General features: G+C 43.7%; 1 protein-coding gene and 1 long non-coding RNA gene across 3 annotated transcripts; both read right to left on the reverse strand.

Moving 5' to 3' along the window:
• Window positions 1–20,549: 20,549 nt before the first annotated feature.
• On the reverse strand, window positions 20,550–80,385 carry GUCY1A1 (guanylate cyclase 1 soluble subunit alpha 1). 2 transcript variants are annotated; one of them, XM_060299891.1, is made up of 9 exons: window positions 80,110–80,385; window positions 49,492–49,881; window positions 42,575–42,636; window positions 39,072–39,130; window positions 37,054–37,763; window positions 35,093–35,578; window positions 31,438–31,581; window positions 26,630–26,784; window positions 20,550–22,804 (listed from the first exon to the last, which is right to left on the reverse strand). In XM_060299891.1, exons 2-9 carry the CDS (start codon window positions 49,747–49,749, stop codon window positions 22,603–22,605), a joined length of 2,076 nt encoding a protein of 691 aa, XP_060155874.1. In that variant the 5' UTR covers window positions 49,750–49,881; window positions 80,110–80,385; the 3' UTR covers window positions 20,550–22,602. The 2 variants fall into 2 exon arrangements, with proteins under 2 accessions (XP_060155874.1, XP_030721632.1); XM_030865772.3 differs by lacking the exon at window positions 80,110–80,385 and adding an exon at window positions 79,685–79,916.
• A 36,793-nt stretch (window positions 80,386–117,178) lies between these two features.
• On the reverse strand, window positions 117,179–130,208 carry LOC132597327 (uncharacterized). The gene is made up of 3 exons (XR_009563869.2): window positions 130,099–130,208; window positions 117,494–117,638; window positions 117,179–117,361 (listed from the first exon to the last, which is right to left on the reverse strand). It is a non-coding gene; the product is annotated as an uncharacterized lncRNA (long non-coding RNA).
• Window positions 130,209–144,179: the final 13,971 nt, after the last annotated feature.

The following is a 144,179-nucleotide window of genomic DNA, read 5'->3' on the forward strand; positions in this document are numbered from 1 at the left end:
CAGCACCACAGCCAGGAGCCACGACTCCAGGGAGTCCGCAGCTGGCCACAATTTGGCCTCTGTTGCACATTCTCCGAGGGAACTGCTGAACTGGAAAAGGCCGGGTACCAAACGAGCAGACTTTTAATTAATCTACTTCCGGTCTCCGTTCTACCAGGCACTTAGGTTAGTTACTGCCCCGAGCTCCACCGCGGAGAGAAGATGACCGAGCAGGAACTGTCTGCTGGTTAACACTCTGTGCCCGAGATGCATGGACACGGTTGACTAGTGTTAGGTCAAAAGTGAGGAAGGAAAGACAAGCCGTGCTTCCAGGCACCAGTCTCACTGGAGCCAAGAAGCCAGGATGAGATTCTATGAGGAGAATAGAGAAAAATGTCAAAGCAATAAAAATTGTACTGACGTCTGTACCCAGAGACGGATGTTGAAACGTAATTGACACAGAAATGCTATATAGCAGACAAATAAGACAACAACCTATAAAAGTACTAATTTCTATCACTAATGGTGGATTTTTTAAATAAGTTAGAGGCTTTCATACCTTATATAATTATTAAAATATTAAACTGTTATTTAATATTAACTACAAATTTTTAACCATTAAATTAGCCCATTACTCTATGCAATCATAAAAAAGCTAGCTACATATTGATAAGAAAGATGCATTGTTGAATAAACACGTGGCACATGTATGTAATCACCTTCAATTTTTTAATATATAAAATCATTGTATAGAGTAAGGTGCTATTTGGATAATAAGAGCACACACATTGCTATAAACATAACCTTCTGGGAAGATGCCTAGGAAAGCTTTGAGATGACTATTGTCTGTAATTAGAACCAGTGGCTGGAGGAACCAAGATTTTTACTTTTTGTATCATGACCTTCTGTACCTTTTTATTTTTTTCTATGCAGATATAATATTTTATTTAAAAAATTTTTTGGAGTATAGTTGATTTACAGTGTTCTGTTAGTTTCAGGTGTACAGCAAAGGGAATCAGTTATACGTATACATATATCCACTCTTTTTTAGATTCTTTTCCCATACAGGCCATTACAGGGTATTGAGTAGAGTTCCCTGTGCTATACAGTAGGTTCTTGTTAGTTATCTGTTTTATATATAGTAGTGTGTATATGTCAATCCTAATCTCCCAACTTATCCTTCCCCTTCCCTTACCCCCGGTACCCATAAGTTTATTTTCTACATCTGTAACTCTCTTTCCGTTTCGTAGATAAGTTCATTTGTACCCATTTTCTATATTCCACATATAAGCGATATCATGTGATATTTGTCTTTCTCTGTCTGACTTACTTCACTCAGTATGATAATCTCTAGGTCCATCCATGTTGCTGCAAATGGCATTATTTCGTTCTTTTTTATGGCTGGGTAATGTTCCACTGTATATATGTACCACATCTTCTTTATCCATTCCTCTGCTGATGGACATTTAGGTTGCTTCCATGTCCTGGCTATGGTCAATAATGCTGCAGTGAACATTGGGGTGCATGTGTCTTTTTGAATTATGAGATAAGACAGTCTCTTCAATAGTGGTGCTGGGAAAACTGGACAGCTAATGTAAAAGAATGAAATTAGAACACTCCCTAACACCACAAAAATAAACCCAAAATGGATTAGCGACCTAAATGTAAGGCGAGATACCTTAAAACTGTTGAGGAAAACATAGGCAGAACACTCTCTGACATAAATTGCAGCAACATCTTTTTTGATCCACCTCCTAGAGTGAAGAAAATTAAAACAAAAATAAACAAATGAGACCCAATTAAACTTAAAAACCTTTTGCAGAGCAAAAGAAACCGTAAACAAAACGAAAAGACAACCCTCAGAATTGGAGAAAATATTTGCAAACATAGCAACCGACAAGGGATTAATCTCCAAAATATACAAACAGCTCATGCAGCTCAATACCAGAAAAACAAACAGCCCCATCAAAAAACGGGTGGAAGATCTAAATAGACATTTCTCCAAAGAAGACATACAGATGGACAACAGGCCCGTGAAAAGATGCTCAACATCACTAATTATTAGAGAAATGCAAATCAAAACTACAATGAGGTATCACCTCACACCAGTCTGAATAGCCATCATCAAAGTATGCAGATGTAATATTTTTGTAACGTGTTAAAAAGCCCTGTTGTTATATCTCAACCTGTCTTCCTCTGAACAACAGTTGTGTTGTGTCTCAGTCCAGAGCATGCTGCAGTGTCCTGCACCTTAGACTCTGCAAGTAAAAGGGAGAGCACATTGCTCTGTCGTGGTGGAAAATGAGGAAAGTTCACCCGGAGAAAGATGGGAGAGGAAGTGAGCGATGAGCATCCCTGCCAACTGTTTTCCCTCTCTGAAGTTCACACTTCCGCCCACATGGACCTTTTTGTCCAACAGCCATTTGCATTTGTCAGTATATTATACTGTCTGCTTTTCTAATTATCTCATAGTCACCTGAGTGTAAAGGAAACTTTGCCGATGTTCCTTTGGCCCACGGGTACTACAGAGGATGTGACATTTAGGGAGAGAAGGGAACCTGCCAGCCATGAGAGCCCCAAAGCGGGTCGCTAGGCTTCTGCCAGCGCCCTACCCACTGTCGCCACTGCTGCCATGGGAGCGGAGCAACCGGGTCACAAGTAGATTGTGCTGTGTTCTCGGAAACAATCTGTTACCGGGCTCCCTTCTGGACGGCCAAACTGAGGAGAACCAGCTACAGAGGAAAAGGAGGTGCTTGGGGAACAGCTTAGCCTGCCCCCCCGCCCCGGAGTTAATGCAAACTACTTGAAGATCTGTCTAATGCATGAAAAATAAATAAGTAAAAAGGCAATATGTGGCTTTCCAAAATGTCAGCTGAAATGACGCACATTTTCAGCTGATAAAAATAAATGCGTTGGGTAAGTTAAATATTAAGAGTATTGTAAGCATTGTTCTCAAGGCTTTTCCAGTGATGGGAAGATAACGAACCTTAGGTTGGGGATAAAGAGGAAACCTTCGGGGGCTGTTTTCGGGTCTGTGCGTTGTTTTTCAATGCTTTGGTGTTTTTCCAGATTTTTTCCTACCAGGGAATTAGGGCTTCTATTTTTGGATCATGTCGTAGAGCATCGTGTGCTTTAATTTCAACAATTCCTTATACAATGTTTTGCTTGATATTCACATGCTTCTTTCATCTGGATGGCTCAGAGCCCGATTATTTTTTTTTTCCTCCATAAAGCTTCTGCTGCTTAGTGCTGGATAAGCACAGAGTAATCACCCCTCCTGTGATTTTCACTAATACAGCCACTTCAATACTTCCAGCAGAGAATTCAGAATGCTTATGAGCAACGAGGAAAGTAAGTTCCGGATGGCATGTTATGTGATGGGGTTCTGGACCAACGGAAGAAAGGAGATTCAATAATTCAGATTCCTAAAGAGGTGGCATTCAGATTGCCTTTTAATTTGCAAATCAACTGTAAGTTTAGTCACATGAAAAGGGTATTATTGAATATTAAAAGAAGCACTTTCTGAAGTTACTCTTCTGTACCAAATTCCTTTCGATGTTTATAGTGCCATCAGAATTTATAAACAAACAAAAAAATGCAGTCACACACATATACATATATATGTTCACGTATATGTATATATATACGTGAATATATATATATACACATAAAATGCTCGAACTCTGTAAATAAATGGAAAGAGATTTAAAGAGAATTTAAAATGATGCTTCGTATTGATGTTGTAATAATTAGAAGCTTAAAGGTAAGTCAACTCATCACCTATATTTATACTGAAATATACGTAATTAAATAAAATATATTTTATTTCTGAGAAAAGCTTATGAAAACCAGATTCAGCTCTCATATGCTTCTGCAGTCAAATTGATTAAAATAAAAACTCACTGAGCTTACCTTGGCCACAGTCCATACTTACAGAGTTTTTTAAATAGAAATAGATCTACCACGAACATGTCAAAGATTCATCTACTTTGAGCTCGGAAAGTTATTTTAAAGGCCATTTGGTAAAAACCTTCTTTCTCTATATCAGGAAAGCTCTATGCACTTTGCTTTGTCAGGGAACAATGAAAAATTTTAAATGTCAGCCATTTATTTAAGAAGTAATAATGAGCAAAGTAATGAATTATTGTCCTCAGAAGCCCTGGAGGATTTTAAGATTCCCACGAAGCCAGGGCTAAATATACTTTCCTCTTTTCTCATCCACTAGTGGTTGGAATCTAGCACTTAAGCTCCGTGTGTCTTTTTCAAAGCGGTCCACAGCATTAAGAAGCCTCTAGATACCGCGTTAAACTTTCTAGTCTGTGTTCAGTTACAACTGAGCATTACTGATACAAAAGGAAATAGGGGAGAATGAGAGCCACAAATTCAACTGTTTGAATACCTTACTTTTTATCTTTTCTTAATTGAAAAAGAAAAGAACAAGGTCAGCTCTGGGGACAAAATATAGTGTAGTAGTTAATTGCACAGATTCCTTAGTCAGACTGCTCGTTTCCCACCACTTAGTAGAGGACTGACACTGAACAAGTCACTTTATGTTTTGAACCATCGTCTTCTCTCTTATCACATGGGGAAAATAACAGATCAATACACTCCAGTGTTGAGAAGATTAAAAATATTACCAGCCTCACAGGTTTATTGTGAACAGCAAATGGCTTAATGCAAGTGTGATGCCCGAGCAGTGAAAGGCAGGTCTGAAGTGCTCAGAAACTGTGCTGACAGTGCTTTTGACATTGGCTGTTGCTAATATTGCTGTTTCTAGAATCAACCACTACTGTGGCGAAGCTCATAGTGTCCACCTTATAGAGGTGTGATGTGTCCACTGGCACCAGATGCGCAGTGAAAAGAGCTGACACCTGGCGGTTTGAGCATCTGGATCAGCACTGCTGGTTTCCTGCTTGGCGAGTTAGCCGGGGTCTGCAATCCCCCCTTTTATAACCATGACCAAAGTGCCTGGCCCACTTTCCTCGGCTAAGGTGCCAGGGGGATCAAAGGAGACCTGTGTGAAAGCTTCTCACAGACTGTAAAGAGCTGCCCACTCTGTCCCTTACTGACTGGAGTTCGTAAGTGAGTGGGCCAAGGACTCAGGTCGGAAGCAGTGGGTGACAAGGGACAATCTGACGATCTCTCGGCTGCGTCTACCTTTCATCTCCTGAATTCTGTCCTTTTCTCTTGTGTTAAAAATTAAATCCAAACCTAACTAAAAGATACAATATTATTATGAATTTTCTAACAAACAACAGTTAAAAATAGTGAAGAGGAAGCAAATTATCCATTAATCCATTCATATAGAGCACGAGCTTTTTTTCCGGAAGGGGTGCTTTATTAGCAACGTAAAAAAATTGAAAATTATCCTCTGCTGATGTGATAAAAACCTTCCTCAATTTCACTGACATTTGAAGCAAAATAACTGTGTTGAATGTACCCATTAGTATGTTTATCAAACATATGTATTTATTACAATGGCATTTAGAATGTATTTTGCAGGATCATCCTTCACATGACAAAGAACATGAAACCTAAAAATGGGCAGAAGACCTAAATAGACATTTCTCCCAAGAAGATATACAGATAACCAACAAACATATGAAAGGATGCTCAACATCACTAATGATTAGAGAAATGCAAATCAAAACTACAATGAGGTATCACCTCACACCAGTCAGAATGGCCATCATCAAAAAATCTACAAACAATAAATGCTGGAGTGGGTGTGGAGAAAAGGGAACACTCTCGCACTGTTGGTGGGAATGTAAATTGATACAGCCGCTATGGAGAATAATATGGAGGTTCCTTAAAAAACTAAAAATAGAACTACCATATGACCCAGCAATCCCACTACTGGGCACATACCCTGAGAAAACCATAATTCAAAAAGAGTCATGTACCACAATGTTCATTGCAGCTCTATTTACAATAGCCAGGACATGGAAGCAACCTAAGTGTCCATTGACAGACAAATGGATAAAGAAGATGTGGCACGTATATACAATGGAGTATTACTCAGCCATAAAAAGAAACGAAATTGAGTTATTTATAGTGAGGTGGATGGACCTAGAGTCTGTCATACAGAGTGAAGTAAGTCAGAAAGAGAAAAACAAATACCATATGTTAACCCGTATACATGGAATCTAAGAAAAAAAAGAAAATGGTTCTGATGAACCTAGGGGCGGTTCAGGAATAAAGACACAGACATAAAGAATGGACTTGAGGACACGGGGAGGGGGAAGGGTAAGCTGGGACTAAGTGAGAGAGTGGAATGGACATCTCTACACTACCAAACATAAAATAGATAGCTAGTGGGAAGCAGCCGCATAGCACAGGGAGATCAGCTCGGTGCTTTGTGACCACCTAGAGGGGTGGGATAGGTTGGGTGGGAGGGAGACACAAGAGGGAGGGGATATGGGGATATATGTATACATATAGCTGATTCACTTTGTTATACAGCAGAAACTAACACAGCATTGTAAAGCAATTATACTCCAATACAGATGTTAAAAAAAAAAAGAGTGTTGATATGGAGAGAGTACTCAGGATTTTCTGAGCAGGTCCAGTGTCATCACAAAAGTCCATGTAATAGAGAGTCGGGGGTGTCAAAGCCAGGGAGGATGTGCTGGTAGAAGCACAGGTCAGAGGTGTGGATGGCAGTGGAAGGTCTCCCGCTTGTTCCACATGTCCTGTCACTATGTGCATCTGTCTCTTTTCCCCTGTTGGCTGTGCTGTGATTCAGAAGTACATCTCAGTGATGTACCTTGTATATGATGTAGGACACCCACCCTGGAATGGACAGCCACAGCCTTCTCTGAAAGAAGGATGTTTCCCCAGGATTAACTGTCATGGAATTTGGTCTCTCCATCAGTCAGAGTTCTGTATTGCAAGCAACAGAATCTTTGGCTGACTTAAATGTAAAAGAAATTTAGGAATAATGAGAATCATGAGGAAGACTATGAAAATAGTGGGGAAAACGTAAATTATGTGTAATTCTACTCGTTTCCTCCTTGAAAGGTGACCCAAAAGAGTCAGTTGTGTTGCATGTATTACATAAGTATGTGGATTGGGGGGGGGTGATTTTTTTACAAGGATATAGCGTTATTTAATAGTTTTTGGTTTGGGGAGTTCTTTGTGCTGGTAAGTGCATTACAGGGTCTAAAGTATTTTCCTGCCTGTCTTTTCACCATCAAAATCCTTGGTCTGTTTCCAAACACTGTTTTTTTTTTATTATTATTATCACATTTGAACATCAGGAATATGTAAAGGGAGATGGCTCATCCCGAGAAACAGCCAGCAGTGAAGCTCGAAGGCTGGGAAAAGAGAAGGTCAGCAGCAGATGAAAGTCTTCATCTTGGGGGCAGAGAAAAAACCCACAGGAAATGAGTCACGTTTCAGGGATGAGCTTGGGAATACAAACCAAAAACTGATTTATCACGGATTGCGCTGAAGATACTGATTGTACAATTGAGAACAAATGCAGGAAGAAACCCCTGTGGACCCATTGGTTGGCATTTCTAGATCCTGGTTCTACTGTTTCATCTTTGGTCTGTGGCTTAGTGACCACCCCGTGGCACAGGTTCTTACTGACTGTCATTTTGTCTTCCTGATGGTGTGTGGTCCAGCATGGACGGTCTATCTCTTCTGCTCTAGACTCAGGGTACTGGACCAGGCGGACATCCCTCTAACCTACTGAGCCGGGGAGAGAAGCCCAGAAAGCTTGAGGTCCCTCCACCTCCGTGACTGTGGCTATGACCCAGGAAGCAGGGAACTGCGGGTTGCAGTGCTTACATAGCAAAATCCACGTGGCTGGAGAGGTATTTGCGGTTAGCAGACCCTGCCATCGGTGGGTAAACACTGGCAGAGTTACCCAGCCCTTTGAGGAGGGCTGCAGGGGTCTCCTGGAATTGAAGACTCTGATTAAAGAGATCTCTTGAGGCATTTGGCTAAAATGCAGATTCTGGGGCCCCGACCCTGCCATTCTAATTGACGGGTCTGTGGTTGTTCGTGCAAATCCGCAACTTTACCAAGCACCCCCTTCCTCCAGTGATTCTAAAGCAGGTGGTCCACATTTAGAGGTCCTCTGTCCGGTCCCCAGGGTACGTCTCATGCTCAGTTCTCCTGGCTTCTCTCCCTTGATGCCAAGGTTGGAAAACGAACGGCAGGAACTCCCCCTGGAAAACTACAAGAGGTTCTCAAGCAGGGTGTATCGGCGACCAGAAAGTTCTGTGCAGACAACACCCAGCCCTGGCAGCAATAAGCTTCCGTTAGCACAGCAGTCGCTTGGCACGCCCCTGCTCTTCGTGTGACACTCTTCCTGGGAAGACACTTCCCTCAGCGCGCAGCGTCCACGGCCTCCTGACGCGGGAGCGGGGGGCATCCAACTCCCTCCGCGGAGGAACGGGTGGGTTTTGCCACGTTGCGATTCTCTCTCTGTCACCTGCTCTGCGGGTGTCACCGCTCCTGGCAGCACTGACGACAGGCCTGGTCCGGCCCACATCACTCATCTCCTGGTTCTCTGGAAACTTCCAGTACCGTGTAGCACTTCTTCCTGGCGCCCCTTCCAGGGAGGCTGGCCACGCCCTAGGGTTCCAGCCAACGGAGGGGCATGTTCGCCTCCAGCCCTGGACATAACCCTCCACAGGGGCTTGCCCGTTTTCTTTCCCATCTGCCGACGGGGTGGGTGTCTGTGCCCGGGGGGACACTGCTTCGTCGGTCAAGCCCTGAATGGCTGGTTATGTGAGAACTAAACGGCTGCTGTGGGCGCCAGCCCTCGGGGGTCTGTTTGAGGATCTGCCTGTCTTAATGAACACGGCACCGGCTGGCAGCCTTGCCAAGGGAGGATTGCTTACTCTAGGGATGCTGCTGTTCTCTGTACCGCACACAGCCTCCCCGGGGGCAGGAAGCTGAAGAAAGGGTTTCCCCCAGGCTTTGTCCGTCCAGACTCGGGTGGGCCTGTGCCTGCCCTGACGTTAGGGATCCAGGTTGCAGTCAGGACGGCTACTCTTTCCGTAAGCAGGAAGCACAGGTGTGAGCCGGGACTTTGGTCTCAGTCAGAGTCGTCAGGCAGAGGGCTTGGGATGTGTCACGGCAGTCGAGCAGTGGACCCTCTGAGGACTGAACCCAGGGCTGTTAAATCCTGTACTATGGCCAGTTCCAGGATGCAAACCGACCACCACTGCGGCATCTGCAAAAGAGACACACACAGCTGTCTCCTGCCAGTACTAGGGCAGAACTGTGTTAAAGCGAACCTCACGGTACAGAACCTGTATTCTCGACAACACACACAGTTCTCAAGACCATGAATCACATTTAGTCATGCCAAGGGGAGGAGTTTAAGGCAACCCTAATATGAACTATGGGAGTCGACAGAGGAGGGCTGTTGACATGGTGAACAGTCCTTTTTATCATAATTCTCACAGAGCAGGTTTTGCTCTACTAGGGAGGTATGCACAGACCATGGCTCTAAAGCCCACGGGGCTGCAGGGGATGGAATCTGATGGGGCAGTGTGGGCAGGTCTGTTACCCAGTCCAAGCTCCTACGTTCACCGCTGGACAGGCCAACAAATCGAGAGCCGAACTGTTGGCACGAGGAAAAACGCTGTTACTGGGAGGGCCAGCAGACAGAGCAGATGGTGGGTTCGTCCCAAAGAACCATCTTCCCCACGTTAGCATTCAGGCTTGTTTTACACTAAAAGGGGAGGGGCTGTGGCTAGTTGTTGCAAACTTCCTGGTGTCCGAATCCTTTGTTCTTGCAGGTGTTATGCTCTGCTCTGCAATTTGTTATCTCTATTTGAATGTAAAGTGTTACCTTTAAAGGTCAAAGCCTTGAGAAGAGGCTACCTCGTATATTTCAGGCTATAGGCAACGTTCTTAACTTGTAGCAAAAGCAAAGGAATACACAGGTTACAGTAAAAGAAGCCGCTCCAAGGTGGGGTCTGTTCTTCCCTAGCACAAGTTTCAGACGACAGGGAGTGTTGGAGACTGCAGTGGGCTGCCGAAGCCTTACCAGCCCAAACGCGGCAGCAGCGATTCAGGGACAGATATTCCTTGATAGGACAGTGATGCCAAAGGTACTGAGATTCCCGAGTGAGATCTGTGATCGAGGCTTCTGTGCAAAATGGTCTCATTTAAAAATGTTGGCACCCTATCCTAAACACATCCCACTTGCAAGCCAGCAAGCTAGCCTAACGCTGTTTCAAGGATCCTGGCAGAAGACACGACACTCCTAGAATGGTGGTAAGCACTGTATTCCTCACCGCCATGGCAGTAGCCAGAGAGGTCAGTTTCCCAAGTCCCTGTTCCCACAGGGAGACACAAAGAAGGCCAGAGGACAGCTGTGCGTGCAGCGGGCTTTCTTCCAGGATAGCAGCCCTGGGCTTAGGGAGTTGAATCCTATATACTGGATGGTAAGCATCCCTCCCGCTGCTCTAGAGGGAGATACTGTCTCCATTTCCAAGGTACTTGGCTATACACACACCCTTGGGAAGACAGTGTGGACCAAAGGCAGTCAGAGCCTCTGGTCGTGAGATGTGCACACGTATGAGGGGCCCGTGGAGAGCTGTCTCGCGATGAAATCTGCCCCTCGTTCTACACCATCGTGGCATCTGGGGAAGTCTACCAATACAGCACTTGGATCAATCTGACTAAAAGATCTGCACCTAGATTTGTTCAATTTGCCTCATACAGCCTTTAAGTCCAGGTACTGTCAACAGGAGTCCAAGCAGCTATTAGGCCACCCTGCAGGGCTGACCCTAGGCACGCCCTGCCCCCCGATGCTCTGGCCGGCGGAACAAGTCCCAGCGACCGCCAGGCCTGTCTTCCAAAGCCTGCGCTCTCCAGCCGGTCCAGCTAGTGATGGCTCAGACTCCACACTGACCGCAAGGGGAAAGTCCAGGGCAGTGTTAGCCATCATTCCTGAGGACCCTGACCGCTGAGCTGAGCCTGAGTGGAACGCCTCCAGGACCTGGGTGGTGTCTCTGACGTCAGCTAAGACCAGCCGTCTCATCACAGGGGTAACAACCTGCAGTAGATGCATAGAGAATGCGTCAGTTGCCCTCCCTGAGTAGCCAAGAGTGGCCTCACTCTGGAGAGATCCAGGGCCTCACGTCCAGGCCTCTTCATCAGTTCCTGGTGGTGCACCGACCACTTGAAGATTTGGTGTTTCTTCCTAATTCCTCCCTGCCCGGCAAGCTGGGGGGCGTGAGGGTTCCTGGTTTAGCTGTCTTTTCTGATGGAGGCCCTGCCCGAGGGCAGCAGGCCCTGCGTGCGTGCCCTACAGACCCACACCAGCAGCTGAAGACAGCCATTTGGCCCCGGAAAAGTCCAAGCAGCAGCTACAGGAGTGGGTGGGGAAGACAGACAGGTGTGTAGGCGCTGCAGAGCTGGCGCTACGCCCTGCTGCGCCGATAGAACGCGTCAGGTTAAGGGGAACGGGAGTTAAATCGTGTTCAGAGTTGTCTGGCAGGAAACGGCAGCCCCAGCAATCAATACAATTCAATGCATTTAAAACAGTTTGGGTAGCCACCCTGGGGCCTTTTCCTTTGTGAGAAAGGCTCCAGGGTTGACGATGGATGGTAAAGACCATGAATACCCTTCGCTCTGCCGTACCTCCTGGGGTCAAGGTGCTCCCCCCACAGGGGCCACTGACCACCATGGCTGCTCCTCGACCACCCACCGTGAATCTGTGGTCCTATTTCAGTAGCCATAACTTCAGCCTTTCCCCAGTTCTCCCAGACCACTCACCTGGAATAATCAGGTACAGGAAACACAAGGGCATTTTTTATAAAACCTAGAGACATGGGTTCTATTCCCCGCTCGTGCCCGGGTGAGCCACTGTACGGGGACTCGACGGGAGGAAGCTCAGTCAGGAGCCCTTCACCCCTGTGATCTGGGGCCGGGTCACTCCCGCAAGGGAACCCAGGCGGATGAACCAGAATTAAGTCTGAATTTTCTAGGTCTTCTTGTATCTGGGCTGCCAACCCAGAGGCTGTATAGCTGTGCTGGCCTGGTTTCTGCTGGGAGACAGAGGGAAGCATCTTGTGTGGAAAAGCTCAGAGGAAAATCCAAAATTTTCAGATGACGTCTCTTTTTCCCATTATCCTTTTTTATTGGAGTGTAGTTGATTTACAATGCTGTGTTAGTTTCAAGTGTACAAAGTGATTCAGTGACACACACATACATATATATACACATTCTTTTTCAGACTCTTTTCCCTTATAGGTTATTACAAAATATGGAGTATAGTTCCCTGTGCTATACAGTAGGTCCCTGTTGGTTGTCTATTTTATATATAGTAGCGTGTATATGTTAATCTCAAACTCCCAAGTTTGGTAAGTTTGTTTTCTATGTCTGTGGGTCTGTTTCTGTTTTGTAAGTAAGTTCATTTATATCTTTTTTTTAGATTCCGCATATAAGTGATAGCATATGATATTTGTCTTTGTCTGGCTTACTTCACTTAGTGTGATAACCTCTAGGTCCATCCATGTTGCTGCAAATGGCATTATTTCGTTCTTTTTCATGGCTGAGTAATATTCCATTGTATATATGTACCACATCTTCTTTATCCATTCCTCTGCTGATGGACACTTAGGTTGCTTCCATGTCTTGGCTATTGTGAATAGTGCTGCAGTGAACACTGGGGTGCATGTAACTTTTCGAATTATGGTTTTCTCCAGATATATGCCCAGGAGTGGGATTGCTGGATCATATAGTAGCTCTACAGTTAGTTATCCTTTTCATCCTTATCATTTTCACTACCCAGGAAGCAGCCAAGGGGAGATGATTCCTTTCTTGAGACAACTGCTCTTAGTAATCATGCTTCCTTATCAAAGTGTGTAAACCGGGAGGAGGTGATGGGGGTGGAGCCAAAAGAAATTTTAGTCGATTTCTGAGAAGCCTGTTCCCGTGATCAGCAGTCCCAGGCGCTGGTGGGTGTAGGAAACAAGGAAGGCCAGCTGAAGAACTTACCTGTTAGCACATAGCTGAGTGGATTTTGCAACAAAAATACACCATTGTTAGACTGTAAATGTTCCCCAAACCTGAAGACGATATTCAGTTTACTTTCAAGGGCTATAATAATGTGACATCCGTGAGTCGATCTGCCTGGAACTTAAGCACTGTGACCTGAAAAGTGTCAACACTGATGGTGCAGCCCGGTGGCTTCACGTGGGGTCGAAGTGTGACGTGGTCTGTCTGCAGGAGGTGGGGAGGGCGGGTGCTCCAAGCCATTTGGCCACTCTCACCAGGAGACAAGTGGGGCCACTTTCGGCGGGAATCACAAGCCTAGCGGCAGGGGTAATCTCTGACTCCGAACCATATTGGCGCCTGGCCTGCGATGGCAACTGTGTTACGTTTGGTACAATGACGGATCCAGGCGGTGATGGCGGGAATGTGCGTGCAGCCTCACTCAGCCCCGGGAGTCCGGGCGGCATCCTCGAAGAACAGGCCCTTGTCAGAGGCACCTACACGCGGTGCAAATAGCGTCAGAAACTGTGACTTGTTTCCACTGTCAAGACCCCAAATACGGGAGCCTTTAGTCTGCTGGTGTGTAGTTTTTGAAGGAGCTAGAGTATTAGCAGTAACCCAAAGATAAGTGAAAATACAGCAAGACCCTGGGTTTCAGCTCAGCTGAACCATCAGTGAACCAGGCCCAGACGTGTTGGAAACCCCTGTGAACCGAGGGCTCGGTTGAACCAGTAGCTTTGCTGTTAAGTGGCCGAGGGCGTGTAAAGCTGCCCCCAAGGTGACAGTTGCCACTTTTTCCTGTGAAGCTGAGAGGCCGAGGGGCCAGGCTAGTTGTGTTCCTGAACAAGCCATTTCCACTTCCCAGGGGAGGCTGTGGGCCCTTCCCACCCTGTTACTTGTTGAGACTGAGTCAAGCTGCCCCAGTGGAAGCGGAGGCTGGAGAGCCCCACGGCCCTCCGGGTCAGGCGTTCGGCTTTAACAGAAGACCCACAGCAGCAGACCAGTAAGGTGGGCAGTAGGGGCTGCAGGTTGCTGTCGGGGGTGACAGGTCTGACCCTCAAGGAGGACTCTCGCGGCGAAGGCTGACTCTCTGTCAGGGCTCTAATCACCAGAGTTATCAGACCAGAGACCTGCAGCTGCTGAGTCGTGGTGTGCACGTCGCATCAGGCGAAGCCCCTCGGGCGCTGAGGCCCAAGGAAGCAGGGGGCGGACAGGTCAACTCCAGATGGACATTCGGACAGGCGTGTAACCACAGCACAGTGAATGAGCCTAAAAGGCCCCCCACAGGGCGCATGTGCGTCCCTTTCCACTGTGATTCTTGCCTAAACCCCGTTAATGTAATTCACATGCCCGTCTCACCGGGGAACCAGGTGGGTGGGCGACTTGTAAACAGCACAGTCCTAAAACCTCAATTCCCTTCACTCTCCCTTCCCCACCCCGCAATATTCAGACCCCTGACTCCACACACACACACACACACACCAGGGGCAGGGAGACCCGGGCCTCACCCCTAACCGGCTCTCTCCTGAAAGAGGCGTGAGTAGGAAGGGCCAGGGAATGCAGAGGGGGAGGGCCGCTCCAGCCCGCTGAGCAAGGAGCCTTCGCTTGCAGTTTGCAGCCAGCTCGTGGCTCCACAGAGAGCCTCTGAAGTCTTGGGTCCGGCACCCTGGAGCACGAGGCCGGGTGCTCGTGACTGACACCGTCCACCTTGGCCTGGGGACCCTGCTCTCAGCAGCCCAGCAACGCTGAATCCAGCCTGGGCCGTGGGGCTCGCTCATTCCAGCTGATGAGGGGCTGACTTGCATAGCAGTGACTTCTTTTTAAGGGGATCATTTTAATCTGGGGCACGAGTTGCCCTATTACTAAGAAAATATCCTTAAATTCTTGCCCAGCTGATGTGCAAGGTCTTCCAGGGCCGTGGGTCTGACCTCAGTCATTTGTCTTTGTCAGCCTGTCTAGTCACTTGAATCAGCAGCGTAAATCCAATTCAGGGCATGAAAGGTCCAGACACTGCCTACCTGACTTTGCTAGGGTTGCCAGAACAGCGTATCCAGGTGCTGCAACTGCAGGAATTTACTGTCTCCCAACCCAGGAGACTAGAAGTCCAGGATCAAGGTGTCGGCAGGGTTGGCTCCTTCCGAGGGCTATGAGAAATGCCTGTCCTGGGCCTCTCACATAACTTCTGGTTGGTTCCGGCAATAACTGATATTCTGTGACCCGTGGAAACCTCAGCTAGATGTATGCCTTCAGCGTCACGTGGGTTCTCCCTGGGTGGCTCTGCGTCCAAATGTCCCCTTTTTCTAAGGACACCCGTCATATTGGATTAGGGGTCCAGTCTATATGCTCTGGGTGACCTCATCGCAACTAATTACGCCTGCTATGACCCTATTCCCAAATAGGGAATGACACCATCTACCTCCACATACGAATTCTGGGGGGACACGGTTCAGCCCACAGCAATGCCTTATCTGTGGTTTCCACAGGAGTTTGTGTGTCTCCGGGCAATCCCCCCCCAAAGAACCAAGCTCCCTTATGGCAGCCAGGACTACGGAAAAAGTCCAAGACCTCTGACTGTCATCTCTGCAAAGATCTAAGGTTGGCATGAAAGTCTGCAGAAAGAGCTCAGCCTCAGACTCCCTTGTTGCCATCCTTTCCCCACAAGCACGATGCATCCGCAGGTGAACTAGCCAACGTTTCCGTTTCACCTGGTTTCTGCCCACAGGGCATGTGGATTGTCTTCCTTTTCACTGAGTGTAAATGTCCCTCTCCATTACTGTTGTCTGAAGACGGCTGGAACCTTGCTCTAGTCCAGGACTGTTCTTTGTACTGGTTGTGACGATGACATACATCTAAGGCTGGCAACCTGACTGGGGAGAAAGGCTCTCATCCAGAGGGTGTCAGCAACAACACAGCCACTGTTGAGACAGCTGAATTTGCACCTCCCGCCCGGTGCGTGACATGAAACTCCACCCCCAGTCCTTCCTCACTCGCAGACAATAAAACAGACGACCACTTACTACCCTGTGGAACGTGAAACTTGGTCACCATCTTTGCTACCGAATCTCATGGACTCTTCCTTCAAATCCTGTCGATTGGCCCACAAGAGCCTCGTCCATCCTCTTCTATGGAGCCGTGTCTCCATCAGCATCCCATCCTTGCTTCCAAACCGTCAAGAACTAGAAGAGTGAGATTTTACTCTACCTGTGAGGTAACAGGTTGAACTGCTGTAGTGTCGCGAATTCTGGCGGAAGACGCGAGATCCCTGGGTCAGAGGCAGAAGACTTCACCACTCAAAACGACGTCCAGAGACACACGGAGAACCAGCCTCATCTTGCACTGGCTTCCTGGGCCCTCACTTCCGGAGGACAATGTGATCTCTGCACACACAGTGGGCTGCATTATAGGACAGAAGCCCTGAGCTTAGGAATGCAAATCTTGCGTAACGGGCAGGAAATATGGCTGCGCTTTTGCTCTGCGGGAGGGCATTATCTCACTTGCTAAGGCTGCCTGCTGTACAGACGTTCTTGAAAAGACCGTGTAAAGCAAAGGCAGCCAGTCCTCCTGCTTCTCTACAAAATGCAAGGCAGTGATGGAAAAACGTCTCCTAGCAACCTGCGGCCAAAGCAAATGGACCCCAGAGCTCGCGCTACTCACCGTTACACTTGGATAAGCTGAGCGCAGTTTTATTCTCAAATGTAGGTTTTCAAAAAATGTATGGCTTTCGTTTTATTTGTGATTTGGAAAACTTGAATATGAGTTTTGTTGGAAATAGGAGTTTTACAGACTAAAGAAATGTATTTTGGTTATACCGGGACTGTATTCAACGTTAACTTTTTCAAAAGGGATTTTGGATACACTGACCTACACACAGCAAAGGCCTGAATTAAGAGTTTGGGGTCCTTTTTCTCCCCACTGTTGTGTTGGAGGTTTCCTCTGTCTGAAACGGCAAGACCCGCAACAGAACAAATGTATTAAATAGTTTTTACTTGATTCGATGGTTCATTTTCTTTTTAAACAGAACTCATTTTTTTTTGAAACAGAACTCATTTTAAATTTTAAGAAGATTTTTATTTAACACTTTTATTACAATATTTAAACGGCAACAATATCTAACAAGCTTCTGAGACACAGGATACATTTTTGATAGACTTTGCGACTCTGCCAGAAGCAGATCTCAAAATAAAGTGTTATTTAAAGCAACTGTGAAAGTAATCATAAAAGAAGTGTTGTTAGTATCAAGGTTTTCAACACGAGGTTCACCAGCTATCCTATTTCACGTAGAGGAAAAATGAAAAGAAGTACTTGAACTAGAAGAAAAAGTGGGATACCAAGAGCAGTGCACATTCACCAAAAACTTGAGAAAATGTATTGAGAGATATGTTAAATATTTGTTAAAAAGAAAACTTTAGTTGCTCATATGTGAAGCCCCATGAATCAATCATTCCATAGAATCAGGAGCGAAAGAACTTCTTCCCTTTTCTCCTCAAAAATCAAGGGGTCACATCTATGCCCAAACTCACAGACTTCTTCTAGTTCTTCGTTCTCTTCTCATTTCAAGTAGGATTTGCTGTTTTTTCCCTTCTAGATAATGTTATTAGCCTGAGGGTCTCTGCTACCTCCCTGCGGTAGCCTAGGAGTACATTCCAGGGAATCCCCCAACCTCTGGAAATACACATCAGTCTTGGGGTGTAAGGGCATATGCACATTTTTAGAAGGGTGATGGCCTATATCTTTTATCCAGTTCTCAAAGTGATTTGTGACTCAGTGAAGGTGGAGACCCACTGGCCTGATGTAACAGTTTCTAGAGTCAAATATAAAGAAGATTCACTGGGGTAAGTGAAGAAAATACTAGAATTTCTATTCCTATTCATGCTTGCTTAAAAATAAGCTTATTACTATATTATTTCAGACTGAGAACAACATATTATATATTTATTAATCATAAATATTAATAATACTTATAGGATAAAATTTATTTTTATATACTTATAATAGATTGTCAACGTTCTAAAGATCTTACTAATGGTGTGCAGAATACAAGCGTCTGGAGAACGCTGCTCTAGGTTACTATCAAGCTGTGTCCTTAAGCTCTTGCAGGGCATCTTTAATTTGCATGTGGGAGGAGGTGAAGGAACAGTACATTCTCAACGACTAAAACGTTTTTACCCACTTCAATTTTCCGACACACAATTTATCTGAGGAAGAAAGCAGCTCACTGTGATCGAACAGCCCTGGATGCCGCCTCGTGGGGCATCATTGTTTCCAAAGGCACCTGGGAGCACTGTCACTGTAACTTTCCAAAAGGTTCAGCTTTACCTTTTTATTCGGGCGTGTAATACGATGGATTGTCCGACTTCTGTAACAGCATTTTGTTTTGCTGTAGTTTTCCCTGAGATGACCTCATAGCTCTTCCCTCAATACAGATGGGTTTGGCAACCTTTCAGACTAAACAAACATCTTAGCTGATACTTTATAAGATTTGGGCATTATGCAAACTCGTTTTCTGCCAAGTGATCTTCTTCACGATCTGTAAGGTTTAGTTGCAATTTAATATATTTTTTGTTATATACATGTTTGTTTTAGTTTTTAGATTCTGCATAGACGTGATAGCACACAGAACTGGTCTTTCTCTGTCTGACTTACTTCACTAAGCCTGATACCCTCCAGATCCATCCACATTGTTGCAAATGGCAGAATGTCTCAACATTAAATACTTAAAAAAATTGAAAGGCAGCGCAACCTTATCGAAAATCTTCTAATCTCCAAAATATCTGAGCTTAAGTCCTAGATCTGCAAATTAAATTTTGTCCTGATTTCGATCCCTGTGTTTAAATCTTAGATATTAACATTTTCCTGAAACTAAGTTTATTACGATGAAAATGAATTTGCACTGATAGTAAAAGAAGCCTAGCATTTAGAATATCACATTCTTCCCCGTTTGGCTTAGTTTTAAAATTTGAAAGCTATGCGTTTATGAAACCTATGCTATCTTGGTTTTGCAGGCACCGAATACAGGAAGAACAGTTTTAGAGGTAAAAGTGTGTGGATTGTGTGTGTGTGAGTTGGTCAAAACAGATGCAGGTGTGACAGGTCAAGGGCAAGGCTGCTTCAGGAGAAATATAGGTGGCAATAAAGTGTAAAATGTTGCAGGTGGCTTAAAGTACGAACACCAAGTGAGTACACGTCACCAACACCATAAAAGAAGCATTAAAGGGAGCCGCACTTCTGCAGTCTGGAAGCGAACAGGCAAAGAGCAAAAGGAAACTAAAGGCAGCCAGGACTGCAGAGGGCTAATCCCTTCCAGAAGTTCTCACCTCTCACAGTGGGACGATTATTCTTCCCCTCCTCACAAGAGAACACAGATTTCCCAGGATTTGAGGAAGAATTCCAGCAGAGAATGTAGGTCGCAACACTGTAAACTCTGGTTTACATTTACCTCTGGGTGTTCTCTGCTGAGTAAAGCAAGCTGTCCCTGCTTTTAGCCTCTGTTTGGACAAGGGGATCGCACTTTCCTATCGTCTCTGCAGCAACCTGAGGATTGGTTTTGCAGGACGTGTTACGTCCTCCATTACAGGATTTGCAAACCCTCTGGCCCAAGCCCCTCCGGACGGCCCTCCCCGCGCCCGTGTGTCACGTGTGTCACACCGCATCCTTCACCCTGCAAACCGGCCTTCACTTCACTTGTTCCCACGCAGCCGGCTCCACGGGGAAACGCACCCAAGCCCACCAGCAGGCACGACAGTTCTTTATGTTCTGTGGTTCGGGGAAGGGCCGTGTCCTGTAGAGTCCCTTCCACTGAGGAATGACGACTATCCAGGTAAAGCCCACCATTTACAGCCACAAGCATCCAGCGGCTCATTGGGCGCGGCTTTCCAGCCTCACGCAGCCTTAGGCATCGCTGGGGCTTCGCAGGTGGCGCTCGCGGGGCGAGGGCGAGTCTGCCCCCAGCCACTCCCCACGTCACTCCTCCTTGCTAGCCCACCGGCCCCGGCCAAGCAGCCTGCTCTGTGCCTCACCATAGCTGCCCCGGAGGGACTGGCAACGTCAGGGAGGAGGGATTTGGAGGACAGGCCAGTAGAACGCTGCAACAGCCCTTCCCACCCAAGAAGTCACGGAAACAACAGAACCTGAAGAGCAGCTCCTGGCGTTCTTAGGAGGAACCGGTGGCTTGGGACCCACATTATATACATTTTAGGACAGTTCACTTGGCAGTAAGATTCGGAACCCTTGGCTCCCAACCCTGTCAGAGACCCTCTGTGTCCATCCTTTTCTGCATCCTCAACCCCACGCCAGCCTCAGGCCCCCGTCCGGGTCCCTCACTTTCCTTGCGAACATACCCTCGGGCTCCGTCCCTGCCTACCCTCAGTGGTCTGGCCATGAATACGTCTCCCTCACCTCCACCCTCCAAAGTGGATCAGACAGAGATGGAAAAGGGATTCCTTAAAGTTTTCAGCATCCAAGTTGCAGATTTTGAGTGCATTCCATCATGGAGATGTTGTATGTCCATCTTGCTGAAGGGCTCTGAGGTATCCCATAGTTAACGAGCCTTTGCAGGCTGGTCTGGGGAATCTATCACAGATGACTTAATGTTTTCGAGAAAATACATTTTCGGTAACTTTTTATTTGGATAAAATATCAAACTTATGGAAAGGTTGCAGGAATAGTACAAGGAATTCCCATGGAGCTTTTGCCCAGATTGTTCACATTTTCCTCCATTGGTTCTGTGTGTGTGTGTGTGTTTACACACACACACAGAGAAAATAGTTTTTGAATTCTAATTAATTTACAACTTTTGGAACATAAATTATTAGCAAATTTGGGTCTGCTTAAATAGGTGATAAATAAGACGCATTATTTTATGCTTTTCAATTTCCCTTAATTCCTAATATTTTCCCTGTAATAAGGGCTCATTTCCAGAAAGAAAAATGTATTTAAGTCTTTACTTTCCTTTTAAATACTTTTATTAACTTCATATAATTGTGAGACTATGTTTTCCCGAGGCCTGTGATACTCTCCAATAATAGGATTGGTATTTAATGAGCCCTGTTCAGTACCTCGAGACACTGGAGCATCACTGAGTAAATAATAATTATTGTGATATGTATAGTAATACGCCAGGGATGCTAGAGGCCAGCCAGTAATGGCCTTTATTCCCGAGGTCACCATGGACTGGCCTGGGGGCTAGTGGAGAGAACTGTTAAAAATTCCAGCTGACTTACCCCTCAGATCCCCAAATATGAGTTCAGTGTATCTACAGCTCTGCTAATACTGATTTAAACACTGTAATGTTCAGCTTTCTCTTGCTTCGAAGTTGCGTTCTTTTTAAAATCAGATCCTTATCTCCAACCAAACTCTGCACGTTACTTAGTTCACCAGAGATCTTAGACTAACATTATTAAAAGTTCACTTTCCAGAAAAATGTTTTGAAATTTCTACAATGAAATCACAGCATAATTTTCTTCATCCATATTAACATCCTCTTTAAAAATATCATTGAATTAATTTCACTAGAATAAAAAATTCACAGATGTGTACGTAAGACAAAGAGTCCTGATGGTTCCAAGGACATATATACACACCAGAGTGTTGAACACAAACACTTAAAAAGTAAGCTATCAGCAAAAAGAACAAGTCTTATTTCCCACTTCTGAACTTAAGATTTTCCTGATGGAACTTATATACGGCTCAGCCTGGCAATGGAGGGTGTCTGCTGAAATAGGTCCAAATTACTGCTGTACGTTATGATTCATTCCCTGAATGCTGCCTTTACTCCATATTGCTTCTGGGTAAAGTAAATTAGAATAATATTATTGCATTTTAATGTAGGCTGTAACCCTCTTTTATCCTGAAGGTTATGACACAAAAATGAATTAATAGAAATGAAATTGCTCTTATGAATTAAAATGGCCTTTCCCATATATAGACTTTTTAAAATGTCAAAAAAGGAAATATTTATTGTTACGACACATTACGTTGTGGAGAATATTTTTATAAAATCATCTTTGATATTTACAGAAGAACTACTTTAGATTCATATTGCATCTAACCCATAATGGCTTATTTTCTCTAAAAAAAAGAAAAAGAAAAAAGTGCAACAGAAGAAGCCTCAATCTGTTTTGTTATGTACGCTAACAGTTAAATGAGGAAATGTAACAAAATGCGGACTTGAAAGGTTCAAGGAGCTTAGGGTATCAAAGACTATGGTTTCTATTCAAGAAGCGTTTTTAAGGCAACCAACACTATGAGAAGCGCTTTGATAACCAGGGTGTTTGGCCAGGGCAGAAGGCAGGCGACTCCACCAGGCTGTACAGGTCACTACAATCGCCCGATATATGAACAAGGCGCTCAGGTCTGAGTATAGGTTATAAGCTATTCTTATATATCAGAAATACTCGCCCAAAGTCACTTTTTGAGGCTTCCTTCTTTCTTTCTCTCTCCTCTCTCTTCCTTTCTCTCTTTCTTTTTCACTGAAGAGTTGAACATTGAGGTGAATACATTTTTGTCATGTTAAGTGGAAGGAAAAGCAGGTGGTGACTTAGCTCCCAAAATGTTACCACCGCTCCTGAGCTCGCTGCCATCCCAGTGTGCTCTCAGAAGGTCCACACACGCTCCAAGGACTCAAACCCAGAGACTAACAATTGGGTGTGTATTTGGCTAATCTATTCCCGATGCTTTGCCTAAAAAATTGGCATTGGCTTCCTCAACATCTTTCTTCTGGAACCATGGCTTTGAAGTTGTTCCTTGTTGATAAGCTTCCAGAAAATGACAGATTCCAGGAATGTCACTAGGAAAGTTTGGTGGGAGTTCCTCCCTTGATCGAGGTGTAAACACAAAACCAGGACAGTCTTTGAGTAATCTGGAAATATTGAAACACAAATATTAATCATAAAACTTAAGACTGACGTAACTGTCTAGTCAAGAAAAGGTGACATAACTAAAGGAACATTCCTGAGAATATTAATAAACCAGCCATCTTCAGTGTCACTGACAGGAAAAATCCTAATGATGTTTATAAGCATCTTCACAGAAGAACGGCAAGGAGTCAATGCCAGTAACAGAAAGCCCTACCAAATACTGTAGTTCACTCATATTAGGAAAGATAACTATCAAATAGTCTTGTAAAGGTATCATCTATAATCTATAGGACAGTGCAATTCACAGCAGTGAGGAAAAAAAACCCAAACAATGCCAAAAGTCTAATAATACATGAAAATAATGTTACAGAACTGGAGGAGTTGAAAGAGATAAGACATTGTCAATTCATTCCTTTTCTAAATGTTACTGAGAAGTAAGCTTGGGCAAGACCTTGTGAAAGAAAATTCTATATAAGATATATATCTACATATAAAATGTGAGAGTAACTTTGGGATCTCGCAATAGAATTTTTATGAATTCTAGGTTAGTAGGACTAAAGTGAGATTTAGTTGTATATATCGACACTCTACTTACTATCTGATATTTGCAATATATTTTCTTCTTAAATTCTTAAGAATTAAATTGCACCTTAAATTCAGATGTTCTACAGGCTTTTATTATTTGCTGCATTTGTCCATGATGATAAACTCATTTGAAACTCTAATCATTTTGATTAAGTTACTGTCTCCTCTTCCCACTTGCTTCCCTAGCTTTCTGTCAAATGCAAACTTAATAAGCATCTCTCTGATCTATTATTCAGGCCGTGGATGGAAACTGGCTGTAAACCAGCTTCTGCAGAAAATCTCTCCTCGTATCTCCCCTTCCACTCCCCAGTCTGCAGTGAAAAGAGTGACGATGCTGCACGAGACTTGGGGACGCTGACGCCCCTCTGTGTGCTGAGGAAACCGCTGCACAGAGGTGCAGGTCTCGAGGATCACAGACCTCAAGCAGAATACATGGGAGTGTTCAGTCAACTAATTTTTATCAGTGCACCAATGAATATGTAGTCTGCAAAATCATGAGACTAATGAAATGATGTTTTAGTCATGGATTTGTAAATATTTTGAGTACCTATTATTTTTAAGGCATAGTATTTGGTAATATATAATGAAAAATTACAGAATTCCACACAATTGAAAGTATAAGCTTCAAAGTCTGGTAGGTTTGAATAACAGCAAAGATGTCAGATTTCTAGCCTTTCAAATGGGGATTAAAATAATACATGTCTCTTAAGACAGCTGTGAAGATTAAATAAATTGAACAAGATTAATTAAGCATCAATTAGATATCACATAACACCCGTCATATTGGCAACAATCAGTCTGATAATATCAGTCACTGGGAAACAGAAACCTTCAGACACCGTGGATTCTATTGGTACATATTACCAATATATACCAATAGATTGGTGAAACCAATCTGGACAGCTAACGGATGCTTAGTAAAGCCGAAACTGGGTATAGCCCACGATCTGGGAATACCATTCGTAGGTATATTATCTAGACACATATGTTTAAGAATATTTATCAAATCACGTTGTGTAATAATGAAAAACTGGCAATACTCTAATTACCCATGGATAGAAGACAGACTGGCTTATTTATACTCTAGAATACATATTATGTCACATGCACATATGGGGACATGCTAGATTTATCTCGTACCAGCTTGTGAGAAACAGCTGTTAAACACTCTGGAATTCTGCAAGCCAGTTAAACCATCGGTAGCCTGAAACCTGCCACGGTGATAGTATTTACACCTTAAAAACTGGTAAAAGCTAGAAGTCAGGGAGTATCCACTTCACTCCGCAGGCTGGTTTACCAGCACACCACTGCGTTAGGAATACTGTAAATAAATGAACCGGATTTATATTTCATCAAGAAAAAAATCTCAAAAACATAGTATTGAGTGGATTGAAGGCAAGTTGTAAAAGGGAACGGGTGGAATCTATTTTCCTCTGGTTTTATTCTTCTATCTGGAGCATTCAGAAGTGGCTTTAAAGCAAATCACTTGAATGTATGAAGAGCCTCGCTCCAGATCGCACATCTGGTAAGCCCTGTGCTGTAGGACATGTCTTCTGCCTACAAATCCCATGCTTTTTAAAGAGACTTACAGATGTTTTGTTCATTAAATCATCTTTTTAAAAAGATCCAAATCTGTAAGAAAAACAGGTTGGAAAAATAAAACCATTTAGAAGAAAGCTTGCGTAAGATCCAAGAATAGTAGCCACAGTCCCAGGGCAGATGCTCACATGTGGAGGGAGGTTTTCTTTACCCTCCTGACCGGATGCGGTTTCCTGCAAGCAGCTGCACCAACTCTCCTAATTCGGTCATCGTCCCATAATCCCTTGTTCTCCTTGTTCCCTGGTGGACTTCAAGTCCTGCTTCTGTGCCACTGGTCAACTTTCCCGCCCGCACGGGGCACCTGCCAGTTTTGTCTTTAATGATCCTGCATCACTGCACGCAACCCTCCCTTTAAGCCACTGACCCCAAACTCAAACGATATTGAACCTAGTGTCTGCGTTCTCTGCACTTCAGTAAAAACAAACAAAAATGCGGGAACTGTCCCCTAGAAGAAAACTCCTCATGACATTTAAAAGAAAGGAATGTCTAATTGCCATTACATTCTAAATTACTGATCAGAATCTGGAAGTGGAAGTTTGAAGGAAATGGATAGTTTTGGTTGTGCGTATGCAGTCTGTGTCCTAAAGTTACATGTGCTTCATAAATATATCAAGGAAGTTAACACTTCCTAATATTATTGTATTGGGAAACGCCATCCCTGAATTCAGTGTACTATCAATAAAGCTCTGCAAAGAAATAATTACCTTTCATATTTGTATAACTTCTCATAGAATCTCCACTTGTCCTGATCTTAAGAAACACAGGATGAGCTGAGATGAGCACCTGAGGGTGTGTCCAGGGCGGGTGAGGAATGTGTCTGTGAAGACGCGGCCTCTGACTTAAGGTCTGATGTGCGAAGGAGGAAAGCAGGGGATGACCCGGGAGAGAAACGCAAAGCACGCATCCTCCATTCAGGAATCGGTTTGGCGAGCGTGATGCATAAAAACGAGGCCGGGTTGCAGGAGATCCATGAAATAAGGAGGGAGTGGAAGAAACCTTGGTGGTAGGGTCTGGCAGGACTCTGGTCAGAGGGAACACGTGAGTCCGTGGTTGCACGTTTAATTTTGTTCTGGCTTGTAAGGCCGGGGGACGGATCTGGCCTGTGCTTCACGAAGAGAACATGGGTACCACGTGGAGGGGAGCCTGGGTGTGAGTAGCGCTGCGTGCAGCACACTCATCTGCAGCGGGGGCGGGGCACGCACGGGGAAGGTGAGGGCATGCCAGGGTGCTGGTCCCAGGAAGCAGGTGCACGGAGGCCCTCTACCACCCAGTCAGGAGACTGATGGAGCTTGGCCGGTGGGAAGTGGGTGTCTTCGGGGGGGGGGGGGATCAGCTGTTCTAATAGGATCACATTGCCTGTAATGGGCCAATTAGTCACCCGAGCAGAAATACAGGGCAGAGCTTACGAGTGGAGATTCTCAGTAGAGAATCATGGGTCGGGCTGGAGATCAAAGTTCCCGTGAGGCTAACGCGCAGTTTAAAAAAAAAAAAGTTAAAGTGAGGATGATACAAGTTACGGCTTTTCTCTTCCTTTAAGATGGTTTAAGCAAGAACAAGTTATGAAGAATGAAACAAACCAACAGACAAAAATGACGACTGCGTATGAATGAAAATAGACTTCAGGCACTGAACGGGATCCGTACCTGTAGGTGGTAGGGCTGACGTTGATTTTCCGGGGGACACTGCAGGACTCGAACTTGTTAGCCAAGGTGACATTATTTCCAAAAAGGCAGTAACGGGGCATCTTAACTCCAACAACTCCGGCAAAAACCGACCCAGAATGCAGTCCAATGCGCATCTGAAAGCAAGAGCAACGCAACGTCCGGTCATGGGTGAACACTGCTGCTAGTCAGCGCCGGCTGCGTGCCTGTCCAAACCACCGGGCTCCTGGCTCTGCCCACAAGCCCTCCTTCCTCCAAGCCTGCAGCCCATCCCCTCTCCTCGCCACCTCCTCAGCCCCGCCTCTTCACGCTGCTCACAGAGCATCCTTTATCTCAACTGTCCTCCGCATCTGAATCGAAGCCCCCCACGAACGGACCACAGTCACCATGGTGACCAAAGTGCCCGTGGACTGTTGACGTGAACCTGCTCTGTCCGTCGGTGAGAGAGATCTGACTTCCGGCGCCCAGAAGTTGTTTCCCAACACGGTCAGAGGGGGCCAAGAAGCCAGTGCTCAGGATGCAGAGGGCGGGTTTTTAGGTGTTTTGCTTTAAAAGGGCCTTTGTACCAAACACTACCTCACTACTCAAATGATCGGGTGCAGAAAGAGAATTGTAATATTTAGGCAGAAAATGACGGAGGAAGCGGAAAGCTGGCATTGCTGACGCCTGCGTCACAGTGACTACACACACGTCAGTCAAAAACATCTGGACTCGAGGAAAACCAGAGAGTCCTGCCGCATCAGGATAGGCTGAGGTAAACGCTGAGGCACCCTGAAAGCTGTCAATGATCTGGAGAGCAGTTAAGACAATGTTTTAAAGTGGGATCTTCCGGAAGCTCCAATACTGGCCGATCTCAGAGGAGGTACAGATTTTAAATTACTGCTGCAACGAAGCAAGTTAAAGGGGGGATGTTTCAAATGACAGTCAGATACCCTGCACGTTACTTTCAGTTCTATGTTTAGCTGACCATTTGAAACAAGTTTTATTAGATGTGCGTATTGTACACAGAGGCCAAGTACTCAGTGACTTAGATGTCCTTTAGAATCCAGAAGACTCCAGATCTCCCCAGTTTTACAGCTAATTTCAGATCTCTTCTAGAAACTTCTGAGAATCATTGGCTTATAACATGTCAAATCATGAATTCTGCAAAATTTTCAAACAGAAGCCCTACATCATGAATCAGGATCTTTGTATTAGAAACCAAAATTGTGCTGATAGCTGGTGCTCTGACCTACAATATTATATTAGTTTCAGGCGCACAACACAGTTATTCTATATTTTATAGATTACACTCCCCGCAGAGTTGTCATAAAATAACTGTACTCGCTGTGCGGTCCATGACATCCTCGTAACTTACTTATTTCACACCCAGTTGTCTGTACATCTAACCCTCACTCCCACGTTCCCCTCCCTCCACCCGCTTCCCTCTGGGACCACTGGTTTCTTCTCTGCATCTGGTAGTCTGACTCTCTAAATCTCCAAATCTCCCTTGTACTCTTTCCTCACCTAAAAAATGCAGGGTTGGATTCTTTTTAAAGTTCCTTCTTCATCCAAGTTTTACTTTAAGCAGAAAAACATAAATGTCTATTACATTCTGGCTTTTTCTTCCTTAGGAGACTACGGTTCTATATGTAAACACTATGACAGTGAACAATGTAGACACATAAAATAAGGTGACAAAAGGCTATCTTCTGCTTACAAATATCAGGCAGAATTTTAGAAGTTTTTACTGACTTTGGGCACTCTTCTGGTTAAATCAGTTTCTCTCTTTGTACCTAGTCACTCTAGCTTTTTTTTTATTTTAACATCTTTATTGGAGTATAATTGCTTTTCAATGGTGTGTTAGTTTCTGCCTTACAACAAAGTGAATCAGCCATACATATACACATGTTCCCATATCTCCTTCCTCCTGCGTCTCCCTCCCTCCCACCCTCCCCATCCCACCCCTCCAGGCGGTCACAAAGCACCGAGCTGATCTCTCTGTGCTATGCGGCTGCTTCCCACTAGCTATCTACCTTACGTTTGGTAGTGTATATATGTCCGTGCCTCTCTGTCGCTCTGTCACAGCTTTTAATACGACAAGTTTACCATGGCGTTTTACTGTTTCTTTTGCATAATTAATATGGAAATGCGTAAACATTTCCTCTTCGTAAACATCCAAACAACGCAGACAAAGCCAGTGTCTCTGCTTCCTCCCCTGCCCCCCAACTCCCCTCCCCCAGCCCTGAATCTCACCCTCAACCCCAAAGCTTCCTTATACGGGAACTTTTCAAATTTACAAGCACAATAATGGTCCAAAGTTTAACAGGCCCGTCACGCCCCCAGTGGAAACCTGCTGGGGAGTCTCCCCTTTGGGGCCACTTTTGATGTAGCCCCTCTGCACTCAGGTTCTGGGGCTGGGAGGGAGGCTCCCAGAGCCTGTGTCGGAGTTCGCTCTGCACCTTCTGACTCAGCCTGGCCCTGGTCTCCATCATGAGATAGCGTCCACCCACCCACCGTCTTCCAAGCCTCAGTGGGTGGACGTTAGTGAGGAAGTCGGTAGGAATAAGTGCATAGATGGTTTGTACGTACGACACGCTGGAGAAAACATAGAGTTTGTAAAGAAAAAAAGGAAATATTTCCTATTCTTTCACTGTGATTCCATGCCGTGGGGCAGGAGGGTAAGAAACACATGACTCCAAATCTGGATCCGTGAGAGACTCGACTACTCTTGTCTAGCAGTGAATTGTGGATGCCTTCTCATAATGTTGTTATACAGATTTTAAATAAGATGATGCTTAAGTCACAGTCTGCTCCCTGTGATACACGTTAGTGCTTCTCTCTCTACTGAAACTACTCTGCACTTCTGCGTCTGTGATATTTCATGAGTAGCCCCTAAGGCTGTCAGGTACTTCCTAGGACTGCAGGTCAATACAAAGACAAAGTGGTTTCACGTCTGACTTTACAGCTCAGTAAAGCTAAACTCTTATCACCCAGGTAATTACCTTTGAAACTAGCTATAAATAATTCTTGCAATCGCGAAACTCTAAAAGTGTATTTCTACAAATATGAAAAAACCCCCATGCCACTAACCCCCCTGCCCCAAACATACACATCTTATTACAAAATCCATTTATGTGGAGATCACTGGTTTTATTATTAATTGGGATATTTTAAGCATTTACTTTGATGCTATGAGTTTCCTCACCAAAAAAAGACAAAACAACAACAACAAAACACAAAAAAACACATAATTCTCTTCTAAAAAAGTATAGAAGTTAAGCATCTGGAAAAGTCAGATACTGTGAAACTTTTAAAGCACAGTGGAAAATTATGTCGCGCTCTTCCTATTGAAACCTGGGGTCTCAGTCTTCTCCCCTGTGGGCAGGCTTAGGGTTGCTGTGACCATTAGGACAAAATGGATGTGTCACAGTGTATCTCCTCAGGCCAGGGCATAAAGGCCATGCAGTGGAGGCAGACCTGTTCACCGGGACGTGGCCCCTACGTAAGAAGTGGGACGGCCCTGAGGCTGCCCCAGCAGAGCGTGACAGGTGAGCACCTGGGCTGACAGTCCCAGCTGGGCCCCGCCCTCCGCCAGCCCCACCCAGGGAACCAGGCCGGCGAGGGAAGCTCTGGTTCAAGTGGTGTAATCCCAGCTACCTGACGCGCCCTCGACCGCTGAGGTGCCGGATGCTGTGAGAAAGGACGAGGTATTCCTGCTTTGCCTCATCCAAATTCCGACGCACAGAACCAGTGCAAAATCAAAGCTCTGTGGTTTCACGCCACTAATTTAGGGAAGTGTGTCACACATCGGTATATAACTGGGATGAGGGTTGACTTAGAAGATAGTTGTGAAGGCTTACGCATACGGCTTCTAGTAACGGTGGAGAGAGCCCTGGCTAAACTTCCAAGTTTTTTCCTCCTTCTCTCTCTATTTTATATCATGCCACACAGGATTCCGTATTACTTCAAAGACCCATTTCTGAAGGTCATCAGCTGAGACTGTTCTAAGGCAGACTCACTTCAAGTGGGACAGATAAGGATATTCCACTCACATTTTATCTATGAAATCAATGGTTAGCATGTTAATTTTATTTTCTCATCTGCTATAAGACATTATTGTTCTGGGATATGGCTCGTCTAGAAATTTTGGAATTTTATGTGTCCTGGAAAATATTGGTGGGTTAGCAGCCCACTTCATACTCGTGTAATTCCTCCCCTGCAGGGCTCAAAAAACTAAACATTCCATTTTCCAAAGTCCCTTGAAGGTTCTAGATGTACTTAGGTGTGATGAATCGGAAGCCCTTGCCTGAGCTCCGGAAACCTGCATTTCTGCCTGCACTCCCGGTGTGAGCACGGCTGGGGAAGCCTTTGTGTTCTCTCTCCCCTGCTTAGCAGGGAGCCCAGTGGCCAGTCATTCATTTTGGAAGAGTCGTGATGCGGTATTTCCACGCTGCTGATGCAATTACAGCAGCTGCAACTCTTCTGCAGCCAGCAGTGGACGCAGCTGCTTTCCAAGTACAGTGGTTCCCTGCCTGGCTGTGGCTGTGTGGTTCTGGAACCAGCTTCCAGGTCACGGAGGAAGCTGTGGTTCTGAAGTGCGGGTTTGGGAGCCATTTTTTCAAAGCTCAAGCCATGGATGGCGTCTTTGGTCTCTAAGTGACCTGTAAGCCATTTAACACCGCGTAGTAAAGCAAGCTGGAGATTCGCTCTCTGCCCCTAAACCCTGAGGGACGCACCATTCTGTTGGGATCTAACTAACCAGCATTTACTGTCCTGACATCTCCTGGCCAGGACGTGATACGCCTCACCTTGATGGGCTCTCCGTGGGGAGACACCACTTCATCAGACAGCTCCATCATCTTCAGGGCCATCAGTGCGATCCGAACAGCGTGGGTGTCGCTCTCTTTGTGCAAGCCCCCAGCCACACAGTATGCATCGCCGATGGTCTCCACCTACGCACAACAGATTCTCCACGTTACAAGCAGAAGCTGAGGAAGCACCACAGGGCATATCATAGAGCAGAAATTAAGAATCATGCAGCAGACACCTCAGTGCTCAGGGCCAATGGAACATCAGAGCAAATCGCAGACTCTTGGAAAAGGCTTTCCTTCCCAGGAAACGCACAAGGTGAGCGGCGGTGTCGCGCTGTGAACACAGTTTCGGGAGGGCTTCTACTCCCAGGATCGCCACTGACTCACCTCCTTCTTTCCCCACCACGTGAAAGGGCTTTGTAGAAGCAAATGACGTACTCTGGGTTTATACTAAACTGTTTAAGATACTGGGTGATTTTATACCCTCTCAGCATAAAATACAGCTTTCTGAACAAAGTCACTACTGAATCAAGGCCCTATGAATTTATTAAGGATGTGCCTGGTTAAAACTGTCATTTTAGCTTTTCAAAAGGACATTTGGGGTTGTCATAGCAACGCTAATCACAAAGTGTAGAAACCAAGATGTCAAGCCCAGAGGCAGACAATGGTGACTGGAAGCTATTGGAAATCAGGCTCTTCTGTAAATTTCATGTACATTACTATCATTTCATGATTGCTGTTGCTACCAGTGATTTTTATCTGTCGGTGACCCTGAGTACAGAAAGCTAATGTTTACTTTAAATCCACAAATAAGCCACCAATTTGTAATAGGTACATTTTTCTCCTCTAAATATTAATTGTAACTTAACAGATCATATCACTGTTCTGATCCAGAGCTTCCAATCTAGGGGGACGGAGACGAGAGAGGAGAAGAGAATGGGGACAAATTTCAGTGACTCCCTATTTCATGCAGAATAAATGCCGGCGCCCTTAACATGCCCCCCAAGTCCTTGCCCTGCCTTTCTGCTGCCCCCAATCCGTCTCCTAACTCTCCCTCTTGCGTACTGTGTTCCAAGCCAGCGGCCACCTTTTTCCCCCCAAACACACCAAACACTTGCTACTCCTCGGTCTGGAACAGTCTTCCTGCAGGTGGCCACCTGGCGTGTCCCTGGTCTCCTCGGGCCCTGCTGACACCCACCTGGCGAGGAAGCCCGATCCCGCCCACGGCCCGTACCGGCTCCATTTCCTACCAGGAGAGCACACCAACAGGGATGCTGTTGGAGTTATGCCCGTTTGTTGGCTTTTCTCCCAGTAGGACACAAGCTCTCGGAGTCTGTCTCATCAGCTCCTCCATCGCTGGGGCCCAGGCTGTTCACCAAGGACACAGCCCGGCGGCCGGGCATCCCGAGAGCATCTCCTCAGCACTGCAGGCAGAGAAGCGCTCAGGCTAACGGCTCACCTGTCACAGGGCTCAGGAAGTGTTACTAAGTAGGAGAAGGGCACCCTCGCCCCTACTGGGTGTTGGGTGCTGTCCTCTGTGCTGCTGCAGCCCCTGCAGAGGTGAGAGTGGTATCGCGTCCCCAGTGTCACAGGGAATCTGCCCTGTGCGTCTCTGTGTGTCCCTCCCCTGCCCGCCCCCTGCCGTGGACTCTTTTCACAGGGACTGTACCCCCTCCCACGCTGGCCAACGCTGGAGGACCAGTAAGGATGTGCTGAAACAACAGACAGATACACACTCAAATAAGCAGAAAATGACCGAGAGATTGAAAGACAGAAAGGAAATGTAACTGAATGAAGTCCTGGTCCAGCCGGGTCCTGGAATAAACAAGCCTGACTGTTCCTTGGAAGCCACCACGGGCACAGGTCAGCCCCTGATGAACACTTTCCATATCTTAAGGTTATTCTGAGGTGAGGACCCTCCCCCGTTTGTTCACAGCACCTCCAGGTGTTTCCACGCGGAGTCGGCATGAAGAGCAGGTGAAACGAGGATGCAGGCTCTCTGGCTGGGGCTGCGGCTGGGCCCCCAGGGGTCTCTGCGCCCGCACCCTCATCGTGAGGTACAAGATTCTGACCACTGGAGAGAGTGACCCATATTTTAAAGTTTCAACAGGGCGAACCGTGCAGCAGCGGGCAGCTTCTGCAAGCAGCCACAGCAGTTTGCAGAAGACAGGGAGACCTCCCAGTTCTGAGAGGAGATATTCTCAAGGCATAAACTGTCTACAGATAAATACAGTGAATTCCACAAGAGGCCATGAGGCTTAACCTAAGTGAAGCCAATTATTTTATCTGTAATTATGCATGGACCTCTTTTTTCCTAAGGGAATCATAGCTCTGTCTGGAATTTCCTGTTACAAATTTTTTAAAAGGCAAGTTTGACTTTGAGCATCTAGATTGGAACAAAGGAGGGGCTTATAGAGTCCCATAAATCATTTTTGTTTCCTCTTTAATCATTTGTTTGTTTTCATGTTGCATTAAGCTCTGAAATGCCACAATTTTACGTGGCAAATTAAAAGATGATTCAAGCCACATAAATGAGAAGCATGCTTTATTCCTTATGCCAGTATTTAGGACAACGTAAAATACTTTAAATCAGCAAGAAAATATGTTTTACTTCTAAAGAAATAAGCTGAACACAAAGTGTCTTCATTGGTTCTCTTATTAACAAAAGTTACATTTAAAAAATAGCTTATTATGTTTCAGGGACAATCCCCGTGCAGCCTCGGAGCCTAGAATGATGGCTGCTACCCTGTAGGCACTCAGTGCCTGCTGGCTGATGAAGGACAGATTATTTTTTTACCGTAATCTTTGTAACAGTCGTGTTCACGAAGATTACGGGACATAATGCATGTTATTCATGCATATAAACTCTGTGGGTGGGTATTATATCCTCTGTTTCAGAAATGAGAAAGGTTATTTAACTTTCTCTGCTTACAAAGCCAATAAGGCAGTAAAGGAGATTGGAAGACAGCCCTCCTTCTGCCCTTGGCCTGGGTACAGTAACTCCCTAAGCCGCTGACTTGGGTTTCTCTTCCCCGGCTGTGAAAAGGATCCCGTTACCCTGTACTGAATGAATCCGTTCGAAGACAATTTGTGCAGTCCTCGTGCTTCTTTCCTTCTGCAGACAGAAAGGATACGTCCTCCCTGTGCAAGGCTGACCTTGAAACATCTCACCTTAACAGTTCATCTCGGGTCTCACAGTCGAGGCTCAGGCTCACTGTCTTTTTTTTTTTTTTTTTTTGCGGTACGTGGGCCTCTCACTGTTGTGGCCTCTCCCGTTGCGGAGCACAGGCTCCGGACACGCACGCCCAGCAGCCATGGCTCACGGGCCCAGCCGCTCCGCGGCATGTGGGATCTTCCCGGACCGGGGCACGAACCCGTGTCCCCTGCATCGGCAGGCGGACTCCCAACCACTGCGCCACCAGGGAAGCCCAGGCTCACCGTCCTTTAAACTTCCCCTCTCTGAGGGTCCGAGGCCCGCCCCCTCGCTCTGTCACCCCTGCACTCTGTGCTTGTTCTTTGGCACAAGCTCGTCCTTTCTGGAATGCGCGGCTTCGGAGCCCTTTCGGGCCGGAGGCCACGCGCACGGCCGAGGCACGCCGCCTGCTCCCGGGCTGGGGCCCCTGGCCTCGCCCTGCCCCCCGCAGGCCCCTACCTTGTAGACGTCCAGCTCCCCGCACTGCCGGTCGAAGCGGGTGTAGAGCGCGTTGAGCATGGTGATGACCTGCAGCGGGGAGCACTGAGAGCAGATGGCCGTGAAGCCCACGATGTCCGAGAAGAGCATGGTGACGTCGCCAAACCGCTTGGCCTGCACGGCTCGGCCCTGCCACAGCTGCTGCGCCACCTCGCAGGGGAAGATGGAGCACAGGAGGTCCACCGTCTTCCGCTTCTCCTCCTCCAGGGCCTGGTGGGCCTGCTCCAGCGTGGCCTTGAGCTTGCCCAGCCTCTTCTTCAGGCCGTCCTGCGCCCTGGCCTGCTCTCCGATCAGGACCACGTCCCGCAGTGCGTTGTGGATGGGGATGTCCGAGAGGTAGAGCCCCCGGCCCGTGAAGTCCTCCAGTCTGTCCACGCAGGGCGAGCCCAGGAACAGGATGGCGCTGGACTCCACCATGTAGATCATCTGGCCTTTGAGGTCCATCACCTGCGTAGGAAGAGGCACCAACCGTTGTGGCCTATTCAAGTTCCCAACACCTTTTTGAGACAAAAGGTGAGGCGGGTACAGGGATAATCCCCTTGGTTTTTGTGGCTGTACCGTGAGGCTTGCGGACCTCAGTGCCCCGACCAGGGATCGAACCTGTGCCCCCTGCGGTGGAAGCGTGGAGTCCTAACCCCTGGACCGCCAGGGAAGTCCCTCCTTTTATTTTTAGACTTGATTTTTTTCTACTGGTCAACAAAAACAATATGCTTTCTTAGCGTTGCAATTTACTATGAATTCTAAAATGCATGCAGACATTCGGAGAATACACTGCAGTACAGGCTACACAGAAATCATGATTTTCAATCAACAGAGCCCCAAATTCTTGCTTCAGGGCTTTCTCACTATGTGGCATGCTGATGCTTCTGCTACTGCATTCTGTGGACAGCAGCAGAAAGGATGGCACAAGGAGCCCTGAGCAAGGGGGCTTCGTGTGTTTGTCCTGGATGACAGGGTTACTTGTGTGAATGAGACAAACGTGTACATGTGTGTTCACGGCAGCAAAGTGGAAGGCAGCCCAGGTGTCCTTCAATAGTGAACGGTTAAACGGGAAACCACACGATGGGATACGACACAGCCTTTGAAAACGTGGAACAGACAGGTATCTAATGACATGGCAGGAGGCCCATAGGTATCGTTTAGTGATTAAAAAAAAAAAGTTGTAAATAGTATATTTTGTTTTAAATAAAAATGTGTAAAATTAATATTTTTGAGTTTGCAATGAACATCTTTAAGTATTACCTATTTTTTAAACACTTAGCTATACTACTTTTATGATAAAAAGTAATAAAGCTGTTTTCATTTGGGGGGGACAGACAGCATGTCTGCTGGTTTACATGTGTCCAGAAGTTAGATGCGTCATAAGCCTTTCTTTGAGCTTGCTTGTACTATCGGCTGTGATTTCCCAAACATTTTTCTAAATCATTACCATGGTTATCTATTATGAGAGCAGAACATTTTTCCCCACATTCTCTAACAGTTAATCAAACAAGTTATTGATTTTTTTCCATGTCTATTAAATATTGAAAAAATCCATTTAGTTGCCGCCTGTAAGAAACAAGTTGTTTCTTTGTTGTAGAATCCCTCTTATCATTCCAAATTAAGTCAGCTACTTCATGATGACTGAAACCATACTTTTACATCAATATTTTTCTAATTCAGTTATAAAATACTCCATAAAGATTGTAAAAGGTAGACTGCATTCAAAAAATATCTGTGCAGTGATGGCTTAAGTGAGCAAATGAATGCAGAAAGAATCTTGTCTTAAATTTATTCCACCCTTCGAAGTGTTTTAGAATTGTCTTAAACAGAAATGCTGTATTAAAACATCTCAAGTAATGCGTATATTTTCACCTTTATTTCTAGTCTTTAAATATGAAACAACGGATTCCATATTCACAACAGTGTAACGTTCTTCTTACCCTGGAAGATTTCTTCACGGCGTTGTCCCACCTCCTCACGCGGACCACAAACTGCATGTTCAACATGGTCATGATTCCGCTGAAGTTCTGGCTGATTTTTGGAGTGAGAATCTCGAAGTACTCGTCAAAATGAGGCTTCCCTTGCACGTCTCTCCTGCTCATCAGCCTTCTGATGCCGTTGCCCAACTGCAGGATGGTCATGTCTCTGTCCAGCATGAAATGGAAGGGGAAGGTCTTGCAGAAGAGCGAGGTGGGGATCACCAGCGAGGACGGGGGCTTCCCCGGGGGTGGGGCCGGCCGGGGGGTCTTGACGTGGACGGAGTAGAGCAGGCAGGGCTGGTCCATGAACTCGCTGCAGTGCTGGTGGAAGCAGGGGGGCGTCGAGGACACCTCCACTTCGGTCTCGTACAAGATGCGAGCAGCTGCCTTAACGATGCCGGGGAGAATCAGGGAAGTGATCCTCTTGGGGAAGAAATAGTAAACATTTAAGAAATCGGGATCTTTATCCAGGCACAGGATGGACGCGTCCTCAAACCTGCCCTTCTTCTCTGCTTCCTGGCAGTGACTGCTCTGTCTCAGAAGGGTGCTGAAGCTATTTAAGAAGTCTTTCAGGGTTCCTCCGACCACCCCTAGGATGTATTCATCTTCTTCGTAGCATATTTTAAAAAGCTCCTCACCGAGAGATTCTCTGATGATCTCCACTGGGACTCCTGAAAGCACATAATACATTTTCTGCCGTATCAAATGCGCCATCTTAGCAGAGATGTGCTGTTACTGGTTTTAATATTGTTCTAGCTGACGAGTTAGTTTGCTTTATATCGGCTAATAAGATTTCCAACCAAAATTAACTACCCGTGTTTAAATTATCTACATAAATGAGTTTCTAAAATTTGGATAACTCCTAATATGAATCCCAAGTCAGTTAATTATAAAGAATGATCAACTGAGTATAATATATGACTTTTTATCTCCCTGAAGCTTAACTATAAAAGAGCAATTGGAATCACAGGACCAAGTCCATTTCAGAAAAAGCTCTCCCACCTTGTTAACAACGGAAACAGTGGTACATGTTGCTGAAGGGGTCTTGGCCCCCTTGAAGTATAAGCATCAGACACAGGAATTAATCTAAATCACTGGTGGTGAAACTCAATTTTGTCATTTTTCCTTAGAGACGATATGAAGTAATTTTTTTCCCAGTAAAACAGCATTCTTGTTTGATGTTACCTGACTGAACAGGTGTTTGGAATATATTATCTACTTTGCACAGCTTCTCCCTCTAATGTCCTTTGTTCTTTACACTCTGTGTACCACATTCTTCTCATCTGTGACTTAGGGAAACCCGAGTGCCCTGTCCACAGCACTGCCATGGCAGGGTTGGCGGGCACGTTAGGATCGCGCCTGACCCAGAGGAAGGGCTCAGTACAGGTCAGCCATCGCCACTGTCATCATCATCATCATCATCAAGTTCTTCATATCTTGTACTTTGAGAAACATCTAACCTGTTGGTTCATGTACTCAAACTTTGGAAAGGACAGTATGACAGAGTCACTCATCTGCTTGTTTCCTCCAAACTAGGATTAATGTGAGAGCACTGCTCACCTTTTTTCCCATGATTGCTTCCAACCTTTAAAAAAATTACTTCTTTTACTTTGCTGAGTAGAATTTTTCATGCATAAATGAGGAACACTTAAAGTTCAAGACCAAAGCCTGTGAACGCCTATGAGTCAGCCTCCCACACAGCTTTATCTACTTCTCAGCAAATAAACATTGTAAGAAGAGGAAATGTTTGAGGTCAAACAAAGACATATAGTGCGAAAAAGTTGTTCTTTGTGTTAACGCAAAACATGATATTGAACATTTCACACTGGAAGCTACCAGCAAATAAATATGAATATTTTAAAGAAAATATTTGTTCTCCAGCTAAATATTTTCTAGGAATAGAAAATCTTTGTTTACGGGTAAAACATTAGTTCTACAAGTATAATTATTTCCTAATTGCATATACTTAATTCTATTACCTGCTGCAATCGCTTGGTCTGCCATTATTTTTTCAAAGTCTTCTCTTTCCAAAGATTTCCTGAAATTATTTCAATATCTTAAATTATAAACTGACATGTGAATGCTAAAATTTCAGATTATAACATACAGGAATGATAACAGAAAATAATTTAAACTACCTTTTCTGTAGAGGCAAATCTTGACTGTCAAGTTTACAGGAAAGGAGCAGTGACGTGTACAAACCCAAAACAGTGTTGGAAAAACCCCGAATATACCTGATTTAGAGTGTTTCATCATTTCTTATAAAGTATATTTACCTTTGAAGCTAACTTCATATTGGCTAATAGTATAGAGGCTGTACTGGCAGAAAACCAGTGGTATGAAATGGCCAGGAAAAGATGATAATAAGTCAGCATGGGGTTTTCTGATAACCAGCCAAGAAGAAAAATCTCTGTACTGAGGGATTTCACTTTTAAGTAAGTTCTTAATTATTTTATAAAGCAAATACATAGTACATCCTGCTTTTGAGTTTTTGGTTCTATATATTTAACTCTCAGACATCATTGCATTAAACTTTTATCCTTGATCTTACATAAAAATTAGTAACTAAAGAAACCTATTCCTTATTCAATTTCTGCGCTGCTTTACGTAGCACAAAAGTTGATAATATAACAGCATACATTTTGACTGATAGAAGGTTTTTGTAATTTCAACTGGACAACTTGTTGATTCCTGTTTGCCTAATTGTTTTTTGATGATTTCTGACAGTGAAGACTGATTATGACCAAATTTGCCAAACTACTGAAGTGATTAAAAGACACCCAAGTTCTACTTGTGGTTCAGCTTGCCATTAGACAAGCCAAGAGGAAACAGGCATGAATTTAAAATGTTAAAAAGGTTTCAGTAAAGCTCGATACATGTAGAGAAGTTTCAAAAGGAAATATTTTTGAGAAGGAAATTGCTCTGTTGGCTACTTGATTGCATAAAGGTATACTGCTTATAATTATTTAAAATACTAGGTTGCTAGAAATATATATTTCTGTATGTTCTTATCTGAATAGTTTGAATTACATCTAGTTTGAATCTAGAGACCCCCCAACCCTTTGTTATATATTATGGTATGTTTTCAGTCTTTACATTTGCTCCTTCTTCTCCCTTAAGCAACTTCTGGGTTCTTTTCTAAAGAAGGAGAGCAAAGCTGCTCAGAGACCTCTTCTGCTAACTCCCAGCAAAGCTTAGCTAATCCAAACAACACATAGTGCGATTCAAAATAAGCTCCCTGGGACTTCCCTGGTGGCACAGTGGTTAAGAATCCGCCTGCCAATGCAGGGGATACGGGTTCAAGCCCTGGTCCGGGAAGATCCCACATGCCGCGGAGCAACTAAGCCTGTACGCCACAACTACTGAGCCTGTGCTCTAGAGCCCGCGAACCACAACTACTGAAGCCCGTGCGCCACAACTACTGAAGCCCACGAGCCACAACTACTGAAGCCTGTGCGCCTAGAGCCCGTGCTCTGCAACAAGAGAAGCCACCGCAATGAGAAGCCCGCGCACTGCAATGAAGAGTAGCCCCCGCTCGCTGCAACTAGAGAAAGTCCAAGCGCAGCAATGAAGACCCAATGCAGCCAAAATAAATAAATTTATTTTAAAAAATCCAAAAAACAAAATAAGCTCCCTCTCTTTACCCTCAAAAAAAAAAGAAAAAACGAGAAGCTGTAAGCCTGCATGGACACCAGCAAATGTGCATATATTATACACAGAGACACACACACCAGCCACAAGTTCACACGTGATGCTGTGATGTGATCAAAAGGTCCTAGAAAAAGAAACACACCCAAAGCTCTCTGTGCAACCAACCTAAAGAGGTATCATAACGGGTTGTACTAAAACTCATTCACTTAACAGAAGTGGCGGACGTGGCATTTAAGGTACCCTCAGCGGGCAGCAAACTGACTGCAGTAGAAACAGCAGCTGACCTGCCAGAAAGATGGGGAGAAAGGCCCAATGTCCCGAAGAACTAAAGAAAGACAGCAGAGAGAAGCCATTTAGCATATCAGCAGGCAGTCTCATAAGAAAAAAGGTCCTTCATCTTATTTCAACAGTGGAATAGTGATGAGGACAATTTAAAAGTGTGAGCAACTCTAAGAAGTCAGGGAAGCGGTAATAGATTTTTTTAAATTTCCAAATAAAATAATTTTTTTAAGTTTTGAGAATTTCTTTTTAAAGAGATAGGTCTCTGGGAACACATCCTAACGGAATATCTGCATCTAGCTGAGGCACGTTTCAGGACACAAGGCCCTGGGAATAAATTCTGAGTAAACTGTCTGGCAAAGCCCTAGGCAGACAGACATAGTATAGTAGCACAGCTACAGGACTTGTTGGCTATCTTATCAGCCTGCCTGAGAATTAAGGTCAGAGGCGTTCTGGAATGCTTTCCGTATCACTCTGTAAACACAGCTTCTGTCAGACACATAGGTTCACACTCTCTCTTTTTGGACCTGTCTCTGACCCCTTCTTGCCTTTGCCTGCTGCCTACAGTGTGGGACCAGTTAGTCAGCAAGGGAAATTCAGCCCTGATGATCCGCAGAGCCGAGTACCCACTCCTGAGCAGCAGACAGATGAATGAACTCGTAAAATATTCCCGACAATGACACTGGTTTGCAAAACTTCCAAGTTCGAGTCTGAAAATTTGAACTCAAGTGTTTATTGTATTATTTGCACATGAAATAATTCTTTGATTTCAGGAAAACCAAAACAAGGCCAAATCAAGTTGTCCACCGGCAGGAAATGAGCCGAGATGTATTTTTAAAATGAACTCTAAAAGTCAGGTTGTTTTTTTTTAAAAAAATTACCTTATATATGAAACGGCTACAGAAAGCTTTCTTAAAGAAAATTTCAAAGACAGAGTAGAAGAACAAATACAAACGGAACTGGTATTCGCACACCAGTATAACCGAACCAGTTAGGAAAATACCGAAACACGTCCCTGAGTACTGCCCCAAACCCCTGAGTGGTCCTCCTCTTGCCCCTGTATCCTTTCCCGTCCTCCTGATGCAGGAGCTGAAAGTTTAACCTGTGGTCGAGGCTACGGGGGAGGGACAGGCAGACCCCAGCCTCTCGGTAGTGTTCTTCAAGCAAGGACTCTGCTCTGACCCACGCCTTACCTTTGTAGAACATTTCAGAATATCCCTTGCTAGGAAAGAATAGGCCTTCTGGGAGCTTTTTAAAAGCAAAAGCACAGGGCAACATGGTTAAACTCATGGGCTCTGAAAAACCCAGGCTTGAAACTCAGTTCTGCCTTTGCCTGAACAGCTCTACGAGCCCAGATATTTTACAGGAACCTGAGCTCAGTGATATATAAAATGTGAAAAATGAATACACTTGCTTTCATATGAGTGTTAGCCCAGTTCCCGGCACACCAAAATGATTCAAAACCCACGCATACATCACTCAGTGGTGGTTATTAGTAGCTGTGTCAGCGATTGCAACCAGAGATTCATGCAACTAAAGTGATTCAACTTACCTGCTTTCCTTTATTTTGTGTTTTGCCAGTGTTCTCTGAAGGGCAAGATTCAGCCGCTCAAACTGAAAATTGAAAGGAAAAGTTTTAAACATTCCCTTAAATAATCATATTCTTGAAGATACATACTTTACAGAAAATTGGTGCTGAAAGCTCCTTATGAAGAAGCAGAAGCAGTTACTTTAATAAGTGCAGTGAATTGACACTGTGAAAAAGGGGATAGATTTTCTACGGGCTTTTCACACTTGGGTAAAAGCAAAGCTCTCAGACTCACTTGAGTCTGGATGTGGGCTTTGCCCTCGGTGGGCGCTCACTGACAGCCACAGAGCTGGAATCAAACAGGAGACCTGGTTTGGTGAAGTCAAGCCTTCGTGGAGGAATCGCGGGCACCCCTTCCTCGGGGGCCAGAAACCCCTTGGGTGTGTGGCCAGGACTTCAGTCTCAGGGGCGCTCAAGCCAAGAGACTCACACTCCTTCCACAGACCCACGCCAGCTACCCCAGTGACCACCACCCTTCCCACAAACCCACATTTCTGTCTCATGTACGGTTTACGTGTCCTGCTCTAGAAAACTCCCGAGTTTGTCTCTCCCCTTTCTTTTTTTGCGGTACGCAGGCCTCTCACTGCTGTGGCCTCTCCCGTTGCGGAGCACAGGCTCCGGACGCGCAGGCTCAGTGGCCATGGCTCACGGGCCCAGCCGCCCCGCGGCATGTGGGATCCTCCCGGACCGGGGCACGAACCTGCGTCCCCTGCATCGGCAGGCGGACTCTCAACCACTGCGCCACCAGGGAAGCCCCTCTCCCCTTTCTTTTATCCCTTAAATCCAATCTGTCACCAAGGTCGGTTGATCACTGATTGAAACAAATCTCAGATTTCCCCGAACTTGCACTCATTTCCTTTCTTTGAACGAATAATCTTCACCAAATACTTGCAGTGTTCTTCTCTTCTATTGATTTCTGAGTATCTCATGAATCTTCCTAGATTGCAAAATAGTTGTACATAAGCCTGCATAGTTTTAAACACTGGCTTCAATACTATTAATCTCTCTTAACAGCTTGTTGATAAGTGGGAAGTAAAGCACTGGTAATTTCTTTGCATTCCGTAAAAAATCGTATGTATCTATGTGTGTATATAGCCACCAGTGCTTTGTGTAGTTTACGCAGAGGACAGTGGCGAATTCTCTGGCTATATCCCAAGTTGTGAAATTCCTTTTTCCTTGAGAACTATTTATATTTCTCTTGGAATTTCCACTGGTCAAGTGAGACAGTAAAGTTAAGCAAAATAGACCAAGCTTCTGTTTTAATAAAATGAGTCATGAAAATAAATTTTGGTGTTTTTTTAAAATTTATTTATTTATTTTTGGCTGCGTTGGGTCTTTGTTGCTGCGCGCGGGCTTTCTCTAGTTGCGGCGAGCGGGGTCTACTCTTCGTTGCAGTGCGCGGGCTTTTCATTGTGGTGGCTTCTCTTGTTGCGGAGCGCGGGCTCTAGGCGCGCAGGCTCAGTAGTTGTGACACGCGAGCTCAGTAGTTGTGGCTTGCAGGCTCTAGAGCGCAGGCTCAGTAGTTGCGGCGCACGGGCTTAGTTGCTCCGCGGCATGTGGGATCTTCCCGGACCAGGGCTCGAACCCATGTCCCCTGCATTAGCAGATGGATTCTTAACCACTGCGCAATCAGGGAAGCCCCAAAACTTGGTTTTTAAAGAGCATATAGAGCTTAGAAAAGAAATGTGAAATTTCTTGAAAGAAAATGCAAGGGCTGCAAAGAAACGAGAACTTAGATTTACCACGTAGAACCATTTATCTGACGGTTCCGGTAAGGAGAGCGAGGACACGTCTGCCTCAGGAGGAAAGAAGGGCTGGAACAGTGGGCAGATTCCGACCAAGGGCCGGATGCCTGGCAGGTGGGGAACGGCTTTGGGAAGAGAAATGGGGGCCTGTTCCTCAGAGCCCTTGAATCGGGGAAGGAGGAAGGGAACATTAAACCCGAGACCGTAAACAAGGCAGCTCAGCCGGGGGTGCTCAAGGATCTTCAGTTTCTCAAGGGCCTTTTTTCTTCTCTCATATATTGCGTTTTATGTCCATAAGCTATATTTTTTTCAGTGAAACCCTTAAAGTCTGTGGATTTTTAATTTTAAGTAGCTCTTTCCAAATTAATTTCATAGAAGTTTGTAGCAATTGGCACTCTTATCAGTTATATATGCGACTGCCAGTTTAGCTCCGCCCCATCCATCTTTCCGTAAAACCTATTCATATGGGAAGAGGGGTCAGCCGCGCGTAATGAGGGTCACTGCCTCTGCACGAGCCTGTCTTTCAGGCATTTGCTGCCTGACATTTGTTTCTTATTTTCTGTCTTCTCCACTAGAATAGAGACTCCAAAATGGCAGGGAATACCTGTTTTGCTCACTACTGCGTGCCCAGCACCTAGATAGTACCTGACCACGGGAGATGCTCACTACAGTGATGGGATGAATGAATGAATGAATGAATGACCATCACCCCCGTGCCCCCATCAGCTATTCAGTCTTGAAGGCTTGGTCTATAACATTTCTATCAGTGAGGCGATATAAGCCAGCACAGAGGTGTTGCTCTTTCAGCTTGTTCAAAAATGGATTTAGATTGTTTCCAATTTAAAATAGTTTGATTACATTTGTTTATATATGAATTGCTGCTCTGACCAGGAACTTCGCATGAGCAATGAGAAAAGAGAGTCCATCCAATTCTGGCACCAAAGACTTTTTCCTTCCTCACCCCGAGCGCTAGTTGAGACACCACCCTTCTCTCTCCTCCTCTTGACCTTTCGGTTAAAACACCAAGTACATGGTTTTATCCTTGCCAGTCTGTATTCTTCCTGGTCTATCATTTCCTTCCCACTGCCACCAGGAACTTCTTTTTCTAGTCCTTTCCTCCTAGCATATATGCTGCCATTGTAAGCAAGGAGAAATGGTCCCTCTCTCATTGCTGGGGTTTGTGGAACAGGTGTCTTCCAGACTTTCCATGTTGAATCAGAACTTAGGCCCTGCTGTACAGCACAGGGAACTCTACTCAATACTCTGTAATGACCTATACGGGAAAAGAACCTGAAAAAGAGTGGATCTATGCACATGGATGACTGAATCACTATGCTGTACACCTGAAACTAACACAACATTGTAAATCAACTCTACTCCAATAAAATTAAAAAAAAAAAAAAAGATTTTGCTTTTCTAAAGAAGAAAGTCCCAAAGTCCTAGCCAAGCTGCAGTAGCATAAGCTGGTGATACTGTGGTTTACCAGGCTTTCCTGTCTACTTCCATCACCCACCACTGCACCTCTGGAAAACTGTTATAAATTCAAAACAAGACAAAACAAAAGCAACACGTTTTTCAGACAAAACACGCATTGGTAAAGGCTGCTGGTGCATAGTTTCCTACCTTGGTGCGAGGGCTTCTACGATACAGCCTGAGCCTAGACCCTGAGATGACGCAGTTCACAAGAAATCCACGAACAGGACTCAACGTTCCTGAGACCTCAGGCCTCGTGACACAGAATCAATCACTGCAAGACAGCCCCCGAGGATACTCATATATTAATACCTCAGGTACAACTGCTGTTTGATGCCATATTGTCGGGAACACGCTGAATGGAATTTCATCGGTCTGGTTTATGGATATGTTGCTATTTCAGTTGATTTTTAACTTTTCTGCAGTTTTTTTTTTTTTTTTTTTTGGCCTGGAGGCTATATTAAGAAAGTTTATTTTTATGTTAGAGCAATGAAAAGTCATTGAAAGGTTTTAAGTATGGCAGGAGCTGGGATGGGGTGTTTTCTACAGTTTTTAATGATTTTCTAGACCAAGGATATTTCCCTCATAAGGATGTTGTAAAACTGCTTCTCTTCTTTTCTTCTTGCAACACAATATTTTGCAGCACATGTAGAGACTTCAGGAGTGCCCTCAGACCCTCTTAGTCTCACAAGGTCTTGGATTTGGGATGATATCCTTTATATAAGCATATCTGACTCAATTGATTCAATTCAGGAAGTGGGTTCTGATTTGCTACAACTGTGGCTAATACCATATCATAATTTCTTTAAAGACATTCTGCCTGAGGAGCTTACAGGATTACTGGGGAGAATATTCAAGAAAAATCAGCTAACAATGTAACAGAAAGAGCAACAGATTACGAATGAGGTGCAGAGAACATTCCAGTCTCCTCCTCAGTTATCTTTTACTGAAAGCAAGTGGCCTTTTATGTGTCAATTTCTTCAAACTAATGAAAAGTTTGCATTAGATGAGCAAAAGGACTTCTGTAACCTACGATTCCACAACTCTGGAAAGCCATCTCCCACCCTAAATCTGCTAAGGATATACTTGTCCCCCCATAAAACATAATTGGGGAGTTAAATCTGATTATCGAAAGCAAGAACTAGGGTACCATCAAATACTATTTGGAGTCTCTTCCTTTGGGTTACTGATAGAACTGAAACTGAACAGTAGGCTAAGCATTAAATCTGTCCCCTTGAAAAGAATCGGCTTAAAAAAAAAGTCCTACTTAATCAAAGACACGTAGATGTTCGGACAGGGGATGAAGTAATCTACACGGCCCTGGGACATTCCCTGTTTTAATGAAAGTGGCCTCAGTTGTGGGAAAAGAGTCCTGGTCCTTGATGCCAAGGGTCACCTCCTGCCTCTTGGAAGGCCTATGTCCTCGCCTTCCCTGCTACGTGACAGCGCAGTCAAACCTTGATGATTATTCCTGTGAGCTCATGAACAAACAACACAGATCCTTCTAAGTAAAGAAAAGGAAAACAGGAACATATATGTTTGGTGTTCAGAATGTTTTGAAAAGAGGTTCCAACATGTGTATGACTTCTATTGTAGGAACTCAAAACTTATCAAACAGAATAATGACGCCAACATGGTAATGACAAGACCCAGGGAAAGCATGGAAGGTCTCCAGCCGTCCATCCTCACCATCTGTTCATCCCTGTGCATCACGCTCTGTCCTTGGAAATGAGAGTACCAACCGCTTCCCAGACTGTGATGCCAGCCACCTGCCTGAGAAGGGCTACATCCCTCACCCCAGCCAAAGCTGGCTGGCTAGTGACTGGAGCAGAGAGAGAATAATTAAATATTTCCATCTCAAAGGCCACGAACCAAAGTACTACTGTGTTTTTTTATATTTGACATAAGTTCCCTCAACGTCCTGCTAATTCTAATTTATCCATCCTTCAAGCTTCCATTCAAGTCTCTTCTTTGTCACTCGAGTCCATATTGTTGACAGCAGTAATTGCTCTATCCTTCCAAAGCTGTGTGACTTTGGTCAAGTCACTTAGCCTCTCTAGTCCTTCTTGGGAGTGAAACAGGTTTCTCTCTGACGTCCCTTCCACTCCTAAAAGTCCCCAGTCTGTGGTTCTTCAGTGCTCCACACAGGCACAGGGGTGGTGTGGAGTCAACTGAAACTCATCCGTGGACGATGAGAGCTGGAGCCTGATCACATCAATCCCCAGCCTCCCAGTTGATGCGAATTTATATAAAACCGTGAACACTGACAGAGGGAGGAAGACGCACCATGAAGCCTTTCAGCAGCTCTTCTCTTTAACCCCAAGGGGCAATGAACCCTCCACATGCCCCATCCATTGCAAAGATATTTTACCTGGTCTATGCTCTGTCCCCAGGTTCTTTTCCCCCCGTTTCATTGGGAACTAATTGACATGCATCACTGTCTAAGCTTATAGGGCACAGCACGACGGCTTGATTTACATAGAGTGTGAATAATTACCACAATAGGTTCAGCTAACACCCACCTTCTCCTATAGATACAGTAAAAAGAACAGAAAGAAAAACAAAGTCTCCTTGTGATGAGAACTCACAGGATTTGCCTAATGACTTTCCTACACATCACACAGCAGGGCCAGGTAGTCATTTATCTTATAACTGCCAGTCTGTACTTTCTATGAGTTGTTGCTGTTGTTCTTAAGATTCCACATATAAGTGAGACCTTACAGCATCGGTCTTTCCAGAATTCCCTTAAGGGCTGCGCTCCACATCTCAAAACGGCATCAGGCTGTGCAGCCCAGCCCACAGAGCTACATCAAGATGTGTCTGGGGGCTTCCCTGGTGGCGCAGTGGTTGAGAGTCCACCTGCCGATGCAGGGGACACGGGTTCGTGCCCCGGTCCGGGAAGATCCCACATGCCGCGGAGCGGCTGGGCCCGTGAGCCATGGCCGCTGAGCCTGCGTGTCCGGAGCCTGTGCTCCGCAACGGGAGAGGCCACAACAGTGAGAGGCCTGCGTACCATAAAAAAAAAAAAAAAAAGATGTGTCTGAGCTGAGGGCAGGTGGGTGTCACGGGCAGGCCCGTGACCCTGACTCAAGGAAGCAGGCCAGGCCTGGCGTGAGTGGAGACTTCAGACTCTGAACCAGCAGGATGTGGCGGTCTTCCCAGCTCAGCAAGTTGCCAGGGAACAGACGATGCTCTTAGGAAAACCCAGCAGGGAATAAGCTATTCTTCAAGGAATTCGGTTCTAAAAATACAGCTAACGGATCCATAAAAACTAGCTTGGCATCCATGAGTAGAAAACGGGTCCTTGTGGGCAGTGAGAGCTGTGCATCATTTCACCAAATGCCCGTGCAGACTCCAGGTGTGAGCATTTCCATTTTCAGGTACGGATGCTGAGGCCAAAGGGTGAAGCGGCGGCTCGAAGCCATAAAGCCTGTCAGAGTGCAGGATGCTTTGGAAAAGCACGCAAGATTTTAAACATTTTCAGATTAAACACAATTTAGGAAAATGACTGCTTTAAAAAAATGTTTTAAAATGTTTCCAGAAAACAGTCTACATCGACTGTAGCCTTGAAAGTGAGAGAGCAAGCGTTCACATTTTCCTTAGGAAAACGTCCTTTTGCCATTTTCAGAATATCAGTAAAATCTCGAAAGGCCAGGGACTCACCTCCGGGAAAATCAGTTTGCAGATACTCTCGGCCAGCGTGTGCAGGTAGACGCGGCTGCGGCTACTCTTCCTCTGAGGAAGCCCTCCGGGCGGCTTCTTCGCGGGGTCGCCGGGACAGAGGCCCTGCCCTCCGGCCGGAGCTGCGGGCCCGCCCCCTGCCGCCTCGCCCGCGGGCTCTTTGGGGACAGGGCCCGGGGCCAGCAGCGAGAAGGGGCAGTCCCCCGTGATCTGCAGGTCTTTCAGCTTCGCGCAAAACATGGTGATCACCTCCTGGCGGCTGTTCTTACGGGGACCGACCCACAGAAGCCACTACGGGACCAGGGACACTGGTGACGGGAGCGTCCAGGGGCAGCAGAAGGTCAGAACAGAAAGAGGGGCGACTCTGGATTCCTACGGAAACAGAGAAAGGCAGGTGTGAGAAAGCAAAGACCATCCAGTGCTATGTCACTTTCAAGTAAGAAAAATTCTGGTGCAAATGTCAATGAATGGACGGAACATCTGGTAAAGATCTTGATTTAATACGGATGCATCCTAGTATACTAGTACTTCCTTTTAGTATTTTAATATTGTTCAAACGGAATGCAACTTTCTCCAAAATGTCTTTAGCACAAACTACTGATTCTCATTTTTATAGCCCATTTGGTCCTGTGTGATTCCACAAGAGTGAAACACTAGGGTTTTATGGCAGACGCTGAGTCTCCATCTATGTCATGTCACTGCTGGTACTGCTACGTTCTCACTGTGCTGTCTCTTCTGAAAAATCAGAATCGCATGTCTAATGTCTCCTAACCATACCTAAAGAAAAAAATGTATAGAATGAGGCCCAAGTACATGTGATTAGATCTGAAACACTGACTTTTACATGAAAAGAATTACATGAAAATATTAATTGAAATGATTACTGGCAAAGAAGATACTTGTCTCTATAAATAGTAAAATAACTTAAAAATATCACCAAAATGAAAAACACGTAATAGTTTTTCAAAGAACTCCTGATTCCTAAGACCATGCCATAGGATTTGCCAGGGTCTCTGGATCCGAATCCAGACAACACCGGGGTAAACCAAGAAAGCCTCTCTTCCTAGGGGTCCCTGAGGTCACCCGCACGGCCCTTCTGGCCAACTTTCCCTCTTACTTTTGTTTTTTTGATGTTCTGACTGAGTCTCCACACAATTCGCAACCCACGTCTCATTAGTTACTTTTCAGTGGAACCGTGTGGTTGTAAATTCAGCTTATCCACAGTACAATGATCTTGGGCTTCCCTGGTGGCACAGTGGTTAAGAATCCGCCTGCCGATGCAGGGGGCATGGGTTCGAGCCCTGGCCCGGGAAGATCCCACATGCCGCAGAACAACTAAGCCCGTGAGCCACAACTACTGAGCCTGCACTCTACAGCCCGCAAGCCACAGCTACTGAGCCCGCGAACCTCAACTAATGAGCTCGCGTGCCACAACTACTGAGCCCGCACGCCTAGAGCCCATGCTCTGCAACAAGAGAAGCCATCGCAATGAGAAGCCCACGCACCGCAATGAAGAGCAGCCCCCACTCACCGCAACTAGAGAAAGCCCGCGCGCAGCAACGAAGACCCAACGCAGCCAAAAATAAAAATAAAGAAAATAAATGTATTAAAAACAAAAACAGGGCTTCCCTGGTGGTGCAGTGGTTGAGAGTCCTCCTACCGCTGCAGGGGACACGGGTTCGTGCCCCGGTCCGGGAAGATCCCACATGCCGTGGAGCGGCTGGGCCCGTGAGCCATGGCCGCTGAGCCTGCGTGTCCGGAGCCTGTGCTCTGCAACGCGAGAGGCCACAGCAGTGAGAGGCCTGCGTACCGCAAAAACAAAACAAAACAAAACAAAACAAAACAAAACAATGATCTTGATTAGCTTGGGTCCACCAACTATTTCCATACTTGGAAAATCAAAAAGCACAAAAAAAGTGAAAAAGAACCCATGGTTACTTAACCCCACTAAGTGCCTGGTACAGGGCTGGGAACTCTGTATTTACGTTTAAGCCACACAGCAACCATTGGGAATAGGTATTATTATCTCCAATGGGCCAGAGGCTCAAAGTTTAGGTCATTCCATTTGAGATGCTAGGAAGTGCCAGAACTAGGCTTCAAATGTGCGTCCATCTGCCTCCACGGCCAGTGCCTTTCGATGAACCCAAACTCACTTCACCAAGTGAGACTGGCTTCTAAATAGTCAGGATTAGTTTATCTTAAAGATACGGGTTTTGTTTACATTAGAAAGCAAACAAGAGCATAATTCTCCTGCTCACTGGCTCGTGGTACTTGAATCATCCGGGGTAAAATCTTACGTCATGGGTATGTATAGCTGCTTCACTTTGTGTAGAGCAGAAACTAGCACACCATCGTGAAGCGATCATACGCCAATAAAGATGTTAAAAACAAAATCTTATGTTTCCATCTTTGGAACTGGAGTTCGATTATTTTCTTGTCTTTTCTATGCCCCTCCGTGCTCTCAGTATGTTCCTAATATGTATAAGCATCAGCTTGTAACTTGTCACAGATAAGTTACTAACAAGCTTATAACAATGGACAATTCACTTCCTAAACTGGGACAAATAAGGAAGCTAAATTCACATCCGACAGCCCCTGGGGTGTTGCTGGGTTATCGGGTTTGAGGAGGATGATGGATGCTGACTGGCCAGAAGAAGCTGCCAGGACTCTCTGTTTCTTTTTCTTTTTTAAAATTTTTATGTTATATTGGACTACAGTTGATTTACAATGTTGTGTTAGTTTCAGCAAAGTGACTCAGTTATACATATATATACCTAGTTTTTCAGATTATTTCCCCTTATAGGTTGTTACAAAATATTGAGTAGAGTTCTCTGTGCTCTACAGTGGATCCTTGTTGGTTATCTATATAGTAGTGTGTGTATGTTAATCCCAAACTCCTAACTTATCCCTGTCCCCCACCTTTCCCCTTTGGTAACCATAAGTTTGTTTTCTATGTCTGTGAGTCTGTTTCTGTTTTGTAAATAAGTTCATTTGTATCATTTTTTAAGATTCCACATATAAGTGACTCTCTGTTTCTTAAAGTCAAACCCCAAATCTGTGATCACACGTCATTCTTTTTTTGTTTTATTTTTTGCGGTACGCGGGCCTCTCACTGTTGCGGCCTCTCCCGTTGCGGAGCACAGGCTCCGGACACGCAGGCTCAGCGGCCATGGCTCACGGGCCCAGCCGCTCCACGGCATGTGGGATCTTCCCGGACCGGGGCACGAACCCGTGTCCCCTGCATCGGCAGGCGGACTCCCAACCACTGCGCCACCAGGGAAGCCCGATCACACGTCACTCTTATTCTGCGGGCAGAGAAGAGGGCACTTCTCCGTCAGTGGGCTGCTGAGTGGCCCAAAGGAATCTGGTGATGCAGGAACGGCTACTTGGATTCTGAAAAACCTACAGATCTAGGGCTCTCAACCAGGCTTCGTTTAAGATTCAATTCTACAAGTGTCTGCTTCTCAGTCTTTAATGTATCTCAACATAACTGTTACTGTTTACTAATTCCTGTCCTCACACACACTGTAGATCAGGGTCAAACCTTCCCGTAAAGGGCCACAGGTCACTTCAGCTTTGCAGTCAGTGGCTCCACTCCCCATTGCTGGCAGGAAAGCGGCCACAGCAGAGACACAGAGGGCCGGGCATGGACGTGTTCCCATAAAAACAGGCTGCACTGGGCCCACAGGCCACAGTGTGCTGACTGCTGTTTGCAAAAAGCTGAGCAAATTAACTGAAGCATTTAAATCCAAATATAATTTTGACTATAGGGTCAGAGTTACTTCCTCACCTCTTCTCCCCATCCCACTCCTAAAATAGAGAACCTCTATGGAGCCAGTTCTGTACAACTTGGAGATAATAAAGGAGAGTATAGTAGATAATATTAAGTAAATATTCATTCATAAAAATTATAATACCATTATTTCATATGAATTTTTAGGAAGAAGGACCGTATTAATTGAATGCCATGGTTTCAGTTATGTAAACATATAATACGATAACTAGAAAAGAGGGCACTCAAAAAAAAAAGAAGGCCACAAAAAACACAAGATTATATGTTGGAGCCGATGCAGGTCTGGAATTTCTTCCTCAAACAAGTTATCCTGGTACCTATTAGAATTTTAGTATTGGACCTAGGAGTTTGACATAATGTAGTTTATGAAAATTCTTCCATTATGCTTAATCTTCTCATTTAAATTGGATTTCAACCCCTGTCCCCAAACCCAATATTTTACCCTCATCTTCTCTTCAATCTCACTAGAGCAGGATACAACTGACCAGTCAACGTTCCTGGAAATTCTTTCTTCTCCGAGATGGCGCAATGCTCTAATTTCCAGCCAATGTGCCTACCGTGGTTTTTTTTTTTATTAAACTAAAAACAGCGACAGGAAACAAGTTGTGCATACTGCAAGATCACTTAAGTGTTTAGTGTCATTAAATCACATATGTATCAACAAACTAATTAGCATCCTTCTCTGCTCAGCTGATGAGATTACACTATGAACAGATGCACCCAGTGCTGATACCTTGGAAACCCGTGTTTGTCTTGGGTTTGCCGGGAAGACAGACTATGTTCTTCAACAGAACGAACGATGATTTTTACGTGTAACATTAGCAGCAACTTCAGAAACGGTTGGGTCAGTTCCTGAATCCAGTACAGAGCTGGGTGTAGAGATGGTAGTGACAGGGGAAGGAAAAAACAAGTGAATCAAAGTGATAAATTTGGTGACAAGGCCTTGGCAAGCAGTGGGAGAGAGATTCTCAGAAACTCGGAGGGGTATTTGCCATCCCCAGGGTTGATGATTAAACGGCCTCCAAGTCCATTGACTGCTCTCTCCCTTTACTGGTAAGTGATTAACTCCACTAGGGTGAGAATAAAGACCCAAGTACTGGCCTCAAATTAATAACCGGGAGGCAGAAAGTGGATCTATGTGTGTGTATAACTGATCCACTGTGCTGTGCACCTAAAACTAACACAGCATGGTAAAGCAACTAGACTCCAATAACAATTTAGAAAAGTGATGAGGATGCCTTGCTGTGCAGGTAACGGGATTCTCCATCATGAACCTCTAGCAGAGAATGAAGCCCCAAACCCTTGTTTCCACATGTAAAAAGAAAACCTGAAGAAAGCACCCTATGCATACTCCATCACACAGAAAGCCTGTTTTCCAACAGCAGGTCATATGCCAGACTTAGCGCCCAGCCATGCCGAAACCTGTGATTCAAGAAATGAAAGTGTTTTAAGATTAAATTCCAAAGTCCAGCTTTTGAAGAGTAGCTGAAAGAAGAGAGAACTTCAAAACAAACTGCCTCGGGAAGGATAAAGTGTACCAACCCCAGCCCAAGCTGTAGCAACCATTTTCATAAACAAACGTCAAGAAGACAGCTTCATGTTCAGAAAATCGACCGTTTTCATTCCTTAAAAGCTGAAAAATTATTAAATAAAAATCCAAAAATCAGGCCTTTAAAATATGTTTCTTTTCACCTGGCAGTAAGCAACGTGTATAGAACTTTCCCCTGCGATAGATCAGGACAGCAGGACAAAGGAGTAGAAAAGCTGGTGAGAACTTCCAAGTCTGTGCAGTGCTGGGCAGAGGGAGGGCCAGCGAAGGCCCCACTCCCAGCTCCCCAGTCCCCTCTGCTTCCCCTTCTGGTCACGGTCCCTGGGCTGCGCTCACCCCCTCAGACGAGATTTATTCCTGTGCCTACGAGGCCCTGGCTTTGCTTCTACCGTGTCACTCAAACCTCCGTTTGCTAAATCCAACCGTGCGCTCCTGAAACGTAAAGCTCTGCACACACCTGACTCCCCGTGCTGCTGGCACTTTGCTTTTCATAACCTCCACTCCCACGGATTCTTCGATGCACTGGATTGCTTCCTGCTTCATTACTTCATTCCTCCACTTGTTCACTTTCATTCTGTTCAATAAGCGTTTATGGACGGCCTAACTGTGTGGGACCTTCTTCCAGACGCAAGGGCAGAGCCACACACAAAGGACATCACAGCCACATGGAGCTTACAATCCAGTAGAAAAACTATTTCTTTTTTTTTTTTTGTAACTCCTAATTTATCCCTCCCCCACCCCTTTTCTCCTTTGGTAACCCAAGTCTGTTCTCTATGTCTGTGAGTCTGTATCTGCTTTGTAAATAAGTTCATTTGTACCGTATTTTCGATTCCACATATTAGCAATATCACGTGGCATTTGTCTTTGTCTGTCTGACTTACTTCACTCAGTATGATAATCTCTAGGTCCATCCATGTTGCTGCAAACGGCATCATTCCGTTCCTTTTTATGGCTGAGTGATATCCCATTACATATTCGTACCACATCTTCTTTATCCATTCCTCTGTCGATGGATAATTAGGTTGCTTCCATGACCCGGTTACCGTAAATAGTGCTGCTGCAAACACTGGGGTGCGTGTGTCTTTTTGATTTATGGTTTTCTCCGGATAGATGCCCAGCAGTGGGATTGCTGGGTCATAACAGCAACTCTATTTTTAGTTTTAAAGGCACCTCCATACCGTTCTCCACAGTAGCTGCACCGACTTACACTCCCACCAGCAATGTAGGAGGGCTTCCTTTAGGAAAACTCCTCCTGACACGACAGTTCCCAGTGTGATGTGTGCTATTAAAGGACAGCCACACTGCGATCTAGGAGGGACACGAGGGATCCAAACCCAGTCCCAGCAGGAAGAGACGGCGAGCTGAACGGGGGCCACGAGCCAGGTGAAGAGAGCCCCAGAGAGAACAGCGCGCTTGGAGGCCAGGACGGACCCAGTCACGTTCCAGGAACTGAACCAATCCCGGCCCGGCTGGAGCAAGCGGTCGGAGAGCTCCCGGGGAGGCCAGGACCGTCCAGACGCGAGCGTGTAATCCACGCTGCGTAAGCCACCGCTCTCTTCTGAGGGCAATCAGCCGAGTGACTAGAGGTGAGATCGGGATCGTATTTTTAAAAGATTATCTGAAATGCAGAATGAGGGCTGCATCAGAGTTGGGTGGGATTACGGAGACACCCTGAGGATAAAAAGTGGATCAACCCCTGCAGTGTTTCAGAGACAGATCCCACAGGCTGTGTCTCCCGGCGGGACGTGGTAATGAAGGGAAGGGAGCCCAGAGTCCCCGGACTCACCTTCTCAATACCCCAGCCCCGCGGAGGGGAGACCAGGGTCCAGGGACGGCCACCAAAACGGTCTGCAGTTCACTTCGCAGGATTTGGTCATTAGGCCATCACTACGCCCAGATGTGCAGTTTTCAATATTGCGTAACCCCTCGTGGGGGCTGGATGCTTCAACTCTCCTACTGAAACCCCCTTTAGGGAAGCAATTCTTCCTTCTTCAAAAGCCCAGACGTGGGCAAGCTGACTGCCGTTCAGATTCCAGGCCAGGGACCCACCCTCCCGGGGCAAGGCGCCTCTAGCTCTCTGCAAGAGTAGAGGTTGCTTTTCTTAAATATTTTTGTTCCTAAGAGCCAGTACTGGTCACCCTCCCCCAAACTAAGGGGTCAACTCTAAAGTCCACGGCGACCTCAGTTCTGGGGACCCAAAATTCCAGCATCCCCCACTGGAAACAACTGCCTCACTAAAGCTACACTACGGGACATAACTTATGTTTAACACACTACATTAATCCTTTCTTGAAAAAAGGTGGCTGTGATCCATACCTTTCTTATTGCATTCAGCAGGCAATTCAGTGACAAGTTTGAAGTAAGAGCGAAGTTTAGTGCACTCTAGAGTAGGGAGGTTTTTAACTCTAAGAATGATCATTTTTTGATTCTCAATTGTTACAGCAAAATGTCTACAGGATGCTTTATAACTAATTAAAGAGTAAAACCTTTGGGACTATAAATCCTGAATATCTGTGCTTTTAACGATCACCACTGAAATCTGAATGCGTACAGTTACTATCTCTTCAAATTAAATATCATTCCCACTTAATGGCAGGTCACGAGGAAATCAGATAAACATTTTGATATTTTGTTCCTCTAACACATGAAATAATCTCCAGCTATTCCTCTAATCCCTATCATAGTTATACTGCTCAAACAGTTCCTTACAAGGACATAGTCATCTAAAAATACATTTACAGGGGCTTCCCTGGTGGCGCAGTGGTTAAGAATCCGCCTGCCAACGCAGGGTACACGGGTTCAAGCCCTGGTCCGGGAAGATCCCACATGCCGTGGAGCAAGTAAGCCCGTGCGCCACGACTACTGAGCCTGCACTCTAGAGCAACAAGAGAAGCCACCGCAATGAGAAGCCCACGCACGGCAACGAAGAGTAGTCCTCTCTCTCCGCAACTAGAGAAAGCCCGTGCACAGCAACTAAGACCCAATGCAGCCAAAAATAAATAAATAAATAAAATTAAATTTTTAAAAAAAACATTTACAGAAAATATAGTGATTATTATGAAAAGGGTTAAGGGAGACGAGTAAGGCCTTTTTACTCTATGAAAAGCCATCTTGTTTTCATCTATTTGCAGATAAACACTGTGTATTTCTGTATTGTGGTTTGGCTCATACTAATAAATAGGGGAATAATGTCAGCGTAAAGTAGCGGTCACATTTGAAGACGCCCACCCACCCCTGCAGGTCCCCTCATCTCAGTCTGAACACACGCCCTGTCTTGGAAAAACCTGTTACACAGTTTCCTTTATTGGTTCCTTGTCTCAGCAGGCTCTGTGCTTTCCTATAATATAGTCTCTTCCAATCGAGCTACCTTTTTTCCCTTAGATCAGTCCTATAATTACTGTAGCGCGGTATTTATCAGAATTCAGCTTGTCTTTTAAACTAATCTTGTATATTTGTTAGCACTGTTATAGCTTTTGTTAGTGTCCATAAGTGCTGACTGGTTTCACCCCAACATATTTTCTTCCCATAAATCCTTTCATTTTTAGTGTGTAGTTTTGCAACATACAGCTCTTTAGGAAGTTATGTTGTATAATAAGTGCCTATATTCTCAGCAATGTTGTTTGTTTTTTTGTTTTTTTTGGTACGCAGGCCTCTCACTGTTGTGGCCTCTCCCGTTGCGGAGCACAGGCTCCGGACGCGCAGGCTCAGCGGCCATGGCTCACGGGCCCAGCTGCTCCGCGGCATGTGGGATCCTCCCGGACCGGGGCACGAACCCGTGTCCCCTGCATCGGCAGGCGGACTCCCAACCACTGCGCCGCCAGGGAAGCCCCTCTCAGCAATGTTTGATTTAAATTTACAAGTAAGGCAGGAATTCCCTGGTGGTCCAGTGGGTAGAACTTGGCACTTTTACTGCCCAGGGCCCAGGTTCAATCCCTGGTTGGGAAACTAAGATCCCCCAAGCTGTGCAGCCAAAAAAATAAAATAAAATAACAGGTAAGTTGAAAAGCCTACTTAACTACACGGGAGAAAACCCAATAAAGTACATTCTCTAAGGCTCTACAGATCTCGTTATGACTTAGGTTGTAAACCCTGATGAAACTTTCCAAACGGACCCCACGTGAGGAGCTGAGTGAGGCTCCGGGACCAGAGGCTCCACCTTTGCCTCTTCCTCTACCCTTTACCAGCTCTGTGACGTGAGTCAAGTTCTTAGGCTAACTTCACCTCCACTTTCTCCATGTGGAAATAGGGATCCTAAAAACAACGATTTCATCCACGTGCTGTGAAGGTAAACATATAAAGTACTTAGGAAAGCACCTAGCACAGTATGTGCTGAATAAATGTCAACCAGCACATTTCCTTCTCAGCAGCAGTGTGATACTGAACCGTTTTCTTAACTTCTGAGCTTCTGTTACCTCACCGGTAAGGTAGTATGAAACGGGGATATACGAGGGATCAGAGAAAATATATGTAAAGGCCTTCCACAGAACAATCACACGCACAGAAGGTCACTAAATAAATGACTGACAAATGTATTCTATCTTCTCAGAAAGACAGGTAATGTTTTCAAGCTACGACATTTTTTCTCTTCACTTTTCAAAGCCAAGGGAACTCTGATTTATATCAGGTGCTTGGTGTCCCACAAATATAAAAAACATTCTCCACTTGAAGAACACGACTGCCCACCAAGAAAGTTGTTATCTATGTCAATAGTTAGGGCTCCTTTCATTGAATTACCAAATAGTAGAGTTTACAGCACAGCCCAGGGCACTAAGATGCCATTCTGGTTTCATCTTATGTAATTCTATCAGCTAATAAGTTGCATGCCAAAGTTCTTTAATAAAATATTAGAATAAACATCGAAGAACTATGCTAGATTTTAAATCTCTTTTTCCACTCATTAAACCAAACTCGTTATATCAATCGAGCAAATATTATGTCATTGGAGTGCATACTATCTTCAATAAATACACATTATTCCCAATGTGGAAATTTTTTAAACAAAATAAACTCATAACAACCAAGGTAAAATGGAAATTCCATGGTATCTGATTTTCTTTTCCTAGAAGTACATTCTGGGATTGACTGTCGTATCTGCGGAGCATCTGATTTAACATTTTGAACAACGAGGAGGCATTAAGGTGGCTTCTCCTTGATGGGAAGGAAGGGTGACCCTACGAGCACAGAATTCCCTCTATGGTGGAAGAAAGTCAAATCATCTGGGCTCTAACCTGTCATATTTGGAAGGAAGATGATGGAAGAAGACACAACAATGACTCTGGATTCTTCTAATCCAGCCCTTGGAACTTTTCCCAAGATCCTTGAGAAGAAAGACCACAAACTAACAGAGTCCTAAAAACGTAAGATCTGCGAGCATTGCTGGAGACAGAACCTTCCCAGCCTCACCACGAACAAATCAATCAAGATGCGTACGCCTGGCCACACAGGCACCAACAAAGAGAAAACCAAGGAGACCCGAAGAAAGGCATGGCAATGGAGGCGCGGGTGGTGAGCCAAGGGGAGGGTCAGACGAAGCTAAGCCAGCCCTGAGCAGGCCGCTGGGCACTCATGGGGTCGGCCTGTGGGGCAGGTCCAGCCTACTGCCCGGTTTCGTCCAGCCTTCGCGCTAAGAATGGTCTTCACATTATGTAATGGAGGCAAGCCAAAAGAACGTCTCGTGATGACCGAGCACGAAATGAAATTCAAATTGCGGTGTCCACAAATACAGCTTCACTGGAACACAGCCCTGTTCTGCCGTAATAAGAAACATAGTTGGTCTCTGCCCACTCTCGCCCTTTTCTGTTTCCTGGCTCGCAGCTCCGCAAACCCTTGGAATCTCCAGAGGGATGGTGTTTTTTACGCAAACCTGGTAGCTGGTGGCTGGAGGCCCCTGGGCAGCCTAGGACGGGGCCTCCTTGCCAGGGAAGCCAACCTGAGATTAGAAGGTTGGAACTTCGCATCCCTCCCAGATCTCTCGGGGGCGGGCAGGGGGGTTGGAGGTTGAGTTAATCACTAATGGGCAATGAGTTAATCAATCATGCCTACATAACGAAGCCTCCGCAGAAAACCCCAAGCGCAGGGGCGAGCTCCGGGCTGGGGAACACGTGGAGGGGTAGAAGGATGATGCGCCCAGAGCTCACGGAAGCTCCGGGTCATTCCCCACGCCTGCCCTGTGCGCCTCTTCCATCTGGCCGCTCTTGAATTGCATCCGTTTATAATCAACGGGTAATATAGTAAGGAAGCTGCTTCCTGAATTCTGTGAGCTCCTCTAGCATAATGTGGACCTCAAGGGGTGGGCCGTGGGAAGCTTCCATTTAGAGCTGGCTGTGGCATGAATTTGAGATTAGGCTCTGAAGTTGGGGCGGCCTTGTGGGGCTGAGCCCTTAATTAATCTATGGGATACGGTCTCAGAACTGAATGAAACTGTAGGACACCCAGATGGCGTCGGGAATTTCCTGGGGAGGAAACACACACAGTTGCTGTCGGAAGTGAAGTACCGATGAAAGAAGGAAGACGGGGCTTTTCAATGTTTACAAGTTCATCCATTTACCTGTGGCCTAAGGCTGCTGCTTTGGAACAACAGTGGCGGAGCTGAGTAATTGCGACAGAGACCCAAGGCCAGCAAAGCCTAAAATATTTACCGTCTGGTCCTTTATAGATTCCGTTTGCTGACCTTATAAGACATCATATACGTTATCTCATCGAATCTTCACAACCATCTGACGGGGAGCGAGTGTGTATATGTTACACAGGAAGAACCTCAAATGTAGATTAAGGAACTCGTGCTTGGTCATTGCTAGTGAGTGGCAGAAACAGGCGGTGAACCCAGGCCCATCTGGTTATAAAGCCAATGCTCTGGGGTGACGTTGAAAAATGGGGAATTTTATATACCATAGTGATGATTACTCAAATTGTTCTGGCAGTACATACAGTCGGGGAAGACAAAGGTTAAATTTATCTGCTAAAATGGAAGGTCAGACTTTTGGGCCTGGGACCGAGGGAATGAAGACATCCCAGAAACGCAGGTGGGAGGGGCCCTCTTGGGACCCCCGTGAACTCTAAGGAGACCCCGTTGTGCAAAATTTCACTTTGAGCCTCTTTGGTTTTAGGAATCAAAGTAGAATCAGAAGACAACTAGAGGGGCTTCCCTGGTGGCGCAGTGGTTAAGAATCCACCTGCCAATTCAGGGGACACGGGTTCGAGCCCTGGTCTGGGAAGATCCCACGTGCCGCGGAGCAACTAAGCCTGTGCGCCACAACTTCTGAGCCTGTGCTCTAGAGCCCGTGAGCCACATACTACTGAGCCTGCATGCCACAACTACTGAAGCCCGCGAGCCACAACTACTGAGCCCACGAGCCACAACTACTGAAGCCCGTGCGCCTACAGCCCATGCTCCGCAACGAGAAGCCACCACAATGAGAAGCCCGCGCACTGCAATGAAGACCCAACGCAGCCAAAAATAAATTTATAAAAAAAAAAGACAACTAGAAAGACTGTGGTTGTCTCTGACACACTTAAAGCATCTTTATTGTAAAGGAGAGGAATAAATTATGGGAAAGTATATTTTTCTGAGAAATTTTCTTTTAAAATCCTAGGGAAAAGGCTAATAACGGTGAAAAAAAACCAGAGCTGGATTAGAGTAATGTTGACACAGAAGAGAGTTAGGTTTTTTGAGTTAGATCTTCCCTCTTCTGTGATTCACCCAAAGCTCCCGTCCTGGAGACCTCGGGCGGGGGGAGAGAGGTTTCTCCGGCAGCTCCGGGGAAGTGGGGTACACAGGCCACTGACTGGTTAGACGCTGCCGGGCAGTCACGGGCCTTCTAGAGTTTTCCGTTCAGCTCTTTCTGATTCTTGAGACAGAAAATGGTCTTCTGTCACTGACACTGAGACACGGTCCTTGAAGCTTATGCTGGAACCAGGCCAGCCGAAGAAATGCAGCAAATTCCAACAGAAATTCACTTCTTTCTGAGTTTCTACATTAGGATCAGTTCAGAAGAAACCATTACCAGAAATGACACCTGGCTTCTGAACACGGATTTGCAGGTGTGTGTCTGGACACCCCAAGGGGCATGTTGAGAGAGCAGGTTCTTTCCCATTAAACCCAAAACCACGACTACATTGTTTTAAGGCCTTCTCATCTCTGACCAACTGAAAACAGGGAGGGTCCGAAGAAACTTTCCTGTTCACAGCGAACACAAACAATGTGTCTCCTGCATTTCAGTATCTTTTACACAAAAGTCAACATAAGGACACAGGCACTTACATGATACAAGTTCAGAACTTGAGACCTTAGAGGCTGTTAACTGCAGTCCTTCCCACTCGCAGATGGCGGAACAGAAATCCAGATTCTCGTGACTTGGCCCAAACCCCAAAGCTCCTGAGGGACAGAGGTCGCTCAGCAGCTGAGGCCACGTGATCACTCCACACACTCTGGTCACCTCCTCAGCTGAAAGGCAGAGACGCCCCCGCCATCGTGGAGGCCCCGCAATGGCTGCGATGCTTCGAGAACACGTCCACGCTCCGTCCTCTGAGTTCGAGTCCCACCCCTGTTGATCTGAGAGTTACCACACGTGCTCCACGTTAGTCCAGTCGGAGGGTCACCCGTGCTCTTCACCTCGCACCAGCATCAACACTCGCTGCTAAACTGGCTTGGCTGTCTACAGTTTCTGAAACATTTCCCCAGGCTCTTTTCCACGATTTTCTCATCACCTCTTGCACTTTCTCAAGAAGCTATCTTTAGTCCTTTTTTAATTCTCTAAACATATTTTCTAAATAGCCTGACTTACTCATTACCCTGTCTTTGCCACTTAATTGGAAGTTAGGTATGTTTCCAGCCTTAATCTAACTAGCCAACGTAGATCACAATTTATCTGACTTTAGGCTCCTAGTAAGTTAATTTTATGCTGAAATTAAAAGACAGGACTACCGGCTTGGAGTCATCTGGTATAAACGTGGATGGGATACAGATATATTAAGTCCTTATTATATGGTTCACTCAGTCTTTTCCCTTTATTTTCCCTGGATCCTTCTGTACGTGCAGCACAAATACACATATGTAAGCAACACACAACTGGAGAAGAAATCATTTTCAGAAAGTTTTCCTACGTATTTTCCTTTTCTATCTTAGTTTGTATGAGCTGTCCTATTCGTTTTTACTATTTTTGTCCAATTATTTTCCTTTTCTTTTTTATCACTTCCATTATTTTATTATTTAATGTTTACCTTTTTTGGAAAGGAAGAATCTCACTACTCATAGAAATGCATGAAATTCACTGAGCTCATTTGAAAATGACAAGAGATTGGACATGAAGCCATGAGCGAAAGGGCACGCCATGGAGGAAGTACAGCGAGGTGAACGGGGCGGGGGGAATGCAGGAAGTTGTGGGAAAGGCAGGAAAGGGTGGTGCTAGAGATACTACAAAATTAAAGTTGGCATCAGTGGCAAATGACTAGGTCTGAGAAGCAGGATGACTCAGGTTCTGTCTGGAAGGATGTTGGGCCATTGATAGAGGCCCCAGAAGCCGGTTTGACAAAGTGATGGTCAGCTGTGCTTTGTACACGTGGACCTTGAATTCTTAGCGGGACATCTGGGTAGAGATGCACCTGAAAACTGAAGTCTTTAAGGAGTGTAAAGCAGATTAGAGATATGAATCTGTGTCCTCTAGATAGAGGAAGCCGTTTAAATCGGGACTTTAACTCAAACCGTTCAATGTCAAAGGGCCACAAAAGAGAGATAAAACGGCCACGTGGATGACTGGGGAATATTTGTACTTAAGAATTGAAGAAGGATGTTAGGACTCAGATGGAGAAGCAGAGATCAGAAAAGTATGCTGAGAATGAAAAAGAAGAGGACACACGTTCAAACAGAGGGGTTTGTTGGGAGACCGAAGAGGGTCGGGGGGTGTGGTGGTCAGCCAGGCCTGCTGTAACTCAGCACCACAAACTGGGTAACTGGGTGCCCCCGACAACCTTAACACGTCTTCTCAGGTTCTTCAGGCTGGAAGTCAATGGCAGGGTGTTAGCATGGACGAGTTTTGGTGAAAGCTGGCTTTGTGGCTTGCAGATGTCTACCTTGTCACATGGAGGGGGGCAAGAGAGAAGAAAGAGAGAGACAGAGACAGAGAGAGAGAGAGAGACAGAGGGAGAGGGAGGGAGAGAGAGAGCGACAGAGGGAGAGGGAGAGGGAGAGAGACGCGATAGTTCTCAGGTATCTCTTCTTAAAAGGGCACTTAACCCCATCATGAAGTCCTGTAACAGGGAAGAAGAAGTCTGACTCCGCGTTGGAGCTGCTTCGTTTTCTTTAACCTTTGTGTTCTGTTGCTTTTTGCTACAAGGTAATCGCTATAATCAAGTTGCCTATAAGCTTAAATTATCCATAATGGCCCATCTCTGGGAACCCGGCCTCCCAGGTCATGAGCATTAAGCTAAAATAACTTTGTTCAGCTCACAGGCCCACCTGTGAACGTCTGCAGCAAGGAAGAAATTCGTACATCCCCTCCGGAGTCTGAAGCGGAAATATCTGCAACAACCTATTACCTTTTTCATTGTACTTTACCTCCTCACCTCCCTCTCCTTGTTCTATAAAAGAAACTAGCATCCAAACCTGGTTAAGATGCTTCTTCAGGACCCTAGTCCACCATCCTCTCAGTCTGCAGGCTTTCCGAATAAAGTCCCTATCGCCTGCGTCCACACCGCGTCTTTCGATGTATTGTCCCGTTGTGTGGCGAACGGAGCGAGCTTGGACTCGGCAACACTCCCACCCCCACCTAAACCTAATACTAGCCAATAAACATCTCTTTATGTTCAATAATATGAGACAAAAGTCATGAGACAAAAACCCATTAGAATGTCTAAAATTTAGAAGTCTGACAATGCCAAGACTTGATGCTGATGCGGAATAACGGGAATTTTTCGTAAACTGCTGGCGGGAAAGTAAAAAGGAGCAAACCACTTTGGAAAGCAGTTTGGTGGTTTCTTAAAAGGTTGAACACACCCTATCATTCCACCCAGCTATTCCATTTCTAGGTATTTACTCATGAGAAAGGTAAATACATATACAAACAAAGACTTGAACACAGACATTCATGAAGCAGGTTTACTTGTAACAATCAAAAACTGGAAACAACTGAAATGTCTTCGATCACGTGAATGAATAAGATGTTGTATAGCCATATGTGCAAACGACTGTTATCCAGCAGAAACATGCAACAAAGAAGATAAATCTCAAAATCATTATCTGAGTGATGGGACTGCACACACGAGAGTCCACACCGTAACAGTACTTTGTATAAAATCAAGACACTGCAAGCAAACCCGGACTTACAGACAGCAGATCAACGATCGCCTGGAGATAGAGGAGGGGTGCTGATTGGAAAAGGACACAAGAAATTGTTTAGGGGTGACGGAAACGACTTCTATCTTGATTGTGGTGACGGGTTAACGGGTGTATACACCTGTCAAATCTTATCCAACTGTATATTTTTTGTATTTGAGGTTTATTTTAAGTGTCATACCTTAGCCAGGTCATTAAAAAAAAAAAAAAAAAAACCAACTCAGTGGAGGACTAAAAGAACCTAAATGAACTAAATTCCAAAATAAATAAATAAGAAGCCATGGAAGAGATGAGACCTGGGCTATTTTCATCCCAGATCAAGTGGTGGAAGCTGGCAGAATCTCCCACAGGCCGGGGTCAAGAGTGGCTGGTTAAATGTCTATCAGACTTTTAGCTGCTGGAGGAGAGATTAGATCACCAAGGACCCCGAAGCTAAGATGGGCTGGTCTTCCACACTCGCAGCCTAATATATGTATGTGGTACATGACACACACACCTGATAGATGACATGAGAAGAGGAAGAAAATGTGACCCACGGTCAAGAGAAAACAGTCAACAGAAAGAGACCAAGAAGTGGCCAAGATGTTGTCACCAGACAGGAACTTTACAACACCCGTGATAAACATACTAAAGAATCCAGTGGCCTAGTTGAATAGCAGGCATAAATAGGGATCTTCCATTAAGAAACCGAACATAGAGAAAAAGAAGCAATCGGAAATGCTAAAAATGAAACATCACAGCAAGGGAAATAAAGAATTCCATTTACCATCAGAGGAAAGGATCAGTGAACGTGAAGTCAGGTTAACAGAAATAACCCCAACAAAAACACAAAGAGAATAAAGAGTGATAAAATGGAAAAGCATCTGAAATCTGCAGAACAATATCTAAAGGTCTAACATACATGTATCGAGAGTCCAGGGAAAAAAAGAGAGGAGATGGAAGCAGAAAAATATTTGAACAAATAATGTCTGGGAATATTCCATATTTGATGATAGCATCAAACACAGATCCAAGAAGTTCATTAAACCCCACACATGATAAATACAAAGAAAACTACACCTAGGCATAATGTTATCAAACCTCTGAAATTCAAAGATAAAAAGAAAACTTTCAAAAAGCATCCAGAGGTGAAAAAAAGAAATATAATAAAGAGGGAGTAAATGATTTTTACTTACTTTTCTCCAGAATAGAGAAGAGCAGGTAATGCAAAAAAACGTACGGGCTGAAAGAAGAAACCTACCCTCTGTACCTTAAATTATAAATCCAACAAAATATTCTTCGAGTTAACATGAAAAAAAAGAAGTTTCCTAAACACTACAGTCATAACTTTGGTGGAGAATTTAGGTACTTTAATTTAACTGAATTTCTATCATTTGTATTAAATGTATTAATTTTTTTCTGGTTTTATGTGTTTTATTTGGAAGTTCACAGATCAGCAAAACCTAACTCTAAAGCTCATAATGCTATAGAGTCTAATCTATTTTAAAAACAAATGCTACTGATTATATGTAAAATCATATACAAACCAACAGAAAAACTGATATGTCAGCCATTAAGGTGGTAAAGCATAGTTTTTTTAAAATTAAATTTAAATTAAATTAATTAATTTATTTTTATTTATTTATTTTTGCTGCATTGGGTCTTTATTTCTGCATGCCGGCTTTCTCTAGTTGCGGCAAGCGAGGGCTACTCTTCATTGTGGTGCGTGGGCTTCTCATTGTGGTGGCTTCTTTTGTTGTGGAGCACGGGCTCTAGGCTCATGGGCTTCAGTAGTTGTGGCACGTGGGCTCAGTAGTTGTGGCTTGTGGGCTCTAGAGTGCAGGCTCAGTAGTTGTGGCTTGCGGGCTCTAGAGTTCAGGCTCAGCATCTGTGGTGCATGGGCTTAGTTGCTCCGCGGCATGTGGGAACTTCCTGGACCAGGGCTTGAACCCGTGTCCCCTGCATTGGCAGGCGGATTCTTAACCACTGAGCCACCAGGGAAGTCCTAAAGCATAGTTTTTAGAGGATGGACCCTGCCTGGCTAAAAAGACTGGTTCCACCACTAATTCAATGTATGACATTTAAGCAAATTATTTTTCTACTCTTGACTTTGTTTCCTGACCTTAAATTAAATGATAAGGGTAGAACATTCTCAAGGGTTTCAAGAAAGGTAATTGCGTTTTAACAATGCTTGGAATATAGTATGTACTTAATGAATGTTGACTATTATGACCTGAAATTAGGTTTACATTAGCCCCTTGATGCTACTTTGTTCAAGGCTTGGTTAACAAAGCAGTAGTTGTCAAAGGGCTCCAAGTTCTGCGCACCCTGGGGTGCCCCGAGAGCCCCTCCTGGAAGATGCAAGGTCAGAACTGCTTTCATAACAGCACTGGGATACCATGTGTCCTTTCCATCCTCATTCTCTCTCAAGTACACAGCAGCTTTCTGGAAGTTAACACGACATCTACAAGGTCATCATTATGCAGCTAATGAAATGCATGCCCCTACTTCTACGTAGTAGGTTTAGGGTACGAATGTGTATATTCAGGTATTAACCCCGTTTGTTCTCCGAACTTCTACTGTGGTCTTTCTCCCTTTCATTCGTTATACTTGCTCTGATCTCTGTAACCTCATTATTGCCCCCAAAATCATTATTTTGAAATTCCCAAGTTCTTCTTGTATCTACATGTAAACACAAGAAGTAACTACCCCTTGGGATTTTGTTTTGCAGTGATATTATATTATATTAGCTTTTCTAAAGTTAAAAATTTTATTTTAACAGTTATTATTTTAGAATTTAATAATACTTATTCTAATGTAAAGAAAAAATTATTTATACTTTTCCTTTACTTAAAGACAGATTTTTTTGCTTAAAAAGAGGGAACTGGAAAATTTCCTCAACCCACAGCTGCACCATGTACATCTGCCATGGTAGCCTGACAGCTTCCCAGTACTGATGAGATCAGTGGTGATGTTAATTAATGTGATTATTTTGATACTGTATAATATAAAATGTAAAGTTTGTCAACAGTTGGAAGACCTGCAAAACAAGGAGAACCAGTATTTTCCAGTGACCACGATGTTCCAAATTCATGCAGGAATAAAGGTTCCATTCACAGAACAATGGATTTTAATGGTTTCAGATCCCATGTGGCAAGTAACCTTTATGAAATGATCACTTCTCAAATTTTGAATTTTTTACGCCAAAAGAATATCTACAGTTGTCTTAAAACATATTAAACCCCTCCTCTCTTTTCAACTATGCATCACTGTAAGGCTGGTTTTTTTCATACTTCCACTAGAGCAACCTGAATGTGTTAAATATAGAAAACATATTCCTTTTCACTTCAAACGATTGTATATTGACTGTGGGTTCTTCTACCAAATGCATAGTTACTGCTCACACATATTAAACTTTAAGTTTCAATCTCACTAACCGTGTGGACACACCACCGCTTTACCTTCACATCACACTGCTCTCCATCCGGCAGTGCACACTTCTCTCCAATGCCGGACAAGACCATAGCTTTCTCCTTTAAAGCTGATGTTCTGCTCTGGACTCCATCACAGATGCTTCCTTTAAGCCCTTTCTTTCTAATTATTCTACCTATGTAAAATCTTTAATCTTTCTGTCTATCTGAATTCCTGAATTTACCCATCCATCCAACCATTCGTTTATTTATTTGTTCATACATCCTGCAAATTATTTATTAAGCACCTATTACTACATTCTAAGGGATGAGGTTTCAGGAATTAAAAACAAAAACAAACAAATACAAAGAAGCCAACATTAAACCCTAAAGGAGGGTCTCATGTAGGGGTTGGTGGGTGAACAGGATAAAAACACACAAATTCAGTGAAGTGTGAACTACCAGGACATGTTGTGATGGGGACACAGAAAATCTGCATCAAATGCTGACACGGTACATTGGTAAGTGCTTCCTCAAATGAATGACTCTTAAACTGAGCCTTGTTGAATGAGTAAGAAATAACAAGGCATAACAAACAAGAAAAGCTATTCCAAGGAGCAGAAAAGTAGGCGCAAAAGAGAAAGACAAAACAAGGAAGAGTTTGGTGACAAACTGCAGCTGTGACAACATGGCTGTGACACAGTATTCTAGTAGGAGGGTGACTGAGACATGGGAGCAGAGTTAGAGGTGAAGTGCGGCCGTCAGATCACCCAGTGGGAGCTGTGAGCGCTGCGCCGTTTCTACACCGCTTTACACGCGTGTGACACGCAGCGCGCAGCAGCACTTCTTGGTACCCAAGCAGTGACCAACGCTCATTTGTCAAAGACAGCTAATGCAGACAGCCACAGCCGAACGCCACTTTACTGTGTGTAAAACAGACTGACGGCACACAGCTCCCAACACCCACTGTGCACTGAAACAGAGCCAGGATTAAGACAGGAATAACTAAACAGATTTTACTCCAGTTGGATTTAGACAGATGATCAAGGCTGGTGAGCAAAAATGTTCTAACCATCCCCAGCTAAGACGTTTCTTCACCAGCGAGGAAGGAGACTAACAGGGAAGAAAACGTGTGAAAAAACAGCCCTTCCCAGGGCTTCCCCGGGCCTCCTCGCTATTTAAGCGCCCTGCTGCCCAAGGCACCCGACTCACCTGCCTTTCTTAAGCCCCACATGCAACGTCTACCACTTTCCTTTTTCTCTTGACTTTGAAAGTCTATATTCAGGAAACCATGGTCTTGATTGAAGGCAGAAGGCAACATAATCAAAGTGACGTCTGCTCTTGGACAAACAAGCTTGTGCTGCTTTTCTGGGTAAAACAGTTCCCCGTGGCCTCCAGAGATACACTCCGCGGGACCGCATCAATCCAACTGAACTGGCCACAGGGCAGGGCTGATGGGAGAGAAACCTTTGTGGGGTGTGGCCTCACGATACCTGCGGTACACAACCTTCTTGCTCCTGGCCAAGCCAGCAGGTGAGCTGCAGGTGACAATGCAGCCTAAGTCAGGATCATGTCTTCCAGCTTCAGAGGACGCGGGGAAAGAGAAGCATCAGAAGAGAGCAGCTTCACTTAGGACGGCCTGCTGTGCAACAGGCTCTGCCAACATCGCGGCCCTCTCACACACCACCGGGAACCTTTTTCAGCATGAGAGGGCTCAACAAGAGCTTCAGAATATTACTCTAAACCGTCCCCACAGAAAAGATCCACAACAGAGGCTGTGGCACATTGTTACTTGGAGTAGAGACGAACAAAGAAGAGTGTTAGTCATTAGTGACTGCAAAGATTTTAAGACAATGAAAAGTGAAATTTTACCCAGAGTTTGCACTGGGAGGATTGCCTGTCGCTAAGCACATTTGGAAACGTACAGCGTTGATCGAGCGTAAGAATCTCTTGCCTCGAATCTTGACCTATCAAGTCTCGACTATGTGACTGTGTTTATCCAAGTATCTTCCACGTTACATTTGTAATCCTCTAGATTCTGAGTTAACCCATATTGATTCAGTTTTATATTCACCAATACACAACTTAAAAGTTCATATTATACCAGTGAAACGTTGAAATTCTTTGTCCTATGTTGAATTAAGTTAATCATATGAGCCATGTATCCTTTAACTACTTGTAATAGAGGATAGCTGAAGCTGCAGAATGAATGAGAAGAAGCAGCTAGCAATTTCAGTGCGTTCATATAAAATTAGACTAGTAACATAATCAAACTCCTCTAATAAAAATATGCATTATTAGAGTCCTAGGGTTTGTCAGCCTCATGGATGGAAACTCCTGATGCAGTGTGAGGACTCAAACAATTTCCCTAAGTCTAGAGATGCATCTAAAACTCTGAAGGGTTGGAATTGACTGTGAAGGTCTAACGAAAAGTAATGCAGATGCCACACATCCTTTCCCCACAACTCTAAACAAACAACAAAATGGTTCCCAGTCACCTAACAAAGAAAGGTTCAGTGGACATCCTGGTCTAGGTGTCACCTAACCCCTTTTAACCTTAACTCTGTTTATCGGTATTTCCCAGCACTCACTGCTCTGAGATGCCCACTTCACATCACACATTCCGACCGAACGCTCGTGATCCCTGGAGCACTTTTATTACGTGTCTGTGAACAGAATGGGAGCTAAACTGAAATGGCATCTCCTCCCATTGGGGAGAACAGTCAATTCAGCAAGTGATTACAGCGGAAGATAAGACGGTGAAAGACAAGTCCCATATGACATCGCTTATAGTGGAATCTAGAAAAGTGATGGAAATGAGCTTGTCTACAAAACAGAAACAGACGCACAGACACAGAGAGCAAACTTATGGCTGCCAAAGGGGAAAGGGGTGAGGGATAAACTAAGAGTTTGGGATTCACAGATACACACTACTGTATAGAAAACAGACAATCAACAAGGACCACTGTATAGCACGGGGAACTCTACTCAATATCTTTTAATAACCTGTAATGGAAAAGAATCTCAAAAAGAGCATACATATATATACATGCATATATATATATGACTGAATCACTCTGCTGGACACCTGAAACTAACACGACACTGTAAATCAACTATACTTCAATAAAACAATTATAGCCAAGGATAAATAGCAGCATAGGGGATGAACAGGGAGGTGCAGGGAAACATAACAATGCCCTCGATTCAGACCCGGAAGAGCGGGGAAAGTTTCTAGGAAGTAGAGCCTAGCTTGAGATATAACGTCTGAGTAGGTACCGGCCCCTCGAAGACCCAGCAAGGGGCCAGGGAATCTGGAAGAGGAGGGGAGGTGGCCGTGTTCCCCACAAAGGGATGCTGCAGAGTGTGCGGTGAGAAGTGTCACTGCCGGTTCTCCATCCATAGGTTCGTCCCCCCACACACACACACTCACACTCTCACACAGCCCCTCACACACGCACTGACAACCTCACACCCCCTCACACTCATACACTCACACAACTTTCACACACCCCTCACACTCACACACACGCACTGACCTCACACACACTCTCCTACGCACACACACTCACATACACTGACCTCACACTCACACACTCACCTTCACACACACCCTCATACAAACACCCTCACACAGACACACACTCACACCCTCACACACAGTCACTCTCACACACCCCCTCACACTCAGACACAGGCACTGACAACCTCACACACCCCCTCACACTCACACACACACTGTCACACACACTCACACCCCGCCCTTCCCACTCTTTAAATCCCACAGGTCCTGCAAAGTCCGGCATCCTCATCCTGTTGTCGAATCTCTGCTCAGCGCCAGACCTTCCCTAGAAAGCCTTCTTCAGCATTTCCCTCCTGTGGGACGCTGGCTTTTCAAGTTCTTGAGAAGTTTCTAAAACTGCAGCACAGATATTAAGCTCCTGGTAACGTGCTGACATGTGAAATTCCAAGGCTGTTTCTGGGTGGTTATCTCCACGCACAGACTTTAAGCCCCTTCAGGCAGGAATGTCATAAACTTTGCATCTTCCTCAGTAACACGCAAAATCCATAATACACTTCATCCTGAGAGGTACAGAAAAGTGACTAACCTCTGAAAAGTGTGTCACAGAACATAACGTAAGCTGAAGCTTTCAAAGACTACAAATTGAAAACAAATTCTTTTAATTCTTGTTACTACTGCCAGGCACAGCAGTGCTGACGGAGTTTATTAGCTATAGAGGAGAGCACACTGACTGCGGGGGGCGAAGAAATTCAGATGAAGGTGACTGACTGGACCAGCTGGTTTGGCTTCATCTCAGTTCCTCGAGAACGTATCATTATAACGGCAAAAGCAAGATAAAAGTCAAGTAACAAATTTAAGGCCCAAGCCATAGTATGATGTTCAATATCCTAAATGAGTTTAAATCTATTAATTGGGAAAAATTTCATCACAAAGTACTGAAAGCACGTGTGGATGTGATAAGGGAACAGTTACAATCATCTTTTAAAATGTTCCGTGAAGGGAGGGCTGACAGGGAGCAAAGAAGCCAGCCATGGTCTCAATTTTCAAAACAAAGAAGGTGGATTCCAACTTTAGCCTTGAGAGCTAGACACTGATGCCAGGCACGCCTCCCACGAGATTCTTAACATTATCATCTGTAAGCGCCCAAAATGTGAAGTGTTGTTACCTACCAGCTAGGGAGAGGTCAAAGGAACCCAACATTACAAAGGAACCCAGGGCTATTTCGTTTTGTTTTCACAGGGTTACTTCATAGCTCTTCTGCAGAAAGTGGAGATGCAGTGCAGCAAGGAACCTGGCTGAGTCTGTCACAGAATGCACGCGCCCCGCCCACAGGAAGGAATGTAAACGCTGAGGAAGGAGAGTCGCTCGACTATCACGCTGCCGGAATGGCCGTATAAAGACCACTCATTCGTGGGCTCCTGCAAAGCAAGGGAAGGCGTCTAGGACCAAACGTCCTGCCCGTTCTCCACTCGGCATGGTTATTGGATGAAGATATTAACTGCATCCTGATCACATCTGCTCATGCCTCTAAATGGGGAAGAATAGCTAATCTGTATCATGGAACCAACATCCAAAAATATCCTGACCTCCTGGAACAACAGGCTAATGAAAGGTGAAGGTGACATTTAATTGCAATAAGTATTTTTTAAAGTCCCAAATCTAGTAGCCAAATGTACAAATCGAGGAAAAGAAGTATACTTGCAGAGAAGTATGCAAAAAGATGCCTCATTAAACAGTGCAGTATGGATGCCAAAAATATAGAAGGGGAGAGGACAGATTTGACTTTAGAATGATTTACCATGTGGTACCCAGAGGAGACAGCCAGACAAGTCCAATGATGTTAGTCCGTTCCTGTTTGCTCAGCTCTCAGGACCACACTTTCAGAAAAACAGGAATTCATCCAAAGGAGAAATTCCTTGATGATAATGGGATTCTCGACCTATGCCAATTAAGGACAAGTTGAAGGACATGAATATTACCATAGAGATCACAGACATATTATATCTCTGTTATGTAGAAAAGCTTTCTGTATAAGTATTCTAAGAGGTAAAAATTGGGATAGGAATATTATAGAGGCAAATAGTACAGTTCACTATAAGGAAAGAGTTCTTAGGCTCAGAGCAGGTCAAATAAAGGAATGCCTCCCGCGTTCAAGATGAATCTTGATCAACAGCTCGCCAAAACTGATCTTAACATTCTCCTTGAATTTGGAAATAAGATCATCTGCTAAAAGTGAAAAAATAAAGATAATTTGGACTGGAAAACCTGGAGAACTCCGGAACATGTCTTATGGGGAATTTGATAGAAATTATCCAGGAAAGAATAGAATAACTTCCGAGCAATGTTAACCATCCCTGAAGCTGAAGGTGGAGTGAATCAGGTGCTGGTAGGCCTAGTGGCAAGAGATTAAGGGATGGAGCAGAGCTGACATGGCTGTCCAACGTCAGTGCGCTGAGCAAAGAGGAAAACCGGAGAAAATCGGGACTGCCCAAGGTGCAAAGTCACAGGACAGGAGGGTGTGTGCGGTGCTGAGTGAGGGGCTTACTGGAAGGACAGGAGGTGGGGTCAGAAAGAGAATACGGAAGGCTCAGCTTTTTCAGCTGGGCAGCCCTGAGTGATGGGAAGGCCCGGAGGGCGGGGGGCGAACACCAGTGGATTCCCAAAGTGAAGCAGCGCAGGCGGAGGTCCTGGGGACCCAGCGCGCAGATGCTGAATGAAGTTCTCAGCAATGACAGCTGACCAAAGTGTGGGAAGCAAATCCTCTGTTAGCGTAGGTTCCCAAGGGAAGTGGAACATTCAGGAAGTCAACAAGCACTGGTCACAGGGAGAGGGTAACACCCGTGAAGCGTGTAAACTTAGAAAGACCCGGGGTAGCTGGGCGATGCTGAAAGGATTAACAGTTAGGAGCAGCTCTGAACAGCCTGCAGGCCCCATGGGAGAAAAGCACAGGCATGTGTGTAGGACCAAGACCACAACAGTCCACGTAGGCTCCTTGCAAAACAGATACTAATCCTGACATGGTATCGTCGAACAGAATACCTACAGCACCAAGGCATCAAAAAACTAAAATCAATAATTAGGAAGACACCCACTATGTGCCAGGTACTGCGAATCCAAGGATGAATACCCTGAGGGAGATCTGGGTTTGGTAGCAATACAGACATCTGAACAGGTGTTTGTTTTTCCACTGCAGTATGTTGATTTACAATGTTGTGTTAGCTTCAGGTGTACAGCAAAGTGATTCAGATGCACACACACACACACACACACACACACACAAATCTTTTCAGATTCTTTTCCCTTATAGGTTATTACAAGATATTCCCTGTGCTATCTAGTAGGTCCTTGATGATGATTTGCTTTATATACAGCAGTGTGTATCTGTTAATCCCAAACTCCTAATTTATCCCTCCCCGCCCCTTTCCCCTTTGGTAACCAGAAGTTTGTTTTCTATGTCTGTGAGTCTGTTTCTGTTTTGTAAATAAGTTCATTTGTATCTTTTTTTCCCCAATTCCACATGCAAGTGATACTGTATGACATTTATCTTTCTCTGGCTTCCCTGTCTGAACAGGTATTTTTATTTTTAATTAATTAATTTTTTTGGCCGCACTGCGCGGCCTTAGTATCTTGGTTCCCTCACCAGGGATCAAACCCATGCCCCTTGCATTGGGAGCGTGGAGTCTTAACCACTGGACCACCAGGGAAGTCCCTAAAAAGGTATTTTTAATGTAAGGTAGCAGAGTGAAAGGGGACACATAGCTATGTCAGACCTGGAAAAAATTCAGGATTAAGAAGCTTTCCTGGGGGTGCCCAGACCCCTTTCCTGGGGTGTTCACTCCCAAAGCCACTGTCTTCTGTTGGCTTCTTGCTAATTCCTACTGTGGTGAGAAGGAAGAAGTGGTACCCGAGTGAATTAACTTAAGTTGCCTTTGATTTTCTGAAAGGGAGAGTTTATTTTAATAAAAAGATTATTAACAGCCAGAAAGGATTCCAGGCAAGCATCTACACGCAGTTGATAATCACATTTCTGTGGCTGGGCCTGGGGGAGGGGGGATCATGGCCCAAAGCCCCTCAGAGTTCATAAGGGCGTCACTCTCCTACTGCTGCTGGGCAGGGACTGGCCTAAAGCTCAGTCCTGGCAAATAATTCTGTTCATACCCTGTAAGCCTGAAGGCTGCAGAAGAACAAGCCTGTGGGCCTAGCACTCAGGGGAGAGAGAAATAGATGAACTAGGTCAGACGCTTCCAAACTGTTTGAGAGAAACAAAAGAAGCCAATGTGAGTCAGGATAGCCAAAAAATCACTCCAATGCCAAACAAGTCAACTAATCTATGCGCGGCTGAATTGGTTCATCTAAAGACCTAAAACTTGCCAGAAGATTTTCTTGTATCAAGATGGAGAGCCCCAACCAAAACTGCTGCACAGGCACCTAACGAATGTTTACTGAAAACATCTAGATGGCCTAGGGACTAAAAACGAGTGAAATTATTGATATTTTAGAAAGAAAAGCAACTGTTTCTACAAATATGCAGAAAAGTAATAAACTGTAATGTTTAAGAAGAGTTGCTTGGGTAAATATTTATAATTAAGTGGTATAAAAATCAATGATACAGAAGTTATATATCCTAGCAAATAAAAGGAAAGTTAAGCAACTTCCTGGAAAAATCTAACATTCCTAATGGAAATAACAATTTGAGTTATCACTTACTTCTTTAGTCTTTAGTCCAATATTAATTTAAAAAGTTTTTTAAAATAATGCTTTAACACAAGATCATTTTATAAACCATAGTTATATGAGATTTGAGGACCACACCTTGTGAAGCTACGTCTCCTTCTACATTCTCAAGAACGACAAAAAAAAGTATCTTGGACATGTTATTGTATACCCGGGTACCTAGTAGCGGGGACTTAAAGGGGCTTTTTATATTCATACACTATGAAACACCACACCAAGCATAAGTACTTTCTATTTGTGTTGGGTCTCAAAGAGAGAAAAATAAAATTCTTATTTTCTCTGTCATACATTAGAAAAAAGATCCTACAGCACAAGGAAAAACAGAATACCCATCTATTCATTACAAATTTCTATTAAATAAACTCCAGCTACTTAAGTTTCCTCGCTGATACATTTAAAAACATACAAGTGGGTCTGTTTTATATGAGATGTTTAATTACTGTACCAATAATTATTCTAGAATGTTCCCTACTACTTTATGTCTACAGGCTTTATGTAAAGAGCCTACTGTTTTGACGTGAAAAGTACAGCTTATTTATTTTAACTCCGTGCTTCTTATTTTTCTGTTGGGTCATAGATCCCTTTAGATATCTGAGGACTCTGGATTATCACCCTAAAAATGCAGAGACTCAAACGTTTAAATACAATTTCAGGATCCCCGGGAGCAATCCACAGACCGAGCTGTGTAATAACTGAACAGAGAGCACAGACTGCACGGGCAAACTCCACCAAAAGCATAACACTGTTAACATGGCTTTTTGACAAATTAAGATTTGCTTCTAAATTTTAGACATCATATTTCTGTTAATTGCTGTTATTATTGATTTTTGTCACTCTTCATAATATAGTACCTGAAATGACAACTCCCAAAGAAAACAAAAAAACATAGCCGTCTTAGGAAAAGCAACAGATTAGCTCCACACTAGGAACCAAGGTATAAAAATCTACATCCATCACTGAAGGCTCTAACGCTTATCCACGTGTCATCAGAGGGTCAGCGATGTTCCTCCCAAGAGCAGTTCTAGTTAGGAGGTAAGCATTTGATGAAATCACTATCACAGGGCTGACCCTGATATGTTTTAAGTCAAGCTCTAATTTAAAACTGTATATATGACGCGTTCTACTTAAAATTCCAGGGGGTTTCAGTGTGTTGGAAACCAAGACGCCCCGGTCACAATTAAGCGACACGTTCAACCTTCTGGCTTACTTCAGAAGATACACACTGTTCACCAAGTGCAAAATGAAGGCGCAACCCTGGGAAACGAGGGAGTAAAGGAAAGACGCACGGAATGCATAACCTGAAATCACATGACCACTCGCAGCGGAGCGCCCACACAAGTGCCGCCGCGAGGCTGCTCGGCCCACCCAGGACAGGCTGAGGGCACCGGCCCGACGCCAACCGCTCCCCAGGGCGCCGCGGTCACAGTGGGCATCGGATCCCCAAGCAGTAATTAACACGCGCGCACACACACACACACACACAGACACGCGCGCGCGCACACACACACACACGCACACTCCCCGGCGGAGCCCGGCAGCCCCCCTGGAAGTTCGCGGCGGCCCCGCTGAGCGATCCCGGGGTCGCAGCCGCCCGGCCCCCAGGAGCGCGAAACGCTCACGCGCAGCGTGGCCGGACGAGGCTGCGGTGACGCCGGCGCGGCCTCACTCCCCGCGGGCCCTCCGCCCTCGGCCGCCGCGGGGCCCCGGGGCGCGGTGCTGCCCCCGGCGTGGGAACCGGGCCCGGTCCCGGGAGCGCAGGAGGGCTTCCTGGGGGGCACGCGAGGGCCCGGACTGAGGGCCGCGGAGAGGGCCGCCCCCCGGGAGCCCGGGCCGGCGAGGGCGCGCGGCGACCACTTACTCGGGGGCGTCTCGACCTCGGGCTGCGTTTCCGGCTCGCCGGCAGCTCCGGGCGCGCCTCGCAGATCCGCGCCGCCCGCCCAGGAGGAGAGTGGGCGGCGGGCGGCAGAGGGGGGCCCGGCGGCGGCACCTGCCGGTCCCTGCACCGGTGTCCCCACAGCCGGCGGCCGCCGCGCCTCTTCCCGGCTGCCGCTCAACAGGCAGGGCGGGCGCGGCGCGCAGCAAACCCGGTTCCCGCGCGGCGCCCACGCTCAGGCAGCCCCGGCCCCGGGCTCCCGCTCTCTCTCTCCCTCTCTCCCTCCCTGTCTCCTCCCCCCGCTCTCAGCCCTAAGGATCCCTCGCAGCGCCTCTCCCTGCGGTCTTTTCGGAACCCCTCCCCTTCCCTGCACCAAAAGACTGAGAAAGAAAGCAGCGGTTGAAACGCACCATGGTGAGGTTACGCCGGGCTCCTGTCCGCTCGCGGCGCGCCCTCCCCGCAAGTGTCGGTCGCCTGGGGGGCTGGTGTGCTCCCGCGGCGGCTCCCTGCCTTCTGCGTGGACTCTAGCAGCCAAAGTGTAGGGAAACTACACCGAAATCTGCTCCTGGAAAGCCAGCTCGGGGCTGAGTGTCACCCACTGCGACCATACTAGGGCAGGGGGACTGAGTCCTCCAGCCGCCCAGTCGCCTTCCCAGCAGTTCCTGTGTGGAGACGGAGACCAGGGAACAGGGACAAAGGAAGAGAAAGGAGAAAGAGGGAGGGAACGCAAGGAAAATTTGGCCGACTTAAAAAACAATGTTTTCCACTATGCACTGGGCCGGAAAAACCTCAGTTCTCCGTAGTTAGAAACTCCAGCATTTCTGCTGGGAAATTGATGTCTCTGCATGGATGGTTTTCGTGCCCTGGTTCTCAGGTTAAAGCCAATCTGCTCCTTTGCAAATGCAGTGCTATGGCTGCCGAGCATTTACATCTTTCCAGTAAGGTCCTGATTCTGCTTGGTTCGGTACATTTAGTTCTGTTTGTTGGATGTGCGGGGTGTGTGTGTGTGTGTGTGTGTGTGTGTGTGTGTGTGTGTGTGTGTGTGTGTGTGTGTGTGTGTGTGTGTGTGTGTGTGTGTGTGTGTGTGTGTGTGTGTGTGTGTGTGTGTGTTCCAGAACAGAAAAATAAGTGCTGTTTCATTTTGAATTCATAATTAGTCATGATTATTATGCGATCTTTCTTCAAACCCAGGAACTCTAAGATACATTGTTCGTGGTTATCTCCAATTCGTATATTTCTCCCCAAACTTACCCACATAAATCTCTCCATTTTAGACTCATCTCGCAGCCTTGACAACTATGCTGTCCTCCAGACAAACATCAGTCAGAATAAACATACATTTAAATAAGAAAAAATACATTTAAATAAGAAAAAAGGGCGTTTAACTAAAATTTGCCTTAGTATCGGGCAACTGGTCCAGAGCTATAAGTGCATTTTTTGGCTCTGCCATCTCTGAAACCATCTGCTTCTCTACATCTGATGCATGATAATCTCTTAGGTCAAAAGGGCTTTTGTCTTCAGAGAATTTAAGTGCTAGGAGGAAACAAATAAGTAAGAAGTACCCAGTATCGCATAGTTGAAAGAGGATTTCATAGTATTTTAAGAAAGATAAAGCTAATGATTTGAAGCTCAGAGGAAGCACAGATACCGTCTGACTGGAGACTATTTCATATCAGGATGGCAGTAGAGTCAGGCCTTAAAGCACGGATCATATCTGGGAAAACATAAAATAGAGGAAGTTTTTGTCTTTTGTGTTTTTCAGGCAGCGGCGAACTTGTGAGCAAAGGCTTGGAGGTGGGAGGGTAGGACCCTGCTGTTCAAAAAGGGAGTGGTGATCACAAGGGTCGGAAAGGCCACTGTTTCTGCAAATAACAGACGCTGGAGAGGGTGTGGAGAGAAGGGGACACTCCTCCACTGTTGGTGGGAATATAAACTGGTGCAGCCACTGTGGAGAACAGTATGGAGGTTCCTTAAACTAAAAATATTGATAGAACTACCATACGATCCAGCAATTCCACTCCTGAGCATGTATCCGGAGTGAGCTGTAATTCGAAAAGATACATGCTCCCCTATGTTCGTAGCAGCACTATTTATAATAGCCAAGACATGGAAGCAACTTAAATGTCCATCAGTGGATGAATGGATAATGAAGATGTGGTGCATGTACACAATGGAATACTACTCAGCCATCAAAAGGAATTAAATAATGGCATTTGCAGCAACAGTGGATGGACCTAGAGATTATCATACTAAGTAAGTCAGAAAGAAAAAGACAGATACCATGTGATATCACTTATATGTGGAATCTAAAATATGACACAAATGAACTTATCTATGAAAGAGAAACAGACTCACAGACATAGACTTGTGGCTGCCAAGGGGGAAGAGAGTGGGGGAGGGATGAATTGGGAGTTTGGGATTAGCAGATGCAAACTATTATATATAGGATGGATAAGAAACAAGGTCCTACTGTACAGCACAGGGAATTATATTCAATATCCTGTGACAAACCATCATGGAAAAGAATATAAAAAAGAATGTATATGTATATATATAACTGAATCACTTTTCTATATAGCAGAAATTAACACAACATTGTAAACCAACTATACTTCAATAAAATAAATTTAAAAGGGAGTCATTTGCAAAGTACACCAAAAAAAGTGTAAGCAGATGAGGTAGAAAGGTAAGTTGAGTCCAGACGGCCTCATCTGCCCGCCTTCTAGTTGTCCTGCATTGCAGCCTCATATAAAACCTGCTGTTTCCTTTTTTGTTTTCCTCTACTGTCATTACTCTTCTCAACATACCCTTCGTCCTGGATCATGACTTGCTTGACCCATTCATTCGTGCCTTTACTGGCCTCAAATTCTAAGGCACACAGACTCCTTGGTAAGGACTACATTGAACCTCAGTGCTTTCTACCAGGACCTACCCAGGTTCACCAAGGGGAGCTCTCAGGTAGAGAGTCCTATGCAGACACTTCCTCAGAGACATAGTGAGTTCAGTTCCAGGCCACCAAAATAAAGCACATATCACAATAAAGCGAGTCACACAAATTTTTTGTTCCTAGTGCATATAAAAGTTACATTTACACTGTAGTCTATGAAGTATGCAGTAGCATTATGTCTAAAAAACAATGTATCTGCCTTGACTAAAAAAATACTTCGTTGGGCTTCCCTGGTGGCGCAGTGGTTGAGAGTCCGCCTGCCGATGCAGGGGACACGGGTTCGTGCCCCGGTCCGGGAGGATCCCACATGCCGCAGAGCGGCTGGGCCCGTGAGCCACGGCCGCTGAGCCTGTGCGTCCGGAGCCTGTGCTCCGCAACGGGAGAGGCCACAGCAGTGAGAGGCCCCCGTACCGCAAAAAAAAAAACCAAAAAACTTTGTTGCTAAAAAATCCTAACCATCAATGAGCCTTCAGCGAGTCTTAGTAGTAAGTCAAAGATCACTGATCACAGGTCACCATAACAAAATACAATAATGGAAACGTTTGAAATATTGTGAGAATTACCAAAATGTGACACAGAGGCATGAAGTGAGCAAAGGCTGTGGGAAAACGGCACAGATAGACTTGCCCGATGCAGGGTTGTCACAAACCTTCAATTTCTAACAAAAATGCAATAAAGGGAAGTACTAAAAAGGTCTGCCTGTGGCCCTCCCCCGTTCTCTATAGGGTGTGTGGGGAAAGCAACCAGCCTGGGGTACAGGAACCACCGAAGCGTGATTGTGAGAGACATTCTCTAATCTGGATGACCGATACGCCCTGAAAAATTACTAAGAGTTCCTTGATGTTGGGAAGTAACCTTTCCAGCCTAAGTGCTTAGCGATGAGCATGGATCACAGGAGGGATTCGGTAAGATCATTGACTGGATAAATGAACACCTGAATATTTCATCACCTTTGAGATCTGTTCTGTCTTACAGATGACGTGTAGGTTAAAACCTACCTGCCTCCACTCTACTGAGAATAGGAAAGTTGTCATGGCAACTTCATCAAAATGTTAACAAGGACAAGTATTCAGTTTATAGCGACTTGACTTTCCATAACTTTGTCTCTCAGGCAGAAAAGCTCAAGTTTTTCTTCTCAAGAGGCTTCGTTTTTCCTGTATGCACAATTGGCAACAGCACACAGGCATTCAACTGTGTATTCTGTTCACATTTGCAGATGACAATGGCAATCAGAGGTGCGATCTGACTCCTTGCTACTCAGAGTGTGGCCTGTGTGTCTGCAGCAGCAGCGTGACCTGTGATCTTGTCAGAAGTACAGGCCTCAGGCCTCACCCCACACCTACCGAATCAGAACCTTATTTAACAAAGTCCTGGTTAACTCGTATGCGTGTTACAGTTTGGGAACCACTGGTCTGCAGTCGGCTCATTAAGTGTGCTCCACCTGGAAGTGGGTTTTATGAATCTGTTTAAACCTGGGGATTTTTACAGCAAGGCTCGCTCTTTCTTTCTGGGATGTTATTACCATATCAGTTCAAATCAACTAATGGGACTAATGGATTCATCCTTTTGGCTTCTTGGTCTAGTTCATAAACAAAAGCCACAAACCAAGGGAATTTAGAAAAGGGAGAGGGTGGGAGGGAAGGAATGTGAGGAAATTGTACGCTAGTGTACAGGTACTTTTTAAAAATATGTCAGAGGTAGAACTTCTCTTTACTTTTTAGCAAACAGACCATTACCCGTACTGTTTATCCCATCAAGGTAACTTGTCAAACTTCATGATCTTTGTTTTTCTCTTTATTATTCTCTTTTCCTCCTTAAGGTCATTTACTTTCAATTTGTTTGCAACGCACCTAGTTAGATGTCTTTTGCCCTGGTAACCTGTGATCAATCATTGGGACCACATTAGCATCCCACGTCTCTTTTGGAATGTGAGGTTTTAATTAAGAAAAGCAGAACGCAGGAGGTCGGAGTCCCTAAGTTTCTGGTCCTGCCATACATGTTCACGAAGCAACGTGGGCTTTAAGAGATTCCAGTGGGGATGGAAATAGAGTTCATTATATTTTCTCAAAACAGGTGGTGTTTGTCAGCGTTCAGTAGGGTGGTTGGCAGAATAATGCCCTCACGCCCTGCACCCCGGCCCCAAGATGCCGTGTCCTGATCCCTGAAACCTGTGAATAGCTTATGTTTCGTGGCACATGGCGAGGGGCAGTTAAGCTTGCACACAGAATTAGGTTTGTAACCGGTGGACCTTGAGGTGGGAAGATGACCCCAGATTACCCGTGTGGGCCCAATCACAGGGTCCTTATAAATGAAAGATGGAGGCAAGAAAGTCCGGGTCCGAGGCAGAGAGAGTCACAGAGATGCAGTGTAAGGAAGACTTGCCCAGCGATTGCTGGCTTGCAGGTGGAGAGGGCTGAGTAGCCAGGGATGTGCGCAGCCTCTGGACAAGGGTGAGGCTAGAAAGCCCTTCTTCCTGAGCCTCCAGAGGAGAGGCAGCCACGTGAGCGCTCTGCTTCTGGTCCAGCGAGACCCATTTCAGACCTCTGACTCCCAGAATTGTGAAGCAACACACGTGCGTTGTTTTAAGTAACTAGATTTGGGCAATTTGTTACAGTAGCGATAGGAAATTAATACCGATTTTGGTCCTGGGAAGTGGGGTGTTGCTCTAAAAACTACCTTAAAATGTGAGAGTAGCTTTGGAGGGGGCAGGCCGGAAGAATCTCGTGGAGAATAATTTTTTAGAAAGCCTAGGTTGCTTTGAGTGTACTGTTAGTAAACATACGGCTGTTCACTCTTCTCTCAATGAGTCAGAAGCACGGCAGAGAAAACCTCCATCATCTTAGAGCATCCCTAACAGGTCACAAATGGTCAGCTGGAAGAAGCAGGGGTGGTGAAAGCACTGCCAGTGAAGGCACAGCTATTGGAAAACGGGGGAAAGGAGATCCTTATACAGTGGCAGAAACTCAGCAGAATTGTAGTCCGCAGGTATGCGGGAACAGGGAATATTTAGATATTTACCAGAGGCCAGTTCTGAGCAATGTGTTGAAGACACAGGCTGGTTTCCTCTTGCTGCTTCTGGTAAAAGGTGAGAGGAGAGAGATAGCTTGAAGGAAGAGAAGGAAGCAAAAAGGAACCAGGACTTGGTGAGTTGGGAAATCGTCAGCTTATCTGGATGCTAAAGCATGGCATGCCACCCTTTTCTGGGTAAACATAACGTACTTGTGCTTTGGCGATCCTGAGAGGTTTTAATTCTCATATTTGAAAAATCTGTTAAATATATTGACTCAACAGATCCCCATATTTTAATTTGATGTCCTAGAGTAATAATTATAGTGACTTTTTTGGCCCTGATATCACTACATAACCCTGGTATTCATAAATTGTTTGTGCTTCAAAAGGAGGCCAAGGGGCTTCCCTGGTGATGCAGTGGTTAAGAATCCGCCTGCCAATGCAGGGGACACGGGTTCGAGCCCTGGTCCGGGAAGATCCCACATGCCACGGAGCAACTAAGCCTGTGCGCCACAACTACTGAGCCTGTGCTCTCGAGCCCGCAAGCCACAACTACTGAGCCCGTGTCCACAACTACTGAGCCCATGAGCCACAACTACTGAAGCCCACGTGCCACAACTACTGAAGCCCGTGAGCCACAACTACTGAGCCCGTGCGCCTAAAGCCCTTGCTCCACAACAAAAGAAGCCACCGCAATGAGAAGCCCGCACACCACGACGAAGACCTAACGCAGCCAAAAAGAAATAAACAAAAATTTAAAAAAAGGAGGCCAAAATGGTATCCTATAGATCTCAATATATTTAATGCTGCTTTTAAAGTGCTCCCCCCATAGGAATAACTTACAACTGCATTGACTAGAGGAAATTGAAAGGAAAGCATAAGGTAGAAACAGTGACATGAAAAGTTCCGAAGATGAATGGGTTAATGGATACTGCAAAATAAAGATCTGACAAACTAGTTCAAAGGTATTTATTGAGTGTAACTATGTTTACTCTATCCAGTAAAAGATATTTCACACGAGCAAAACTGACAAGTTTAAAAAAAACAGGTATGTTTTCTGTAAAGAGAGAAGAAAAGAAAGAAGTCCACAGCTAAGGTTAAGCACTCATTCTAACTTAGTTAAAAAATACACGTAGTTTTCAATGTTGCTTTTTCTTCCCCTGCATCTTGCTCTTGCAAGACTTCTAGGCTTTCCAGAATTGATCATATGAAGACAGATTCTGTTTTCTGAGTCCTTGGCTGTACTCTTTCTTAAATAGAAAAACTACACTAGTTGCCAACAAAGAAGTCATCTGAGTTACTTATAATAACTCCAAACTGGAAGCAGCTCAAATACCCAGCCACAAATGAGTGGCTGAGCAAATTATGGTACATGCATACGATGAAGTAGAACTCAGCAGAGGAAAAGAAGAAACTACTAACCCACATGGCAACACAGATGAATCTCAGAAACATTGTGCTGAGGGAAAAAAAACCAGGCACAAACGAGTACATATGGCATGTTTCCATTTACATGACATTCTAGAAAGGGTAAGACCAATCTGGTAGTGACAGAGGGCAGACCCCTGGTTGCCTGGACCCAGGGTGGGGAATTGCTGGTAAAGGGACAGAAGGGACTTTCTTGGTGCTGGGAATGTTCCACATCATGATTGTGGTAGGGGCGATGAGGGTGTATGCGTTTATCGAAACTCATCGAATATTACACTTAAAATGGGTATGTTTTATCGTATGTACGTGTATCTCAATAAAGTTGGCTTTAAAATGAGAGCTGAAAACATCAACAACAAGCAAAGTTATTAAGAGAAGGATGAATGAATTTTTTTCTGGGGTTCTAAAATGTTGTCAGGAAAGAACCATAGTAGTTGGCACTGCAAGATGTAATTATGTATCAGACACTATTCCAAGCACTGTATGTGTTTGGTCACTCCTTTCCTCTAATAATCCTTTGAGGTGAGCTTTACATTCAAGGAAATTGAGGTATAGGGAAATTAAGCAATCTCCCCCAAATCACGCAGCTAGCAAGTAGCAAAAGCAGGGCTCAAACTCAGGTGGCCTGGTTGGGAACCCTGGGTGGGAATGCCTCTGGTCATTCTGCAAAGAGCTTGCTAATTACGCAAAACAAAAAACCCCAGCTCAGGCTGATTAGATCAGATTCTTTGGGTACTGGCAGGTCTCAGGAACTTACATTTTAATAAGCATGTGTAGATCATTCTGATATTTGAGGATCACGTTGAGAAACCCCAAATATATCTTGGTAGTAAAGCTGTCTTAGTGAAAAATTGCCTGGGCGGGGACACATTCCCGACACCGTTATGCAGTGGGATTCTCAACATAGGCACTCCAAACTGTTTATATACTCCTTTAGTTTCCTTGTCTGACTTTAAGCTACATGTGAGCAGTGGAGAACATGAGTTTCAACAGCTTTATTTCCTAATGGCAAGGTTAACTAAATTGTAGTAACGGATTTCCATTTATTTATGCATTTATAGAATGAAAGAGAGGGAGAGACTGAGGCAGAGAGGGAGAGACTGAGGCAGAGAGACAGGGAAGGAAGGAAGGGAGGAAGGAAGGGGGGAAGGAAGATTCCTGAAGCAGGTAGGCAAGGCATTGGAAGTATATTCGTAAAGCTGCTTATAAAAGAAAATATTAAGGAAATCACACTCAGGTAACCTTATCCCAATTCTTCAAACGTCATAAAGCTTGACAGGTCCCTGCTTCCCTTCATGGCAAAGCATATTAGAAAATAAGCATCAATTACGTGTATGCCTTTTACGAAGAGCTGAAAATCCCTTAGCACCTGCCATGTCTGGTCAGTGGACTTGGAAGTAACCCCAGAGCTCCTGCAGGTGAAGCTCCCAAGCATCTTCCTCGCCAGGATGCGAGTCTCCTATTTCAGGTGGTCCTGCATTAGCTGAATTGAAACAGAGTTAAAAACATCACAGCCTTAAAAGCATATCACTTTTAGAAGAATGCATTTAATCCAAATGAGGAGAGTTTTTATATGCGAATCCAAATATGGGAAAATCTATGAGCCCTTAAGTTTTAAGAGAAACATTTCAAAGCCACACGACCTACTGACCTACGGGAAAGAGCCAGCTGTGTAGAAAGACACGTTTGCAACTTTTCAGATACCGGTGAAAGGAACGAAAAGTATAGTCTAGTCAATAAAGTGCCCTCTCTCCTTTCAAATATTGTAACAGATAAACATGTTTCTGCTTCCAGTATAATACTGCATAATTTAAAGTTGCAAAATGGTATGAGGAAAGTAAGATGCGGCTCACTGAGCAGTCCCCTGGGAGGGAGGCCTGCTAATCTCCATTGTTCACTCGCCCTGATGATGCGCTGTGCTAGTGAGCCAGTGCGTCTGTGCCAGAAACATCTAACCCACGGGTGCCGCTGTCGCTTTTGTTTTTCTCTTTACTTCCAAAGACAAGATGTTTCCTTTGATCCCTGCTCATAAGTGTTCCAGGTTTGCTTCTCCTTCTGGCAAACACGAAGCACATAGACCTCAAAACTGCCAAGGAGACTAAGATGGTCTTAAGGGATCACCTTGCCAGACGGGGCCCAAAGGCATATCCTGAGCCCTGGTTCAAAACAAGAAACTGACTCAAGTTTCCACGTAGAGAGAACTCTGTTTTGACATAAAGGAAACACAAATTATGCAGAGGCAGACTTGTTGAAATCTCACTTTCTGAAAATGACAGGGATGGGTGCTTCTCTTATATTTATAAAATACTGTGTTTGAACGGTCGACAATATGACCTAGGGGAAGTAGTGTCTTACCAAACTCTCCTTCCTTTCCAGAGGATCTACTTTGGTCTGATTATAAAAGTGATGCAAGTGATAAAAGGGGCTTCCCTTTCCAACACCTCAGGAGATGTACAGAGAAACCCTCCCCAGTACAGAACACCTGGCAGGGCTGGATAACATGTAAGCATGATGTTAGGGCTGAAGCAGGCCGGATGTCCAGGAAGGGGAACAAGCTGCAGCCAGGAATAGAGAGAAAAAAAAGGCTTCACTGGTAGGAAGCAGAGTAGCTGGAATTCCTCGGCTGTCACCACCTGCAGCTGGTGGACAGAGGACTGGGCCGGTGGAAGCAGGTACAAGGGGACAAGACAGAACCAGCAGGGACAGGAAATGATACCACAATAGAAATCCTGCAGGCGTGTTTTCTCTCTTCAGTGTTGGCTCAGAATGGGGAGAACACAGTCTCTCCCAAGTATTCCTGCACATGCACGGTTTTGGCTCAGAAACGCATAGACATTCAGTGGCTTGAAACTCGCAGGAAGAACCCTGAGTTTAAAGTGGTCCTGTGTTGGGAGCACTGCAGGAGCCTGGCAGAAGCAAACACAAATTCTCACCAGAAAAAAATAACATTCCCTCAGAATCACTCATTCATTCAAATATTTTTATTGAACACCAACCCCACAGCAGGCACTGTTCTAGAAACTGGGGACTTAACAGTGTGTAAAACAAAGACTTTTGTTGTCATGGTGCTTCCACTATGGCGGACAACTAAAAATATGAACAAACAAAAATATAGGACATCGGATGGTGGTATGGGGTGTGAGAAAAATACAGCAGAGAAGCATGATGGGCCGGGGGTGGGAAGGTGGGAGGGGAGGGAGTTAACCGGCTCTAACCAATAAGTCGTGGATGTTGTTTTAATATCTCAGTCTTCTTATGACCCCTACGTCAGATTGTGTTTCTGCAGGAAAACAGACATCACTTGACCCTTGATGCATTTGAAACAGAGCTGTTGGAAGGCCTTGGCGAGGAGTGTAGGGACCGGAGGAAGATATCAGTGATGCCAGATGCCTGCTTCTTCTCTCTGCCGTCTAAGCCTCCGTGAAATCACAGGCCGGTCTCAGCCCTGTTGGTGAAGGATTCTGGGAACCGTAGTTTCCATGCTCCCTGTAATTTGGAACGCTGCAGACTAGTACCCTCCTCAGATACTCATTAATTTCCAATAAATCGTTTGTGCTTTACTTTGAGCTGCTCAGTTACTTTTCCAAAACTTTTACATTTTCCTTGTGAGCCCTTCTCTACACCTATTTTATGGTTAGCGGCTCGACATACAGCAGTCACACCAATTTGTCAGAGACCCACTGTTAGCATATTATACGCTTTCTAACACCCCGTGTCTTAGCTTCCCCTTCACATGGGGCGAGGGTGGGCCTGCGTCATCTCTGCAGCTCTTCCTGTTACAATCTGTAACCATATAAGCATCGTGGGAAGGTTAGGGTGTGGGATAAAATTCAGAAAACAATCTTCTCTTTCCTTTCTCCCATATGTACTAGAAATATGCTTGCATAAACCAAAAGAAGGAGTCATCTATTAAGTAGAAATTAAAATTCTAAGCTCAAATACCTGTAACTTAACCTTGATTAAAGTTAGGTTAAGAAAAGAGGGTAAAACTTCAAAAACGACACCTTTAACAGAAGAATAACACAGTTATTGATGCTAGTTCTTTGAGAACAGGTAAAGAAGGCACTGGATAAACATTGCCTTTTGTTCAGGCTAGAAAATATTTCTATATCTGTGTGCATATAACAAGTTTAATTTATATTTATTCTGTATTTTATGTCAAAAAGCTATTTTATTTTAATTGTATTTTCTAAAACAGGCAAAGAGCATTCCTATTTTTTCTAATATTTTCAAGGGCTTCGAGCTGTACCACTTGACCTTGTCCCACAGGTCCTTTAAGCTATCCTCACTCTTTCGTGCTTTTTTCTTTTTGCCGCTCTAACTGGATGAGTTCCACTGTCCCACCTTCCAGCTCACTGGCCCTTCCTTCTGTTTTATCTAGTGTGCAGCGGCCATGGCTCACGGGCCCAGCCGCTTCGCGGCATGCGGGATCCTCTCGGAAGGGGGCACGACCCCGTGTCCCCTGCATTGGCAGGCGGACTCTCAACCACTGCGCCACCAGGGAAGCCCCGGGGTGTCAGTTTTTTGAAATTTATTCTGCTTGGTGCTCTCCTAACTTCCTGTATCAGTGATTTGGTGTCTGTCATTAATTCTGGAATGTTCTTCACCATTATGACTTCATATATTTCTTCTGCTCTGTTCTCTCTTTCTTCTCCTTCTGGCGTTCCAATTATACACATGTTACACATTTGAAACCTCCCCACAGTTCTTAAAAGTTCTATTCTTTTTGTTCATTCTTTCTTTGCCTTTACATTGTGAAGATCCCATTGACCTAATCTTCACATTCCCTGATTCTTTCCTGCGCTGAGTCATATTCTACTAATAAATCAGTCAAAAGCATTCTGCATTTCTGGTACACTCTTTTGGATTTCTATAATTTCCTTTTATTAAAATTTTTATTGGAGCGCAGTTGATTTACAATGTTGTGTTAGATTCAGGTGTACAGCAAAATGAATCAGTTATACTTCCATATATATCCACTCTTTTTTAGATTCTTTACCCATATAGGTTATCGCAGAGTATTGAGCTCTACAGTAGGCCCTTATTAGTTATCTATTTCATATGTAGTCGTGTGCATATGTCCATCCCAATCTCCCAGTTTATCCCTCCCCACCATCTTTCCCCCTTGGTAACCATAAGTTTGTTTGCTTCATCTGTGACTCTCTTTCTGTTTTATAGATAAGTTCATTTGTACCCTGTTTGATTCTGTCTTAGAGTTCCCACTTCTCTGATTACCTTACCCGCCTGTTCTTACATGTTGTCCCCTCTTCATTAGACACCTAAACATACTAATTTTAGTTATTTTAAATTCCTGCTCTGATGACTCCAACATCTGTGTCATATCTGAGTCTGCTTCTGATACTTCATTTGTTTCTCCCGACTTTTTTCTTGACTTTGGCATGCCTTGTAATTGTTTGGAGAAAGCTGGACATGTTGTACTGAGTAATAGAAACAGAAGAAAACAGGCATTTAGTGTGAGGATTTATGTTACGAGAAACATTGGGGTTTTCTTGATGTTTGCTTTAGCTGTAGGTGCCAGAGGCTTCAGATTCCTTGAGCGTTCTTGTTTTTATCTCCTCTTGATTCTGGGCTGCATGTTGCAGCAAATTTCCACTGTCATCCACTCTTGCTGTACAAGAGCCCTGTTGGTGTGGTGGTGAAGTGGGGGAGAGGAGAAGTGTTCTATAATCTCAGGGTGAAATCTCAGCCCCGTAGCGGGATGGGACTTGCACAAGTGTATCTCCAGCAGCACAGCTTTTGTTTGCTCCCTTGGGTTATGCCGGAAGGTGGAAGTCAGAGGAATGCCCTTCCTCCAGATGAGATAAGGATCAGGTGAACCCTTTTCCCTGGAGAAGACACCGGACGTGTTTCACAGCCACGGCTGGGAGGACATTTTCCTTGGAACTTCACAGGATTCCTAGATGTGAAATCCACAAAAGCGTGGGGATCCTTTGAAGACCGTGGACTCACCCTGGTCCAGTTCAGCATTTTCTTCTTGAAAAGATGGGAGTGATAACTTTTAAGTTCTTTAGAGCTGTCAGAGCTGAGACTGAAAGTTCTGCTTATGTTACGGTCAAGATAGTCAATATACAAAAGAAAAAAATACCGTTCTTCTTTGGTTTGTCCAGATATGCTACTTTTAATTTAAGAAGAAAATGTTTTGAAAATAGACATAGTTTGAAAAAATACATATCTCCATAATATACAAAAGTTGTCTTATTAGAAAAAAATGAACATTTCAAAAGTTATATAATTTCAGTTATTTTCAGTATCCTCTTGCACTCTCAAAAGTGCTTGGTTTGGACTATAAGTTATATGAGAAGACTCAAGCACCTGCAGTTACAAAGCCCTGGAAAAGTGTTTGACTTTAATGCCTTCATTTCATCTGCAGAGACTCACTATCTATTATCATTACAAGATCCAAATATTTGATAAATATAAAATCATGTCCTTGGGTTGTCAGAAAATAACATAGTCTTGTCAATAAGTAAATTATGCTTGTCTATCTTGTGTGCAAAGTGCAAATATTCCCATCAAACTGTTGAGACTGTGGTTTAACATCTGCTTCTCTAGATGGAGCTAACCAATTTCTGTGATGAGGAATTTTCTTGGATTTGTATTAAATCACTTTTATTCCTAGGTGAGAATAGATGTTAACAATAATAATTTTCTTAGAAGTTATGGAAAAGGAAACATCTGACTTCCTCTGTTTATGACAGAGATTTCCTACGCCCCACATTAGAAAGGCCTGCGCTTCAGAGCGCTTGTCTTTGTCAGAAGAAAAATTTTATCACTGTCAAGTTAGATACATCAAAAGAACGGCAAAGATGAAAAAGTGGACACTAAGGATTTTTCTCTTAAGTCTTGCTCTTGAAAAAGCCAAGATCGCTTTCTTTTGGGTATTTGAGATTATAGAACAGAGGGTGCAGTGGAAAAGGCCTAAAACATCTGCTTTGAGCATTCCATGCTGAGATTCAGAAACGGGGAATATCACAGGAGACACAGGGGAGGAGTGTGTCAAAGATAACTTTTTCAGATTGAGTCAGTGATAATTTTTATTTATTAAATAAAGTCGAGACCAGGTACACATTAACAAAATACAGTGGTGAGCAAAACAGTTCAATACTTTGCCGATTGCTCCATAGTTAGTGAGATGGGACGCAACAGCCATACAATTAAAAACAGCCCAAGTGCTATGAAAAAAAAGTGCAGAGAAGTATGAGAAAAGGAGAACCTGATCTTTGCAGGTGCAGGTGGAAGGTGGAGTAGTGGTCAGAGGGGGTGAAGCTGGAGCTGAGATATGGAGGGTGTGTGGGAACAGAACAGCGTGTCGGGGAAGGAAGAGTGTTTCTGACAGAGGGAACGGTATACGCGAGCGCCCTGAGGACAGGAAGTGCAGCATGTCAGAGAACTGAAAGCAGTTGAATGTAGCTGTTGTGGAGGCTGAAAGGAATAAAGAACCGAGACTAGAACGGAGTAAGGAATAGAGACAAAAGACCGAATGGAGAAATGGTGGCCTAGGCAATGCACGAGAACAGCATCCTCTGACTTTGATCTGTGGTCCAGGGAGAAGTCAGAGACCACGTTCTGTTGTTCCCACACCCGTTTTGGACCCTGCCTGTACTCCGTTCTCTTATACATCTGTACTTCTCCCCAGAAGGCATCTCCACCTCCTAGATGTGTTGCGAGCAGCCCCAGTTGCAGTGCCTTGCAGACCCTTCCATGGAGGCTTCTTCCCACCCTCCAGAGATCAGACAGGCCAAGAGTAATGCTGACACCATCCTGGATCCCAGCTCCCTCGCCCGCTCTCACTTCCTTTCATGTGTGAGTTCTTCCCTTTTGAAGCCCAAAACCTGAATACAAGTTGAGCCTGCGTCTTGTCTGTTTTGCTCATATGAGTTTTTAGGACTTAGAAGCTTTATTGCAGCATTTTGTGTACCCCTGTCTGCACTACTTGACTACAAGTCCTTTGAGGTCTGAGCTCCCTTGACTGGTCTGAATTTGAGCGTGGAATTTATTCTTCGGAGTAGAGATGCTTTTCCTTGTCTGCCCCACACGGAGAATGACGTGCCCCGAGCCACACACTCGTGGTCTAGGAGGGATGAGGTTGAGACCAGCGAGGGCACGGTTCACAGAGCTTTATGCCACTCATGGTGCTGTCATTCCTCATCTCCCGCTCAAGGAAACACTGCCACATGAATTAAGGGACACCGCTGTAGGGAGAATCTTGACTCTTGGGTCCACTGTCACTTATTTTTCAAGAAAATCTTGCACATACTTGAGTGCTTTACTAAAAAGTAAAATTTTGAACACACTTCAAGACTGATCTTCACATGCATACTATTACCTATAGGATGGATAAACAGCAAGGTCCTACTGTAGACCACAAGGCAACTATTCAATATCCTGTGATAAACCACCATGGAAAAGAACATGACAAGGAAGGTGTATATATATGTATAACTGAATCACTTTGCTGTACAGAAGAAATGAACACAACATTGTCAATCAACTATACTTCAATCAAATAAATGTCTTTAAATTTTTTAAAAAAATAAAAAGCTGATCTTGACAAACCGTGACTTAGAAGTTCTCTGAATGAGACTGAGTAAATCTTCTCTTAACAAACCGAGGGACAATCTTGACATAAAATTCAGAGTCATATCATAGTCATACTATCCCATTTTCAATCTTCAAAACTACTGATCCAAAGATTGATATTAAGCCCTTTACAGGCTCTCAGAGCTCCAAGCGTCGTGAGAGTTGCACCCTGCACAGCTCCAGAACCCCAGTCACACGTAGCCTTCAATTGTACGGTTTAACTCAGGGTTGCAGAGTCTCTGTGGCTTCTTCCTAGGGGAGGATGTGATGTGTCAATACCAGGTTACTGATCACTGCTTTACCAACAGTGCATTCCAGATGTTTCTAAGTCCATTCATTAGATTAGTTTTCTATGGTCTTTTGATGACAATATTATTTGAGAGGAAATCAAATTGTCAGCTATGGTCTACCCATATATATCTGTGAATGTATTAAAACTTCTAAATTTTAAATAGCTCTTTGTTTAAATGATTGCTGTGGAGTGACATTTTAATAGTTCTATTGTTATCTAGTAAAATCTTAACAGCATGTCATATAATTAATTTAGAAAACCTCAAATCATTGATTTCTGGTTCCAGGGGCAGAACTCTCATTCTCCCTGACCAGTACGCTTCAGTCACAGAGGTTACGCCTCTTAAGCTCTCTGGTGGTCAGCAAGGCCACACAATTATAGCATAAGTTATTTTAATTCTCATTTGAAATATGTGGTTATTCAGGAGAGATTGACAGTGCTATGGTCTAGCCCGTGAACTGGGAGCCTTTCTGGGCCAGCAGAATATTTTCTATGGTAGAAACTACAAGTTCATTCAAGGTGTGTAATCAGTGATTTGTGTAGTCTAAATATATTTTAATGACTATACAGTCACAATTATACCACATGTACAATACAAAATCAACAAATAGCCATTTTTTTTAACATAAAGAGGCTTTTATAATTAGCCATCAAAGACTTATTAACTTGATTCAAAGTGAGTTTTAAGTGTGGACTCTGCAAAGAGACATATTATGTGCCGGTACCAAACACGCTTCTGAAGCCAATATTTTCAGATGTGTTTTATTTTAAATAAATAAATTTATTTATTTGTTTATTTATTTATTTTACTTGGCTGCTTTGGGTCTTCATTGCTGCACGCAGGCTTTCTCCAGTTGCGGCGAGCGGGGGCTACTCTTCGTTCCGGTGCACGGGCTTCTCATCGCGGTGGCTTCTCTTGTTGTGGAGCACGGGCTCTAGGCGCACAGGCTTCAGTAGTTGTGGCACGTGGGCTCAGCAGTTGTGGCTCGCGGGCTCTAGAGCGCAGGCTCAGTAGTCGTGGCGCACAGGCTCAGTTGCTCTGCGGCATGTGGGATCTTCCCAGAGCGCGGCTCGAACCCGCGTCCCCTGCATTGGCAGGCGGTTTCTTAACCACTGCACCACCAGGGAAGTCCTTCAGATGTGTTTTTACCGGAGCTGTAGTTTTAAGATCTCACACTGTAGTGCTATAGACAATGAGACATTACTGAATTTTTCCATGGCAGTTGGAAGTCGATTCCATGCTGTTTGCTAAGAACTGTGCACCACGGTAAAGCTGCCAAAGGTTCCCAGCCAGGGGATACAGTGTAATACTCACCAAGCAGCTTCTGACAAGTATCAGAACTGGAGCCGACCAGACACTGACTATTACATGATAACTAAGATGAATCTGTTGAAAATTTGACTTGAAAAGGGGGCAGATATAAAATGTGGTCCAACAGACGGAATGTATAAAACAGAAACAGCTGCTTACTGTCAACTTGTTGACTTGAACAAATCTCCTTTCCTAGTCATTAAAACACTTTTCTCAAGGCCACGTACAAAGTTTGAAATAGCTATTTTGTCAACACACATCTGCATGGTCTCAAAAGCTACATGGTGCGATTTTACGATACAATTAGTGAAGTTTCATCTGGAAGAGTCCAAAAGAATGTGAAAAAGAGGAAAATGCCTTTCAGTAAGAGGCAAAAGGATGTGTTCTAGAAGAATAATGATAACTTCCACATTAGTGCACAATAAACGTCCATTTTATTACTGCTTTACAAACAGTGATGAAAAGATTAGCTGAGATATGAGAAAATAGGCTGTAGTCATGGAAGTGATAAAACAACGTTTGCATAAGATTTAAAATCACCTTACTCCTTCCTTCCTAAATTAACAGTTTATTTGAAATGAGTGTAGGAATAATTGCTAAATAAGCATTTAGTGATTAACAATTAGCAAACACTTCATTATTCTTGGATGGTAGTGAAGGGTGACAGAGAGAGTACTGGTGGGACAATAATAATTTATCATTCCATAAGCAGTGTTAATACCTGTAAAAAACTAGGTTGTTGCCTATAGCTTTAGTGCTTATAGCATAAGTTAAGTTCTGAGGAAGATTTTTTACGTTCAAAGATAAAATTTATGGACAAGATACATCTCCTTTAGCTAAAGTAGGATGAAATACATTTGATTATTGGTATTTATCACCTATGTAGACTGCTGGTCTCAGGGTGGCAAACAGGTAAGTGATTTGAAGGGGCTTCCTGGGGCGTTGTGTTGAGAAAGATTCTGAGGACTGACTGAGAAAGTATATAATGATAGTGATGTTTGGGGTGAGTGTGGTGATTGATGGCCCATATACCTAATATTTATTACCCCTAGAGGTTGTATAGCTTAGAAATTAATTCAAAGACAAAAGTAATTCTATTACTTATATATCCCTGAACATATATTCAACATTTAAACTTAAAGAAATTTAATTAAATGTGCAGTGAAGGTTTAAGTTCTTTTAATCTCTAAATCATAGTTGGTACTTTCTGTGGTATATGATAAATTTTATAACATTTTCGTGTTTGGGGTGCATTTTGGTTGGGAAGATAAAATGAAACAAACGTAGTAAAGCTGAAAGCACAAGCCCCACTCTTGACAAAGTATTTACAATAACACTTGACATACAACCAATAATCCAAAATTTCCCATAAGCTGCTGGGATGGAGGGCACTAGAGTGATTTTAAATTGGAGTTTACAAGAGCAAGACACATAAGCAATGACGATGAAGGTTAGCTCTAATCTTAAATAAGTAAAAACTGTTTGAAAGGGGATCATAATTACTGTCTGAAATTGTAAGGTATAGAAAACAGAGTCACTGGACCGTTGGCAGTGTCAACGCTCTGATTCCTGGCTTCTCATCTCTAGACAAATCTTCTAGAATTAATGTTCTTGTAAGTATGTGGAGGCTCAGAACTTTTGGTTAATACCGAGAGCTCCATAAAAAAGATCACTGAAATCCAATTGGAAAATTTAACTATTTTTCCACCATTTAAATGTATCTGCCTGAAGGGAAAAATACATATATTAGGGTTAGAGTTAAGGCCACAGGCTAACTCATATGTTAATAATGATAGACACCTTGAAAATGATCAATGTGAAAAACAACAGTCTCACTCCAACAAGTTCTATTTTCCTTAAGTTTCTTTTTGAAAGGAGCTGACCCTTATCTGATAGCTGGTTTTCAAAGGGAGAATGAGTCATGTCAAAAATGTTGTCAATTTTGCTTTTATGAGATTTGGCAAAGGGCTTTCTATTTTCTTCATATTTTATGAGATCTCAAAATAGATTTTGGAATTTCCCCTCCTAGGGTGAACACTGTAATACCAACGTGTTTAAAAGATACTTTCAGTTTTCAAAGAGCTTTCACCCATAGCATGCAGCTTTCCCAGCCCTGACAACCTCCTAAGGGAGGGAGTCGAGATGTTCGCACCCCTGTTTCAGGGTGAGAAAGTTAAGACACGGCTGATTGAGGGGTTTTCCACAGACACATGGTTGCTAGGAGTGAAGGTGGAAGTTGAAACCCAAGCTGCCTGACTCATGATTTAATTGTTCTTCTGACCATGTTATGTTGAGGGCGGTGGGAAAACCTGGGATTCTTCCTCGGGAACGATCGCCCTTCCTCTAGGACAGAGTAATAAAAATAGGGGGAGGTATGCGCTTAATAAAGGCCGAAGAAAATCTCGGCAGGAAAAATGGTTCTGTTGTGCTGCCTTATCTTTTCAGCTTTTCCCCTCTTCTTTCACACATGGCCCAGATGACATCAATCGTTCAGCTCAGTTTGATCCTACATCCTGATAAGTCCCGGACGTACAACTTTAGCTCAGATCTCCCTTCCTTCATAACTTTAGACCTAAGTATATACTCATCTACCGGATGCCTCTGCTGGAATGGCTTCCAGGAGAGCCAGACTCAAAATTCCCCAGATGGAATTCACCATCTTCTTCCCCAACCTGACCCTGCTCTGTATTTCTATGTTGGGATTGACACCTTACTTCTAGGAACTAAACAAAACTTGGGAGACTTCCCTGGTGGTCCAGTGGTAAAGAATCTGCCTTCCAATGAAGGGAACGCGGGTTCAATCCCTGGTCGGGGAATTAAAATCGCTCATGCCTCGGGGAAACTAAGCCCGCGCGCCACAACTACTGAGCTCGTGCGCCTCAACTGGAGAGCCCACGTGCTGCAAAATACTGAGCCTACACGCTGTGGAGCCCAAGCCACAACTAGAGAAGGGAAAACCCACATGCCACAACTAGAGAGAAGTCCGTACCGCATCGAAAAATCCCACATGCAGCAACAAAGACCTAGTGCAGCCAAATAAATAAATATTAAAAAAAAACCCCAAAACTTGGCTGCATCTTTACATCTTTCCCTGTTAATCCCTCATATACAAGAATTCCCCAACCACTGCTGATTCAATTTTCCAGACACCTCTTAAATTCTGTTGTCTTTTTCCTCCTGCCTTTATTCAGGTCTCATAAATTTTCACCTGGATTAAGGTCCACACGTCCTCCAATCTGGCTTCTCCCCAATCCAGTTTCCACACTGCAATCACCCAGCAAATCTTACCCGGCGCATCTGTGATGAAATTCTCCCTCCTTAAGGTGGCCTGTAGAGCCTACGTGACCCGGTTTCATCCTTGTCACTCTCTGTTTCACCATCTGAGATCACTCAACGCTGCAATCAGTGTAAGTCTGAGGCTGTTTCAACTTCTATCCTTGTTCTATTGCTTTGTTTACAACATTGATGGGTGGTCTCACTCATCTGCTACCAAGTCCAGCTCACAATGTGGTGTCCCTCCCTGCCCTTTGGAAATTACACACCCTTGCCTGGTGGACTTGGCCGTATGGTTTACTTTGCCTGGTGAGAGGTAAGCAGAAGTGGCACGTGCCACTTTGGGATGACAGCTCTGTGCTTCAACGCGATGTTTGCCTTCTGCCACAAGACAGGCGATGTCCCGGATGAAGAATGACCTGTCAACTTGTGTCCTGGAGAAGAGAAGGCAGGGAGCACAGCAGAGCTGATACCGAACGGGGTACTTGGCCTCCTTAATCGATAGAAATGGACTAGATGTGCACTGCCTTGTGTAAAACAGATAGCTAGTGGGCACCAGCTGTATAGTGCGGGGAGCTCAGCTCTGTGCTCTGTGGTGACCTAGATGGATGGGATGGGGGTGGGATGTGGGGAGGGAGGGAGGCACAAGAGGGAGGGGATATAGGTATATGTATAGCTGATTCACTTCACCGAACAGCAGAAACTAACACAACATTGTAAAATAATTATACTCCAATTAAGCAAAAAAAAGAAAGAAAGAAGGAAATTGACTAGAGGCCAGACAAGAAATTCAGGCAAGGCTTAACTGGGGCCCCTGCTGCAAGAGCGGGGAGCCAGAACAAGCAACAGGGGCCCTTGCTCACTCCCCGAGGCGGGGCGAGCTGCCTCCTTACTTGGGGTGAGGGCAGGCGCGTGTCCCGGGGTTGGGCAGGAGGCGGGGCTTAGGTGGTCCGCCCACCCCTTAGGTGGTGCTGAGTGCAGGGGGTGTGGGCAGTGCCCTGTTTTTGCTCCTGGCTCTTCAGAAGTGGCGGCTGGGTTTTTGATCTTTTTGTATCTTGTTGTCCATAATTTGCCCCAAGTGCACATGCACGCAGTTATTTTTAGTCCCTTATGATTTCTTTGTGTTTTGTTGCTCCAGGAGAGGTGTGTCCAGGTGCCAGCAGTGCAGCAAAGGGTCCCAAGTCCCAGGTCCCAGCCTGTCTCAGAGCTACAGCCAACCCATGATGGACACATAAAGCCCAGAGACCTGGAGGTCTTTTCTGTTATTTCAGCATGATTTAGCCTCCTTGACTGACGCACGTGTCTGCAAGAGTCTTCTCCTTTTGGCTCAGCTAACTCCCCCCGTTCACTGTCTCACTGAAATGTCATTCTCTTCAAATCTACTTCTAAGTCCTCGATTGGGTACAGCTTTTGTGTTTCCATAGCACTCCGTACTCCGCATAACAATAACACTCACTGCATCGCAGTTATTCTGTCATTGTTTGTATCCCCTCCTAGATGGTGGACTCCTTTCTTTTTCACATCTTTATTGGAGTGTAATTGCTTTACAATGGTGTGTTGGTTTCTGCTGTATAACAAAGTGAATCAGCTATACATATACTTATAACCCCATCTCTCCTCCCTTTTGCGTCTCCCTCCCACCCTCCCTATCCCACCCCTCTAGGTGGTCACAAAGCACCGAGCTGACCTCCCTGTGCTATGCGGCTGCTTCCCACTGGCCTCTTTGTGGGAACAGCTCCTTTCTTGCTCTTAACCACTTTATTTCCACCTCTTAGTACCTAGTGCATAAGTGTTCCACAATAGCTATGTTGTATGAATGAATGAGAAATAAATAAATGGAGGAAATGTAGTCAAGAGTAAACCAGTTGTGTGGGTCTATTTCTGTTTTGTATATAAGTTCATTTGTATCATTATGGTTACCAAAGGGAAAGTGGGGAGGGGTAAATTAGGAGTTTGGGTTTAACACATACACACTACTACATATAAAATAGATAACCAACAAGGACCTAACCAAGGGAACTCTGCTGAATATTTTGTAATAACCTATAAAAGAAAAGAATCTGAAAAAAATAGATATATATGTATGTATAACTGAATCACTTTGCTGTACACCTGAAACTAACACAATATTGTAAATCGACTATACTTCAAAAAAAAAAAAAAAAAACAAACCCAAAACAACAAAAGAGTAAACTGGTTCTCACATGCAAATCTTGTGGAAGGTTTTCAGCTTCAGAGCTGCCTGAGCAGCAATGATACTCGGGGATTCTTGCTGCAGTGACAGACAGAACGCTAAAAGAAAACCTGTCATCACTGACCTCTCACCTGCACTAGCCTCACTCTCTGTTCTCACACATTTGCAGAGTACAGAGCTGGGAGGAAAGTTTTATTCGTAGACTATAGCCTCAGCTACGCTTTTGTCCCATGAATCCCCTGAACGTGCTCGATGTCATTGTTGCAGTCACGCCCCGTGATGACCCCACGGCCTCGGTGGGCAGTTTATCCTCCAGCACAAATGCCAAGGCAGACCTACCGGAGGCAGGCAAGGAGGCTCGACAAATCGGTCTTCCTTACCTCGGCTGATGGACACACCTCCTTCTTCATCATGTGTGTTTTTATCCAAGATGGTAGACAGTATAATTTTAGTCTAGAACTGTGACAATTTTAGTTTTACATTCAAACCACTGCATAGCTTGAGGTGCATATTTGCGTTATATGTTGTTGACTCTTTAGTGACATACAGGCGGTAGGTTCGCACACGTATTTATTTTCAGTCTATACTTTCCTCTGACTATTGTTTAGACTTTTCCTTCACTATCAAACATCTTGAAAGCATTAGCAGAATAATTTACATTGTTCACATTCATTCTCTAATATCTCATTCACATTTTAGCCCATCGCTTTTTTTATCTTTTACCTTTCAGACTCCATTCAAACTGACATTCACACACAGACACACAGAGACAGATACACACACACACACACATACACACACACAGCCAGGTCACAGTTTTTTTTTTTTTTAAATGTATTTATTTATTTATTTTTGGCTGAGTTGGGTCTTCGTTGCTGCGTGCGGGCCTTCCCTAGCTGCGGCGAATGGGGGCCACTCTTCGCTGCGGTGCGCAGGCTTCTCATTGCCGTGGCTTCTCTTGTTGCGGAGCACGGGCTCTAGGGGCGCGGGCTCCAGGGGCGCGGGCTCTAGGGGCGTGGGCTTCAGTAGCTGTGGGGCACGGGCTTCAGTAGTTGTGGCTCGCGGGCCCAGCCGCTCCGCGGCATGTGGGATCCTCCCGGACCGGGGCACGAACCCGTGTCCACCGCATCGGCAGGCGGACTCTTAACCACTGCGCCACCAGGGAAGCCCCAGGTCACAGTTTTAACGTGAGGTCATGATCATCCCATGACAAAATTCTATTAAGAGAAATTTCCTAGAATCTCTCTCTGCCTCATTGATATTTTTCTCTTGTCTGCATAAGCCCTTTATTTTTTTAAATTGAAGTATAGTTGATTTACAATGTAGTGTTAACTTCTGCTGTGCAGCAAAGTGATTCAGCCATATATATATATATATTCTTTTTAATATTTTTTCTATCATGGTTTATCACAGGATATTGAATATGGTTCCCCGTGCCATACAGTAAGGCCTTGTTGTTTATCTGTCCTATATATAATAGTTTGCATCTGCTAACACCAAACTTCCAGTCCAACCCTTCCCCACCCGCTTTGGTAACCATGAGTTTGTTTTCTATGTCAGAGAGTCTGTTTTGTAAATAAGTTCATTTGTGTCATTTTTTTAGATTCCACATATAAGTGATATCATGCAATATTTGGCTTTCTCTGTCGGACTAACTTCACTTAGTATGACAATCTCTAGGTCCATCCATGTTGCTGCAAATGACATTATGTCATTCTTCTTTATGGCTGAGTAGTATTCCATTGTATATATGTGCCACATCTTCTCTGTCCGCTCACAGACACTTAGGCTGTTTCCATGTCTTGGTGCCTAAGCCCTTTAGATTGCTGATTTGTTGGGTGGTCCAGTCAGCTTTGATTCAGTCTTCCTAAGATGATGTCTTGGGTTGCCCTTCTGCACCACACCTTGTAGTCCACAAGTGAGAGATGTCCTGTACTGTAGTTGACCCAGGCTCCCAGATACTGCACCTGGACCTGGCTCAACATTTCAGGTCCTGATTTCTTAGGAGGGGAAATTGGAGAATCACATGCTCATGGCTCCCCTCCAGGAGCCTTGAGCACCTCTGGAGTCCTGCTGGGATCTCTACTTGACTCCAGGGCTCTCTGATAGTTTAGCTTGAATGTTACAACCTGGAAAACAGGCATTTCTGAAGAAAAGTCATAAAGTGTCAGGAGTAGAAAAGATCTCATGCCACACAGACAAATACCTCATCTCATAGGTGAAGACTCTGAGAACCAAGGCATGTTTAATGGTTTACTGGTTTACTGGAGCTAATTAGTGGAACGTGTGCTAGTAGAACCCAGGTCTCCTAAGTTTTTATTGAGTGCTCTATTATTTACGCCATCTCATCTTTTCTTCCTTTCCTTCCTTCCTTCCTTCCTTCCCTCCTCCTTCCTTTCTTTCTATTAACAGTGACTATTTCTCAAATAGTTTCTGAGCCTCATTGGACTTACTGCTGTTGACATTTTAAGTGAAGCCTAGCAGGGGACCTGTTGCAAAGCCCGGGCTTTCTGTACACGGGGTCGCTAGTGGAGAATAAATTAAATAAACTGATATCTCAGATGGACAATTTGGATGGGAACATAGGAACCAGAGTAGGAGTTTACTGAGAATTAAAAATAACTCAAGGTTTTCAGCCTGGTAAAAGGCTGACGGTACAGATGTGCCTGGGATAATGTGGCATTAAGGATTTTTCGGAAAGAGGAGAGGGAAGAGTATGCATTTCAGTTTAAAGATATTGAATTTGGGATGACAGTAATTCATCCAAGTGGAAATATCTGTCAAGCAGTGGAGATTTAAAAAAAAGAGATGAGAAGAAGGAGAAGTGTCCGGTTGATAAAAGAGGTAGACTGGGAGAGGTTCGCTCTTATTTGAAGAAGGAAGACTTTGCTGTCTTCCTGCAGAAGATTGGAGGTGGAACTGTGCACAGTGTCTGCAGTATGAGAGCAGCTCTAGCCACAAGGACTTGTGCTCGTCAGCTTCCCATTGCCTATGGGGCCCCTGTCTGCTAAAAATTGACTGTTTTTCCTTAGGATAAGACTGATAATAATCTGAGTTTTGTATTGAATAGTTCTCTACTTCTGTGGGACTTAATATTCTGGTGTGTCTCTGTAACTTGTAAGGCAGATTACAAGTAATGTATATGAATGATTTATCTGTTTATTTTATCTGATCTTATCATTATTACTTTTTTTAAACCTTTTGAACCCCTTCACCTATTTCTCCCATCCCCATCCCAGCCTCTGGCAGCCCCCAGTCTGTCCTCTGTATCTAGGACCCTGGGTTTGTTGTTGTTTGGTTTAAATTCCACATGTAAGAGATATCTTAACGATATTGGTGTTTTTCTCTCTCTGTCTGGTTTATTTCACTTAGCATAATGCTCTCCATGTTCATCCACGTTGTCACAAATGACAAGCTTTCATTCTTTTTTATGTCTGAATAATGTTCGATTATATCTATATACACCTCATCTTCTTTATCCACTTATCCATCGAATGGCACTTAGGTTGTTTCCATATCTTGGCTATTATAAATAGTGTTATAGTGAACATTGGGTGCATAGATCTTTTCAAATTAGTATTTTCATTTTTTTCAGATAAATACCCAGAAGTGGATTTGCTGAATCACACAGCAGTTCTGTTTGTAATTGTTTGAGGAGCCTCCGTACTGTTTTCCACAGTTGCTGCACCAATTTACATTCCCACCAGCAGTGCATGAGGGTCCGCTTTTCTCCACATCCTGACCAACAGTTGTTTTTTTTTTGTCTTTTTGACAAGAGCCATTCTAACGGGTATGAGGTTATATCTCATTGTGGTTTGGATTTGCATTTCTCTGATGATGGATGACGTTGAGCATCTTTTCATGCACCTGTTGGCCATCTGCATGTTGGTCTTTGGAAAAAGGTCTGTTCATATCTCCTGCCCATTTTAAATCAAATTGTTTATTTTTTTTGCTATTGAGTTGGATGGGTTCTTCATATATCTTCTCTATTCAGTAGGCTGCCTTTTCATTTTGTTGATGGTTTCCTTTGCTGTGCAGAAGCTTTTTAGTTTGATGTAGTCCCACTTGTTTATTTTTGCTCTTATTGCTTTTGCTATCAGATTAAAAGAATTATTTCGAGACCTATGTCAAGCAGCTTATCACCTATGTTTTCTTCTAGGAGATTTATGGTTTCAGGGCTTATATTCAAGTCTTTAATCTATTTTGAGTTAATTTTTGTGTATAGCATAAGATAGTGGTCGAGTTTCATACTTTTGCACGTGGCTGTCCAGTTTTTCCCAATAACGTTTATTGAAGAGACTGTCCTTTCTCCATTGTATATTCTTGGTTCCTTTGTCGTAAATTAATTGACCGCATATGAGTGGGTTTATTTCTGGGATTTCTTTCTGTTCCATTGATCTATGTGTCTTTTTTTATGCCAGTAACATACTATGTTAGTTCCTAGATATTTGGGTTTTTTTTTTTTGGTTTCATACAAATTTTATAATTATTTCTTATTTTTCCATTAAAAATGCAACATTGGAATTTTGATAAGGATTGTATTGAATCTGTAGATTGCTTTGGGTAGTATGGACATTTTAACAATGTTAATTCTTCCAACCCATGAGCATGAAATATCTTTCCATTTATTTGTGTCTTCTTCAATTTCTTTTATTAACGTCTTTTAGTTTTCAATATAAATGTCTTTCACCTCCTTGGTTAAAATTATTCGTAGGTATTTTGCTTTGTTTTTTGGATGTAAATGTAAAGAAGATTGTTATCTTTTTTACTTCGTTTTCAATGATGTTAATGGTGGACTTGTCACTTATGACAGCTGGGTTGCACCCCGCAGGCCTGGAAGCACAGCTTTGAGACCAATGAAAGAGTCCAGAGTCAGCGACAGAAACATCAATGGTTTATTGGACAGGGGATCTTACACATATGAAGCAAGGTCCTGGAGCGACACCCCCCAGTGTGCTGTGGACGGGCTGGCAGGACAGGACATGGCAGCAGTCTTTGCTACTGGGGGGAGAGGGAGGTTACCAGTTATAAGGGAAGTTGACATCAGGTTGGCTTATGGGTTTCCAGGGAAACCAGCAGAGGGAAATGTCCCTCGTAGCCCTCACAGTAAGGACCAACATAGGCAGATATTTTCCCTTTGATAGACTATCACAGTGGATCAATAACTAGCTGGGAGGAAGGGTGGAGCGAGCACACAGGCAGCTACTGATTGGGCTCTGAGATTAAGAGGGAGGGTCGGGCATGTGAGTGGGTGTGGATCAGACAGGGACTGGTCAGGCGGGGATGCACAGAGAACAAGAGCAGCCCTCGTGCGTGGCCTGGCCATGCCATGGCCTCTATGATGTGGAGGTACCTGCCCTCTACACCTGCTTTATTAAGAGTTTTTATCATCAGTGTATGCTCAATTTTGTTAAATGTTTTTTCTGCATCTCTTGTGATGATCGTATGGCCTTTACACTCTGTTTCGTTAATGTGGGGCATCACATGGACTACTTTGCAGATGCCAACCCACCCCAGCATCTCTGGGATGAATCCCACTTGATCACGGTGCACAACCTCTCTGTTCTATTGAAGATGGCCAGCACCAGTTTCTGTTGCAACAAAGCACCTTGTCTGACACGCAGGGTGGCTTCCTGTTATTTCCGGGAGCCTAGAGAGGTACGGTTTCTGCCAGTAGCACGGGGGGTGGCAAGGATGGAGGAGGGGATATATTTAAAGATGAAGAGGTCTTTGAAGATCTTAAGGGGGTCAGACTCAATGGTCTGTGGAAGGTTAGATGTTACACTGTAGGGGTCAGGCAATGAGTAGCTGGTGATTTAAAGGAGGCCATAATACAGACGAGTTTGAAAAGTCTGAAATTATTATTGCCTTCAAGTTTGGTTATGGAGAGGGTGTGCATGTATGAGTGGTGGGGTTCAAACATCACTGTGAGAAAATCAAGCACGGCGGAGTTGGGGTAAATCAACCAAACACATAACAAAGTGTGTTGGTGGGAGTGGGGTGACCGAAGGTGGAGAGAGAAGCATTATAGCCACTGAAACAAATAGAATAAGTTACACACATTAAATTTTAATGTGATGGGTTTTACTATCATCTTCCTCATTTGTACTAATACCACAACTGAGATAAATTACATTACACCAGGAAAAAAGTCAACTAATTGCTCCCATTAACCTATTTTTGATATAACCCAAACATCAATGAAAGCAGGATAATTATTGTTTAAGAGGGTAATTTTTACCAGTTCTTCCAGATACCTAAATTGTGAAACACTTTTGACATCTGGAAACCCCCTGTGTGGGATTAGGGAAATATGCCCAACTAGTGTATGAAAATCATTATTTAATGCAATGATTAGGTTTCTTGACATTTTAGCAGACCTCATTTATTTTTCCATCAGAAATCATATTTTAGTCACATATAGCATTCGAGGCAATATGATTACATATAGAATAGCTTTCGTCTTCTTCCTTTGCTGTTACCACAACTAAATCAGCCATATTGTGTGTGGGATCTCGAGCAAACTTCAGCTTTCAACAAATCTGTGAAACGTTGCTGTTAATTCCATGAAGAGCCTTGCTCGCTTTTATGTTTCAAATATAGTTTGAATTAATTTGAAGTAAGGACACTCTAAAGTCCAAGGAATATAAAAAATTAAGTTATCAAATGTAGAGTCTACAAGAAAGCAAATCCTAAAAGGGGACATTAATTCTTTCAGCTAATTTCTGGACAAGAAAGGTTAACATATGTGGACATAGACACAGAGTGGATTCCATGGCTTCGTGGAACCCTAGTCTTTCTGAAAGGCTCACCATTCTGTCCTCAGCACACGTGAAATTCTCAATAAATATTGGTGAGTAAGTGAATAAATGAATGGGTAGATGGTAGCTTTAGAAAATAGCTTCATTACATGACTTATATGTAATTAGTTTCTATAATTTCTTTTTTTAATGTATTTTTTTATTTTTTTAAATTTATTTATTTTGGGCTGTGTTGGGTCTTCGTTGCTGCGTGCAGGCTTTCCCTAGTTGCGGTGTGTGGGCTTCTCATTGCAGTGGCTTCTCTTGTTTCAGAGCACAGGCTCTAGGCACGCGGGCTTCAGTAGTTTTGGCACATGGGCTCAGTATTGTCGCTCGTGGGCTCTAGAGGGCAGGCTCATAGTTGTGCACAGGCTTAGCTGCTCCGAGGCATGTGGGATGTTCTTGGACAAGGGCTTGAACCTGTGTCCTCTGCATTGGCAGGCAGATTCTTAACCACTGCACCACCAGGGAAGCCCCCTTTTCTATAATTTCAACTCATTATACAAAAATTCCAGGGATGGAATGAGTATGATCTCTTTATCTCTACAAAACTGTGAAATTTGTTTACCAAACAGACTAACATTAAGAATCTCTGCATCTAGCATGCATTGCTAATCTTTTAGCAGGATGCTTTGGGCATTAGTATATATATATATATATATATATATATATATATAGTATCACACACACATAATTGTAAATATATTTGAAGCTAAAAAAACTTGCTTAAGGTTCTTGTAGGCTCTTAATAAAATTAGCCATCCTTTTTTTTTAAAAAAACAAGAAAGGCTTATCTTAGAAAAAGCCTAATTTTTATAATAGCAACTTGCTTTTGTACGTGACAATTACCATTTAATGACCCAGGACCCTATACCTAAAGAAATGTGTGACTTTGAAGATATTGAGACTGAACACATTTCTTTACATCCTTTAAAAGCTTTTATTCTCTGAGAACTGAATATTTTAAAAATTGTGCTATCATTTGACCAAACTAAGTCAAGAGATATGTGGAGAAAAATGGAGAGAAAGGAAAAAGTGCCGTTTTGTGTGGTTCTAAACTTGTGGAAGAGCCATGATTTAATACTATCTTAAGAGATACAGAAACTTGCATTTTTCAAAATATGTTTCATCATGATGAAATTTCCACAGACCACATGTCCTAAGATGGGAGATATTATCTCTAGTCCAGAAAGAAAATGTCAGAATGTCAGAAGGATTAATTGACCTGATATCAGTTGCAGAATTAATAGAGAAACAAATCAGGGACTAATACTCAGAGTCCTACTAAATAAATGTTCGTTATATGCACCTTATTTTCTTCTTTTATGCTGTGTAGCCTCCTAGCACCTTCCAGCAATGGAATACAATCGTAACAGTATCATTAAGGGACTGCTGTATTCAGGTCATCATATTAAGTGGAGAAAAACATTAAGTATGTTTCCCCTGGTTTCCCCCAACACCAATAGAGAGTGGATACTTTTGTTACTAGTAAAAGGGTCGTCTATTTCCTAGACACATTGCAGATCTTCAGAGTATAGGGATCACATAAAAAATAAAATGACCCCAAACAATAGCTTATGGGTGTGCTATTTCATAACTGTTGGAAGCTACAGGATTGAGCAATAAAATATTTTACTTCCAAGTCAGAGGAGTCCTTCAAAAGATTTCATGGGTTACACTTTTCCTTACATCATAATATCTTCAATATCTTTCCAATTCTTCCTTCTTCAGACATTTATTCCTCCTACAGTGTGTAGGAAGAGGCAAGGTTTATCCAATAAATCTTTCTAGGGCCGGGTTTTCACTTTTATGTCCTCTATTAAACAAAAAATGCCACTTACGTCAATTGCATTCAAGAACATTCACGACTGAAATAAGGGTTAGGTTTTGCTCTTATGATCCTATCTACATGAGAACAATTAATTTTCTATGGGAAAGGAGAGGAACTACAGTTCTAGAAAGTATCTAATGCCTGAGGAGATCTTAAAGTCAACTAGCTATAAAAACAAAGGAAGGAAGAAAAGTCTTTAAAGACTGGTCCCCATGTCTACTCAACCTTGAGTAAGACTGTTAGATGCCTGTTTTAGATACACAGAACGAAGAAAAAGATTCCATTTTCCTGCTGGTCGGCACAGACTACTCTAAATGATTGAATGTGAAGCTCCTACGTGATTCATTTTTCAGTCCTTTGAGCTTAGCCTTCATCAAGTGTTAGACCACTGAATACAGTCTTCCCTCGGTGTACACAGGGAATTGACTGCAGGAACCCCATCAAATACCCAAATTCATGGATGCTCACGTCCCTCCTATAAAACAGTGTAGTATTTGCATGTGACCTACACCCGACCTCCGTACACTTTAAATCATCTCTAATTACCTGTAATACCAAATACAATGTAAATGCTACGTAAATAGTTGCCAGGTGTAAGGTAAATTCAAGTATTGCTTTTTGGAACTTTCTGGAATTTTTTTCCGCAAATATTTCTGATCCACGGTTGGTTGAATCTGAGGACAAGGAATCCATGGGTAAGGAGGGCTGAATATATGTCCCGGGAGTTCCAAAGTCCTTGGTATTTTCAAACATCTTCACCAATATGCCCAACCCTCTGTTCAGACAACTGGTAACAGTGAAGACCATCGTTGACTAAAACGCATTTTTTTAGGACACCTATGTCCTCTGGTTTGTGAAAGATGATGTGTGTGTGCGTGTGTGTGCATGTGTGTGTGTGTGTCTGTTGCGAGGGACAGAAGGGAAAGTTCTTTACTGAAACCAAGGTGGGCAGCACTGGATTAGATGAAGTTAAAGCATTTATTTAACACTGAATGTTCAAGCCATGAATGCATCAGTTGCATTTCTAAATCATACGTAATCACTAACGCTGCTACCCCGACCTTCCGTTCCTACCACTGTGGCCATCCTGTAAATGCTTGGCGGGGCTGTAGTGCCCCAGTGACCCCTGGCCTAGAAAACGTGGACGCAGAGTAGCCAGCTGCTGGCCCAGTGTCGTGTGCAGCAGCTCTGCAGCCCCTGGAATTCCCTTGGCCCCGGGAAGGGAGACTTTCTTCATATGTCCTGGTTCCTGCTTTTCTGTCAGATGAACAAAGCTGAAATAACCTGTCCCTATGGTCACGTCCACCCCCTCACATAGGGTGAAACTGGCTTATTCTTCAGCCCCCAGCTATTTAATTTCCATCAAAAGCATCGCAGATTTTTTTTTACTTTGTTCTTTCCTGATTTAGAAAACAATTATTTCTCAAATCTGTATATTTTCTCTCTAAAGCCTACAAAAGCAGCAACACGACATCTGACCCTCTCAAATTTTCCCTGGAAAAATGACCATTTCAAAGGTTTGTCTGTGGCCCATTTTCTAGCATTCTATTACTTATTAGTTACTCGGGAAGGGAAAGGTATATTTTTCTAGATCATTTGATATTATCTCCCTCATGATTTTTTTGTTAAGATCTCTCCATGACTGGAAATTTTTGCTCAAAAGCAATGAAAGAAAAAAAAGGAAATTCAGTAATAAGAATACAAGTCAATCGTAGGTTGAAATTCCCAATTACTTTCTCACCTAAAAAGGAAATGATGTAATGTTGGCCTTTCATCAGGTTAACTGGCAAAATGACAGAAATAACCACGGTAAGGGTATTGTTAACATTACAATTTGTTTGGAATTAGGCTGTGGGAAAGAGGAGTTTCTACAGAAAGTTAAGCCAAGTTAAACAGAGAAGGGAAAAAAATACTGTTATTCCCTTTACTCCAAGTCTGGGTTAAAGGGTTGATTATGTGGGAAGATGCCAAAGGGTCAGATATTCAAAACCAATGGAATCTGGCTTCTTGACGAACAACTAAATATAACTTATGGCTTCAAGTTCTTTTTTTCCTATTTTGTTCTATTAATTTGGAAATTCTGATATAGATAATTATAAAACACAAAGAAGTTTTTTCTTTCTTACAAATGGTTTAGATATTTACAAAGTAAAAAAAGTTAATGTTAGAAGATATTTTTGCAAACATTTGTATGGTTTTTATAGACATCATATTTTTCAGATAAAACGTAAGATATCCATTACACAAAGAGCCCCTAATGCATTTTTTTTAAGATTCTTTTTTTTGACGTGGGCCATTTTTAAAGTCTTTACTGAATTTGTTACAATATTGCTTCTGTTTTATGTTTTGGTTTTTTTGGCGTGGAGGCATGTAGGATCTTAGCTCCCTGACCGGGGGTCGAACCCTCACCCCCTGCATTGAAAGGTGAAGTCCTAACCACTGGACCACCAGGGAAGTCCCCTAATGCATTTTTATACATGCACAATATCATGGTTTCATTGAATCTTTAGAGACGATTCAAAAATAAAATAAAATATGTAATATGTTCTCTACTTGAAATTACATTAATTTGATAGTCTTGTGTAGTAGGAAATTGACTTAAAATGGAACCACTTAATACGAAATTATTGAAACCAGACTGTGGGAACGATTGCTCCATTTACGTCGAGTGTCAGTTTGAGGATATGCATGTATGTTGTTATTAATGGAAGCTTACACTGTAAAATAACTCCTCTGTGGTCAGACATGTGCTGTGTTGCCTTATTTTAGCACAACTTTGGTCCAGTATATACACTGTTCCATATTGCAACATCAATATAGATATTATTGGATTGTTGGTATAGTAGATCGCTCAGATGTACTGATTATTTTATGAAAAAAGTCTTGATTCTTTGCCAAGAGTTGTAATGCTGTTATTTTTGGTTAAGCTTTGTATTCTTTGGGTTGTGATTTTTAGACTTGAGAAATCTCCTAAACTCTCTTGAAACATAAAACAATTTTTTCTTTTCCTTTTCCTCTTTCCAGCCCAATGCCTTACAGCTGCCCTGATTTAAATCTGTTTTGGATTAATTGTTCCTTTGACCAACAGCAAATAAATTTTCCCCATGGACCATTCAGCCTACTTTAGGAAGTTCAGGATGTTTCTGGAAAGGATTGGATATGTTTTCTTTCTTTGCTAAGCGCGGGTGCCTGTCATTTGTTCTCCATGAGTTAGGAAACAGAAATACCAGTGAGTGTGGAGCTGCGACTAGACCCTAGGTCAACAATTTAATGCGAAGGAACATGCCAGGCACTTTCGTACTAAAAATCTTCCTTCAGTATGTTTAATTTTGGCTTCACGTGTCACTGCTCTGGAAAAGGTGCAAAAAGATCTGACTTTTTACAATTAGCCTCAAATACATATAGCACAATTTCAGGTTGGACTCATTGACTCTGGTATAAAGATGTTTTTAGATGTAATTAATAACTTCAGTTAAGAGAAATGGAAGAAACAAAATTTTAGTTAGGTGGAGAGAAGAAAAGTAATGTGGTGAATTCTATAGTTAACTGTCTGGAATCTGTTTTTCTCTTATCAAGTAGAAAAGTACAGAAGGTGGGACTGTTTTCATTCTAAAAGGAGAATGCTGCTTCTTCTAGCAGGTGTGAAACTCATAAGAGAATCTGACTGACAATTTCCTTTTTGTGTGTTGATTTTGTACAATTCATTTATATACATTTCATACATAGGGTTTAAAAGATAATTGACTTCTAATTTTGTCATTTTTGCAAAGATAGAAAGAAATAATAATCCTCAGTCAGTATAGGAATTTAAGCCTCAAAAGGCAAAATGTACTTTGAATGATAGTCAAAGAAAATTAAATCAGTCTATATGGTTTGCATTCTTACTTCGTTCTTGTGAAAAATATAATTTCTTTAGAAGGAAGTATAAACAACTCTTTGCCACCTGAGTAATATCTATTCCTCATTAAAATCTCTGCCAAGACAGAGTTAAAAAACATTAACTTTGGGCTTCCCTGGTGGCGCAGTTGTTGAGAGTCCACCTGCCGATGCAGGGGACACAGGTTCGTGCCCCGGTCCGGGAAGATCCCACATGCCACAGAGCGACTAGGCCCGTGAGCCATGGCTGCTGAGCCTGCGCGTCCGGAGCCTGTGCTCCGCAACGGGAGAGGCCACAACAGTGAGAGGCCCGCGTACCGCAAAAACAAATAAACAAACAAACAAAACATTAACTTTAACCAAAAAACTTTATAACAACACAGAGTAGGTGTTATATTGAGGCAGGTGACAGTGCTAAAACAGGATATTCCTTAAATGGAAAATTTGAGACAAACATGAAGTTGTTATCTTGTTCTTGAATACACAGAAGCAGGTAAAGGAAACTATTCACTTAGAAGCTTTGAACTTGCAGTCTCTGAATCTCATTTCTGACCATACACACCGATCCTCTTCCAATGTCAGTGCCAGATGGAACTACCATACAGCTGCCCCTTGAACACACCGGGGATTAGGGGCTCTGACCCCTCACAGGTGCAAATGTGCAAACTTCCGTGTCTGCCTCAAAAGCAAAGGAATTGATAAAGGACTCGCCCCAGGGCAAGAAGCTGAAACGGTTTGGTTAGAATCAGGACTCAAACCCTAGTTCTTTTGATTCCACATACTGCGATCTCTCATCAGACGCAGACTACCCCCGCCACTTTGTTAATCTAAAGATCTATTTTACTTTAAAAAGTCCACATATAAGTGGGCTCCTGCAGTTAAGCCCATGTTGCTCAAGGGTGAACTGTAGTTTAATTTTTCAGTGCATTGTTGTTGGAAATACCTTGACTTGTTAAGCAAAGGTATCAATGACAATGTGCAATTTAAAGTTAACAGATCGCGTCAATTCTTCTGACGGATGGGTCTCTATGACTTGCCTATTGGTGGAAAACCTCGAGACCCTCAGAAACAGTCATGGCCCATGTCCTTCAGATTTGCTTCTAAGGTGAAGGTCCCATAGCATCGGGTGGAGAAAACTTTAGTAACCTAATGGAGTAAGAAGGACAAAGCACAGGGAGATCAGCTCGGTGCTCTGTGACCACCTAGAGGGGTGGGATAGGGAGGGTGGGAGGGAGACGCAAGAGGGAGGGGATATGGGGATATATGTATATGTATAACTGATTCACTTTGTTATAAAGCAGAAACTAACACACCGTTGTAAAGCAATTATACTCCAATAAAGATGTTAAAACTAAAAAAGGACTAAGCAAATTCCTAGCAGAACATAGCAGTTAGAACCCTACCCTTTACGTCCTTTGACTCCTACCGTTAATTTTCAGTAACCACACTGAAACATCAGGACACCCTAAGCATGTCTTTTGGGCATGTTGTGCCTGCTGGGAGGAGCCACAGGTCTCTGGAAAGACATAAGCTTCTCCACAGTGGGTGAAGTGAGAAGAGAAGGAAAGGAAAGGGAAAATTGGCTGTGAGGGAGAAAACTAAGCTGGAGCAGGAGTAGAAAGAGAGAAGAAGCGCTCAGGAGGTGTGCCAGAGGAAAGGGATGAGTGGTCAGGAGAAAGGGAAGGGAACCGGAAGAAGAAAATGCATAGAAGAAGAAAGGAAAGGAGAAAAGGAAAGGAAAGAAAGGAGCATAAAGAGGCCGCGCGCGGTTAGACGCCAGTGGCTAGCTGTCTGTGGGCTGAAGTTGTGCTCTCTCCCCTGGGGGCTGGTCCCTTCCTGTGATGACATGGCTGCTCCCAGGCCCTCTGCGTGTCTCTTCCTGCGCTGCCTCCCCAGGGGCCTTCTGTCCTGGGCCCCGAGGTCTGGGCGCCTACCTCACAGGCATGTTTCAAGCTGAACAGGTATGCTGCAGCACTGCTGAAAGATTGTGCTCCGTCGCCAGGAACCTTGCTGGATTGAGAAGGAAACCTCTCGTATGGCCAAGGAGAGCGCGAGCTGAGACCTGAGCCCTCCCGTCTGCCCTCGCGTGTCAGGTGTCCCTTTCCGGAGAAAAGCAGAGGAGAAGGCAATTGCAAACGAGCGGCAAAGGTATCTCATTTTTACTGTGGTTTGTGTAATATTCATAATCATCTTAAAAGGATTTAACAGTAAAGAACTAAAAACACACTTACGGATATCCATAATCTATACTTCTGTGCTGTAGGCATTGCAGAGTCCATAAAAGGTCTTTCCAAATTCAGGAAAACACATTAGATCCAAAACTCATCATCGGCAAGTTGCCTTTATTCTTGTATGAAGAACTTGGCCTTGATCAGTCTGAGAAAACAAAATAAACAGAAGATTTTCAAACTCTGGCATAAGAACATAACAGTTGTCATGTATCTACGATCCGGAATTTTGGCACTGGCGAGCAAAAAAATGACATTCTCTTCTAGTCTGATTTACTGATAAGCATTAACAAAAGTTTCTCACAGTAATTAGTTCTTGCGAGGAAAAAATTTTTTTAATGACATTAAATTATAGTCATTACGTGGGACCTTTTTTAAATTAATAAATCTTAAGCAAATAATATGTGGAAAAGTAAACATGTACATTTTTAAAGAATCTGAAGTAAAAAAATATATATGTGTATATATATATATATATATATATATATATATAAAACTGAATCACTTTGCTGTACACCTAAAACTAACGCAACATTGCAAATCAACTATACGTCAATAAAAAAATAAAATTAAATAACATTTAAAAAAAGGAGAAAGGTAACAGCTCATATGCATGGCAATGTTGAATTCAGTCTGTGCCCATGTTCAAACTTCAGCGAGACATTGCGACCACCCACGCAAGCATAGCCGTCTGGATTTCATGGACAACTCATATTAGGATGAATTTTGTGTGTGTCTCCTAAACTATACGGTGTTTACCAGGACTTACAAATCTTCCCCAAATCATTTCCCTTCAAAGCCTTTTACTGACAGGTGCTGATCTACCTTCTTGTCCTCTCTGCATATGCTGTACTGCGAACAACAGCCCTCTTTCCTGCATGGACCTACAGGCACAGAAAAGTGAGGCCAAGTGTCCTTTGCTTTCCAGCGAGTAACGTGAGCACCTTCAGTCTTTCTCATTAATTCTGAGAACAGACCACATAAACGGATACCTCACGTTTCCTTCACGATAGTCATCTAAGCCCAGATACAAAATGCAGCTTCTGATAAGCTTTTCATAAGATCAGGCGGATCACAGAGTCATGGTTACATGGGAAATGTGGATTCTCTTTCTTTATCTTAAAAGTGAGGAAACTGAGAACTAAAGATGTTAAATAACATAAACGTCTACGAACCACAATTGCTCCATGATTTTGGATTAGGTCCTCAAATTGTGCATGGAGTTACTAAAAATTCAGATGGATGGCTCACCAAAAATACATCCCTGTACATTCTTTTGATTATTAATGATTCCACATCTGAAATTTGTATTCAAATCAAAAGCTTAGGATGATATTTAAATATTGTGAATTGCTTATTTTTTTATTAATACCAAGGACACAGAAGCTATGTTCAAAATCGTCTCTGGCCAGAAGTGTCACCTCTGAGAACAGATCCATTGGATTAAGTTCATTATTTCAAAATAACCAGTGATGGACACAGAAGTAGACGGTAAGAGTCGGGTAGGGGAGCAGGGCATGACTTAAGGATTCTAACGTCAGTGGTGAGACGCTGGATTTATGTTCTCTCCTGTGAGAAACACTACTCAGAAAAGAATGCTGTCATCTCGTAAACGGTGTTCCAGGTCCATGTGAATCGGCAGTTATGAATGACAGGGACTGCATCAGAAAGAGACGCTGGGTCCTGTTAGGACAAAAGGAGTCTCACTTTTCCCGACAGCTGGGGCTAAGGCATGATGGAAGTGTATTTCCACAGATGAGGGGAGGCCTGCATTTCTCATCTCCGTCGACGTGGAGATTTTGGAGAAGGGGAAATCGTACCCATCACTGGGTCCCATTTGGGCTTCAGGGTTAGACTGAGGTGCCCTCCCAAAGGGCCACCAGAGTGCGGGGCTCCTCTGATGAATGCGTCACAGAATGAGGGTGGCTTACGGGGAGGTGAGCATGTTTAAGCCCTCTCTGTTTACTCAGCTCTTCCATAATCCTCTATTCTGCCTGCTTTACACAAAGTTACGGCGCCTCCCGCCATGCCTCAAGACCTCAGGCGTATTTAGGGGTACGCCCAGCTTCTGTGGCGTGAGTCAGAGATGTGACTCCCTGGGGCTGCTGGGTGGGCCGCAGTGGCTTCCCTGGAGTGGTGGCCATACGGGTCTGCTTAGTCAAAGGACCCGGGAAGCACCCACTGCCCCGGGCCAGTCACCTGGAAAGCACGAAATTCTAAGCTTCTTCTGCTTTTCCCCTTCGAAAGGTTCCAGTTACCAAATAGTACCAGTTGCTGGTTTGCTTTTTTTTTCTTTTTAAAGTATTCCAACTAATAATTGTGAAAGGAACGAGATACTTAGAAAATCACGAATTTGGGACTTGTCATGAAATAAATGTTGCAAGAAACAACACATATCTGCAAGCTAAGGCCCAGAGGAGAAGTCCTGATCGTGGGAAAGCAGCTATGACCTGACGGGCCTGCGTGTGGCCCTGCCTTGGGTTGTGCTGCCCGAATGGTTCTGCCAGGCTCTCCCTAACTCTCCTCGCCGCAAGTCCTCGTCCATCCCTCCTGCCTTCCTTTCTTCCTTCCTCTTCTAGTGGCTGCTGACTGAGACCATGTTGGCGTCGGCACTGAGGACATGAAAATCCAACCTCCTTTCTTGGTTCCGTTCCTGAGAGACAGTGTTGAATAGAGAAGCACAAGACCAGATTGGAACACCCACTGGATTGGAACACCAGCTCCATCACTTTCAGCCTGGGGGATTTCAAACAGGTGACTGAAGCCCTCTGAGCTTGAGTTTTCCATTTCTCTGCGTTGCTGTGAGGATAAGTGAGAGAGAACTGTATAGCACCTAGAATAACCACGGCAGGTAGCAAACGCTGGAGAACGGTGAGCTCAGCACTTTCCCACCCCTCTGCACCTCCACCCACGAGGGAGTTCAAACACAGCTTCCGTGCTCACGCCCTCCAGTCTGGCCCTTCTGCGCCTCCTGGACCTGGGACCTGGACCTCCCGTTTTACCTCGGCCTGAGCCGCTCCTTTTTCGTCACCCACTGCCCCTCGAATCACCTGTCTGTTCACCCGTCACTGAGAAAATCATGAGAGTGGACTCTGGTCCAGCGATTCCAACTTAGCCTAATTAGGCAGAAAAGTCTTGAATGACAGGAATCAGCGTGTGCACCACTTTTGAGTTTTATTTTTATTTTCATGAAAGGTTGAAGCTGTAGATGTGATTGTGATACTCGATATACCTTGCAAACACAATATACATTTGAAAATATACTTTCTTCCATGACCTGATAACTCTACTGATTAAAAATAGTTTTTGGTTGGTTACTGGCAAGGAAGGAAACTTCTCGCCTCTCTCTTGGTCCCGACCCTCTCCTTCTTCCAGTCTGACGCTGACAGATCTCTGTAACTCCTGAGGTCTGTGAGCACTCAGAGCTGGGGCAGCTGGCTGTTTTCCAGTCTTCATATTTTCTTTAATATCATTTGCATGATCTGCAGTTTTTAACAGTCCTGAGGGTTTTAATCCCTCCCTTTCCCCTAGTTGTACAGGTTAGAGGATTCCTAATAGGATAAGTAGGGTCTGATGGGTTTTGGGTGGGTGTTCTAAGTGCCAAACCACTGAAGAAGAAGCAGAGTTTACATCAGAGGCTGTTTCTCCTTTTCTCCCTTTAGAGGCTGTTTCTCCTTTTCTCCCTTTAGAGCAGCTTCAGTTTCTTCAGCGCTTTCTATACGAAGGCGAGGCAGCAGGCTGGTTGCTGGTCTGACACTGACACTGACCAACAGAGTGAGGTTCGATTACCTACTTACTTCTGCATCTAGGACTTTAAGATTCGTGACCTGACACTGAGGTCTTTGATGTAGATAATGTCTTCCAGCTCTTACATTTTGTGACACTGTTATGACCTTTTGCTACTCCTGGGAAATATTGTGAAAATTTGCTGTAAAGAATTGTTAAGAAGTCAGGTGTGGTGAAGGAAAAAAACTGGGCAAGGTAATACAAATAATGGTGGGATTCTCTGGGTTGCGGTCAGGGATGGCTTTGCTGAGTAGGTGATGTCAAGGTGCAAATGGCAAGACGGAGCCTGCCTTACCAAGATCCTTAGAGGCAGAGAAAACAGCCTGTGAAAAGTCTCTGAGGAAGAAGGAGGTGGGAGAGGGAAAAGGGCAACCCCGGCTGAAGCCTGGTAACGTGGAGACAGCAGTAGGAGAGGGGGTAGAGAGGGTCCGCGGTCATGGTGGGCTAGGGCAGATGTATTTGAGATGGCCCCTCCAGGAGCTGTGAGTTGAGCCAGGGTAGAAATCGATTCTTTAAATCTGGAGGAAAGTTCACCAGGAATATCTTCAAGAACAGTCCTAGAATTCCAATACTGTGATACGCTGCTAGGTTGACTTTTCAGAAGACTTACATCCAAAATTCACCCTAGTGCCTTTTATCTAAGGATGATTCATGTGAAGAAAATCAGAGTTATATTCAAGGCAGTCTTTTTTTTTAACCTGGATGCTTTTGGTAAAAGGCTATTGCCTAAAAATTCCTAATAGAAATAAATTACAAACTTCAATTCGTAATATAATGTAATTCTACCATGCCACTGAATATGAATGTCCGCTAGGTAACCGTACTGGTTTTACATAGAGAAGTGAATATCATATTATTATTAATTTATTTTTTATTTAAAACATGGCAGGCCGTATCAACTTTTGCTGCTGGAGATGTCAACTCCAACTCCAATTTGTGGTTTTGTAATTCATGATATGATAGGATGAGTCACTTTCCTAATTAAGGAAATTAATGAGCCTACATTTTGAGAGTTAAATGGTACTGGCCGTATTTCATAATGTAGACCGAGGGGCAGTATTGGATATTAATAACCGTGGCTTGATAAGAAAACAGTGTTTCTTAACGTCTTAAGTGTGATCTGGTAAAATGGGTAAGTGCAAGGCAGAGAGTTTTGTGATCCAATCCCTCTCACAGAAGAGTTCCCCGCACTGCCACATCTGATTTCGCTTACCCTTGGTAACTTTATCAGTAAAGTGGGAATGATCTCCATCTCTCAGAATGAGTTTTCTTTCGCAGGTGAGGCGGTGTTTGGAAGGGTCTGCTGGTGAATTCGTAACTAGTGGTCCTTCCACAGTTCACCCTGTAGGAACCCAGCCCTCCCTGCTGTCACTTCTCTCACCCCCACCCTGGCCACCAGTCACGTTTATGGAAGGCTTTGGGGACCAGTATGGGTCAATAATGTGGTTAGTTTCATTTGAGTTTGGCGAGTTACTTTTTGTCAAAATTTACGATGCATAATACTGCAAAATAGCTTTGTAGAAATAACGGATTCAATGCCTGTGTAGTCCTTTCCTGACAGAAAAGGTGCCGTCACAATGATATACGAGGGTTTGTCTTATACCTGAAAAAATAAGAATTCCTTGAAAACTTTAGCACAATCTGATACTAAAATGGCTCTGCACTCAAATTCCAACAGGTGGGCGAGGGGGAACTTCCAACAAGCAATGGTCTGGACATCAGCTGGGTGTCCTACAATTCAGCTCAATTCAGGTACTATCTACCCAGAGAGAACATCGAATTCCACAGGTTAAGGGTTCAGTCCTACAAGGCCTCCCACCCCCAAAACATACACAGTTCAGCCACCAACTGCAAGCCCAGATCATCACCTGTTTTCTGACCAACTGGCTACGGACTGGAGGTTCCCACAACGCCATCCAACTCAGGTTGCCAGCTGCAAGCCCAGGTTGTTACCTGTACTTCTGACCGACTGCCTGTAACCTAGAGCTTCCCAGGGGCTTAATTAATTTGCTAAAGCAGCTCACAGAGCTCAGAGAAACATTTCATTTACTAGATTACCGGTTTGTTATAAACGGATACAGCCTAGGGCAACCAATGCGAGACACGCACAGGACGCTCGGGGAAAGGGCATGGGGCTTCCACACCCCTCCAGGCACGCGCTCTCCTGGAATCTCCACGTGTTCACTGGCCTGGAAGCTCTCTGAACTCCGTCCTTCTGAGTGTTTAGGAGGCTTTGTCAGATAGATATGATTGATTAGATCATTGGCTGTTGGTGCCCTCCAACTCCGGGCCCTCTGTCCTCCCTGGAGGCCAGGGTGTGGGGCTGAAAGTTCCAGTCCTTGAAGCCCAAGGTGGCTTTCTTGGCCACCAGTCCTCACACTTAGGTTACCTAAGGCCAGTCCAAAACCCACCTCATCAACAAATAAAAGACAACTTTGTTGCTCTTATCACTTAGGAAATCCCGAAGGTTTTGTGACAAAATACTAAATATATATTTCCTCTTATAAGTCACCATATCACAAATATATACCCCGAAACAATGGGAGAGAATGGACCATGTACCAGTGTATATACTAAGTATCAATATAACAATGTAACAAGTACTGATGTACATTATATGTAAAACAGCTGCTGAGGTCATTGATGCTATTACACTGAAAGAATTGATGAAAGAAAGTAAACAGGTAATGAAAATAACCATGGATATTTAAGGATGAGGATAAAGTTTCATGGAGAGGAAGCTTTGACTGTTTCAGGCTCCCAAAACCAAGAGCAGGACACATGCTCTATAATTCATGAAAACAGAAATCTTATCGTCTGTCTGCCAGACTGAAAGAAATGACATTTAATGAATTTGTCTTCCTTGTTCTTTTGCAGTGTTTCGAAGCCTTATCTCAAGGACCATACATGCGCTTGCTTTTTAGTCAATTTACTGATTAAAGGAAGGAAAGCTCAAAGCGTGTGTCCCCAAATTTGGCAACTCATTTCACATTACACAGATTAGACCCTGCCCTGCTCTGCACCAATGCTGTTATCCACACAGCTACTTCCTTGCTGGAAGAAAAATCGGCTACGCTCTTCTCTCTTTGTATTATGAAGTAAAATGCACTTTAAAAAATAAACGGGAGCAAATTTTAACAAAAACATTACCAATCACTTGTTACCAATTACTTATTAATTACTATATTGTATATCGACATATAATTATTAAAAGGGCTGGAATGGAAAACAATCTTATGTAAGGACGAAAATGTAGGAATAGGTAAGGTTATCAAAGGGTCAAAAAAACCCCAAAAATCCTCAAACAGGAAAAGTAGTGAATTGCAGTCGGGAATTACTGGGCTTGCCTGAATTGTTAGTAACCAGGCAACCTAGCAACAAGCTGGTCCATATTTCTGGGCTGCCGGTGAGCGATATTCCAAGGCCACCATCTGGGAGCCTTAGAAGAAGACAAATTTCTCCCGGGAGAGAACATTTTTCCTGTATTCTTATTGTACATATTCACTATTGTGAGGTGTTTATCTCACAACAGGTATTTCTGTGCCTTTCCCTTACCCTGATGGGCAAATCCTTTTTTTTTTTGCGGTACGCGGGCCTCTCACTGCCGTGGCCTCACCCGCTGCGGAGCACAGCCTCCGGACGCGCAGGCTCAGCGGCCATGGCTCACGGGCCCAGCCGCTCCGTGGTACGTGGGATCTTCCCGGACCGGGACACGAACCCGCGTCCCCTGCATCGGCAGGCAGACTCTCAACCACTGCGCCACCAGGGAAGCCCCGGCAAATCCTTTTTACTTTCCCTCCCACTGTCTCCATCCCTTGGTAAATCTGATTATGGTGTTCTCTTCAGGGGTTCCTTATTTGATAGAGAAACTGGCTTTTCCCTGAAGGAGTTTTGACTCCAGTCAGCAAGAAAGTAATGAGTTATTTCATAAGAAATGGCAGGAATAATTGAGATGGTAAAGCAAAATGCATGCTTCACATCACTGCTGCAAATAAATGTACACAAGCTAACTTAGAGCTTGATAACAACCGTGCTTTGCTCACCATCAAGTCAAGTGGGACAGCTACAGGACACCCCGAAGTCACCTGAACAGCATTTTTACGTGGAATTTCTATTAAAAATATCTGGTGAACAGGACACTCTATTTCTTATAACCTACAAAATTCCATCATAATGTATGTTCTTTTTTTTATTGTGGCCAAAAGACACGTAACATAAAACACATTCTTGCAAGAGTTTTGTAACGTGTATTCTTAATGCTGCTCTTAGGAATCCAGCAGGATTGTGAAATGCCTTTTCTGGCTCAGCAGAGATGAATGCATTCAGTACAGCTCGAGGACGACATTATTTGCTGAAGTTTAATACTTTGAGAAAAGCAGATTCATATAGAGTGCTGCTTCCCCCCCCAAACTGGCCACATCTTTAGAATTGCCTGGGGAAGAATCTGTTAAAGGTAGAATCTTCCCTGGAGACTTGGATTCAGTGGTTCTGGAACAGAGAGGGATCTGGATTTGTAACAAGGGCCCCCAGCTGACTACTTAGGTCAGGCTGATTGGGAAACACAGAAGCAAAAAATGTGTATTTCTCTTTATGAGAATACCTCATTCTCCATCTGTACTGGAAAGCACGTCGTGAATACTGTCTTCTTTCACGCATTACCGAGTAACAGGAGTTTTCTTCACTCCTGTAAAGTCGGGACACTTATGGGCTCTGACAGGCTTTGCTGCCACCTGGATCCTGCCTCAGTCCTTGTGACACTTGGCACTCACAGCGAGAGCTGTCATTATGAGTGACATCTCCCAGGGCCCTGGCAGGCCTAACACATTTACCAGCCCCTTGTGAAAAACCCAAAAGGGCAAGTTCCTGAAACAAAGCTTTAGAAAAATTGTCCACCACAAAGAGGTTCCAGAAATAACTACCCAAAGGTAAATATTCATCCTGAATGTTTTATTTGGAAGGCAGACGAAAATTTTGGATACTGTGTCTGTTTCTTTCTTTGTAAATAAAAATGACTTTTCTATTTATAAACTTTTGACTCGTTCCTTTCAGTTGTTAGGCTTAGTAATATTAGCCAGTGATAAACATCTAGCTTTTAAACAGGAAAGATGTTTATGCAAGCATAACTTCGTTATTAAATTATAAAAAGGGAGAATTGAAGCTATTAGAAGCCTGTTAACTGAGTTAAAACAGAAAAAGAAAAAGCAAGTTTACAAAATATGTACAATTTAATTACATTATTTTATAATAAAAGTACACATACAAAGACCTATACGATAGAGAAAAATAGACTGGAAGGAAATATACCAAAATGTTAGTGATAGTTTTCTGATTCTGAAATTATGGGTAATTTTAGTCTTTTCTCCTTTTTATTTTGTATTTTCTAATCTTTTTAACAAGATGCATTGTATTTATAATAATATTTTTTTATTTTGTTGAAAAAAATCACTTGCTTTTCCTGAAACATTACTGAGGATAATATTTTGGCAAACTTACTTTTCAATTCCTCCTTTAAAATTGACCTTGGAAATTTTGTCTGATTTTTGTACATCAACCATAGCAGTAGATTTATACACCAAAAATCCAAAAAATAGCTGCAGAAAGTTCAGAGTGAACAGTGTGTTTGATAAGATGACATTAATAACATACTGTCAATTCTATATTCATATATCTTCCAACTCATTTGGAAATTTTTAGCTCCAGATGAGTATGATTCAATCTTTGATGTGAAAAGAAAATGGGAACAGTGTTTAGAAGAAATAATTTAACAAAAGCATTAAGGAAAAGGTTATGCATATAATCACCTCATATATAAATGATTTTTTAAAAAAATACAAAGCTATTTACTTTCAAAGTACAAGTGCTATTTTTTGACATGGTTGTCTAGAGAAAACATGTGGTTGGATGCAGGGAGCTGGGTTCTAGAGCAGGAATTTCCACCAAAGGAGTGGGGTGATCATAGATAGTATGGATTTCCTCAAAGGTTCAATGTGAATATAATTATGCTCCCTTTAAACACCTTATAGAGGTGGGATAAAGTGAAATAGGGAGAGATTACTTCGAAGTGTTAAAAACACACTCTGAAAACCATACATGGTCCAGCCAAATTGAAATAAGATGGTCCAGATTTACTCTCCCACCAGAAATGACCAATACACAGAAGAGAGTATATGAAATACTGGCAATCAGAGTCTAAGATCAGACAGCACAGGGAGTGATTTCTGGAAGAAGGAGCGGGTCCTGTGGTCTCCCCAGGCTGGGCAGACAGGCGGGCATCTGGGGATGCCTTGGAAGGAATGAGAATTACAGAGGCTGGAGGCGTCTCCTCATTTTTGGCTGAATACTCATCAGGTCATGCACGTGAGAGCTTTACTGGATACGGGGAAATAACCACTCCTGACCCTCAGAGCTCGCAAATTGCTGAGAAGAGCTTGTGTTCTCAGCTGCCAGAGAAGGGAGGCTTTTTCATCCACAAGGTATGTTACTTAGGAGAGGATTGCCTCAATACTAAGATAAATTAGCCTTAGACTATAGGCTACACTGGGCCCACCTAAGAAAACTGAAAGTTTAAAATTGTTTTGGAGGACCTTATCTGCACTGCAGAACACATCTCCAGAATATTGATAGAAATACAAAAATATCTAGCACAGAAAATAGTATCAAAAAAGTGAGAGACATACAAAGTAACAGAAAAATATAGATCCATAGCTAAGACAAAAATCTATCAATAAAAATGAACTGGGGCTTCCCTGGTGGCGCAGTGGTTGAGAGTCCGCCTGCAGATGCAGGGGACACGGGTTCGTGCCCCGGTCCGGGAAGATCCCACATGCCGCGGAGCGGCTGCGCCCGTGGGCCATGGCCGCTGCGCCTGCGCATCTGGAGCCTGTGCTCCGCAACGGGATAGGCCACAGCAGTGAGAGGCCCGCGTACCGCAAAAACAACAACAACAACAACAACAAAACTGACAAATGCCCAGATGATGGAATTAGTAGATGTAAACTTATAATTCTGTTTCATATATTCAGGAAGGTAGAGGAAACATGTTGAAGAGAAACCAAAAACATATTTAAAACTCACAAAAAAACACCCATATAAAACTTCTAGAGAGGAAAAAACAATATGAGAGATGAAAATACACTTTGTCTAAAATATACTTAATTGGAGTCCCCAGAGGAGAAGAGATAGGTGGGGAGCAGAAATAAGGACAGATCATTTTCCAAATTTAATGAAAACTATAAAAATGCAGATCTAAGAAGTTCAAAGTACTAAGTACAAGAAACATGAAAAAAACTATCTCAAGGAACATCATAATTAAATGGCTTAAAACAGTGATTAAAAGAAGAACTGAAAAGCCTTCAGTGAAAAAAGAAAATTAGGTACAGAGGAGCAAAGAATGGCAGAACTTTCCATTGGAAACCATGTAAGTCAGAAAAAGTAGCACAGAGTCATTAAAGTTCTTAAAGGGGAAAAATAAAGAAACCCAAAAACAAAACCCAAACTGTCAAACTAGAATTCTATATCCAGCAAAAATATCTTTAGGAAATGAATGCCCCCAAAACTGACTTTTCCGGATATATAAAAGTTGAACAAATTTGTCACCAGTAGACGTGAACTATAATAAATTAAAATGTTAAAAAAGTCCTTCAGGCAAAAGGAAAATGATATCAGATGGAATCTTGATCTACACAATGGAATAAAGAGCAGAGGAAATGGTAAATATGTGGATGAAAATAAAATATTTTTTCTATTTCTAAATCTCTTTAAAATATAATTGACTGTTTAAAGCAAAAATAATAGTTACACATCATTGGGAGCTTTATAACACATGTAGAAATAAAATGTATGACAATATTAGCCCAAGTTGGGAGGAGAAACGGAAGTATTTTGTTACAAGACTGTACTTTAAATGAAGTGTTAGGTCATTACTTAATGGTGGACCGTGATAAGGATGTGTAATATAGACTAGAGTTTGACAGACTTTTTCTGTAAAGGACTACACAGCCAATCTCTCAGGCTTTCTGACCAGCATCTGCTGCAACTGCTCATCTCTGCCATTGCAGCAAAGATGATACTGAGTAAGTTGTGACTGTGCTCCACCAAAACTTTACTCACAAGACAGAGAATTAGGCCTATGTGCTATAGTTTGCTGACCCCTGATACAGGCATTAAAGTATCTACTTAAAAAAAGTGAGTTAAGAAGTTCGTTGGTTACAAGTCAATATGTAATAGTCAATTGCATTACTACATAGTAGCAATGATAATCATTCATTAAAATTAAATTTATAAAACAGCAATACTATTTACAGTAGCCTCCAAAATATAAATTATTTAGGGGTAACTTTAAGAAAAAGTGTAGAAGAATGAAACACGAAAACTAAAAAAATATTGCTGAAGAAAATTAAAGGTCTAAACTAATGGAGATATATACTGTGTACATGAGCCAGAAGAATCAATATTGTTAAGATGTCCATTTTCCCCAAATTTATCTGTAGGTTCATCATGAATCCCAAGTGAAATTATAGCAGGGTTTTTAATAGCAATTTATAATCTGATTCTAAAATTTATACAAATATGTAATGTACCTAGAATGTATGAAACAACTTTTAAATAAAGAGCAAATTATTGGATATAAACTGTGTGATTTCAAGGCTTATAAGCATACAGGGATCAAAATAGTGTCATGTTGGTGCAAGAATAGATAAGCAGGTCAGTGGAACAGAAGAGAGGTCAAGAAATAGATCTAAATAAGTTTGTTTGTATCATTTTTTTAAGAGTCCACATATAAGCGATATCACATGGTATTTGTCTTCCTCTGTCTGACTTACTTCACTTAGTATGATAATCTCTAGGCCCATCCATGTTGCTATAAATGGCATTATTTCATTCTTTTTCATGGCTGAGTAATATTCCACTGTGCATAAGTACCACATCTTCTTCATCCATTCATCTGTCAGTGGACACTTAGGTTGCTTCCATGTCTTGGCTATTGTAAATAGAGCTGCAATGAACATAGGGGTTTATGTATATTTTCAAACTATGAACTTATGGTTACCAAAGGGGAAGAGGAGGAGGGATAAATTAGGAGTTTGGGATTAAAATATACACACTACTATATATAAAATAGATAACCAACAAGGACTTACTGTATATCACAGGGAAATAGACTCAACATCTTATAATAACCTATAATGGAATAGAATGTTAACAAGAATATATGTATATATATTTATATATAACTGAATCACTTTGCTGTACACCTGAAACTAACACAGCATTGTAAATCAACTATATTTCAATAAAAATTTTAAAAAGAGAAATAGACCTAAATGTAAGAGTTTAAAACTATAACATTTCTAGAATACTACATGAGGAAAAATATATGGACCTTGAGTTTAACAATAATCTCTTTAAAAACACACAAAAGGCACAAAATATACAAGATAAAAATAAGATTCTCAAAGTTGTTAGTAAATGCAAATTAAAATCACATTGATTAGACCACTGAATGTAGAATACAATGTCTAGAATTAGGAAGACTTACCATACCAAGTATTGGTGAGGGTGTGGAATAATTAGAACTGTCATAAATTGCTGGTGGTAACACAGAATGGTATGATTACTTTCGCACATAATTTAGACATTTCGTAAAAAGTAAAGTATCACTGAACTCCTAGAAATGAAGCCCATGTTCTCACAAAGACTTTTATGCCTTTGTTTGGAATAGCTCCCAAATAGACCCAACTCAAACATCCATCAAGTAGTGAACAGAAGAACAAATTGTAGCTTAGCCACAGAATGCAATACTACTGTGCAATATTCCCATACAAAGATATGAGCTACCATTACATATTTTGTGAGCTACATAACCAAAAAGCCAAGTATCAGTATATAAACTGCTTCATACTTACAAGGGCTAGGTGAAATACTTACATTTTATAAGTGAAGGACTGAAAATAAATTTTGAAAAATGACTTGCTTTAAATAATAAAGCTATTATAAAGCAAATCTGAGGTTTGAAGCCAACACCAACAAGGCTGAATCCGCATTGTCCTATTCACTATGCTGTCTCCTAACTGTGTCCGCATTTCCTTTGCTCCCGTTAGAGTTTCTGCCAGGCAACCAGAGAGACTAAGTCCCTTTATTATGTGAGTTTCTTAATGACTATTAGAGGTCATTAGCGTGACTATTTTTTCAATTTTGGTAAGCTCGAACAAGTTGTAAACTTTGAGAATCATTTTCAATATACGTGTGTAGACTGAGAGATAGAGTTGCAGACAGATACGCAAGGACCTAAAGTAACTGAAACAAGCTTGAAAAACAGTTGTTGAAAAAAAATTAATGAGGGATACACGTCGTTTGACATTTGTCCAGATACATAGATTGTACAATAGCAAAAGTGACCCTGATGTCAACTAGGGAGTTTGGGTGATGCTGATGTGTCCATGTAGATGCATCCGTTATAAAAAATGTACCATCTGGTGGGGATGTTGTTGGTGGGGGGAAGCTGGACATGGGTGGGGGGAGGGCTAGATGGGAAATCTCTGTACTCAGTTTTGCTGGGAATCTAAAAGGGCTATAAAAATTAGTCTTAAAAAATGCACACGTACACACCAACACATACATATCTTTTAGAAATAATTATTTGTTTTTGGCTGTGTTTGGTCTTCGTTTCTGTTGCGAGGGCTTTCTCTAGTTGCGGCGAGCGCGGGCCTCTCACTATCGCGGCCTCTCCCGTTGCAGAGCACAGGCTCCAGACGCACAGGCTCAGTAGTTGTGGCTTACGGGGTTAGTTGCTCTGCGGCATGTGGGATCTTCCCAGACCAGGGCTTGAACCCGTCTCCTCCACATTGGCAGGCAGATTCTTAACCACTGCGCCACAAGGGAAGCCCCAACACGTGCATATCTTTACCTGCATAGTTTAGCGGTCTTAGCAGATAAGAGGAATTTCTATAGTTATGTTTATAGCTCTTAAAATAACCAATTTGGAATCCTTAGAGAAATTATAGAATTAAATTTTATGAAATAAACTCCTATCGTAATCATTATTGTAATTAATAAAACCCATGTTTTTTTTTTTTTTATAAGGGATGTGGGATATATACATAGTGAGACTACGATAATAGAGACAATGACAACTCAGAAAAATATGATGTTGAAATCTCTTCTAAAACAGCGACAGGCATTCCTCTGGGGCCTTTTTTTTTTTTTAATGTTCTCTTTTTTTATTGAGAGTTAACTTACATACACTAAGATGCATTATTAGTCTTAAGTGTATAGCTCCATGAGTTTGACAAATGTATACACCCCTATAATCACCACTCAGATCTTGATGTCCCACCCCCAGTCAATCCCCACCCCAGAGGCAACCATTGTTCTGATTTCTATCATCATAGATTAGTTTTGCTTAAACTTGAATGCCATACGAGTGGAGTCATAACCATATACTTTGTTGTATCTGGCGTATTTTGCTTACCCTTCTGCCTGTGAGGATTGTCAGGTCACTTTTTTTGTTTTTTGAAAATTAATGTTAAATTTTTATTTTCAGTCAACTATTGTGTATTTTCCAGCTCCTTATTTATGTTTTTTTAAAAATCTGTTTCTTTTCTTTTGCCTGAGTTTGGTCTTGGTTCCTGTTTTCTCTAGTTGTGGTGAGAAGGGGCTGCTTTTCCTTGTGGTGCACGGGCTTCTCATTGCAGTGGCTTCTCTTGCTTTGGAGCACGGGCCCTAGAGCGTGCAGGCTTCAGTAGTTGTGACTCGTGGGCTCGGTAGTTGTGGCGCACGGGCTTAGTTGCTCTGCGGCATGTGGAATCTTCCCAGACCAGGGCTCGAACCCGTGTCCCCTGCGCGGGCAGGTAGATTCTCAACCACTGCGCCACCATCTTCTGGGGCCTTTTGTGCACAGCCCAGAGTCAGGGGCTGGGAGGCAGACCCCAAGATGATGGGCCCATCAGGCCAGCTCTCTGAGGCAGGTCTCAGAGGAGCCCTGCTACGAGGGGCATAGTTTTGAAATGAATCCCATGTCAAGGACTGAAAGAAAAGTTGTACAATGAGGAACAAAGTAGAAGAGGATGATCTTGAAATATCGTTCCTTCAAGATGTCAAAAAGAGCAGGAACCAATAAGAAGAAGAAGGAGGTGAATCCAGAACAAAGAGAAAAGTTGGTCTAAACGTGATTCTGCACCAGGAGCCGCTTTGGGATGAATCTTACAGACGCCAAGTTCTTGCAGCGGCAAACCTCTGCAGAAGGGATTATTATCTCTCTCCCTTCAGATGAGGTGAAGGTTCTCAAAATGGTAATCAAGACCACCCTGGACATAACGAATCATTTAACACCGTCCTAAATCCAGGGGAAATGGAAACACAAAGTATTACTTAATGGTTGTTGCTTACCTCCTTTTCAAGCTGTAAAAACAGATTTGCCAGATTTACCAGGTGGAATCTTATGTAAAAGACATGAATAATAGACCTTGCTTTTTTAAAAGGAAATGAAAACCTGTGTATCTGTGATCCACAGTTCTTTTTCATACTTTTTTAACGCTGCACATTTATCCAGACTAAAATATTGGAGCAGGTTGGTGTTCAAAAACTGTAAAATATTAAGGTTCAGAAATCAGTGACTCTTTAAGGCTCATATACAAATAATGCATCTATTCCTGGTGTCCACTGAAAAACTATCTAACCTGTAATCAGGTGAAATAAATGACCCATAAACATTGTGAAGAAGAAATAAATCTTAGTCCTGGATGCAGGTTTTCAAAAGATTCAATTTTACTGTTATTTCTATAAGTTAATTGAATTTCTCCTTTGAGTTTTTCATTCTACTGTGACAAAAGAAACTGAATTTCAGAAAATTAAGACCTTCCCTGCTTTACTTTCTCTGGGACTCTGGCACCATAGGAATTGTCAGGCATTGGTCTAAATGTGTGATAACATATTCCACCCCTGCTTGGGCAAATCCAGCCGCCAGGTCATCATTAGAGTCCACATAAACCTAAATATTTCTTCTAAGATTTAAACAGCAGCAACATCGGTGCTCTGTGACCACCTAGAGGGGTGGTGTAGGGAGGGTGGGAGGGAGACGCAAGAGGGAGGAGATATGGGGATATATGTATATGTATAGCTGATTCACTTTGTTATACAGCAGAAACTGACACACCATTGTAAAGAGATTATACTCCAATAAAGATGTTAAAAATAAATAAAAGAGCAGCAAAAATGATACCGCAACCCGGATGCTTCCAAATTCCTGGTGTCTTTTAGATAGCGTCCGCAAAAAAAAAAAAGGAAGGGGGTTGGAGCCTCCCTTCCACATATAAGTGGGAAGTCCTGCATTTTTCCCTTTGAGAGTATCTTCAAGAATTCATTAATCACTTATTATTGTTTTGCCTGGGTATCGTATTTCTGCAGCTCACCTACATCTCCAATCTCCTCCCTGCCTCAGTTTTCACTTACTATTGACAAAATGCTCGCCACACAGAACAAACTAAATGCTTCTTTGTTACATAACAAATTAGCTTTTAGCTATTTGACTCTCAGGAGATCACAGTGGAACATAAAGCGTAAGTATCTCTGTGATTCCTTTTATGCATCGTTGGAAAGGCATCAGACGTCTGTCCTTCAGTGGTTGCCTGTGACTCTGCGTGTGTGCATTTCCTGATAATCGTTTGCCATATTTTCTACTGCAGATGACACTTGGACTAGGTATTCTGGGTTTGCATTTTCTGAACTACATAAATTCACAAACAATTCATTTAGATAAAACAAATCTTGACAATGGGACTCAGGAAAGTACGAACCTTAAACCTGAACTTCGTTTTTATACTCGAGACTACTATTGGAAATACTGCTGTAAGGGGAAAATGATACTCTTCTTTTACATGGACCTTTGTTATGAGGGAAAACTGATTAAGTTCCCTGATTTGCAAACAATTATTTGCTTCTATAATGTGAGGCGGAAAAAATCCATAAATAAGGTACAAGAATCTCTATGGGGCAGCTGTCAGGAAACCGCTCCCTTCATTTCAACCATTCGATATAAGGTTAGTTTTATTTTCTGTTTTGTTGGTTTGTTTGTTTCTTTTACTGGAGTATCATCGATTTCCAATGTTGTGTTAGTTTCAGGTGTGCACCCCAGCGTTCACTGCAGCCCTGTTTACAATAGTCAAGACAGGGAAGCAACCTAAATGTAAGGCTAGTTTTAAAAGTTCCATATCTTCCCCCATGGAATTCTTCCACTCAATACACGTGACTAGCTCTTTCACAAGGCCCGGCTGCCTGTTACCTGGGTTGCAAGGCCAAACAACAGATCCTTAATAGCAGTCCAAGCTTGAAGTTTTAGAAAGAAATATCGGCTTTTTTTTGCAAATTAAAAAGTTCTTCAGTGGAGAAACTCATTCTGTCTTGCGTTGGTTCTACCTTAATGGTGCACAGGAGGTTCCAGCAGAAGCCCCCCCGCCCCGCCCCGCCCCGCCATCCACTCCTCACTGCAGAGACGCAGACCCATCTCCTTGTGTCTAAAAGTGGCCTCCCCTCCCCTCTGGGAGAATAACAGAGAGGATGATGCCCAGTGGAAAGATGCTCCCACCCGCAAACTGACAATTCTGGGGGAAAGAAAAAATCTCTGCTTAGGACTTACTGGAAAGAGATATTTCATCACAGCAGCAAATGTTCAATCAATTTTCCTTTTCTCAGTTTGCTAGAAGACTACAATGGAAAAGAATCTTTATTCACTTTATTCAAGTAAGGGCAGTCTGTAGTTCCTCAGAAAGGAACTACAGTTACATGGAAACAGAAATCCTAGACATCTTTTCCCTGGAAGATACAGAAGTACAGCCAGCAGTGGAGAAGAGATTCATAGCAGAGATCTAAGGAATTGAAAAAGGCCAGCAAACATTAACAAACACATATTCTGAGAATGCAATCAGAATAGCATACACAGCCTTGGCATGAAAAAGCCGAGAAAATTCTGACAATTTAACCTTGTTAGGAGGGAAACCAATTCAAAATAAGAATGAATATTTCCTTTGAAGCATCAGGAAACTTGGTTAGATGAGATGTCCCAAACCCACCCCAGGCAATTCAGTTAAGAAGTGAGTATCCGGTGGGTATGCAATTTCATAGAACTCATACGATGATCATTAAATATATAGTCCACTAAGTTATATCACATAATAAAATGAAAAAAAAAAAAACCTTAGGACTTCCCTGGTGGTGCAGTGGTTAAGAATCCTCCTGCCAATACAGGGGACACAGGTTTGAGCCCTGGTCCGGGAAGATCTCACATGTCGCAGAGCAACTAAGCCCATGCACCACAAATACTGAGCCTGCGCTCTAGAGCCCGCAAGCCACAACTATTGAGCCCGCGCTCCACTACTACTGAAGTCCGCATGCCTAGAGCCCATGGTCCGCAGCAAGAGAAGCCACCACAATGAGAAGCCTGCACACCGCAATGAAGATAAGTCCCCACTTGTTTCAACTAGAGAAAGCCCGCGGGCATCAACGAAGACCCAATGCAGCCAAAAATAAATAAATTAAATAATAAATAAATTTATTTAAAAAAAACCCTAACATGTTAATACAGCAAAACTAATCAATAAATTGAACTATACTAGTTCTTATGGCTGAGACAGTTTTTAGGAATGGATCCCAGATCAGATTGCTCTAGATCCAACACTAAAACTTTGAGCAGAAGAGGGGTTAATGCTGTTTGGCCAAGGATGCTTTCCTTTTCAGCTTTATTTGTACACAGGCCAGAGCTCTGTCTCTGAGCATAGACTAGGGGTCATAAACTCAGATTCCAGGAAATGTTAGTTAGCTCAGAGACTACCAACATGAGAGGATATAACACATCTGAAGACACTCTAATTAAAAACAGACAAACAAAAACAAGCCAAAAATACTGTGGAATCCAACCAAACACGTGCCCACCCTACAAACAGTGGGCACCTCTGTGCCTACAGCTGTATCTGGCTTAGAATGGCACGAGGTGAGTGTTTGGTGTGGACGGTCAGCTCCCCACTGGTGAACCACACAACATGTTGGAGCTTCCTGAAACAGCTTAATTTCTAGAGAGCAGGAAATGCACTTTGGTCCACAGAGAATTAATAATATACCTCAAAGTGAGCTTAACATTTAATGACATTCTGAAGTCTATTCTCTTATGGAAGAAGATGAAGTCTGCATAGAGCCAGCACTCATCCTCGAAATCTTCCTTGTTTTTGTTGATTCCCTTTGGGCTCATGTTTTGAACCCCTGCCAATGCCTAAGCAGTTCTACTAAATTACAGATAGGTGCCAATTAGCCACTTAAAATTAAAAAAATACTGACCACAGCATGCTAATCACAGATGTATTGGAAGGGATGCCTATAGAAGTTGATTACATATGCCATGAATATTACATAAGCCTCTCAAGAGGCCCTTCTGAAGGAACATGAGTAAATTCAGCTATTATGGGGATTAAGAACGCTTACTAGTCACCCTCAGTGGTCCATCCAGCTTACCTGAATGCTTGGTCCCCTGTCCAGGTGGACAGTGAACTTGATTTGGAAGCTGTGCTGGAAATGCCCCATTGGCCTCTTGAGATCCACTCTCTACCATTTCCACATTGCTCTGTGTACTGGGAGCCTAGCCTGTGAGAAATACACCAAAGGTCTCCCTTGCTTTCTGGTGTCTGGTTGGATCATCTGATGAAGGATACTGAAAAAAGATCAGAGGATGGAGAAGCATGAAGTCCTGGTATTGTTTCCTTGGATCCTCTTGTAATGGTGGACATGAGTGGGTCACATCCTTCAGGGTCACATCCCTCACATCCCTCAACATCCCTCAGAGATACAACTCCCCTCATGGGACCTTCCTTCAACCAAAGACACAACTCCCCTCAGGGGACCTTCCTTCAACCAAAGACACAACTCCCCTTGGGGACCTTCTTTCAACCAAAGACACAACTCCTCTCGGGGACCTTCCTTCAACCACAGACACAACTCCCCTCGGGGACCTTCCTTCAACCACAGACACAACTCCCCTCAGGGGACCTTCCTTCAACCAAAGACAGAACTCCCCTCGGGGACCTTCCTTCAACCACAGACACAACTCCCCTTGGGGACCTTCCTTCAACCAAAGACACAACTCCCCTTGGGGACCTTCTTTCAACCAAAGACACAACTCCTCTCGGGGACCTTCCTTCAACCACAGACACAACTCCCCTTGGGGACCTTCCTTCAACCACAGACACAACTCCCCTCAGGGGACCTTCCTTCAACCAAAGACAGAACTCCCCTCGGGGACCTTCCTTCAACCACAGACACAACTCCTTTCAGGGAACCTTCCTTCAACCAAAGACACAACTCCCCTTGGGGACCTTCTTTCAACCAAAGACACAACTCCCCTCGGGGACCTTCCTTCAACCACAGACACAACTCCCCTCGGGGACCTTCCTTCAACCAAAGACAAAACTCCCCTCGGGGACCTTCCTTCAACCAAAGACACAACTCCCCTTGGGGACCTTCTTTCAACCAAAGACACAACTCCCCTCGGGGACCTTCCTTCAACCACAGACACAACTCCCCTCAGGGACCTTCCTTCAACCAAAGACACAACTCCCCTCGGGGACCTTCCTTCAACCAAAGACACAACTCCCCTTGGGGACCTTCCTTCAACCAAAGACACAACTCCCCTTGGGGACCTTCTTTCAACCAAAGACACAACTCCCCTCGGGGACCTTCCTTCAACCAAAGACACAACTCCCCTCGGGGACCTTCCTTCAACCACAGACACAACTCCCCGTGGGGACCGTCCTTCTCCACACAACTCTCTCGCTCTCTGGATCCCGGGAATGGCCCCCTCTCCTTGCCCCTTGGAGAATAAGAATAGTTATGGCTCCATGGTTACCATCCTGGAGCATCCCTGTTGCTTCTCCTAAGGGCTGCCCACGTCTTTTAAAATAGTCCTTATTTACTGCTTGTTCCTCAGTTAACCAGCTTGCGGCTGCCATCTATTTCCTGCTGGGGGTCTAATTCACGTGCAGAGTGAGGGTGAGAAGCATTTGGAACACGAGCAGGAGAGGGTTGGCCTGATGCTGTGGACAAGGCTTTTCGTGCATTGATCTAAATAATCTGCCATGTAGCACAAGAGTGTGTGCAGTTGAGGGTACACATTACCAAAAAGAAAAACTGCCTTAAAAAGAGTCCTAATTACTCTCTGAAACTTTTAGTTAAATTTAGTTAAAATCACATGGTGATGTACAGCTTAATTTGATTACTAAGAGAGTCTTAGTGAAACTTAAAGATATTCTTTAAAGTGCTTCTTCATGTACATTATCCAATACAATAATGGACGAAGAATTAGCAGAAAAAGATAGTGAGAAAGTAGATAAATATGGAAAAGAAGAGGAGCCGGGAATAAAAGGCTAACATTGAATTAGTCATGAAGTTATTAATTGTTATAGCTTTATTTTTTTTTAATTTATTTATTTTTGGCTGTGTTGGCTTTCCGTTGCTGTGCATGGGCTTTGTCTAGCTGCGGCGAGTGGGGGCTGCTCTTCATTGCGGTGTGCCGGCTTCTCATTGTGGTGGCTTCTCTTGCTGTGGAGCACAGGCTCTAGGCACATGGGCTTCAGTAGTTGTGGCACGTGGGCTCAGTAGTTGTGGCTCGCGGGCTCTAGAGCACAGGCTCAGTAGTTGTGGCTCACAGGCTTAGCTGTTCCGTGGCATGTGGGATCTCCCTGGACCAGGGCTTGAACCCGTGTTGCCTGCATTGGCAGGCAGATTCCTAACCACTGCGCCACCAGGGAAGACAGATGTAAATTGTTATAGCTTCTTACTGAACATGATTTTGCTAAAATTTCCAACAAAAACAAAGCCTTAACAAAATGCCTTTTTTGAAGATTTTATATAGGAAACAATTTAGCTCTGTCCCAGTGTACTTTTACTGAGGGGATAAACAGAAATAGTAAAAGTGTAGATTGTCCATAAACCGTGAAGACCATGTGTTCTAGGGGGATTACAGAGTGAAGGTTCTTATACGGCAGCACCAAATGACCTTATGCCCACAAGCAGGAGCTTGGGTGGGGTGAAAGGTAATGGTGGCCATGTAGCCGGACCGGCTTGGAGTCAGCTCACTGCATCTTAGGGTGTCTCACTTCTGGAGTAGTATTTCTCTGGTTGAGTTCTTCTCGTCTGTTAGTTTTGCCATCTTCTTCCTGTTGAGCAGCTTCATCTGATCAGAGATTATATTAATAGCTAAGCAGAGCCTCTGGTCACTTTTCCAATGAGTAGAGCATTTTCTTGACAACAGCTTCTCAGGTAGCAGAGGAGAGAGACATTTGCGTGTCATTGACTTCACGTTGCATTCAGCTTGAACTCGGAAATCAAAGCCTCACGTGCATATCAATACTTCGAACGCTGAAGTGAGCGCAAGAAGATGAGAAGGTCTTACCAGGGTAATCAGCTGGACTTTTTCACTGCTCAAAATGTGGTTTTCATTATAAATGAATTGGCCTTCGGGGGAGAATATTCACAAGAATAGGAACTCGGGTTACTTAATATTATGAGTAAGCACCATCTAAACAAAGTGATCTGCGTAAATGAAGGCGTGAAGGCTGGGATCTGCTGGTGAACACATGTCACAGAGACAGCTTTGTGTAAGACTCACGAAGGTCTGCCCCGCATTACTCAGTGAGGATGTGGGCAGGTCACATTTAGGTCCACCGTGAAGAGATAAGGAGGAAACATTTTACTTCCCTGCAGCAAAAGTGTATCCTATGAATTGGTGGCGAGTTCTCTCTCAGAGCTTTCTGAGAGATGGACAATTCTGTCTCTGGGAAAAAGCTAGTGTGGGCTTCCAAAATCCAAGGAGCAGAATATGGGTATATTTTGATACCTGGAGTCACTAGAGCCCCACTCTCAACCTTTAGCCTTCACCACATTTTACTACTAGTTTAGGGACTAAAGTCATAAAGTCCCTCCAGTGATATAAACACCTTATGTCACTCTTCTGCTGAAAGTCTCGTTGAGGTCCCGTGTTTCTTTCAAAGCAAAAGTAAAGCACTTCCAGTGGGTCTCAAGGCCCTAGCCCCGACGTTTGCCTCTGATTTAGCTCCATTTCACGGCCTCCGTCTGTCCTCACTTAGGGCTCACTCTGCTCTCACCACATGGCCCCTGTCTGTTCACAGCCTTTGCTCTGGCCTCTCCTCCGCAGGGCTGCTCTCCCCAGGCATCTGCGCGGCCTCTTCCAGTCGGCTGGAATTCATTTGCACGAACTCTGTCCTGCCCACGTTACTTGATTAAGCAAACTGCAACCATCTCCCACTTCACCCTCTTCATCCCCTTTACTCTGTCCCACTTTTATTCTGCTTCCAAAGCATGTGTCACCTTCGAAAATACTATGATTTATTTATCTGTTTATTTTTGTCATCCTCCTGTCTCCCACTGGGATGTAGGTAGCATGACGCAAAGGTCTTTGATCCTTTTACTCACTAGGGTGTCATTAGCACTTAGAGCAGTGGCTGGCTTGTACTCAGGGGCAGATAAATATTTGCCTAATTTTGATAACTGCATGTGTAAACAAGAACAACTTATTCAAAATGCATTTAAAAAAATCTGAAACCTAAAAATATCTCAAACACATGAGTTCTGCTAGGAAGTAGATGTACCACTTAAAGAATTCGTAAGTCTTTAAAGTATACAACTTGCTATTCAGAGTAGTGATCAGCAAACTATGGCCTGGGCCGAATGTGGCTAGTTAGTTTGTTTGTTTTGTTTTGAATCAGAGTGTTATTGGAACCCAGCCCCTCCCAATCGCTTATATTGTCCAAGGCAGCTTCTCATCCGCAAGAGCAGAGTTGAGCAAACCTTAGTTTGCTGACACTGACTTGGATCAAAGTTACAGGCATACATTCCAGCAGTTATTTAAATAAATGTTTTCACCTATATGTTAGGAGAGTAGAAGGAACCTAAGGGCGGGAGACTGTCTGAAGCGTCTTTGCTTCTGCACTGCAGCTGCCTGTCCGTCCCACTCACTCCAAAGTACCTTAAGTGTTTGAATTCTCCAGTGGTCTCTGACCTTCAGTTGAAATTGAAATCTGCCAGAATTCTAAAGTAAACAACTCCTTGAAGTCCCATCAGAGTTGGTTTATTACTCAGAATTGTCTATTTTCCATACTATTATTGGGCATCTTTAACGTATTACAATAACCTGGATTATTCAGTGCCTGTGTCCTCAGTGATCTCTTTCCCTTTAAAAAGCAGTTCCCTTGATGTTCTCTGAAAGGTATTCAGACACTATTATACTACATTTATACTTCAATAATTTTCTTGAAGGAAGATATAATTTTCCTTAACATTTAATCCTAATGTAAAATTAGTGTACCCCATATAGCAGTAGCATTGTTACCCTAATAGCTGCATTATAACTAATGATAGAGAAAGGCAGATTAAGATGACAGATTTATCATTATGCTTTACAAAACATAGGATGCTAGTACTTTTAAGGGGATTCATTTAGGTGCTATTTTAAATAACACTTAATTGAATACATTCAAAGAGCTTCTCTTAGCAGAAATTGCAGTCAACCTGAGGCAAGTCTCTGGATAATTCAAGAGAAAAATGATCTTTCCTTAATTCTCTAGATACTTTTAGATGATACTTTACATGTGTCATGTGAATGTGTGTGTTAAGATAGATAGATAGATAGATAGATGATTAGATGGATGGATAGATAGATGGATAGATGGGTGGATGGATGGCTAGATGGCTGGATGGATAGGTAGGTAGGTAGGTAGATAGAAAGAGAGATAGATGATAGGTAGATGGAAGGATGGATGGATAGATGGATAGATGGATAGATAGATAGGTAGATAGATATATGGAAGGATGGATGGATGGATGGATGGATGGATAGATAGACAGATGATGGATGGATGGATAGATAGATAGATAGACAGATAAATAGGTAGGAAGAATAGAGTGTTTGCCTGGAGGTTGGCCTATAGAAAGGCATTCAATAAATATTATTGTTCTTTTCCTGTACATTCTTTTATTTCTCACCAATAAATATCAGAAGTTGAGAAGACTTTAGAAAATTCTTATTAATAGAATGCATGGAAATAGCCAAGTTGGGTAATAGTGACATTACAGTTTTGGTGTTAGACCTGAATTATCCAGCTAAACGTTTTATTGGAAACATCCAATCAGACAACTGACTGATTCATTTGGAACTCTGTAAACATAGGCTAAAGAAAACATATTTACAGGGCAATTACACCTAGCAGCATTGTTGTCCTACCACCTTAAATACCATTCTTCACGTCATTACAATATTAAAGGGTATGCATGCACATTTGATTCACAACCAATATTTACTTAGCACCTACCAAGGTCAGAAGATAGCTGCTGAGAAACGTGAGCACTGCTGCCTCATCTGCTTCAGCGCCGTCTGTCATTATTGATGGGTGTTGCAGAGTGGCGGGACTAGGGACACACTACCACACTGTCAGCCACGGAGTCCAACACGGTAGGATTTTGAGGTGCGTAGAAGGAAGATCAGACCAAAAAGGGGAGGCTCGGATGAGACATTTCTCCCCTGACTTCAACTGGGAAGAAGATGCGGATGCAGGCAGCATCCAGCGTAGGTGCACCTTCCAGGAGCTCTTCAGTACATGCCTGTACTGAACCTGCAGGCACCCTTCCATCCGTGCTCCACTCTCATCAGTTGCGAGAACCAGCTTGCTCTTTCTTTTCTCGGTGTTTGCTTAGCAAGTCCTTTCCTCGTCTCCTGCTTGCCCAGCTAGTTCCCACACCCTCTTCAGGTCTCAGTTTTAAACTTTCTTCTTAGGACTTCCCTGGTGGTGCAGTGGTTAAGAATCCACCTGCCAATGCAGGGGACACGGGTTCGAGCCCGGGTCCAGGAAGA

This window comes from Globicephala melas, chromosome 5 (assembly GCF_963455315.2).
Source record: "Globicephala melas chromosome 5, mGloMel1.2, whole genome shotgun sequence".
In the NCBI taxonomy this organism is placed as follows: domain Eukaryota; kingdom Metazoa; phylum Chordata; class Mammalia; order Artiodactyla; family Delphinidae; genus Globicephala; species Globicephala melas.

What these genes read in the sequence shown, in the direction of transcription:
- GUCY1A1 (XM_060299891.1), bottom strand. Translation starts at nt 49,749, where the DNA reads ATGTTTTGCGCGAAGCTGAAAGACCTGCAGATCACGGGGGACTGCCCC. An exon ending in CCGTGAAGAAATCTTCCAGG is followed by an intron (nt 35,579 to 37,053) that starts GTAAGAAGAACG and finishes CTTCCTACGCAG; the next exon opens with GTGATGGACCTCAAAGGCCA. An exon ending in GTCAGCCCTACCACCTACAG is followed by an intron (nt 22,805 to 26,629) that starts GTACGGATCCCG and finishes CAATATTTCCAG; the next exon opens with ATTACTCAAAGACTGTCCTG.